Source organism: Colius striatus, chromosome 5 (genome assembly GCF_028858725.1).
Source record: "Colius striatus isolate bColStr4 chromosome 5, bColStr4.1.hap1, whole genome shotgun sequence".
In the NCBI taxonomy this organism is placed as follows: domain Eukaryota; kingdom Metazoa; phylum Chordata; class Aves; order Coliiformes; family Coliidae; genus Colius; species Colius striatus.
The window spans coordinates 7,949,860-8,094,038 of NC_084763.1; the positions used below are offsets into that span (position 1 = coordinate 7,949,860).

General features: G+C 40.9%; 5 protein-coding genes across 6 annotated transcripts; 1 reads left to right on the plus strand and 4 right to left on the minus strand.

Annotated features, from left to right (window-relative positions):
* Positions 1–16,952: 16,952 nt before the first annotated feature.
* Positions 16,953–47,825, minus strand: EPDR1 (ependymin related 1). The gene is made up of 3 exons (XM_061996688.1): positions 47,444–47,825; positions 22,549–22,757; positions 16,953–19,387 (listed from the first exon to the last, which is right to left on the minus strand). Exons 1-3 carry the CDS (start codon positions 47,803–47,805, stop codon positions 19,197–19,199), a joined length of 762 nt encoding a protein of 253 aa, XP_061852672.1. The 5' UTR covers positions 47,806–47,825; the 3' UTR covers positions 16,953–19,196.
* Positions 47,826–49,414: 1,589 nt separating this feature from the next.
* Positions 49,415–61,313, plus strand: SFRP4 (secreted frizzled related protein 4). The gene is made up of 6 exons (XM_061996824.1): positions 49,415–49,956; positions 50,096–50,176; positions 50,269–50,334; positions 52,670–52,868; positions 56,859–56,922; positions 60,095–61,313. Exons 1-6 carry the CDS (start codon positions 49,515–49,517, stop codon positions 60,281–60,283), a joined length of 1,041 nt encoding a protein of 346 aa, XP_061852808.1. The 5' UTR covers positions 49,415–49,514; the 3' UTR covers positions 60,284–61,313.
* A 6,577-nt stretch (positions 61,314–67,890) lies between these two features.
* On the minus strand, positions 67,891–85,428 carry NME8 (NME/NM23 family member 8). The gene is made up of 15 exons (XM_061997121.1): positions 85,396–85,428; positions 85,243–85,300; positions 84,231–84,337; positions 83,280–83,351; positions 82,532–82,648; positions 81,861–81,936; positions 79,876–79,952; positions 77,418–77,510; positions 75,244–75,398; positions 73,299–73,477; positions 72,067–72,211; positions 70,898–71,005; positions 69,986–70,137; positions 68,705–68,849; positions 67,891–68,113 (listed from the first exon to the last, which is right to left on the minus strand). The coding sequence occupies exons 1-15, from the start codon at positions 85,426–85,428 to the stop codon at positions 67,891–67,893; spliced, it is 1,740 nt and encodes a 579-aa protein (XP_061853105.1).
* A 21,337-nt stretch (positions 85,429–106,765) lies between these two features.
* Positions 106,766–111,050, minus strand: LOC104559052 (probable G-protein coupled receptor 141). 2 transcript variants are annotated; one of them, XM_061997284.1, is made up of 2 exons: positions 110,965–111,050; positions 106,766–107,955 (listed from the first exon to the last, which is right to left on the minus strand). In XM_061997284.1, exon 2 carries the CDS (start codon positions 107,926–107,928, stop codon positions 107,065–107,067), a length of 864 nt encoding a protein of 287 aa, XP_061853268.1. In that variant the 5' UTR covers positions 107,929–107,955; positions 110,965–111,050; the 3' UTR covers positions 106,766–107,064. The 2 variants fall into 2 exon arrangements, with proteins under 2 accessions (XP_061853268.1, XP_010202166.1); XM_010203864.2 differs by lacking the exon at positions 110,965–111,050 and adding an exon at positions 109,062–109,145.
* A 15,149-nt stretch (positions 111,051–126,199) lies between these two features.
* On the minus strand, positions 126,200–128,705 carry GPR141 (G protein-coupled receptor 141). The gene is made up of 2 exons (XM_010203865.2): positions 128,685–128,705; positions 126,200–127,144 (listed from the first exon to the last, which is right to left on the minus strand). Exons 1-2 carry the CDS (start codon positions 128,703–128,705, stop codon positions 126,200–126,202), a joined length of 966 nt encoding a protein of 321 aa, XP_010202167.2.
* Positions 128,706–144,179: the final 15,474 nt, after the last annotated feature.

Consider the following 144,179-nt stretch of genomic DNA (forward strand, 5'->3'; position numbering starts at 1 on the left):
TTTGTTCTGAAGTTCAAACCAAGGGCTGGGTGCAATGCTTTTGAAGTCCTCAGAGTGCTTGTTCACTCTGAGCAAGATTTTGGTGCAGTACCATCTGATTCGTACGCAGAATTTCTTGAATGTGAGACCTGTCTCAGATTCTGAGGTCTTTTGGTTTGTTACATTAGTTAACATTTTCTTGCAGGAAGCCTGGGTCTGGTACCTCAACTGCAATGCAGTGAATGTTTATGGAAAACTTCCCTTCCCTAGTCCCCAAACTTACCTGCAAGAAAACCCAGACCTCTGCAGTCTAACGGTTGTGGGCAAGCCTGGGCAAAAACTCTGTGAGTGTAAAGCAAGATATACAATGAAAAAATATGTAGCTTAGAGGATGAAAATGTAATCATGTTGTTTTAAACAACTCTTTTAGCTGCTGGAGAGGTGGAGGTGCTAAAACAAACTCAGTTTTGCCTGATATAAGGGGTTAAGATGTAGGACAGACCCAAGACAAACGTGGAAGGTGGGGCTGTAACTTTAATGGTACAGGATTACTGGCCATAACCAAGATGCTGTCTGGTCAAATACCCCTTATGAATTTCCTGTCCTTGAGTAAAACACCAAATCTAGATAAAAAGCTCCTCTTTCTTCAGTAAGTCTGCCTGTTTGACCACAGAAATTAAGCTGGATGTGGGCACTAGCTCCCAGCTGCTCATGCTGTTTGAGGGAGCCATGTGGCAAATGTTCTTCTGCTGCAGGGTAGGATTCAGGAACTGATCCTCAGCAGCATGCACTTCATTGCTAAAATATCAGCTACCTGTCAGTCACAGTCTTTGGAGGTGGCTTTCCAGGAATATAAAAGTACTCTAGGCACCAAAGAAAAATCTACAGTCTTTGACACTGGGCAAATGGACAGAGGAATGCTGTCTGGGCAAGATACAAGAGGCAGTAATAAAATATCCTGCTGCTGCAACGTGTTCTCATCCAGCCTGATGGAAACCAGCCTAGAGCTGGAGAATCCTTTCTGTGAAGGAGGTGGAAAATGTCACAAAATGAGAAAAGCTTGAATGTATGTGAAGAATCTGGGTTTGTCCCTCCCGAGCACTGAGATAGGTGATAGCCCTGCCTGTGCCATGGGGCCTCATCTTGTCCTGCCACTGGGGACCATGGGATGTCTTGCAGCATCTTCCCTACCCCATTGCACCAGGAAAGCCTAAGGAAAGCAAAAGCCCTCGGGGAAACTTTGTCGCCATTGGCATGCAGGATTGTCTGACCATGAGTCGCAAAGAAGCAACTGTGTATCTGCTGGCAAACTCACACACTTGAATTTTAGGGGATTTAAGCCATTCTCATGATATCTAGGAACATTTTTCTCTTAATATTTGAACTATTTGGGCTGGCAAAGCAACCACGGTAGATGATATTTGGTGCTTCATATTATTTTCCACTTAAGGTGAGTCAACAAGGGCAAGGCGGCTGGAGCTGGCCAAGTCCTCCTCCCTGTCATGCAGACTCATAATGTGCCAAGGAAGACCCATGAGTGGCTGTGTGCAGGTGGGAAGCCAGTGGGGAAAGAAGAAACTTTGGCTGCCCATTTGACCACTCTCCAAATGGGTCCTAGAATCCCAGAGGAGAAATTACAGAGGAAACTTCTCCCTGCATCCACAGCCTGGCAAACAGGAGACTTTTGTACTCCATCCCGACACGTGATGGTCCTTTATTTGGATGCAGCTTCTCTCCCACTCCCTCACCGCAGGTGATGAAAACCCCCAAATTTGTCCCAGAAGCAATGTACCTGACTGTGTGGAAAAGGACAACTGTCTGCTGCGGAAAGGGTGGTGGATGGGGCTGTGGTTACTGACCCTGTCTGCGGCTGAGCGCTCTGCTGATGGAGGAGCCTACGTCCAGCCCTGGGCCATGCTCCCGCCTTCCAGAGGTGGCTGGCAGATGTTGCTGATGTCTTTGGCTGCCCCAAGTGTCCCTCGTTCAAGGCCCTGCACAAAATTCTGTCCTCTGCCAAGAGGTTAAAAAAAAAAAAGCAAGAAAAAAACAAAGAAAAAGGAAAAAAAAGAAAGGAATTAGACTTCTGTTTAAAAAAAAAACCCAGTTTGGAAAATATGTTGCTTAAAATGAACCCCCATTTAAAAAAAATGAGTTCAAGATGTTGTCACTTCCCGAGCCAGGAGACATTGGGAGCACAATGCAGGAAGCCTGTCCAGCCCCTGCACTCCCGTCAGACAGGGACAAGTTATTGTAGCGTGGGTGAGATAAAAAAGGTTTTGAGCACCCAGACAAAATGTTTCCTTCAGCTCCGTGCGGTGTACGTGCAACCCAGTCTGTGACCTGCACTGACCAGGGGGATGGAAAAGAGGTTCATAGGACTTTTTCAGTTATACTTCTATGAACTCACTTGTTTTGGACAAATTACAAACAGCAACAGATGCCCATGCTGTGGTAAAGCCTATTTCTGCCATGTTGCCAGCGGGATGTGGCTAAAGAGTACTGCTACAGGCCTCCTTAACCCCCTCAGACCACTCTCATCTCAGGGCTGGGTAAGCTCCTTGGTGTACCAGCAGGGAGTGAAACACTTCAGTAGCATCACCCTTCCCCACATGGCAAAGTGCTACAATTTTGTAGCTACAAATTAAGTGCTACAAATACCTGTCAGTGTTTGAGACTCCTGTCAGTACCCGAGAGTGTAACAAAGACTAGATGAGAAAGCCAGCAGAGATGTGCAGCAGCATGGTGCAAAGAGGAGATCAGACTGTAGGACTGCCAGGTAAAGATGTGGCAGGGTGATGATGCCAAGTAATGCAAGAGGACAGTCATCTTTAGTTATAGGAATAATCAAATCCTTTAAGTGAGCAAGCATACTGTTCCCTGTGCGTGTTTGTTAGGGTGTAAGATGCACTGAGACATAAGGATGCCTGTTGGTTACCTGTTTCTACTATATCTGTCTTGTATCATGACTGTACAATCATATTCCAGATTTATTTTAGAAGGGGAAAAGGAGAGGGGGAATAACTTCTCTTTACCACTTCAGCATCAGACCCAAATCTCTTTAAATTCAACTGGCATCTTTCCAGTGCTTTCATTAGGCTTCGGCACATATCCTGGTTGCAGTAGAACAGACTGGCATTATGATATAAGCAGATAAGTCTTCCATCACCTTTAATCAGCAGTGTTTCAGAGTGAGAGAGACATAACTCATATTTGGGCGTTGGTATATTGCTTGCTAACTCTCTGGCAGCACTGGGAGACAGGGGCTTTTTGAAGACTCCCTAGAACTGAATATCCTAAAGAGAGGAGAAATGTAACCGGGGATCTGCAGTGTGTATGGCGTTGTTTCCAAGAGCCCTTTATTTTTCTTCATTCTTTTCCTTAGCCTATCTGACCTCCCTTATCCTAAGGTTTTTATTTGAGTCAGCCAATGCTCAGTGTGTGGAATATGGATTCCGAGCTGATTTTTTTTGGTGATGCAGTTTTAAGGCAACACAGATTTGATCTTTCACCATTTTTTTAGTACTGCAGCTCTTTGCAGTGTCTTGTCAGTTGAGATATATGGTATTGTCATGTGAAATATAGGCTTATAAAACACAAGAAAAAACAGTACAAATTCCATTCTCAACACGTGTTTTAGTAGACAAAATCACTTATTCATTGACTTAAGGAACTGTACAATTCAATAACAAATTGTAATGGTCTGTATCTGTAAGTAGAATCTACAGAACTATTTTTTCTCAATGTGCTCCATATACACTTCTGAAAAATAACAAAAATGTCATTTAAAGGGTCTAAAACATACTCTAAAACAGCTTTTAGACATAGGACACTCCAGCATTGAAGCTGAATCTTGCAAGATCCTCTGTAGAAAGGAATGTTTCTACTTTTAATGTTTTTGAAGACTTGACTCTAATTTTTAAAAGTGGATGTGGAAAGCTACATTTCAAGTGAATTTACTGTCACTTGAAATATCACTATTTCGGGGTTTTGATCCAGGTTGGCCATTTAACAAACCACAGTCCTTTATATTATCTTTTAAGTGCTTCTATGTGAATTTATGGAAGTGAATTTTGAGAGCTGGATGTCATTGCTTTCATTTAATATTTTTTAAAAGATTATTGTCTGTAAACTAACCTTAAGATCCACACCTACACACAGACAAGGTTTAATTTTGTAAAGTGATTTGAACAGAGGTATTTTGCCCACTCAGTGCAGTGCAGAGATTAGCAAATATGTATTTGTCTCCTCAAGTTGTGATAGAAAACTCTTGCTTTCTTATTGAAGTCAAAAAAGTGCCATTTTATCCCCAGCTGTAGGAGTATTTCCTCCATATTCAAGGAAATGAAAAGCCTGACTACAGAGCAATAAGGTTGAATTTTATATCAGATCATAGTGACAATAATATCCCAAGAAATTAGTTATATGATAAAAGAGGATGAAAAAAAGACCTAGGGAATTAATCACTACACAAGTTAGATTTGTATCACTATCCAAAGGGAAAATTAAAGCAACTCTTGTTAAAATACACAGCATGAGGCAATAATACGTGCAAAAAAATAGAAATCTGAGTTTGAGTGGCTAAATGTGGGGATTTTGGGTAATTTCCTTTGACAACAGTGGAAAACAGAGACAAGCATCATGTGGTCCAAAGCAGGCGTCAACAAAGTTACTTCTGTTGCAGATAGGTGAATAGATTGCCGTTTAGTCAATAAACAGTCATTTTGAGAGACTGATTTGCCTCCTCCTGAAGCAAACTTCTCACTCAGGTTGCATAGGCCACTGCCTAAAGTACCTCTTTTAATTCATTCTCTCTAAGTGGAACTGAGGTTGCTTAGCCAGATGTAGAGCTTCCCGTGCTGATGTCTAAGTTTGAGTACAGTGAATCCTACTAAAACTATCCAGATTGCACATGTAGGTTTGGAAATATCAGAGTGAGTTTGAGAAACCTAAATCTACGACTTTTTTTGTTGGTGGTTTGTTGTTGGTTTTTTTTACAGATATTAAGATTAAAAATTTTTGCTGAACTGAAATATTTTGTCTGTTTTTGTTAGAGAGATATGAAATGAGTCATGAAGTCTTTGACCTTCATGCCTGTTTGCTTACATAGGTGTTATCCAGAAGGCAGAACTAAATGTGCTTTAGATAACTTTTGAATGGATGTGCTGCTTTCTGAATTAAATGTAAGGAGAATTTCTACTCAATTCTGTATGTCTGCTATTTGTGGCTGCTTTACCCTCTCTTTCATAGAGATATCTATGCTGTGCACTTCTCTCATTAAAATAGAAATAACTTCTATCCAAAGCTTCTTCACAAATTGCAAATGTTAACAAAGGAGGTCAGGAAAGAAGTGGATAAGCATAATTTCTAATGCTACAAATCTATTCAAGCCATATATAGATAGGTGATTTGGTTTCTTCATTCTTACCACGACTTTAAAACTAGTACCAAAGAGTCTCCAGTGTTGGAAAGCTGAAGATTATTCTGGGTTATGAATATCAACTAGAACTTAGATGTTAAAAATTGGAGCACAAAAGAGGAGAAATCTGTGCTGGCTCTGAACAAGTAAAGGTTAGGAGCAGGAGTTTATGCCAGAGAAAGTCTCATTTGAGCAAATCATTCCACGAAATCCACTGTACCTTGTCTGTGTGCCAGGAGCTTTCACAAAGGCAAGGCATCGCTGTGAGATGTTTTCCTGCTCACCCTGTGGAGTCTGGTGCTCAGCATCAGGTAAGAGCAAACATGCTGTGTTTGAGACCTCTGGTTCATACTGAGACATTGCATGCTGGGGGTCACGAACAGGAAAAAAAAAGGCAGTCTTTGGTCAGGAAGGTAAAGCTTGCTCAGGAGTTGCCTTCATGGCCTTCGGTTCACCTTTGGGCTTGACTTTGAAGGTGCCAATTTGCAGTCTTCGGGTTAGGGTTTGGGTCTTGTTTTGAGCTTGTCACCTTGAGCAGACACGTAGCTCAGGATCAGGATATCCTGGTGTTAGCACAGCGTTACACACTGGATTTTTCAGTAGGTTGTCTCAGTTTTGCTGTTTTGGTTCAGGTCTTCCCCTGGCATCCTTACAAACACCCCTGTGGCCTAGGCTTTGGTCCTCTCAAGGCATTTTGTGCAAGTGAAACTGGTTATCCAGGTAATTAACAGATTAATTAAGTAATTAACAGAAACCTCAAGCAACAAGGACCTCTGGGATTCACACATGTGCCTGTATGTCAATTACAGCTTGGGAGGACAAGCTTTACCTTTTCCCTTTGTTGGGTTGGGACTCCTTTTTGTGGTGCTCCAGCTGCATGTAGGTTAGACATGTAGGGGCTGTGCACCGAACAGGACACTCAGCATCATAGAGCCCCTGAGTGAAGCTGCTGAGCACTGAGTTGAGCATGAGCAAAGAAAAACCAATTTGTGCAGAGCACCAGCTCGCACAGCTCCCAAGCCTTGACCTTATGAAATACACTCACTGGCAGAAGGCTGCTGTGTGCTTCTGCTTGCTTTTTTATTCTCTGGAGCCGTGTGTTTAATCGCAGCGAGTGCCACCCCTGCGTGGTCTGGCATGTGCTCCTTAGGGGATGCTGAGCTCCCGGCAGCCTCCTGCCAGGACTTCATTAATTACAAGAACAGAAGCACCGCCTGCGTGCTGTGCCAGCCTGTGGCTCCCAGGCCTTTGATGGCGTGTGTTTATGCAACTGTGGACAGAGCTGGCGTCTGCTGTGCCTTGCAGGGTGACAAGGGAATGACAGTAAATTCAAGGGGTGTGCTCGTCCACCGCTTACGTGAAAACATCCTGCTTTCATCACGCCAGAGAAGGGCCAATGTCAGCACTCAATGTTATGAGGTCATTTCACCGGTGCCATGCACTGGGTAGATGCACAGGCAGGCCAGCAAAGTTAAGGAGATTCACATTTTCTTTCAGAGGCAGTTGAAGGACACGCCACTGCCAGCATCAGTGAAAAAGGAGATAAAGCTGAGCCAGGATGAATAATGGGGAGCTCTCTAATACGGCCCTTGGAGCTCCCCAGCACCCCCAGCCCCAAAAGCATTGTTTGTTTGGGTTCCATAGATAGCAAATAGCCAGCGTAGCTCCACGGGATGCTGTGGACTGACACCAGTTTGCACCACGCGAGGGTCTGGCGCACCGGGCTTTTGGGCCTCCTGATTACAGTGACTCATCCACATTCCAACTTGAAACATAAACCCATTTTAAGACAGTTTAAAAACGTAAAAGTAGTGCTTAGTTTCTCGAGCGCTAGCATCAAACCCAGCCAAGGCAGCTATCTGTAGTTTTAGAACGTCTCAAGGAGATTTATAGATCTCATGAAAACACTTTTTTTTCCACCTCCCTGGTGATTTAGCCTTCCACTTGCTTTTTAACTTCAGTCCATCTTTAGATCTTGTGGAAACAACCCTAAAGCTAAACACAGAACGAGAATGAGCTCACACCATCTGTAAAGACTTCTCTCCTGGAGATGATGTGTTTACCTTAGGAAGACCCAGACCAGAGCAGCAGGAGTTCAAATGAAAAGCTTTCTGTAATAAATGTGTTCTAAGGGTATTTACAGTGATACAGAGCACAACACTCATCGATATCCTTGCCAGGATTTGCTACAATGGAACATCAAAATAGAAATGAGTTCCATGAACAGATGTCAACCTTTTAAAATGTTAGATTCAAACAGATCCTTAGAGGAAAAGGAAAACAGAAGATTGGAAAAACTTCATACAATGATCATAGCAGTGGTGGAAACTTCCAAACATGATGTCAAAACCATTGCATGTAAGATTTACATAGTTCCTAGGTAAATAACCACTGTAGTAATGATTGGTGCTTTCATACTTGGCAATCACATGTTATCTTTGTACCATGCATATATGTATAACATACATCTGTAATGAAATGCACTGTTGAGAGTGGGGTGTGAGGTGTTCTCAGCCAGCACCTGCAAAGTGATCAAGCATTTCAGTACCACAAAAGGAATGTTTGCAATATGCTTGTGTTCTACAATACTCAAAACATGGAAGCAGTGGGACGGAGTACTTGGAAAAACAAAGTGGTATGAGAGAGCTTGGAGCAGAGAGCAGCCATAAGGATGGGTGGAGAAGGAAGGACTTTTGACAGGAAAGTCTGAGCTTAAACTTCAACGGGTGGCAGCTGAGCTCTGCGGCTACTGCAGATAACTTGGAATAAAATACTAGGAACTATAGAGCCAATAGGCCTGTGCTCTTCCAAGAATTCCATAGATTTAGGACACTAGTTTTTCTTAGAGTTTTTCAGTCTTCCAGAAAACTGCAATGAACAATGAACAAACAACAAGTCCGGATCATTGTCATATTGAACCTAGAACCAAACATACTTGAGTGACTCTCTCATGATGCTCCTCATGCCCATCTGTAGATTACCCAGCCCTTGAGGCTCCTGACATTGAGCTCGAATGGCCTGATAGAATGTTTTCTTCCCTGTCATACTTGTCAGGAAAATTTGTGTTTGAAAGTCTGATCTGAATCTGCGTATCCCTGAGGTGAGTTTTGGACTTGACATGATAAGATATTTCTTTATTAAGAGGTGGATCAATACCTGTAACAAGCTTCCTGACAGACATCTGTGTTGAAGAGGTGTTTGGACAATGCCATTAATACCATGTTTAAACTTTTGGTCATCCCTAAAGTGGTCAGACAGTTGAATTAGATGATGGTTATAGGTCCCTTCCAACTGAATCGCTCCATTCCATTCTCATTGTGTTCAAGATGAGTCAAATAACAAAGATATTTATTTGCCTGAAATGACAGGGGTTTTTTTCAGCTCCAGAACCAGTTTCAAGGAGAAACAACACAAAGGGTACAAGTGGAAACGGGAGTTTATTTTTCTGACTCTTTAAGGGCAGATGTTCACGAGCATTGACACAATGCACAAGCTGATGCCATCATCAGTTTGACTTGGAAAACCATCACCTGAGGTTTGGCAAAGGAAAGCCAGAGTTATAGGAAGTGGCAAATCCCCCACATCTTGTGGAGAGCCACGTGCTATTGAGGCTGCACGGGGAATACCCATTTCTGGATCCCTCATGTGTCTCTTGTGACAAGGAGTTAATGGCGTAGTTGGGTATCCAGCACGGTTGCTATGAACTCTCCAGGCAAGTTTGCCCATGGATTGTCTTGCAGGGCCATGAATTACAGGCTGTTTACCTTCTTGGTGAAATTCCTTCACTCAGGCTCTGCACTGTAAACATCATTCCTTCTTGAGACATACTCGATTTGGACCACACGTCCTGAAGCCTACCATAATGAATAACCCAAACAATGAGACTGCCTGGAGACGAAAGAAGAGGCAAATCAGAGGCAGACCCTGGGTCAACCCACAAATGATACAACAATCCTGAAAATATGTAGCTGATACTGAAAAAACAAAACTGTAAAATACTAACCTTTACCAGAAGCAGGAAAGCAGATTATTGACTGATGGACAGAGAAGGCTCTTACTGGAAAAAAAACTCAAAAGTCTTAAGAATGGGATTTTCTCTCTTGATAGTGATTCTTGTCTCACATGAATTTGTATTTTGGGTTTGAAAGAAAACAAACCCCAAGCATTCCCATACTTAGTTATTTTTTTCTCTTTATTTTTTACTTTTAGCCTTTGAAGAGGAAGAATGACCACTCAGGATGCACAAACTCAAATAACATGGTAGCATGAATACAGACCAAGCAGCCACCGCTTCTTCAACAGTGAGCATGAGGACTGGTACCAATCACACACAGAGGCACGTGGTATTTTCCACATTATGACTAAGAGCCAGATTGAGTTGGGGCACAAGTGGTGCCTTGAAGAAGCGTTGGCAAGGGGCTGTGCTCAGTGCTGCAGAGAATAAGAAGCCACCCTAGAGGCCTCCCATGAGCCTCACCTGGGTGTCTTGAAAGCTTCCTCCCACTAGATGAGAGGCATGAGTGCCACATTCATGGAGCATGACAAGCAGGTACCATGCCAGAATGACCCAAAAGAGGAGCACTGCAGCAAGGGACCATGCTCAGTGCTGCAGAGGAAGGCAAAAAACCCTAGAGACCCTTGCTAATCCACTGTGAGGGGGAAAAAAAGCCTTCTTCTGTGCAGCTGCAGTATAGGGGAGGCCATCTTTGCGGTGCATGAGCAGCACAAAGTCACTGAGCTAAAAAAGCCTGAGAAGTGGCCATGCTCAGTGCTGCAGAGGAAGGCAAAAAACCCCCAAGGCCCAGTGCCAATCTGCCCCAGGAGAAAATTCCTTCCTGACCTCAGTGCTGGCAATTGGCATGCCTGAGCACGTGAGCAAAACCTGCCTCCTGCTCCCATGGGCTGGTTATGCCTTCCAGGAGATGCCCAAGCCGTTTTCTCTCTCAGTTTGGAGCCATCTCCGCTCTTCTGAGACTAGCCAAATGCCCCTGGCCTGAGGGACTTTGGGGGACAAGACTCGTTGCTGTGCCTGACAGGAACCCAGCAAGTACTCTAAAGCACCCGAACCCCTTGCAATAGCTCTGCATCCCATTCCTTACTGCTTCTTCTCTTTAAAAAAAATATTGAGAGAGACTATGGAAAACAGTCTTCTAAGTACACATTTTGTGATTAATCAGATAGCAAAACTGAGCCAGTAAGTACTGAAAGCTGCCAGACTGTATCTATTGCATTGAAGAGTCTCTTCATCCTGATGGCAGCTCAGTGTGATGAGATGGGCCCTCCTGTGTGTCCACAGGTGGATCTGATGGATTATCAGGCAGAGTGAGGCTGAGGTGAATTCCCTGCCCAGAGGGCTGTGAGACCAAAGGCAGCCTGTCAGCAGAAAGCATTTCTCACTACATGGGATTTTTAAGCTAAAACCTGTGCTTTGAGTTATGCTTGAAAATGAAGCAGTAGCCAGAGCATTTTAGGACTGTGCTTTCCCCTTTGCGTTGGGCCTCAGAAGGCAAATGAGTGCTGAGCTAGCACATCCTGAAACAATTAGCTCTTGCTGTACTAATTGTGTTCCCAAACTGTGCTGTATCTCATGACAGTCCAGGCTGGAAGTAACAAATTCCTAGATAATTGCACTGACTTTCACATCTAAATAAAAGATTGTGTCTTTCAGCTATTGTAGAAGGAACATTTTTGTGAAGTGCAGGTGTTATTTGTCTTTTTTCTTTCTTTAACAGTTCCCTGGCTTTTCTAGTTACAGCCACTGATGGCCTGAACTGGGGTTTCTGTCTCATCCCAGATGTTTTCCTGCAAGCAGCCATTTCACAGCAGGGCACTTGAGTGTGAGAGGTTTCAGTACAAAGCCAGTGCTGTGTACAGCACTGGAGTGCAGCAGTTCTGTTCACACCCTCTGGCTCAGGTGGCCCAAAGTTCATTGCAGCACTTGAGACACCTGACCAAACACATGCCACACATGTCTTCCTCCTCTGCAGCCCTTTGACAGCCACCTTTCAGGCAGCTGCTGTAGAAAGAAAGGAGGGAACTTTAAAGATGTATTGTGCTTGGCCACTCCTGCCTGGTGCTTCTGGCAAGGGGGGACACGACTCCCCGTGAAGGCAAAGACCAACATTTCCTTCTGCTCTTAAGAAAGGTCCTCCAGAGAGGGAGGTTTCATTAGTGAGTGACATGTCTGACATCAGGTGATTGCTGCTGTCATATAGATCATATTGGCCCCAATATTTGAAGCGTGACAGCACTTTGCTTCCTGTGGCTTATGTTTTGTGATTGCACATTTTGCAAGGCCAGCTTGCTCCTGTGGCTCCTGTGATGAGAAAGGCAGGAGGTGCATGGGAACAGGTCCTGCCTTGCTTTGTTATAGACTTCTCTGATTATTTCTCCTTATATTACCCACAGGGACCATCTGTCCTTTTTCTCCACATCTGTAAGAGTGTTGGAACAAACAATCCTGAGAGTAATATCATTCTGGCAGTGTGAGTGAGTCCAAGGTGGAAATTAAATGGAAGGGAGTTTGGTGCTTTCAATGTCCAAATTCAGCAGCATAGTTAAATAAGAAAACTTTTCTTGGAAAAAAAAGAACAGAGTCATAAGTGCTGACTGTTAATTTCCACTGGCTAGAGATGATTTTTTGCTTAATTTGTCCATTTCTGCAGGAGGTGCAAATGCTTGATACTTCCTTCAAGTAAACCTGAAAGGTCAAATCCATCCAAAGTCTTTTTTCCCCAGGAGGAGGTAGAAGCTCATAGCCTCCTTCCCTCTGTGGGTCACCCAGAAGCCCTGCACTGATCCCCATTGGGTCTGATGGGTGCTGAGTGAGCAGCACCTGCAAGAGCAAACCCCATAGGTACAGGATTTGATCTCCTGTATCTTTTCTATAAGCCCATAAAACAGACTGAGAAGAGGCAGGCAAAGATGGTTCTCTTTCTTCTTTCTTCCATTTTTTTCTTCCCCCCCCCCCATTTTATTTTGGATGTAGTTGACTGGTTTCTGAGCTACCACTCTGTTGGCATCGTTTTTGCCTCAGCTCACTTCTTTTTTCACCTTGTTCTTTTTCTCTCATCCTCAACTACACATAACTTGAACCTTATAGATTCTTTGAATGGGATTTCCAGTCTAGAATCTACCAGCAGGCTGGAAACAGAAAAATGTCATCAGTTTGGGTAAGCTTTTACCCATGATAAGGGACACTGCCTGTTGCTTATAGCCTGCATTGTGTTCAAACAAGAACATTCAATTAAAATCCAGGACAGATCCTGTGCTGGTATAGAACATCTTTCTTTGGAAATCTGCAGCATATCAAATGCACAGACAAGTAAAGAAACTCCATTCTTTGGCAGGATAAGGTTTGTAGGAAGAAGCAATATTTCCTCATCTCAGTTGGTATGGTTGGAAAAAGAACCAAACTGTAGGCAAGGGCCCTTCTTCAAGCCCCCAACAGAAGCAGCATCTTTCAAAGCCAAATGCCAGCTGAGAGGAGTTATTCAGTCTGGAGTCGTCCTGACAAGTTGCATGATTTATTTAAAGTAGAAGTTCTAAGGCTGAAAAACTTTAGCTTAAAGCTACAGATTGCTTTAGCGATACAGCTTCTGTTCCACTACAAGTCTTTGGAACTTTCTACATATCATCTTTTCAATTCAAAAGTCAACATTTAGTGACAATAGTTAACATTTGCATCGCTTCTGTAAAAGCATGCTGGGAGAAAAACACCTGCTTTTCTGTCCCTCTATGAAGCAACCTGGAGTGAGCTATGGTCATGCACACAGGATCTGGTACAAGGTATCACTTTAATGGAGCAAATGCAATGCAAATTGCCCTGCCTAGGTCCTGATCTTACTTCAGAGAGCTGTGAGGTACTTGTTGGAGTGGTTTTCAGCTTCTCCAGAGCTCCCTCACCAGAGGTTTAACATTGTTGTGGTACTTGGTAGCCACTTGGGCCACCAGTAATAGAACATCTACTGTCACTCATCGTTACTTTCAGTATTTCCATCCACTATGCAAACTGCTGCCAGCACCAAGAATATCTATTTCTATACAAGTTGCTAATTATGAGATATTACAGCAACAAAAAAGGGCCATTACCTGGTGGTAAAAAAGCCCAAGCTCAGCATCCCTATCACACATTGTCCCATCTTCTTCACAGAAGCAGCTTCATATAAAGAAGAAAGAAACCAGCTGAAGAAACCACATTAAAAGTTAATTTTGAAATATCACAGCAGTGGGAAGTGGAAATAACCTGGCACCATTGTGTGTGGGGACAGTGAGGTCCCTGCTTGTCCTGGGGAGTCAGGGATGGAGGAAGGATAGGGGGGACAGGCTGAGGAGGGCTGTCACTGGCTGCCAGATCGGTAAGTGACACGGGCACAAACCCCTGTCAGCCACGCTGGGATGGCAGCAGCAGCAGAGAGCAGTGGGCATGCCTTCTCCACTGAAAACAAAACTGGGTCCCTTGCCTGGCCTGGAGGATAATTTTAGTGCAGAGAGTGAAACCCAACCCTCTCCTTCAGCGTGACACGGGCTGTAATGCAGAGCTGGCAACTCAGCCGCTGGTGTTTCAGGAACGTCAAAGCTGTTTATCGGCACTGGGCAAGCGTGGGAAAATCCCCAGCAGGGAGCGAGGTGAGCCCAGCAGGCTCTCCTTTCCTTCCCTCTCCTTTCCTTTTTGCTAGCAAGCCCTTTTGCCTGGCGTCAATGAAGCCCGAGCTGAGCCCAATTAATAGTGACGGCTGGGTGCTGAGCACATGAGCAACAACCCCGTGCACTGCAAGGTGTGCAAAGTGTCAGCCCACACGTATAACACACGCATAAATGTTATTGCATGTTGTGAGGCAGAGGCTGGGAACCCTCTCTGACATTGGTGCTGCTGCAGCAAGGCCCCCAGGCCTACGCAGGTGCTACTGGCTGAAGAAGTGATGCTAGCCCAAAGCTATCACACTCAGGAAGACAAGAGAAGGTGGAAAGCAGAATTATTGTTCCCACTTTGTGGAGTGAGAAAGAAAGAAGCCTGAAGTAGGTTGCCATGGATGGGTGGTGAGAAGAGTAATTATTCTGTCCTCTGATGTGCTCAGCCTCTGCTCAGAGGCAGCAGGCAGCACTCCTCCTGAAAGGCACATATATTCTTGAAGCTAAAAGGCAGATCACCAGCCACTCACTCATGCCTGTGTTATGTCCACTGCTGGGTTGTCCTCACTTCAAACAAAACACCATACCGTAACCGTGAGCATTATTTCACCCAGTACACTGTTTCAGGCTCTGTGCTGAAACAGCCACGTCAAAACACACAGATCTTTACCTTGGAGCATGTTAAAGCAGCATGCATTCAAGTAATGTTTGGAAATTTACCCTAGCAGCTTCTTAGCAGCATCACATCATTCTTATCCTACATATCTGCCTCAATTTTTTGAGGCTACTCATTGAATCACAAGCTTTTCTCCTTCTGCCCATACAAAGCAATAAATGCTCAGAAGGGTTTAAAGAGTCTTCCAAGGTTGTTTCATTTATTCCAGTGCCTACGTGCAGATGTGAAAACTAAATCTGTATGTAATCTGACTGTATGAGTCCATGCTGTACATGGAGCCCTCCTGGAAAGGCAGCTTAGGGAGACCTCAACATCTTTACAATCAGTGATCTCTGTCTTTTTGTGTGGGTGCACTCTTGAAATCTTTATTCCTCACGGCTAGGGAGCTGGCAACTAGCTGATGATACCCTGATGTGCCTTTCTGCTTGCCTCCAGCATCAGTTGGTGGCTGAGGATGCAGGAGATGCAGGATGTGATGCATCCTGTAGTGAGTCACAATGAGACCTCTCATCAGTTGGGATTTCAGGGCACTAGCAATTGCACCTGAGCCAATGCTGCTCTCACCATTGGTCGGTCACCTACGTGTTGTTCAACGTGTGCTGTTCACTTCAAGGTGGAAAACACAAGAATTTCATTAGAGTGCCCCAAAATAAGAATATTGTATTGTTCAGAGATTTCTTGACTGAAATTTACTTTGACTATGGATTATTGTATTTCTTCCTACATTCTTCATGAAAGTTGGCATGCCCTGGTAAATGGCAGCTTTTCCATGGTGTGCAGCATGGCTTGAGGCAGCAAAATCTGGCCTTAGATACTAGAGTTAAGCAAACTGTTAAAATAGGAACAGAACCAAATGCCCAGATCTCCTCTCCAAACTCAAACTAAACCTGGTTTGAGGTTCAGGAATGTTTGGTTAACTTTAAATAAAACAATGTTGTGTTTCTACACATCCTGCTCTCAGCGAAGCCTCCAAGCAGAAATACCAAAATATGGCAGGCAGATCTATGTTTGCACTGTTTCTGGCCCAGCTGAAACCAGGAAGCACTAGAAATCTCACAAAACCTGCTTTGTCTCACTGGCTATCCAGCTTCCAGGTTCTGTCCCATTCTGTTACCCAACAGAACACAATGTCACTCATGCAGTTACCAATTCATCATTAATTTTCCACCAGGTAACTGTGATAAATTCCCCAGGTGATCAGACATATGAAAATCCCACTTCTACATTACTGTGGCAGCACACTATATGGTTGCTTTAAAGTCCTTTTGTGCTCATTCTTGCTGAGCCATTGGTCACATGAAGACGTGTCTCTTGCAGTACCTGATACCAAACTGCAGCAAATGGTAACAAAGATAACAAAGCAAGCCCTACACACTTTGTGTTTCACAGAATCATAGAATGGTAGGGGTTGGAAGGGACCTTTAGAGATCATCCAGTCCAACCCCCCTGCTCAAGCAGGTCAATCTAGATCAGGTCGCATAGGAACCTGTCCAGGAAGGTCTTGAAGAACTCCAAGGAAGGAGCCTCCACACCCTCCCTGGGCAGCCTGTGCCAGGGCTCCCTCACTGAAACAGGGAAATAGTTTTTTTCTTATGTTTAAATGGAATTTTTTGTGTTCCAGCTTCATCCCATCACCCCTTGTCCTTTTGCTAGATACCATTTAAAAAAAGTGATGCCCCAACCTCCTGACACCCACCATTTAGATATTTGTAAATATTAATGAGGTCCCTCCATATTCTCCTCTTCTCCAGACTAAACAGCCCCAGTTCCCGCAGCCTTTCCTCATAAGGAAGATGTTCCATTCCCCTGATCATCTTGGTGGCCCTGCGCTGGCCTCTCTCCAGCAGTTCCCTGTCCTTCTTGAGCTGAGGAGCCCAGAACTGGACACAGGACTCCAGATGAGGCCTCACCAGGGCAGAGTAGAGAGGGAGAAGAACCTCCCTTGACCTGCTGTCCACACTCTTCTTCATGCATCCCAGGCTGCCATTGGCCTTCTTGGCCACGAGGGCACATTGCTGGCTCATGGTCAGTTTATTATCAACCAGGACTCCCAGGTCTCTCTCTGCAGAGCTGCTCTTCAGCAGCTCAATCCCCAGCCTGTACTGGTGCATGGGGTTGTTCCTCCCCAGATGCAGGACTCTGCACTTGTCCTTGTTGAACCTCACGAGGTTCCTCTCTGCCCAATCTCAAGCCGGTCAAGATCCCACTTCATCTTTGGTTTGTGCCTCGTTTAAAACATGCAACCAAAAATGTGTTGCTTGGCATCTCTTTGACAGCTCCCTTTATTGAATTTGCAGAGCATAAATACAAAGACAACAGCATTGTTTCAGAGGTACATATTTAGCCGTATAAAATGTCACAGCAAAATTTTTAAAGCACTTTTGTGTACCAGACTCTTTCAAATTTGCATTTAAAGGACCACTTACTGTTATTGCTAGAAATGATATCGCTGTCAGCAGAACGTAATACAAACACCCTGATTACTCAGCTATCTCCCCTACCACAACAAAGTCATCCCAAACGACACAGTACCACAGCTTCAAGTTTGCTAGCCAGATGTCTTATATTTTCCAGATTCTAACAAGACACGGATATTAAGAAATGCATGTTAATCATTGTCCTAATGAGAACAAGATGCAGTTAGCATTTAGGTTGTCACAAAAAATAGGGAAGGCGAGCACAGATTAAGTGCACTCTAAATCCAGGGAAACCCAATCCTTTTTTTTCCACCAGCATTTCCGTGAAATGGTCATGTCTGAGGGAAAATTCTTAATGAGCTACCTAAATTTTAGCAGTTCTTTGTATATGCTTTCATTAAGCACAAGGCAAAGTAAAATGCCATTCAGACCACAACTGTAAAAGCAAAATAAACACTGTACCACTTGCCTAAGTACAAAAAGCTGTGAGCATATAAAGCACTAAGGGGCTGCACACCATCTCTTCTCCAGAGACACCAAATTTCCCAGTGTTGCACTGTTTTCAGACAGGCAACTTCTGGAGCAAACACATGTGTAAGAGAACAAGCACCTGGCTTTAAACATAGTAGCGAATAATAAATAAGATGCATGCCTTAAAGAATAAGACAATTAATTGTATTTGGTAAAAGTGCAAAGCCCCTCAGTATTCCACACTTCTGAGGGCCTGAAGGTGTGTGAAGATTTGGTTTGAATTTTCTAATGCAAAATATATGTGCTTTCTGTGCTTTTTTTTGTTGTTAGTTTACTTATTTCCCTTAAGGAAAATATCACTCTACCCACCAGAAAAGGATGTGGAGACAACAAGGCTTGAGAAACTGATGGAACAGGAAATAGGAAAGCAAGATTGTCATTTCTGCTTAGATTGCAGTGCCTTGCAGCCATGTCATCAGATGCAGTGACAAAGAACATCTCAGATCTCACCAGGTTTTCCATCTCTCTCACTGGCCACACAGCTCTGTCTTTCACTCCATCCGGATCGCCAGGCACTGTGTGAACACTCATTTAGTCTTTACTAATCACACACCAAGAGTGGCTTTTTTGGGTTTTTTTCACTTCTGCACAGAATGATAAAGGTCTTCCCATATTCTTTGAGTAAGGACTTTTGAAAATAGACACAACATATTATAGCCATTTAGAGTGCAATACCTCTTAATCTCTTTGCATAGGTTAAAGCTAGTATTACCTCAAAAAGTGAATACTAAAGTAAAATATGATCCAAAATGTCTCACTGCATCCTACTGGGATGTTTCACCATGCTATTAAAGGCAAGAAAACTTCGGCTTACTTTTTTGTGGAGTGTACCTTTCCTTCTTCCCCTTCCTTTCACAGTGTCCTCCCATGAAACAGAAAAGTATTTCTTTGCACGTCAGTGACAATTACACAAATACAGCTACTCCAGTTTCTTTTCAGAAATAATAAAACCAGCTCAAACATTAGATTACCAGTTTCCTGAAGAGCAGAAATTATGCCCTCCCTTCCCCCCCAAAAGAGCAAAGCAAAACAAAACCAAGAGAACAAAGTTCCATAGCTTATGATGCACATTGTTTCAAACAGAGTATTTTTTGGTTAGGGATGAAGTCTTTCCCAGGACATATTTCCCCTTCTTGCAAGTACACAGAAGCAACAATGACAAAAAAAAAAGAGAGCAATCTATCTTTTCCTTCCATGTTTTACCATTATTGCAGTCTGCTTATGCCTTTTCTTGAAAAATAAATAATGAAACCTTTGCAAGAGGAAAATCAGCCACAGCCTAAATAAATAGTATTTATAAATATTATCTTAGTGGTAAGTATATAATGATGCAAGTGCATGACTGAACAGATTAATGTGATGAAGGAGATCTTCTCTGTTACATATTTTACCCAGTTAGATGTTTATGTTCCCTTTCAAGTGAAAACTTACAATTCCCAAAAGAGCAAGAATAAGCTTGAAAAATCAGGTTAGACGTCAGCATGTGACTATTAATAACCATCCTCTTGGCTAATATTTGTTTGCCCAGGGCAGCTTGTGTCCATTATCAGCATTCATCTCTCATCTTCCTCGGCTGGGCTGTCTGGCAGGTGCTAGGTGGGTTAAACACCGAGGGGTCAGCAATGCCCAGTTGTAGATCAAAAAAGCGAGTGGAGGTTGTCACACTGTAGTTCTTCGTGTAGGTTTCCTGTACTGGGTAACAGTCTTTGACAGTGTAAACACCGACCCAGGATTCCACTGTAACCAAGCAGAAACATTAATACTTTAGTTAATAAGAATGAATGAGTATGTCACAATGACATCAGGCAAAACAATGGCCATTCTTCAATCAAAGTGGTGGAGCTGCCCATAGTTCTGTCCACACGCACGCCAACACCATGAATGGCCAAGAAACTGGTATAATTTGGATATTGCAATGATCTTAAACCTGAACACATTGGTGTTAAGCACATCTCAAATGATAGAATCACAGAATGGTAGGGGTTGGAAGGGACTTTTAGAGATCATCTAGTCCAACCCCCCTTGCAGAAGCAGGGTCACCTAGGTCAGGTTGCATAGGAACATGTCCAGGCGGGTCTTGAAGACCTCCAAGGAAGGAGCCTCCACAATCTCTCCGGGCAGCCTGTGCCAGGGCTCCCTCACCCTCACAGTGAAATAGTTTTTTCTTATATTTAAAGAAAAGATCGTGATACTGTCATGGCATTGATGTGTCACCTTCCAAGTCCTGTGTTCTGCAGAAGCCTGATTTATCTCATCCCTCATGCCACCTTCACCTCATCACTTACTCACTTCACCAATAAAGTAATGCAATGCTGTTTACATAGAATCATAGAATGGTAGGGGTTGGAAGGGACTTTTAGAGATCATCCCGTCCAACCCCCTGCAGAAGCAGATCCCACCTAGATCAGGTTGCACAGGAACGTGTCCAGGTGAGTTTTCCCAGGATTCAATTTTTGGTGCCACCAGCTTGGTTAGCATGGGAACATTTCACCTGACACTCTGTTCTTAACAAGTTGAAAAGTATGGCAACTGAAAACCTGTAGTTCATTTCATACTGTTTGCCCTGAACACAGCCTCTGACACTCTAAACACTGAAGTTACACCAACTATCCCTGTGCACAGGAAGCACTGCACTCACCTACCCAAGGAAGCACTTGTCTTCTGCTGTGCTGAGGACTGCTCTGCACCAGAACTGACAGCTATAGGCATCTTGCCTCCACAGCCTTTGGTCCTCTATCATCTTAACTGTCATTCTTACACTGATGATACCCACCAAAGCTTTAATCCAAATAAATATGACCTTGCTTCAACTTTTTCCATCTGTCTCAAGCACAGAGGGTTTGTCTCATTAGAGGAGGAACATTGCCAAAGGCAGCTCCAGTGCCTCTATCTCTTCTTTTAACTCATTCCTTCTGTTTACTGTCATCTTTTCTCATTATCATGTTAATTTTTTTAAATTCCTACTCCCCTCAAGCATTTCTCCTCCACATTTGTAATGTAGCAAATCTGTCTCTTTCCTAAGTTGCAGTTTAACTCCACAACATGTTTATCTCAGAGGTGTTCCTTCACTCTCTTTCCCCTCCATCCTCTACCATCATCTCTACTTTCACCACTGTGCTGCTTTTCCAGTCAATTCCATAAAGGTGGTTTCCTTTGAATATGTTGCACTTTCATATCATCAATCCAATGCACCTCTTCTGTGATCTTTTCTTTACCCCTTCCACTGTACACCACTTTATCCAGTTGTTTTATGCACTTCAGATCTCTTGGTAGCAGAAACTCATGAGGTTAAAATACAAAATTACCTACTGTGATCATAAATCAGTTCCTCTGAGGGGGAACTGTAACAATTTTTTGATTCCCAAGGAGGTTTATTTTCTCAGCAGCAATCATACTTAGAGTGTCATATGCTGCATCACAATCACATTATCAGAAATAGACAAGCTGTGACAGGAAACACACATATAACATCAAGAGAAAGGGTGGCAAGCTGGGCAGCATTTGAACATACATCTCCAGGGCGTTTTAACATACCAAAAAACATTCTGACCTCAATGAGTTCGGTTTTGAATATCCAGAAAGGGAGACTTCTCCACAACAAGCCTCCCATCAGAATTTTGAGTAAGAAAATAAGGTAAAAGGTGATGCTACGAATGCAGCCTGTATCTCCACTGAAACCTTTATGATTTGAACAGAAATATAACTTCTGGAATCCAGGCAAACATAATGGTAGCTGAAAGGTGGACATTATTTTTATGAATGATGATTTACAAAAGCACTGGAGATACAAAGTAATACAGGATAAAAATCACACATCATTAACTGGATGTATCTGGATATTAAGCTCCATAAAAATTCCAAAAATACCAGCTCTGAGAAACAAAATTCTTGGAGTAAGTGATAATTTCCCTCATGTAGAACACCAGAGGATATTAATGACTTAGTTACAGGGGTCTAATGATCCTATCCTTCATTTTCTGCTTCATTCTTTCTACTTTTATTCAAGAAAGAAATATTTTCCTCTGGCTGAATGCTCAGGTTCATAACCAGCCTATGTATTAGGTGTCCAGAACCATATGTATTGCATTAGCTCAACGGTGCCATAAACGTCATTTAGCTTTCAAAATTATTTTTATAGTTGTCTGGGTAATCAGTAAACCTTAGACAAAATTGAAGCCAGTGTGCTAATAAACTGCTATGCCTTCAAAACCTAACACACTGAAAAATTCAGCCTTTCTTTTATGATGCAGGTGTTCAGCTGCCAAGAGCAGAACTAAGCCTTGCAAGCAGATGTTTCTTACTAGTGTAGCAGATAACAAAGCTTAGGTGCACATTAAGGACGTTCAGTGCTGCAGAACTACATATTGGATGTATTCTGTGACATTTGATAGCAATGTGCAGACACATACAGACACCTGCTTTGTTTCTATGACGCATACTGTAGATTGTGTGCCCCTAATTATGTTACCAATTCTCTAGATACATTTTGGATACAGGATGATGGATTCAGGTGCAAAATCACAGAACCACAGAATCTTAAAAGTTGGAAGGGACCTCGAAAGCTCATCCAGTCCAACCCCCCTGCCAGAGCAGGGCCACCTAGAGTAGGTCACACAGGAACTCGTCGAAAATGATGCTGTTCCATGCCCAAATCTATATTGCATGAACTCAAACAACAGTCAAGTCTCTTGGATGTATTTGAGACTGCTAGGAAACACTTTCTTAACAAAATGCATTGATAATAAAATGCCATGCTGTGCACAGGGTATATTTATTATCTCTCCCAGCAAACTATGCATAAATATGGAAGGCTGGGATGAAATAGGAATGATTTTATCTTTACCCTGTGTAGCAGAAACAATGGTTATTATTAAGGTGAAAGAAAAACATGCACATACATTTCCTGGCTGGTTTTCTGTCGGACCATTCCGTTACCATAACTTGATCTCCAGGTCCCCCGATGTAGTACTGATCTTCATAAGTTGAATTGGCAGGAATATCATACGGATCCCATGGCTCTGTCAGAGCGATCTTTGAGCAGAGCTTTGTAACTTGCTCAATCTGAAACATCACTGCATCTTTGTAGAGCAATATATACTCAAAGAACCTGAAACATTTAAAAAACCCCCAGTTAATATGTTTTTAGGTTTTCCTCTGTACTAAGCAAGGAGCAATGCTGACAAGTAAGCTTGCCTTTGACTTCTCAGTATAAGACCATTTTCACTTGCATTAAGCTTTGCCAAACTTTGAGAAAGGCTAACCAGTTGGGCTTGAAATTTCCCATGCTGAAAGTTTGTCTCAGCTGACTCTTTCCAAAATAAATAAATCAGGCTGAACTTGTTCAGCCATTTCGGAGAACAACAGAACAACTTTTCTGAGAACAACTGAGAGAAAAACATGTTATTATTCCTAGTTTTGTTTTGCTTTTTAATAACTGTTTCATTAAAAAGCTCTAGTGCCTCCATGTTTTGGAGAAAGGACTTGAAATTTGGCAGGGGAGAAGTTTTTATTAAAAGTTGCCTAGATTTGGGTAAGCTGTAAGCCTTTGAAAAAATCCACTTGCATAGGTTAGATGGACTCAGTTCCTCCTGAATGTGGTAGAGCTTTTCTCTGTGCTGCTTAGTTATGCATCAGCCATCCTCACAAATGCTCCTCCATGGCAACACAGATAGATTAGCAGGACATGATGGTGAAGGGGTAAGTACATGGCCACAAGTGCAGAACTGAGAAGTCACAAGTGCAGAACTATCTCTTCTAATGGCAACATTTCTCTCCATAACCCACCAGACTCAAGAAGTGGCGAAAGAAGAAAGCAGAGGAGCAAAATAGTAAGGCAGAGATAAGGAGAGGTGTGGGGATCAAAGAGCTTGACAGACCAGAAGGTGAGGTCAACAAAATGGAGAGTTAATAAAGACTTAAAAACAATCTTCTACAGAATATGAGGTGACCAAGCCCTGCTCTGAAGTGAAATGATAAACCCCTTCATGGACATTTTCATCTAATTACTAGTTCTAATAGTTAGGTCTACCACAAACACTGTGGCTTTGCTTCCATACCCACAAAAAGGGTGGTATGATCCTTACCTTACAACTGGGGACAGAAACAGAGAAAAACCGAATCCAAAACTATCAGAAGTATTAGCTAATTCTGAACATGAAATCAGAAACACTAGAAGCCTAGCTTCTCTGGGGTACTTAGCATTATCAAGCACATGATGAGTTGTTCAAAGCACCCTCATGCACGCTCTCAAGCTTTTGCAAAGGGCAGCAGGAGTCACTCTCTAAACCCTCACTGAAACCGTGCACTCATTTTTAGAGATGACCTGTGAATGTCTCAGCCCAAGTATTTGGCTACAGCCTACTGTTACACAGTGACTCTACAGAAAAGGAAGAGATGGTATTAATTCCACCAAACAGCTTCACCTTGCCCATCTGTAACAGTGTCTCTTTCCACTTGTAACTTCTAGTTTCATTCATGATGCTCTCTCCATTTCCTGGGCTTGGATGTCCTTTGGACAGTGGTGTCTCCTACTTCACAAACCCGATGGTGGCCCCTAAAAATACTCATCCTGTGTCATGAGCTAGAAGGGAGGTTGGTGGAAAAGACTGCATAATCCATGTAATGGAAGAGATGACGCATAAAAGCAAGAGAGGACTTTATCTTTGGTATTTCTCAACTCCTGCATGTTTCTCTTTGCAATCTTCACATTCTTTTGGGAAGGATGTAAAGTTTACGTAAATAGAGCTGGCAACAAAACAATTTACAGTCTTAATTGTTACATTATACAATTGCATAAGACAGGAACCGCTTCATCCACTACTGACACAGGTGTTTAAAGGTTGTCCATGAGAAAGTGCCTGAGAATGGTTAAAAACATCCGAGCAACATTCCCATCACTTCTTGAGATGATCACTTTTCTGGCAGATGTGGAAACAGAAGCAGGCTAAATGGCATTAGCCAAACCAAATGGTAACAAAGAATGTAAAGGAGGCAAGGAGGCTGATAAGGGGTAAGGTGGGACGTGACCTTACACAACATGGGGAGTAGCTTGTCCTGCTTTCTATGAGGGAGTCAGTCACCAGAAACTTCCCAAGCGTTTTCAAGGCACACATAGAGGTTGTATAAGATAAGATTATGATAGAGTCTATATTAGCTTTCCTGTGGTAAATAATTCTCCTGTCTATATCTTAAAATATTCCTGCTTCTCTGAGGAGTCGTATCAACCCAAACTTGCCTGATATTTTCTTAGTCAAAGACTGTTTCCACAGTTGTGATACATTACTGAAGAACTCAGTATGCATAAACTGGTTCCTTAACATAAACCCGAGCCTGTCACTATATAAGAACACAAGTTAACTTTTATATTACTCTCAGTCCAGAGAACATACTCACAAGAACACTAAAATACACTTCTTTGCAAACAGGCTCTAATGACTTAACTACTGTTCAGCTGGTTGTCCAGCAGCTCCCATACAAGTGGGACAGGGAATGCCTTATGGATCAATGTCTTTGAGATTTTGGAGGGACAATTCAGACATTTTGTGAAAGAACAAAGAAGTGACACATTAGCAAAGCATTAGAAACTACTGGGAATAAAATGTAAACAGTCACATTTCCACTTTATTTTAAATCCTTACTTAAAACTTATTTTGCACGGACATTTTATTCGCATTTTTAACAATGCTTTATTGTCATGTTTTCTTGTTCCATATCCTTTCCTTCATAACTTATTTCATGGAATGAATACCTTTGGTTCTAAATTTTCTGACCTGTGAATTGATATAATTGCCTGAAGGACAAGTGCCACCTTTACTCAAGTGGAACAATGGTTCAAACTTCAATCTGACAAATGCACGCATTTAACTTCCAGCATACTGATAGCCCCTGTGACTTCGTGAGACAGCCTGAATACTTGTAGAAAGACAGCCAGAACCCCTAAAACCTTATTTTCTTGCCTTTGCTGTCTTCCATGCTGTGGTGGCATGCACACAAGATGAAAACCGCAGAGAGCATGGCTCTACTCATTGTGCATGACAGCTCTGGGTAAACAGGGAACGTGATTTATGTTGTTATTATTCAACACGGATGTACCTCACATCCAAGTTTTAAAGAGAATCACTGCTCTTTGTGTCCTGGAAACAGCAAGCACAGAAAACCTAAGATTACACAGGATCTGAGTTTAACTGCATATAAAAAGGTGAATGGTTAAGCTGTTGTTTTATAAAAAGCACTATTTACTAGCCAAAATTAATAATGAAATGTGCATGAATACAAAAAATCCCCAATTTTAAAGCTAAATATTTTAATATAATTTCCTCTTTTTTTCTTTTACTGGACAAGCCCTAAGTGTACTGCCTCTATTTGTTTTAGGTGCCTGAAACTCCATTGGCTGCTTGAGGGGAAGCAGAGAGTCCTGAAAATAGGCCTTGGCAAAGAAAAAGAAGAGGAAATGATTTTTAATTAGTTTGGTTGTTTTCACAAAAAGTAACATATTTGCAGCCTCTGCCCACCTCTAATATTATTTTTCTAATAATTTCATTCCTTAAACTGTAACTTCAAGAAAGCCTTCAAACAGATTTGGAGAGGTTACTTGGACAAGTTACCCTATTTGCCTGACAAGTATTACTTCTCTTCCTTTCCTATCCTATTCCATCTTACCCCATCCTATACCTCACACCCTTTGTACACTACGCCCTTAATGGGACTCTCTCATGGTCCTTAATGCTCCCTTTGTGCCTGAAAGTGGATAAAATCCAGCCTATAAAGACATACACATGTTTTTTACTCCTATGCTTTATAAAGAATTTCTTAACACTGGACCATATCCCGTGCAAATAATTCTATTGACTTTGCTGGAAGTAATCAGTCAGACAGGTGGGATCCACGCTGCATTCAGTTCTCCTGAGCTAAGGAAAGTATTTTTCTGAATAAAAGCCCAACTGAATTCAATGCAAGGGCAGAGTGTCACATCCACACAATCAGGAGGAGAAGCACTTGCATGGAGGACATACTGTGAGGAGTGGGTGTGCATCCAAATACTGCCCTGCTTCTGAGATTCCTCTTGAAATACAGGAAGACAGTTAGAGGTGTCTCCCAGGAGAAAGCCCAAATAACATGAGTGACGTATTCTTGGACCTTCATTAATGACTGAAACCAATAAACTTATCTAATGACTTGTCTTTTGATTGGATTCTCGTTCTGCACATTATTGATGCAATGCAAAACAGTGATTTTTTAAAATATGTGTCTGAAAAAAAGCTCATTAGACTCCAAACCATGCTACCAGCTCTGTTTCAGGTACCCAGTCTGCACTGAATCCTGCTGAAAAGTGCCCTGTGCTGATGTTTCTCCCAGTTGTCAACCCAGAAGCAGTCTAGGCTGCCTGTCACCTAACACATCTACCTGACTCCCAGGGTTTACTTCTGTGCTTCTGGCTGCTTGTGAGCATCAAACCTAGAAGCAAGGAGCTCTTGCTGTCCAGCTCTTGCCTTCAATGGTGACTGAGAAGAGCAGAGACACTGGCAGTGGCATGCCATGACATGTGTGATGTATCAAAGCACATCAGACAAGGTCATTTGCTAGAGAGAAGCAAAATAATGGTCTGAGGCCCAGACTGGGTAAAAGAAATTCCTCATGTGCTAAACCTGGCTCTGCATCATTTTGTTCTGTGGCTTTGGATTGGTAACTTACAGTATCAGAGCCTTAAAATGCCATTCCTATTTAGTTTTTGATTGCTGTAACACTGAGGACATGCTAATTAGGCATCAAGAACCAGTTGTGAGAAGCCTTGGTAATAACAAAGAACAAAACACAGTTCCTACTCCAAAAAACCCCCAAAGGAACAATGGTTCTTATAAAACAGACTTTCCTCTCCTGCAAAGACATATGGGGGTTCAATGAACAGGGAGATGGTGGAATCCCCATCCCTGGAGATATTTAAAAGGTGTATAGATGAGGTGTTGAGGGACATGGATTAGTTTAGTGATGGGCTTGGCAGTGTGAGGTCAGTGGTTGGACTCAATGACCTTAAAGGTCTTTTCCAACCAAAATGATTCTGTGCTTCTATGATCCGTTGATTCCGTTTTCCCAGCTGCAGCTATTATATCGTTAAAACTCCCACTGGAGTTAGCCAAGACTTATATTACCTAATAAGTATAATAAAGCAAGTGAAAAAATGGAAGCAAAATTTAATGTATGATTTGTATCAGAGATTTGTCTTACTCAGCAGGGAAGAGTATTTGCTATTTGAGATACCAAGTTGAAGTCACTGCAATTAACCCAAAGTTAACTTTGCTTTCTCTTTTGAGATGTTGAAGCATCTATCTGCCTTTCTGGTGTTACTTAATTCTTTGTCAGCTCTGTTTGTAAAAAGGTATTTTTAAATACTATGGAAGAAGTTAGAAACTCTTCTAGCTGGAATAAATTTCACTGAGAGAGTTGGGCGGAGAGGAACCTCGTGAGCTTCAACAAGGGCAAGTGCAGAGTCCTGCATCTGGAGAATAACAATCCCATGCACCAGGGCAGGCTGTGCATTGATCTGCTGGAGAGCAGCTCTGCAGAGAGACACCTGGGAGTGCTGGTTGATAGTAAATTGAACATGAGCCAGCAATGTTCCTTCATGGCCAAGAAGGCCAATGGCAGCCTGGGATGCATCAAGAAGAGTATGGGTGGTAGGTCGAGGGAGATTCTGCTCCCCATCTACTCTGCCCTGGTGAGGCCTCATCTGGAGTCCTGTGTCCAGTTCTGGGCTCCTCAGCTCAAGAGGGACAGGGAAGTGCTGGAGAGAGTCCAGTGCAGGGCCACCAAGATGATCAGGGGACTGGAGCATCTTCCTTATGAGGAAAGGCTGCGGGAACTGGGGCTGTTTAGTCTGGAGAAGAGGAGAATATGGAGGGACCTCATTAATATTTACAAATATCTAAATGGTGGGTGTCAGGAGGTTGGGGCAGCACTTTTTTTCAATGGTATCTAGCAACAGGACAAGGGGTGATGGGATGAAGCTGGAACACAAAAAATTCCATTTAAACATAAGAAAAAACTATTTCACTGTGAGGTGAGGGAGCCCTGGCACAGGCTGCCCAGGGAGGGTGTGGAGGCTCCTTCCTTGGAGTTCTTCAAGACCCGCTTGGACACGTTCCTATGCGACCTGATCTAGATTGATCTGCTTGAGCAGGGGGGTTGGACTGGATGATCTCTAAAGGTCCCTTCCAATCCCTACCATTCTATGATTCTATGAAAGTATCCCAAACAGTCTATTCTAGTGTATGGACAGGTATCTCCAAACATGTAATTCTTATCTTGCACGCCCTTGACAACATACCAACCAGAACAATACCATTATTTTTTACACATTTCTTATTGAAGAAATATGTACTGGGTGAATGGGAACCTTTACTAGAAAGATGACTACAAAACCTCATCTTCTCAGCTCTTCAGATGAAGAACATTTTCAAGGGAGCAAAGCTGCCAAGCAGACATGCAGACAGTTGATAAACACTCATCAGGTCAAGAGCATTAATCTGCTTTTGGAAAGCTCTGGCAAGCTCATTTCAAAACTGAGAAGGATTCGTTTTTCAGTATGTTTCTGGGAACTCTTTTCCTCTTTCCCATGAAGTTTTCGGTAATTTCAGACTTCTGTTTTTCTTCTGGTGTATCAGACCTCAACAACAACAGTAATTTACCATATTCGATCTCACATGTTTGGCAGTGGTGCTGGACTATGGTATATTGTACAAATACAGTATTGTGCAAATACATGTGACAGTAAATGTAACCTGATATTGTGTAAAAGCAGCATTTTGCAGTCTGACTTAAATCACTCACAGACTGTGAAGCCCTTCTTTTGTTTTCAAGGCAACCAAGCTCCCTGTATCAGGTACTTAATTAGCAAGGAATATATGAGGAACTTTTGACTACCAGTTTCCAAAGCAGACAGAATTAGGCAGTTTACATCCTGTTAATTACAAAGTTTGTGTAGAAAGAAAACCTTAAATATAGGAATCAAGAGCTGGAAAGTCAAAGCTACACCAGCTAAAGGCTGATTTATTTTTGTGAGTTATTAAACTCAATTTCAAAAATATGCAATGTCCTATTCTTTTAATTGCTTTTGCATAGATTAGATTAGCTACTTTAACAAATACTAAGGGAAATTAAGCTCTTCAGCAAGAACACTGCTTCCCTAGCTGTGCTTTTTTAGCTATTTGACACTCAATAATAATCACAGAATCGCAGAATCTTAAGGGCTGGAAGAGACCTTGAAAGACTGTCCAGTCCAATCCTCCTGCCAGAGCAGGGCCATCTAGAGCAGGTCACACAGGAACTCATCCAGGTGAGTTTTGAATGTCTCCAGAGAAGGAGACTCCACAATCAGTTTGATCCATCAAGTTGCACCCCTGGCAACAACGTGTTTGAACTGGAGTTGAAATTCAAGAAAACAATGAAGTACTGCGTTTAAGGGCATTGTGTTTTGCAAGTGGATAAAAGATGCACTGTCCTTAATAGAGAGCATCTGTGTGTTTCCATAAATAATGTTATATTCATGAATTGGAGCCCTTGGTAGACAACAGCTTGGCTCAAAAGGAAAGAAATGGAAGATGTGGCCAGAATACCGTAACGCTTTCCAATGAATCAATGGAATCACCTCCTAGGGAATATGTTATTTACTAGTAGAACCACATCATATCAAAAAATACTTGAGGTTAGACATTATTTTCCTTTTCTGGGTTTGTAAAATGTCTAGTACGGTGAGGCCTTGCTGCTCTGAGTAGGTTAATAATAATAAATGTTACTGGAAAATCACAGCAGGGCTTAGAGGACATCAACAAGAATGAGGAAAGCAAAGCCTCACCTCTCAATATATACTAAACACCTTAGGAATGACAGATTCATAGGAGAAAAATTACAGAGGTCGTTTCTCAATAAATTATCATTTATTCATTATCTTTCTCATCCTCTTTGTGCTCTATAGCAAATGGAAGTAAACAACTGAAAGACTGGATGCTCAAAACAGAGATGTGGAAATGCTCTTCTGAGTGGGCAATATATTAAGGCACCCTATGAGCTTGGAAAAATGTACCTCATCTCTGCTTGCTTTTGAAGTCAACTCTAATTACACCATCACATTATTTTCAGTGCTGAATGAGTTAAAGACAAATACCACCTAAAACCAGGACTGTGCATCCAATAACACAGGCTCAGCATTCAAAGGGAATAATTAAAAGGGTGAACTATCTGTTAGAATTGCTCTTCACAAAACTGGAGGGGTTTTTTTGGTTGTCTGTTGAGTTTTTGTGCTTTTTTTTTTAATTCCAACTCTTCAGTAGCAACTGAACTGAATTACAACTGAACTGAATTAACAGCTTTTCAGGGGGTACTTTCAGCAGTCACCACACGTATACTGCTTGTAGGAACCCGACACAAGCGACATCCACGACGCATCACAAGAAACTGACAGAACTCAGAATGTTCTTAAATATCAGCTGGGCTGCAAAGACATAAATAATTAATAGGTGAATATGAACTTCTAAACCTTTTCTCTTCAAATTCTTGAGTACTTGCTTTAGGGTACACATTGGTGTGCTGATACAGAGCCATTTCACAGATCATCTGGTAGTCCATTTGCAGAAACAACAGTTGCTGAAGAAACAGCAATCAGCTGAAGCAAGCATGCCTAAGAATACATTTCTATTTTAAAGAATGTTTATAGCCATTTTAATTGTATTAAAAACCTGATGCATTTATTTTTCATTCAAGGACAGTTCTAAGAAGCAGTAGCAAGGAGGGCAAGACCTGTAAATAATATTGGTATAAATATACTGCACTGGCACAGCTGAAAGTTTTCCATTACTCAGGAAAAGGTCACTAGACCTATTGAACATGTTTAGACTACCCATGCTGCTTAAAACATGACAGAAATAGCTTTACCATTTAGCATGTGACACAAATACAAACTGAAGTCTCCAGCAAACAGGTATGCCTACCTAATTTTGGGGTGTTTTCCTGACACAGAGCCCAGTGTCATTGATAACACTTGCCAGGGGGACACAGTTTTCTTTGAGCTTTTCACAATCAGCATGAATCCTGAACTTTTGTACATGCCAAAATTATTTTCCTTTACCATTCCTATAACCATAACAAACATGAGAATAAATCTTGTTTTTAAGTACAAATAACTCTATAATTACTTAAAATTTACACAGTGTCCCCTATTTGCATATTGTGGGTTTTTTTTCCTCTTTGTAATTGCATTATTTTATACATTTAATGGGCAAGACTTTAAAAACTGACCAGTGATTTTGAACAGCTTCCCATTTTGGATGGTCAACATGAAGATACTCCAAAAGGGGAGATTTTCAGAGGGACAGGAATCAGTATTTTCTAAAAATTCAGTGTAACCACGGCAAAATTGAAGTGGCCAACAGTACTAGACACTTTTTTTCCAATTCAAAGACTGCATAAGAAACCCTTGAATTCTGTCCCCAGAGAATTGCATCCCTTCTCCAAGAAGTACATCAGCACAAATCACTTTTCTGCCCACTAGATTTCCCCCTCCCATCCCTCATATTTCCCCTGGCTGTCAAGAGACAATTGTTCCTTCCACCTCCTAACAACAGATCCCCATGTAACTGCCACTGTTTACAATTTCCATCTACCAGCTATGTAATTAGAGATAAATCTGGCTGTATAACTCCTTCTCCAAAATTATATATTCACCTGACCCAAAAACTCTGTGAAATCAGGCAGAAAATTTAGCTGATTTTTACAGATGTCTGATCAGGTGTTTATTAGCTGGTCCATTTAGAAGGAAAAGAAAAGAATCAGAAAAATGTTTCAAAACTAAGACAGTTAACTTATAATGGGCTTTGTTTTTAGGCAAAGTAATTAATATCTTCACATTTTTTACTCCAAATGCTTAAAATATTTTAAACATCTTTTTGTCACGAAAAAAACCCCTTTTTGAGGCCTTTCATATAATCCTTTGCTACAGTTAACTTGACAAAAATCTTACAGCTCTGAGAGTATGGAAACTCAGAAAAATAATGTTCCTTATAAGAAATCCTTGCAGCACTTTCATTTATACATTTGTTTTCTGGTCTGCTGGTTATCTTGGGGTACTTGCTCTCCCAGATTCCCTGCATTACAGTAACCCTGTAGTTGGACTCCCTGAGGGAAAAGGAAAGCAATTCCTGAGGAGGGAAGCTGGTAGGGAGCAAATACCGTAGAGAAAACAGTCCAGCTGCTCATTAGGACATGAGAAATCCTCCCTCTTTTTGCTACAGTTTAAGTGACATTTTAAAAACCACAAAAAAGATCTATGGATTTTTACAGCCTGAAACTGTGTTCAAATATTTTAGGGAGGACGAATTAGGAAGAACAGACTGATTATTAATGAGGGCAGCAATTGGAAACAGCAGATAATTCATTAGACCAACACAGAGAAGAACACTGGATATTTAAAGAACACTTCCACAGTTAAAAAATATAATACAAAGGACATTGAATCACAGAATCACAGAATGTTAAGGGTTGGAAGTGACCTTAAAAGATCATCCAGTGCAACCCCCCTGCCAGAGCAGGACCACCTAGAGTAGGGCACACAGGAACTCATCCAGGTGGGTTTGAATGTCTCCAGAGAAGGAGGCTCCACAGCCCATCTGGGCAGCCCCTTCCAGTGCTCCCTCACCTCAACAGTGAAGAAATTCTTCCATGCATTCCTTTGGAAGCTCTTATGTTCCAGCTTATACCCATTGCCCTTTGTCCTATCACTGGGAATCACGTTGAATGATATTTACTATTGCTACAGTATACAATCAGCTCAGTTACAATACGTATCTTGCAGAGATATAATTGATGCTTTGTAAGTGGATTTTTGCACTACTTCAAAGGAAGGAAATCCAGAGAACCAAACTGTGTTTCAGGCATGTGTAAGACTTCCAAACTTGATCCCACTTGACCCACCATGGATCCTTTTATGGGCTCCAACTAAGCGCTTGTGGTACCCACATCTTGTGGTGTCCCAACTGGCACCTCATGCCTCTGTGCCTGGCTGTACATCACTTTGACCTGGCTTGACTATATTAGCACAATCAATGTGACAGACTGAGTACCCTGAATTATACCCAATTCTGCCTCAGTCTCTGATGGCTAATTGTTCTCTACCTCATAAGACTAGATTACTTACATTAAAGATTCAGAAACTCGAATTAACCTGCCTAAAGCCATATGACTATTGTGAAATCATCTGCTCTTACAGGTAATGTAACTAACTGAAAACTAAGATAAATATGTCAATAAACAAAGAATACATATGAACATATTGAGAATCAATACCTACATGAATACATTTGGTTTTACAGACAGGCAGCCCAGAAGGCAGGTCAAAAAAATAGCAAGTGCTTCATTTTCTGCTGTGTTGAGGCCATTAGATGGTCCCTTACATTTTCACTCATCAATAACAAGGAGATAAACAACATGCAATGGGTGTCTCCACTCTCAGACCCCTATCTCCTTCTTTTTCTCCTTTACAAAAATGTACAGGAGATGCCAAACCATCACATTTTATCATGCTCATTATCTAAATGTGTCCCTTTCAGTCTTTTCTGGGACAGGCAGGGTAACAAACCAGCCTTGATTCTACAAATCCACGTATGTTCCTATGAACGAGTATTTAAAGTGATCTGAGGAAGTGTCCTCCCAGATGCCACCACAGACAAGAAAAAACAAATGTATTTATTGTACAGAAGATGTATGCCAACAGATCTGGATCTAATTAAATAATGATACACTAATTTGGGAACTAATTGTATAAGAATTCCTCATCCTGTATGGAGCTTTGCTTTCCAAACTATAAACATCCTCTGAGAATTACCATAACTGCATAGCATGAGTAAACTTTCCAGTGCTGGCTGCCTAAAAGTATGGCAGATTCATAAGTTTCCCGGCAAGAAAAGTATCTCAATATGATAAAACCACAGTTGCAAATGGTATTAGGAGAAACTGAAAGAATGAAAAATGAGATCTTTGCTGCATTCACTCAGTGCTCCATGTGAGAGTTGAAAAACCTTCAGCACTGCCATACACTAAACTGCCCTTAGAAAATTGTGGGGAAAAATCTGGCCATTTACCCTCAGAACATCAGTCTCTGAAGCAACAGGTATTCATATAAAGAGCAGGCTTAAGCAGAAATCCACAGCTGTTCACTATAGGTGCAGCTAAACACTGTACAGCTCTCACACCATCTTTCCTGTTTAGGAAAATAAATGGCAAATGCCAAGCATATCCACAATTTTAGGAAACCCTCTTATCTACTGAGCCATCTGATTTTAAGCAGCAACCCCACCATGAATTCTCACAAAGAACTGACACGAGGAGGACAGCAGGCAAGACTTGCTATGTGTGAGAATGCCAGAACTGACAGAGAAACAGATGGGCAACACCAGAGACTGAAACCTCAGTGAAACATCTTGTAAGTGGTTGTCTTCACTGCTATTTTACACCACACTTATTCTTCTGCAACTGGTCTCATGCTCAGAATATAAGCAGAACAGAACAGTGGATTTTGTTCTTCATCTTGCTGGTAAGTGGTTTGAAGGGCTTTTTTATCTCACTCCATTAAAGCCTTAAGAAAAATTAAGTTATCTCTTTAAAAAAGATGAATCTATTACAAAACAGCTTGTTCCAAATAGGCAACCTCTGATATTGGTTACAGATGTCATTAAACTTCTCCTGCTTTACTGCTAACTCCACCAAAGCAGTTGACAGTGTGTTTTAAACCAACACTTCAGAAATATGAAATAACATTTGGCAATGAAGTAGATTCTGAAGAGCACGTTATTGCACAAGAAGACAACTTACAATGGTCAGTGAAGCCATTTTGGGCATTAATTACTTGTGCACCATTTGACTGACCAAAAGGTAAATGTGCAGGGTGTTATTACACTGTTATTTTTTAAATGGAGTAAAGAAACAAAGTTCATTACAAGTAATCTTAATATGAGATGTTGCAATACCTGTGTTCATCTTGGTCTTCTGCACTGTTTTGCTATCAGTCACAATAACACATTTCATTATTAATTGTCCTCAGGACAAATAATACATGTAGAAAATAAGATATCCAGCAAGTATGCAACATTACCTTCCATTTGAGAAGGACAAATGAGTTTCATGAACTTAAGGATAAGCCATGTCTTGGATATTTCATATTAAAAGACATTTTCCACTGCCGTGAAGAGATAATCCCTTTATAATTTAGGGAGGAGCTATAGCAGAACAGTTTCAGCTTTCTAAGATCCAAAAGAAGGCAGCAACACAGATTTTTACTACTCTTCCAGGATTCTAGAAACCTTATGTGCTTTTAGATCTGTAGCTTTTAGGTGGTTTGTTGGGGATATCTGGGTTGAATCAGTTACACAGTTCTATATGTATTTCTACTAAGTTTTGAAATGTTCTCTTTTTTATTTATTCACAAAAAATGCAGACAGAGCTCCAGATTTACAGTATCCTTATAATATCATCTACCAATGACATCTAACAATCCCAATCTTCTTAATGGAGAAAAAAATCTTACTTTTTTGTGGTTTTTTTTGATCAGATAAGAAATAAACAATGTCCCAAGATCACTCAACTTTGTGTTGTTTTATATGTAAAAGAAATAAGCTATACACATGTGGTGTGGCTTCTGTGCATATTACCTGTGACTTCTTCACAAGAAAAAGCTATTTCACTGTGAGGGTGATGGAGCAGTGGAACAGGCTGCCCAGAGGGGTTGTGAAGTCTCCTTCCTTGGAGATCTTCAAGACCCACCTGGACATGTTCCTATGCAACCTGATCTAGGTGAACTTGCTTCTGCAGAGGAGTTGGACTAGATGATCTCTAAAGGTCCCTTCCAACCCCCACCATTCTATGACTCTATGATTCTACTCTTACAATATGGCAGTGCATGCTCATCCATGGGGGTGACTGATTGGAGGCATTTCAACCTATGTATCCAGTCCCTTCTGCTCCTCCAACATGGACACAGGGGAATCCAAACACCAGACAATTATTAAAGAAACAAGGAGCTATTCAGTGGGGAAAGGCACAAGGCTGGATGGAACTTCCCTCTGGGCTGGATTTGGCCCACAAAATGTCATCTGGATGATGCCAGGATGAAAGGGTAAACTTCATAAGGTATGAAAGGGATAAAATAGGCTTTCATGGAATTAATAGCTAAGTAGCTCCTGAGACATATGAAATCTTAGTAGCCAAAGACTCAAAATTTGTAATAACTACAGTGTGAGCACTGTACAAGAAGAAAGTGCCTGCCAAATTAACAGTCTGATGCCAGAAATTCTGAAAATCATGAAAACTCAGAAACAAAATCTGAAAAAGCAAAAATAGACTCATTGCTGTGTTATGGGAACAGACCTACTGGCTGGAGGAACGTTGCTAATAAAACCCTCAGAGCAAAAGCAAGAACTGCGAATATCACTCTTACCTGATTCACTTTGTGTGGTACAAGGGAAGAATCTTTTAACAACCAGCTGGGACATAAATGTGTGCACATAACCTTCAAAAGAATGATTGCTCTTCAGATAAATGTTTGTCAAGGATTTATGTTTACAATAGATTAAAAAAAGTGTGAGTTCAGATGAAAACAAGTTATTCTTTCTTTCTTATTACTATCTGCCATAAATTAGGTCTTGGACAAGGACAGTTATGCTGCTGTTAGTAACCCCTAATTTACTCCTGGATGTGAAAGTATAAAAGGTACCAATTCACTCCTGAAAACAAGGACTGTCTCACATGTTGAGCCTTCTGTATTCTCACACATGGAAACAAACTCTTGGCAGTAAATCCCGTCCTTGACCTGTGACTCTCAGGTATCAGAGAGTGACCATGATACAGACAAAAAGCCATCCTCCAGACCCTCAGGAGGAACACACAGTTTCCCTGTGGAACCTAAGATCTCTTGTCAACATACCTGCATCTCCCTCAGGGCCATGAAAGCAAGTCAGTAAACAAAAACAGCTGAAAGAAACAGGTCTGCTTGGCAGAGATGAGGAGAAGTTCCACTGGCCAGTGGCACCCTCAGGTTATGCAATGCCATGCTGGGCATAATGCTCCTTATTCTAGAAGAGTCCAAATATTGCACAAAGTGACCCTGTTCCACCCTGACATCATCCCTTCCTCAGGATGCCAGACACTATACCATGCCTTAAAAACACCTTGGAGGCAAAAATAACTTTCCCTTTCAGTTAAGTAGAGGGTAAAAACACTTAGAGAATTCTGCAAGTTGCTGAGCATGCAATTCCTTGCAAATCTACAGGGAAGGTCGAGGTGAAGCTCCACTGAAGATAAAGATGAAGTTGGCCAACATGAGTGTCAGGAGATGGATTGCTGCTGCTGCAGCTACACAGATTCATAGCCCAAATGTCACTGGCTGGATGGCCACAAGATCATTTCTCCAGAAAGCAGCCCTAGCATGACAGGCATGGGAAAAGACTCCTTCCTCCAGTCTTTGCACTGATATGATGTCTAAATCCTGGCTTGAGAAGAAAACGCTGTCCAATTTCCTACTACATTCATCCCTGAATTATCAACAGTCCATTTCTAAGGCTCCATCAATTTCTAATCTTACACATTTATTTACATACCTCTTATTCCTACTCTTACCTCTACATGACACCTGGCCACTGTGGCAAGCATTCTTCTTTCCTGAAGCCCCTTTAAATTTAACTTTCCCTCATGACATGTGACAGAGAAATGTAGTTATGGGTTTTTTTGAAATAACTCAGTATTATTTGCTATGCCACCGTCCTTTCCTGGACTGAAACATCTAAGTATGTCAAGTTTAGCTATCAGTTCACAGCAAAATGGAGAGGGTGGAAGGATATTTGAGCCTTATCTTTCAATTCTGCAGCAGATAATGACCTGATATACAGATAGATCGGTACCATTTCACTGACTTCACTTGTCTAGGAAAATGTCATCCAGTTGGAAACCTGTCCCACACAGTTAATAAACAGGCAAGGCCTTTGACACACCAAACAAACCAGGTCTCTAGCTGGAGAAGAAAACTTTCAGAGCAGTGTGGCCTCTGACAGCAAAAAGCACAAGAGCATCCTTTGAACTACAAAACAATAAACTTGGACATAAAATGTCTTGAACAAATCAATTGTGATACTAACCCATGAACAGCAGTAGCACAAAAATAAAGTACATTACTGAATAAATACACTGCAATTGAAATGCAGGGAAGGTTAAATAAATAGTTTTCTGGTGTTTTAATGAAAACATCTTGTCTTCCTCCCTGAATACTTTCTCTCCTCTAACCAGCAATCACCTACCAAAATTCATCCTAGGAAGTGCTGTCAGAGGCAAGGTGTGGACCAGACAGAGAGGCACAGGTTTTATCACTACATCTTCCCATTCCATTTGGATGACACAACACTGAAAGCTGCCTGCCACAGTTATACCATTGCTGTCATCAATAAGGCTAGAGGTTGAATGATGGTTTCAGCTTTGGCAGTGTGGAACAACCTCAGGAACTGAGGCTGAGTTTGAATTGGAAATGGAGAAATGTATTTCTTGTACATACCTCCCACATATGTTACAAATGTGCATCAAATATAAAGTCCTGGGATGAGATCCTTGTGCCAAAGGCAAAATTCCCAGTGATTTCACTAAGTTTGCAGCATTGAGTTACAACAGTAAAGGGAAAAATCTTTCAGTTGCTAACCCAGGTTCTTCAGCTTTTCAGTATTCTCTCAACTAACATATGCAGCTGTCATACTCAAACCCCTTCTCTTTCTAGCATATGAAGAACAATACAGCTCAACTGCATATGGAAGATAACTGTGGGCTGACTAATTCAGTGTCTCCCCCTGTCTGAGCTCTCTCCAAATTCCAGGATGCAGTAGTAGCTCCTGAGAACATGTCACAGCCACTCCTCAGTTGCTGGAACAATACTGGAGCATATTCCCTTTACCTTGCAGTGAAGGGAGCCCCAGCACTCAACCATTGATCAGCCCAGGGACAGAAACTGATGGATACCCATAAGTGGGAAGAGACTGTGGCCTAAACCACCCTGTCATGTCATGCCCTGTAATTGCAGTGAACCAAATTGAGATGGGAAGGTATTCGGAGTCTAAGAACTGGAAAGATTCTAGAGAATTGTAGTGCGTGTACCAACGGTGCAAACAGACACATTTCTGGAGGCATTTCAGTAAATTAAGGAGTCATTAAGGAGACTTGGATCCTTAACATCCTTAAACAGATTCCAATTTAAAGACTAATGCATCAACTGATAAAGTGACCTCTGGATGTGTGATCCCTCAGGTTTCTCTGCACGCAATGCAGAGTCAGGTTTTTTTCCTCAGCTGACAGCAGTGCAAGATCTGCCCTAAAGTAGAAGATTATGGTTTATCCATCAGAGGAGATACTTTTTTCAGACAAGTGGCACTTGGTCCTGTGAGAATAGGTGTGATGTTGCCAGTTGTGCCACCTGAATTACATCAGGCCTCAAGCTGAATGGAGCCCAAATTAAGATCGTGAATATAAAGATTTCTTTCACCACGTCTGTTTGGCTGTGCAGTCAGGTCACCATCGACTGTCTGCATGCTGTCTGTGAGCTAAGAACAAATTATGAGCTTGAATCTCTCTATTCATCTCTACTCTAAGTCCCTACCCAACCCCCCCCCAAAAAGAAGAAAAAAAAGAGTAAAAATATCCCTGAATAAAAATGACAGTGATTTGTGAAACACTGGTCCTTCGGTCTGAGTAACACAAATGGAAGCATAAGATATCTTCAGTGCAGTTCAGATTTTGCTTTAAGGTTTTACTGTAATGTCCAAAAGTACAAAATGAGCTGTAAGTTTCAGTGCAAAACACACAGTATTCCAAAGAGTTTAAATAGACAAGGAAGAGATGATAAGCAGGAGGAACACTAAATAGTTCAAACCCTTAAGGCTTTCAAGACAATATGCACTACTATCAAGAGCAATATGATGCCCCTGGCTCTCATTTAACTATGTTTTTCACAAAAACAAACTCTTTGATGAGAACCTCTATTTTTTAAAGAACGTCCAGTCAACAATATCCATAACTGATGTGATAGTAATGACCTCCTTGAGTGTCTGAGAGTGGTTTCTAAGCACACCAACCAGCACTCCAGCAAATTATCCATTTGAGGTCACTTCACACTGCATTTTCTTCCCAGTTTTAATGGGGTTTATGGATTCTGCTCTTTCAAAGTAAAAAGAAAGTTTATTATTTTCAGTTTGGGTGCTGTTTTGGTAGTGTATGAAATGGCTCCAGGGTACTCAGCATTAAGAAAGGTTTTGAGAACACTACACTAAACAGAACACAGCATCTCACCACAATGGATTTGCTCTATTCATATTCAGTTATCTTTTCTTTTTCTGTTTTTTTTTCCCACAACTCTGACAAAGATGCAGCTGTCCAAGAAATTTATCAAAAGCATAAAACACAAGACAGCTAAGCCAACAGTTCCTACTTGCTTTCATAGAGTCCACTTGCTTATCAGTGCTGCAACTGGATGGCCCCTAAGCAGTGTTTTAATCTCTCCCTACCCACATCACTTATAACAACAAAGGTAATTGGCTTCACTGCCTCTCTGAAATGTATAACCTAGGCAACTTCCAACAAGATCAAGAACTTGGGAAGGGAAATGGCTGTTGCCTCATGTAGGCAGAAGCAAACAGTCCAGGTGAGATGAGATGCTCCTCCATGTGGTCCTCATGGACCACAGCACCCTCTCCAAGTAACCAACCACCTTGGCAGGTAGCATCACTGACAGACTCAGTAAACTGACCTGTAAATCAGCTTATCATGGAAATACAAAAGCTGAGGCTTGTACAGCCAGCCCTCCACACCCCAACAGCACACAACTCCCTCTAGAACAACTGCTCTGTGTGTGTGAGCTTCAGGCTGTTGCCTAGCATCTGACTGCCAGTCTGCATCCATCACAGCAGCTTTCCAGTGCCACCTTTCCAAACTCACAGTTTGAAAGCAGCAGCAGAGACCTGAAAGAACTTGGTCCTGTGGGAATAAAGTAAATGCAGGAGGTCTGAGTACCTTTCCTTAGTTTTTATTCTCAAAAGTTATCTATATACACAGTAGCTTATGAAATATTTTAGATCCCAAGAACTTCCATCAGACTTAGAGAAACTGCTGAAAATTCAGTTCAACGTGTCACTGCCAATTAAGGGTCTCAGAAGTCTACACATTTTACATCATCTTAAAAAATGGGGCTTGAGTTCCTGAGTAACTTGGCCAATTCTGAAAATTTTACCCATGATCATTGTTCATTCCCCTAAACATTAAACTGCAGAAACCACTCCCAAAACCAAGTCTGGGAAACAAATTTGCAGTCGCTCAGGGTAGCTCAATACTTAGCCTGTTGAGTCACCATGATGACCACAGAACGGATGGATTATATGATTTTAATAGGTCAGACACTGCTGGTTTTTTCCTTTACAATCACATATCCTCAAAACAACCAAGAAGTAGCTGAGATAAGTCAGACACACGTGCCCACACTCTGTTTATTTTGAAAAGTCATCACCTCTTCTCCAGATAAATGCTGTTATATTTCCACCTGACCTTACGCTGCTTCTCTTCTGTCAAGGACAGGGATTGACAAAGGCATGCAAAAAGCCTGCAGGAATAATAGACACTAGCAGTTTTTGTTGCCAAGTGAAAGAGTTAACCCTGCCCATAACTGTGCCTGACTTTTGCAAATACAACTAAAACTAAAGAAATTACCAACATGCAGTTCTGTGTTTATAAATAAACACTGATAGGGTATGTCAAGGCTGTTTTTCTGCCCTGCAGTTACAGTTGTTAAGACAATAATCCTAGCAGTCTCAAATACACAGGCACCCCAAAGTGCTGCACCCTGTACAATGGGCCATGGAGGTTACTGCTACTCCTACTGACTTCCCTGAGCACATGGAAAATTTTGTTCTCTCCACCACCAGCCTTCTCAAAGGACAAACTGTTACTGTGCCTCCCCTGAAAATCACTCTGTGAAAAACTATGTGGAAGATAAGGGTGAAACTCTTATGAATATGGCATGTGACAAGTCATTCTCCAGCCCTCAAACACAACCTGTGTGATTTCTGCTCTGCTCCTCACTTCATGCTTTCCTTCCTTCGTTACTGAGCACTAATGCCTGTTGAGTGGCTGCAGCAGTGCCAGGCAGTACACCTCTTGATTTGTTTCTCCAAGGAAATTAAAGGTGATGCAGGACCCATGAAGTTCTGGCTGCAATATAGTCAGTAGGATTTTTGGTTTAGACCTTAGTAGTGTCAGGATTTCTCAGTGGTAGTGTAGTGTCAGGATTTTTGCAGTGATGTCATATTCAAATCTGAACTGGTAGATGTTACCTTAAATTGAAACACTTTTGATCCAACAGAATGGTTTCATGCTGATGACTGTTGCCTATTTTGTGAAGTGTCCTGAGACCAACAGAGGGTTCAGCCTTCTGTGAGGGTTCAACCCAAAGGAGGGTTCAACCCTCTGTGAGGAAGGATTAGTATACAGAGAGCACAAAAGGAAGTAACTCCATTTGGCAGGCAATAAAGGATTACAAAACAAGTCCTGTGGCATAGCTCCACCTCAAGAGCTCTAGGGAACTGTTTCAAGTGCTCTCCTTTCACATCATACCACAACCCTACTGGCACAACTTCTTCCAAGTGGGATATGGCACAGTCTACTCAATAAAAACCTCTATTTTCTTTTCTCTTCTTCCAGTACCAGCTGAGCACTACAAGAAACCAAAAGAGAAGATTGTCCCTGCCCTCCTTGTCTATCCCCAAAATTTTGATCCTGAAAGAGAAAGAAGCAGAAGGGCAAGGCACACAGGAGAAAATGTGAGATGCAGAGTGCAGCTAAGGCTGGGGCTGTAAAAGAAGTGAAAAAGAAAGTTTAGTAATGAATTCAACTGAAATAAGAGCCCTAAAAACCTCAGCCTAGTATCACCATTGGTAGCTTTTACACTCTAAGATGGAGTGCAGGCAGTCAACAGTATGACCCAGAGAAACACACACCCAATGAACTGGCTGAAACAACCATCAAGGACCGCTTTAAAAACCAGTTCCACTTAGTTGTACACAGGGAGAGGCTCATGCTCAGGTGGCAGGTGACAATGCTGCAGCTGGCTGATGGGGAGCAGGCAGCCTTTGCTACCACTCAGAGAATCACAGAATCATAGAATTGTTTTAGTTGGAAAAGACCTTTAAGATCATAAAGTCCAACAACTCACCTCCCACTGTCAAGTCCACCACTAAACCATGTCCCTCAGCACCTCAGCTATGTATGCATCTTTAAATATCTCTGGGTATGGAGACTCCATCACCTCTCTGGGCAGCTTGTGCCAGTGTGTAACAACCCTCTTGGTGACAAAGGTTTTCCTAATCTCCAATCTAAATCTACCTCTGGTGTGCAACATGGGGCCGTTTCCTCTTGTCCTATTCATTCATTACTGGGGAGAAGAGACCGACCCTCATCACCTTTCACGTAGTTGTAGAGAGTGACTATGTCTTGTCTCAGCCTCCTCCAAACATCCCCAGCTCCCTCAGCAGCTCTTCATAAGACTTGTTCTCTAGGCTCTTCCCCAGCTTCATTCCTCTTTTGTGGACACACTGCAGAACTTCAAAGTCTTTCTTGTAGTGAGAGGCCCGACACTGAACACAGCACTTGAGGTGTGGCCTCACCAGAGCTGAGTAGAGGGGGACAATCCCTTCCCTGCTCCTGCTGGACATAGTGTTTCTGATACAAGCCAGGATGCCATTGGCTTTCTTGGCTACCTGGGCACACTGCTGGCTCATGTTCAACTGCTATCAACCAACTCCCCCAGGTCCTTTTCCGCTGGACAGCTTTCCAGATGCTCATCCAGTTGCTGCATTCCGGGTGCTCTTGCAATGAGCAAAAGCAAAGAAGTGCTCTTAACGAAACAAAGATGGGATATTTACCTTATGGTTTACTTTTCAGGAGTTTACTTAAAACACTGGGTTGATGCAGACATAAAATGCCACATAGCAAATGGCATGAATTTGAAACATACATCTACAATAAAAACTGGAAGTTTCAGGTTTTCCTGTGGTTATGAGCCTGCAAGCCACTCCACACAGGCAGATCTTTGTGTCCTTGATTAACCTCAGTCAACCAACTTAAACGGGGCTGTGTCTGATTAAGGTCCACACTCACAAGCTTCAGAAAACACTTGGTAAGAAAATTTGGTTGTTGGCCAACCCCGATTGCTGCAGTGTGTAAGTTCCATCTGATAGGAGCAAAGTGCGTCCATTCGTTTGAATTTAGAGTGAAATTTCCTTGGAGACCAGGGCAGCATTATTTTTCTTGTTGCTTTTGCAGTCATTGCCTTGGTGTAATTACTCTTTTCTTGCCAATGTCAAAGCAGAGTGGGGGAGAGGTTATTTTTCCAAAAGGCAAGATAAGTCCCCTCGCTCTAACTTTTCTGAAGGTTTCAGTTTATGACTCACTGTGTCCACAGTGCAATGAAGCCACGATCACAGCTCCGGCCTCGATCCAACATGCTTTGAAATCAATGGGAGTCTTTCCATTGACTTTGATGGAAGGTCATGCCCTTAGTAGACATGAGCTGTGCATGCAACAAAACCACTCTCCAGTTTGGGATGGCAGAAAAGCTGGTGATGGCAGAAACAGCAGGGATCCCTGAGGTCACAGATTGTCTACAATGAATAAAACAATACAGGAAAAACCAACAGAGAGATGCCTCAAGTCAACCTGCCTGCACTGACTTTCTAGCACTATCAGCCCAGACAAAACTGTATCCAGAGCAAATATTTATCAAAGAAGGTTAAAAGAGCAGATCTCAGAAAAAGACAAAATGAGGCCCAGAGTGGAGAATGTAGAATAATTGTGCAATCAAAGAATCAAGGAATGGCAGGGGTTGGAAGAAACCATTCCTAAGATAAAGTTTTCAAATAAAACAAACATAAGCTTGAAAAGAAATGAGCTCAGTATAACTTAAAAGCTAGGAAAGACCTTGCAGCACAGTTTTACACTTGTCAAATATGAAGCTCAACCTAGGTCTTCTAAAAGAAGGGGAGTATGAGCAGAGACAGTGTCAAACTCTGTGGTGTGTGTTAGCAGACCACCAACAAACAGCCTTTGACATCCTCCATATGGTTTCTATGTGAAAACAGTAATAAAGGGAAAAAAACCTCACAGTAAGGGAAAGCTATGCTTGAAAACAAAACACATAAAACAGTTTTAAGATTGTTTGAGGACTGTCGGAGAAAGGACTGAGGAAGACCATATACTTGGAAAGGATTAAAACAATGACTATGTGATGTCGGTAAGAAATTAATCACTGTCAGGAAAAAAGCCAGCAGCAAAAAGGAATATTGATCTTTTAATGGCAGGGAGCATGATACAGCATTTGTAGGCTGGTCTTCACCTTAGCTTACACATCTCCAGGACTGATGTAGTATTATTTGAACAACTTTTAGGTGGGAGAGACAGAGGCACAGGCAGGCTGACTACCCTTACACTGACAGGTATATCTTGACATTGTGTCTGAGAGTTACTGATGCTTGGTACCCACAAACACCTGACTTGGGAAGGCCTCTCTGGGCTGTCTATTTCTTCCTTGGCATGATGAGGAGAAAAACAGAGGCCTTTCTTCAGCCAGCTTTTTCCTACCCTTATTTTTCATCCAACCAAGAAACACGCAATGTCACGGTGATTTTGTTGGGTTAGTATGAGCTTAACAGATACATACTGTAGAAATTAAGAACAGGGATGTACTCCAGGGCTGGGCAGGTACTCACAGCTAACAGATGCATTCTGGCACGCTGCACGGACTTAGCACTTGCAGGAAACAACCACTATAAGTCTTGTAAAACATGACCCAATCTCATTAGCAAATTACTGGGCTAGACACCCCACCCACCACAGCATCATTCCTGCATTTGCCTGTTATCTCTTCATTATACCCATTATACCTCACATTTTTGGCTGTATTTTTAGACTCAGCTCACATTCCACTTAAAAAAAAATAGTAGAGAGAAAGGAATTATCTCCAAGGGCTGACCCTGTTGTTCATAAACCTCTCAAGATACATACAGGTACAGATGATTGATAGAGGCAGAGATAGATATAGATATAGATATAGATATAGATATAGATATAGATATAGATATAGATATAGATATAGATATAGATACAGCAAAAGATAGAGGTATAGATATATAGATAAAAATAGATCTAGATACAATTGCAGATATGGATACAGACGCAGATATAGATACAGACACACACACATATATATACAAATATAGATACAAAGAAGTTATACAGATATATATGTAGATACATACATATATAGATAGAAATACAGATACAGATAGATATAGGCACAGATACACAGGTAGTTATGGTTGATATGTGGATGTAGATATAGATTATATGTAGATATAGAGATGATAGAGATAGAGATAGAGATAGAGATAGAGATAGAGAGCTCGGATATGAGTCATGTGGGTGACAGGTTTTCTGCAGCTGACCATTCCCCAGAGCCGCTTCCCGCAGCCGTGCGCACACCGCCCCGAGCCGCCCCGCCGCCTCCCGCTCCCACGCAGGGCAGGTGCCGCCCCGCAGCGCGGGGGTTCGAGGGAGACCCGACCTCCTCCCCCTTTCTCCTCCGCTTCACCCTGCACGCCGCCCCAGCCCCGGGAGGTGCCTCTCGGCTCCCCCCATCCCCGCCCCGGCCCGGCCCCGCCGCGGGGTCCCGCCGCCGCCACGTACTTCTTGCAGGGGATGAGGGCTTTCCTCTCCTCCAGGATGCGGAGCCGCTGGTTGGGGCCGTCGTAGGAGACGGCGGCCCGTGTGTTGCGGCCCGTGCTGTGGTCGTAGGAGACGGTGCGTCCTTCCCACTGCAGCGGTGCCTGGCACGGCTCGGGCCCCGCCGCTGCCTCTCCGCCCCGCAGCAGGAGGCTGCCCAGCAGCAGCAGCAGCAGCCCCGGCTCCGGCCGCGGCCCCGAGCCGCCCTTCGCCCGCGCCATGCCCCGCTCCGCTCCGCACCCCGCACGGCGCGCCGGCGAGCGGGCAGGCCTGCGCTGCGGGGGGAGGGAAGGGGGGGCGGGGGCGGCCCGCCTCCAAACCCGCATCACCTCAGCGGGGAGAGGCGGTTTCTGCCCGAGCGCTGCTGTGCACAGCGGGATGGAAGGGCTGGAGGCGATGAGGCGACTCTCGCCCTCCCGTGCTTCCCCTCCTTCCCCTTCCTCGCACCCGGGAGGGTTTGCTCGCTCTGGCCGTGCACACTGGTAGGCGAGGGGTGATGTCGGAGGGGAACCTGCAAGGCTCGGGCTTTGGGGTACCTCTGGGCACTCTGCATGAGCTTTGAGTGGGAGAGGATACGCGAACAGGACAGACCCACTGGGTGAAACTGCTTTAGTGTTGCTGTCAAGGGAGGGATTCCCGTGGCACCCCACAAGTACACGCATGCCTTCATCTCCCACTGCCCTCTCAAGTTCCTCAGCTGCTCTTTCATGCCCACTCTGGATGAGCCGTCCTCGCTCACAGAGGGAGGGGGAAGCCTATGCCCCACACATACCTTGGCTCTGCAGCACCCAGGCCTGATCTCTGCTGGGTCTGCAAAGAGAAACATAAGGGGTACCACAGCACCTGGCCAGGGCAAGCCCGAGAACTGTTAACGCTGAGCCACACTGGGGCTTTCCCAGGCCACTGCAATAACTTGCCATTGAGTTCATCGTATATTCTCAGTGGGTGCCTCGAAAGCTGAGATGCAACATTTGCCTACAGCGGAGGAAGGGGAAGTCCGTGCACAAGGACTGCACACGGGGGAGCAGAGGTGTGTTGGGAGGGACTCTTGATCCCGGCGTGGGCATGCCACTCTGCTGCTTCAGGGCCGTGTGGCGGTGGAGCACCAAGGAAAGGAAAATAAAAAACAACTTCGGGAATGCTCGAAATACTTTCTCCCACTCATTTGCAGGGGCGACAAGGGGGAGATAAGAGGCGATGGGAGCGCGGCGTGGAGCCGGGAGCCCGCAGAGCAGCCCCGCGCCGGCTCCGCGCTGCCCCGGCCGGCTCCTGCCGCTTCCCCCGTCCCCAGCAAACTGGGTGAAGAGTAACTTCCCCGTCTGTCTGCCCGTCCGTCTCACGCGTGTCTCCATCCGTGCCGAGTTCACGGAGGTAACTGCGATACCGTCTGGAGGCGTCAGGAACTGCTGCCGGAGCTCCCCCAAGCCCGCAAAAAGTTTCGACTCTGCGTCTCTTGGGAAAATGTAGAGTAAAGTTCAGCCCCGCAGACGGCGGGGGAGGGGTATCCAGTCGCGGGTTCCCCGTCTCTCCCGCCTCCTCTCCCCGCGCAGCCCCGCGAAAGACGCGTGTGGTTTGGCTTTCTCTCCCCCGCCATCCCACCCCCCTCCTTCCACCCGAAGGAATTTATGACACAGATGAAAACTGAAGCGGAGCTGGAGCCGCGGACGAGAGACGCAGTGATGTCGCCGGGGGATTAAACGGGGTGGAGGTGATGTCACCGTGCCTGCACAGCAAAACACACACACGCGCGCGCACTCACACACGCACACCCCGCACACCCCCCCTCCTCCAACCCCCTCCCCTGGAGGAGCGGTGCTGCCAAGGGAGCGCGATCGGCCCCACGTCACCCGTGCCACCGGTATAAATGTGGTCCCGAGATGTTCATGGCTGTCGGCGCGGCGATTTCCCCTCACTCCACTTGCAGCCGAGCGCCGGGAGGCAACGCCGCTCCGCGCCCTTCGCCCGCCGGGACCCGCGGAGCGGCGGCGGGCGGCGGCGGAGCAGGAGCAAGGGGAGGAGGAGGAGGAGGAGGAGGATGCTGCGCGCCTTGGTGGCGGTGTCCCTGTGGCTGCGGGTGAGCCCGCGGGCGCAGGGCGCGCCGTGCGAGGCGGTGCGCATCCCCATGTGCCGCCCCATGCCCTGGAACATCACCCGCATGCCCAACCACCTCCACCACAGCACCCAGGAAAACGCCATTCTCGCCATCGAGCAGTATGAGGAGCTGGTGGGTACCGGCTGCAGCCCGGTCCTCTCCTTCTTCCTCTGCGCCATGTACGCCCCGATCTGCACCCTGGAATTCCTCTATGACCCCATCAAGCCCTGCCGCTCCGTCTGCCAGCGCGCCCGCGACGGCTGCGAGCCCATCATGCGCCGGTACAACCACAGCTGGCCCGAGAGCCTGGCCTGTGACGACCTCCCCGTCTACGACCGCGGCGTCTGCATCTCCCCCGAGGCCATCGTCACCGACCTGCCGGAGGGTGAGCGCTGCGAGGAACCCTCCTCTACCGGCCGCGGGAAGCCTCGGGCGGGAGGGGCTGCGGAGCTCCCATGCCCCCGTCCCTGCCCCTGGATCCTCTCCCTGACAGCTTTTCTTCCCCTCCGCGCTTCTGTTTGCAGATGTGAAGTGGACAGACTTCACACAGGGTATGCTGGTGCCGGAAAAGCCCCTGGAGCCCGACTGCAGGAGCCGTGGCCAGGGTGAGCCTTGGGATCTCCCCTTGCCCCTGCCATCCCCTGAGCCAGACCCCCTTTGACACCCCTCAACCATTTCCCCTTCTCTTCCTTTGAAGAGCGATGCAGGTGCAAAAAGACAAAGCCTACACTGTCAACCTACCTGGCCAAGAACTACAGCTACAGTAAGTGGTTGGGGGGGAGGGGGGGGGGAAATGCTTTGCTTCGCCCATTCCCACCCCTCTCTGTGCTCCCCAGTGACTTTGGCAGCTCTGTTTGGGTGCTGCACAGCAGACACCATGCAGAACACAGCCTTTTCAAGTGGGTTTTTGCCCAAGGACACCTAGCTGTCCTCTTCCAAAGCCCCACCACTGGCACACACCTTGTGCAGGTAGTAGCTGCCATTGCACAGATGATGGTGTGTTTGTGATAAAACCTGTGAAGTGTTGGTAATGTGCATTGGCATCAATGGGTTCCTCCTCAGAAAGGCTGCTTGCTTCTCTAAAGGTCACTCCAATAAGTGCAGTTACATCTAGTGTGGACTCACATGCTCCTTGGCCAGCTCCTGTGGAGTAAACAGAGGTTTATCGCCTCAATAAAACTGGTAAATCTGAATGAAGTTGGAACAAGGTGAAAATTTCTTACTTAGAAATTCATATTTTCTTTTACTTACTCACCAGAGTTTCATCTGGTGCAGAATAGTCAGAGATTGAATTCAATGACAAATTGCACCTGCCAGCTGGAGAGTTGGCTGATAGTTTTATCATATATTGCATAAGATATTGGCAATACAAGTTAAGTATTCACCCCTCTTCCCCCTTGGCTCTCCTGCCCTTGCCCCCTGGTTTTCAGGAGTCAGGAAAAACACTAAGATTAGAGAAATACCAGGTTAAATGTCTGTAATGCCAACAGAAAACACCTGTTGACTATGAAATTAACAAGTGATATCATGGTCTTTTGTACTTTATGGGCTTTCTCTCAGTTGATGATTGTTTCTTCAAGGGGTTTATTCAGTTTTTATGCAACAGGGTTATAATATCCATTCATTTCCTATTTGGCTGATAGCAGACGAAAGTAAGTTTGTAGTTACCTGCTTCTTTGTTGGTATAGAAAACAGACATCCAGACCCTAGTTTGATGGGAATAGTCAAGCTAAACATCTAAGTTAGGTAATTGTACACTGATTTTCGTTATGACATTTGGTACATTTATGTCATGTATTCTTTTTACATCATTCCTTGATCCATCTCAGTACAACATACTGATATGTTCAGGTGGGATGATGAACTTCCACAGTTGTCTTGAAACCTATGAAAAAGCAGTGGTAGAAAAAGACTGTTCCAAAATGAAGTACAGATGTTCCTGTACAAATCCTGACTCCAGTGACTTCAGTGAGAGTGTTGCTGGAATAAAAACTGTAGGCTGGGGCCCAAAACTTAATTCCATTAAATTTGTTGAGATCACGGTTTTGAGTGGTAGATTTTCATTCAGACTCCTCTCAATTAAATAGAAAAATGGAAAATTAATTGAGAGACAAGACAAGGCAGACCAAGTTGCAACTGAAGTATTTATTTTTCATGTTTTCCCCAAATCCTTTAAAATATATATAGCCAAGTGATCTTTCTAGTTGGTCAGATCTGTAGGCTGATCACCATGTGGTATTTCGGCATTCCCTAGAGATAAAGCCCTTTGTGCAAAAATTGTGCTTCCTTTCTCTGGCTTGGTACTTCTCACAAGAGAGAAAGAGTGAAATGCTGCAGGGATAGGAACTGCCAGGTTTTGCAAGTTGAGAGTTAGCCAGGGATCATCCTCAGAGCAATCTACACAGTTTCACCTTCTCGCTTCCACTCAGAAGACATGCAGTTCTCCTCAATAAAGGTAAAAAACGTGGATGTTTGTGTATCCAGAGTCAGAAGAACCCATTTCGGGGTGTGCTTTTTTAATCTTACTGTTGATGGTAATGCAAAGGCAAAAGACGAAACAAAGTATAGACTGAACAGATCACAACATTCCTAATCTTAGTTTTTGACTACTAGTTTCAAACCTTCCCTTCTTATATTTAAGAAAACACTTTAGTTCCTGGATGCAGCCTACAGGGAAATGATTTTGTTATTGCAAAGACTGAATTCACACTGAGTGTCTGTGAGGCAAATTATGCGTTACTTAATTGGAAATAGCCAAATTTGGCTATAGAACGTGTCCAGTTTATGCAAGGGGTGTTGCTCAAGTCCTGAGTGAAAGGAGCTGCTTGTGTGTGTGATTCCAGGCGAGATCACTTGGCCTGATCTGGCAAAGATTTCAGCACATGTTTAATTTCACAGTTGTCAACAAACCTACTGCAAACCAAATCGGGATCAGGCCTCTATTATTCTAAGCCACTGTACTTGCCCACACATGAGGAAGCAGTTCTAGTTTTGCAGTGGAAACAACAGCTTTCGATTTAATGCATTTGGTCTAATTTTGAGGTGTCTTTCAATTTCTAAGACTGTTATTCTCACTCCTCTTATTTTCCTAATTGCAGTCATTCATGCCAAAGTGAAAAGCGTAGAAAGAGGGAATTGCAACGAGATAACGACCGTGGTTGAAGTCAAAGACACGCTGAAGTCTTTGACCCCTATTCCTCTGTCTCAAGTGCCTCTTCTTACAAATTCCTCCTGCCAGTGTCCACCTCTCCAGCCGAAGCAGGATGTTCTCATCATGTGCTATGAATGGCGCTCAAGGTGAGCCCTGACGATGTGATGCAGGAAGACCTTGTGACTTTGAGAAATGGGAAGGAGGACCAGCAAAGTTCCCCTTCTGGTCATGAGCTTGTTTTCTGAGTTACAGTTAATATTGCTGGTAGTTTTTCTTAAGATAACTCTCAAGTACACCTGCATATTTCAATTGCTTCTGTAATTAACTTTTCCCAATCAGCTCTGTGCCACGATGTGGTGTTTATAGAACCTGGCACATACATGGAACATAAACTCTGGTGGCATTAGATGCTGGCAGCACATTGCTTAATCTATCATGTAGCAGTTCAGGTATCTCCAGCTGTTTGGGAGTGTTTTTCCAGCACTCCTTTCTGTAGGTATGAGCTGCTTTGTGTGCTACAAGCTCCATGGTGGCTGTAGATGGTAGTCCAGGTTGGCTGGACCATGTGAAAGCATAGTTCTGCCTCACCAACCCCAGGAGAGGGGAGAGGAGATGATACCCATCTCCTATCTGCAGAGCGACTGGAGACAGAGCCAGGCCTCCTCTGTTGGCCTCTCCATACTTCGGACCAGTGCCATCAGTGGGATGTTTGTGATCCCACAGCTGTGCTGGGACCAGCCAAAGCTGCAGCCATTGGAACTCCCGCTCCCGGATGGCAGATGAAAAGTAAATACTCTTAGAGCAGCTTGCCAGTCCTGCTGTATAATTAAAAGACAAAACTAGACTAACTTTACCAGACCTTTCATCTGGCAGTAAGCCTAGCCCCAGGCATGGAAGGAAATCCAGTATGCTGGCCTGGAGGGGATGGAGTAGTGAATCACAGCTCTCTTTTCTCTCTGGGTTCTTGAGGCAGAAGGGGACATCCCATCTCCCTAAATGTCCCAGTAGGAAGAGATGCCAACAGGACAAGTTGTAGCACAGTAGATGTGTGTGGCTGTGTGCTGTGGCTCAGACGTAGGGCTGTCTCTGAAATATCTGTGAATGGTTTAATGTGCAGCAAAGTGACCTTTAACTGGTAAGGACCATAGGAAATCTCTGTGTAGGGCTTGATGGGCCATACCCACATTGTCACTGAGTTTTATGTTCATATTTTAAAGCATTTGATAGGCATTTCTAAGTTACCATCTGATGCCTAATTACCTTGTGGATTTTTTTTTAGAAGCAGTATTTTATTATTACACAGCACCTTGCCCCTCCAGGTCTGGACATATTTCACAAAGATCAATTTAGAGCCCTCTGCTTGTGTCAGGGATAGACAGCCTGAGTCACACAAAAGGACCACGATCAGGATTGTGATCCAAGAGCTCTGAGCTGCTTGGCTTTGCTGGAGAGGACCCTCGGGAGGCTGTCAGGAAGGGGAGATTTCAAAAGTGAAAGATCACAGTCTGCTTGTCCATTACTATGGAAAAACACACCATTCACTAAATATTTTGTGATGGTTTTTAAAGGTCACTGAAGTTTTAAATTTCATATAGTGTACTAAAACAGATTTGGAAAAGAAACATAAACTATGATATGTGTTTCCTGTTGAACTCAGTGGCATGCAAACAGAAGGTTTTGAGTTACAGCGGCTTTTTTAAATGCCAGAAGCAAAACCTCCACTGAAGTCAACAGCAAAATGCTCATTGCCCATCAACAGAGTTAGGATCTCAATCAATGATTTGACCTGAACAGAAGTCTTATCAGATGTACACCATTGTGTGGTTTCACTCATCACGATGTGGCTTTAGCTTCAGTCCTGTATGTTAATTCCCTGATCTCTCCTTGGAAAGAAAAGGACATATGTGTCATATTGGCCTTGGCTCTCCAAGGCTTATACTCACTGTAAGGTTGAGGTTTAAGGCTCACTCTAAGGCTGAGGTTTAAATACTAACCCAGGGAAACCTGGGCAGGGGAACTTGGCTCTGTCTGGGGCAGCTGCAGAGCTCCCTGGGAGTGGGTGACATGAAGAGGTTTTGCTGTTTACTTGGAGCACTTGAGGTTGTCGAATTAAATGTACCATTAGTTGTTTCAGTGATGTTTCCTAATGGGCAGAAAATCAGATAGTGGCACTGCTTATTGTTGTGTGTGGAAATTCCTGGAGAATTCTGTGTGTGCAGGAGAAGCTCTGAGCAGCTCAGTGAGGCACCTCTGTGGAGCTGAGCAGCCACAGCCCTGGGCAGCCTTCGCCTGCCTTTGGGCTCTCCCTGCCCCTGATGTCCGTGCAGACTGACATGCATGCCCATGAGCACTTCTCCCCAGATCCCAGGGCTCCAGAGCATATTGAGGGGGTGGCATCAGACTGCATACAGCCAGCACACCTGCTCCCCCATATTTGCCTTCACCCCTATGATCATTCTTACTGAGGGGGGATCTCATTAATAGTTACAAATATCTCAGTGGTGGGTGTCAGGAGGTTGGGGCATGACTTTTTTCAATGGTATCTAGCAACAGGACAAGGTGATGGGGTGAAGCTGGAACACAAAAAGTTCCATTTAAACATAAGAAGAAACTATTTCACTGTGAGGTGAGGGAGCCCTGGCACAGGCTGCCCAGGGAGGGTGTGGAGGCTCCTTCCTTGGAGGTCTTCAAGACCCGCCTGGACACGTTCCTGTGTGACCTGATCTAGGTGGAGCTGCTTCTGCAGGGGGGGTTGGACTGGATAATCACTAAAAGTCCCTTCCAACCCTACCATTCTGTGATTTCTTATTTTATGATAATCCTTTTGTGTTTGGGCAAAGTGGGTGCACAGTGGCTAATAGCTACAAGTGGCAGCATTTTGAATGCTCTTTGAACTTGTATTTGAAACAAGACTCTTTATGGAAACTATAGGTCAAGCTCTGCTACACTGTGTAAAACTCTCTCTCTGGCAAAGTGCTGTATGACACTGGGTGCCTTTACAATGATGTTTTGATGTCTCTGTCCAACATTTATGTCTAAGTAAATATATAATATTTAAAATAATATAATATATATAGTAATAATGTCCAGAACTAGGGAAATTAGGCCATTTTGAGGCAAGGCCCAGTAGCTAAAATAAAGAAATGGAACGAAGACAAAACAACTGGTCTTGGACTAGATGGTCTCAAAAGTTCCATTCCAATCCCTACCATTCTGTGAAATAAGAAAAAAAAAAGGCAAAATAGTTAGTAGTAGAGGAAATACAGAAATTCCATCATCTTTGTGCTATAAAAAAGTTGTTTCTAAGTTGGGACTTAGAATTTGTGTCATCAGACTGCTTTAGAACAAACTGTTTCAGAAGCGGTTTAAGGAATACACATTGAATAGTTACATTTCTGTTTTGTTCATTTCATAACACCTAGACTCAGTATTTTCACACAGGAGCTATCCTGATGCCATTGGTAGGCAAGTATCACTGCCCAAATTCACTTTAAAGCACTCATTAAGTAGTTACATCTAGGAAATACATAATACTGTCCTCATGTATTTATAGGTAGACATGGAGGTGATTGTAAGTGATCAGATAACGTCTTAACATTTGTCAGCTGGTGCTTGTGAAACAGCTTTTGCTCTAATTCAGAAATAATAGACATGGGTTTACTCTCCTGCACACAAAAACACACGCAAACATATAGTGGGTATAAGTAAAAATACATGTATGCATATATTTAAACAATTTCATGGGGTATTAGCCAGCCCATCACTTTTTTCAACAGTGACAGACATGGGACAATTTTCCACTGCAGAATAGTTGCAGGTGAGGACAACAGGCTCTAAATAGTTTTCTCACTACTGGGCATGTGTGCAGTTTTGGCTGTAAAAATCTGATTTCTTCTGCAAACTGTTTTGTGTTTGTACAGAGCTTAGAGCAGAATTTCAGAGGTATTGATATAAACATGAAGAAAGACATTAAAAAGCATTTAGGGGTGGAGGAAAACATTTTTCTGCCTGTTCTTTCTGTGCACACAAATTGGCAGTACCATTTCAGGCTCAGTTTGTGTTAAATCACCTGGACTGACACCTCAAGGATCAAAATTAGAAATACCTATAACTTGTATCTATTTGTTAATTTTCAGGTTGATGCTTCTTGATGGATGTCTAGTTGAAAAATGGAAGGATCAACTGAACAAAAGGTTTAAGGTAAGTGCAACCAAAGAAAAGAACACTGATATCCTCGGTAAAACATTAAATGCCTTTGTTCTGTTTCAGTATTGAGTGACTTGCTTGAACTTCAGATATCTGTAACATCTCTGGGTATGATTATTTTCACTTCAGCATGTTCATACTTCATAATTACATGGAAGTTTAAGAGAAAATGAAAAAAAAAATAGTCTTGGATTTTGAGTCTCTAAAATTTTATCTCTATTTATCTGCAAACTGTCCCTAAATAGTATCATTGGATGATCTTTGTGTGAACTCTGGCTTATTACACTAATGAATCTAGGAATACCTTTTGTATCACTGCAAGTAACTGTCAGATAGGTGGTATGCAGATGAGTACACAGTCCACATTAGGTAAGAAAGGAAGATAAAACCCACTGCATTGGATACATGAAAGGTTGCAGGCTGGAGATGAAGACTTCTCACCAGCTATTTCCCACTAAAGACTGGCTGAAGGTACTGGGCATCCCCTTACTGATTTCAGAAAACATTGGAAGGAAAGTTGCAGAGTCCTGCATCTGGGAAGGAACAACCCCATGCACCAGTACAGGCTGGGGGTCGAACTGCTGAAGAGCAGCTCTGCAGAGAGAGATCTGGGAGTCCTGATTGATAACAAGCTAAATATGAGCCAGCAATGTGCCCTCGTGGCCAAGAAGGCCAATGGCAGCCTGGGATGCATCAAGAAGAGTGTGGGCAGCAGGTCAAGGGAGGTTCTTCTCCCTCTCTACTCTGCCCTGGTGAGGCCTCATCTGGAGTCCTGTGTCCAGTTCTGGGCTCTTCAGCTCAAGAGGGACAGGGAACTGCTGGAGAGAGTCCAGCACTGGGCCACCAAGATGATCAGTGGACTGGAGCATCTTCCTTATGAGGAAAGGCTGTGGGACCTGGGGCTGTTTAGTCTGGAGAAGAGGAGATTGAGGGGGAATCTCATTAACATTTATAAATATCTAAATGGTGGGTGTCAGGAGGCTGGGACATCCCTTTTTTCTATAGTAGCCAGCAACAGGACAAGGGGTGATGGGATGAAGCTGGAACACAAAAAGTTCCACTTAAACATAAGAAAAACCATTTCACTGTTGAGGTGAGGGAGCCCTGGCACAGGCTGCCCAGAGGGGTTGTGGAGGCTCCTTCCTTGGAGATCTTCAAGACCCGCCTTGACACATTCCTATGCAACCTGATCTAGGTGAACCTGCTTCTGCAGGGGGGGTGGACTAGACCTGTTAAGGTCCCTTCAAGCCCTACCATTCTGTGATTCTATGAATCTATGAAATGTCTGTAATATAGGGAGGCAGGAGCAGCAAGTTGCCCCACATTTTTGGGGCTTTAGGATAGCATTTGCTGTCACTCCCTGTTTCCATACTCCTCTTTATAATGGAAAGAGTGGATCAAGACAATATCTGACTCTTCCTCACACTTTTAGATATGGAAGAAAGTTATTTATGGATTTCAGAAAAGGTTTCAGAGCATTCAGAACATACATGCATTTTAATTATGAACTGATTGGTAACTGATGGAGAGTAGGAACAAAGATGTATGTATCCATCAATAGAAGCTTTTCAGTTACAGACTGACTGCTTGCAGGAAATGGTAATTTGATGCTTCTACAATTTTTTCTCCTCATTCATGTAGAAGCTATATGAGAGAAAGAAAAGAAGCTTAAAATCTTCAATAAAGAAGTAATTTGCTATTGCAGATAATACCATATGGGATTTAGGAGTGTACTGATGTGTTACTGAAACTCTTGAAATCTCTTAGCTATCAACTTAATGTCCTGTTACTGGCATACAGAATATTTTAGTGGCCTCCTCACACTGTTTTGACATTTTTAATTGTCTTGAAACCTATTTGATCATTAATTTCCACACTGTCAAATAGATGTGTGGCTGCCAAACAAAATACTTCTCAAAGCATGTGTCATTGCCTCTGATATTAATAGTTTAATAAATTAAATCCTCATTTAAACATGTCTGTGTGGGACACATCTAAATGTTTGCTGATAGTTTTTTGTTTTATAAAGAGGCATATAATGACCCTGGCCACACAAAAATAGCTAGAATGGAGCTAGATGTCATATTGGCTTCATTTTAGTCCCCATCATTCATCTCTGATGACTTGCATCCAACTTTTATCTTGAGTTACTACTTAAAATGAATGTTTTGAGCTGTCTGGGGACCACAGAAGACAGCTGTTAGCATAACCACAACATGGCTGGTTTCTTCTTTAGCCAGGACAAGAGTCTGAGATGCAACAGAGTCAGTGCAGAGATACTAAATAGGAAAGCTGGAGATCACTTGATCTGATCACTGAGCAAAGCTCCTGCTTTTGGGAGCTGTAGAAGAGAAAGTTCAATAGAGGGGAAAGCTGAGACCATTTCCAGGTTCTATCTACCTTTATTTTCCTTAAAAGAAGCATTTCTGTTCCCAGAGGTGAAAGATTGCCATCTCTGCTGCAGTGTTGTGGATCACTCTGAATTTTGGACCACCTAACCACTTAACCTCACTGTAAAAACCTTTTTTCTATCCACTGCACTTTCAGTTTGGGAAATCTCACAGCTATTCTTTTCAGTGGTCTCATTGATCTAATTGTTTTTCAAAGCTTCTCAGGGATGCTGCTGAGGAAAGCTGCATGTGCACTATTCACAACCACTGCATTCCAATTCTGAACACTGTGATTCCAGTGGTCATCTCTGTTGTCTGCCCATAACAGCCCAATCCTCCCCCTGCCAATGAAAAGCAGAAACAGAAAGTAAATACCACCTTCTTCTGTAGCTGTGTGTTTAAATCCAGATTGTGACTGGAGGAAAAGTCAAGTAGCACCTTCAGTAAGACAACAAAGAATGAGTTTACAAAGGAGCTCCAGTGCGCAGATCTCATCTTTTTGATGGCATGCTCCCCTGGCTTTATGCACACAAAGAGATGTGCAGTTGTCATTTTAATCAGTTGGTATAGTGGAAATTCCCCTGCTGAAGAACAGGTGGCAGGGTCTCCCTTCAGACAGCCATAGTGTACTGACATCAATAGCCCTGCAGAATAAAGCACAAAACCATTAAAAGCAACACTGGCATTGTTGAGTCAGGATAACTTTGATAAAGACATAATTATTTATGATTAGGTCCTTCCCTAACTCAGCCTCTTTGTCTTCTGCATTTCCACAGAGATGGGAACAGAGACTGCAAGAGCAAAAGCTGCGAACGGCCCGCAGTAAGAACCAGAACGCAGGACGCAGTGGTCGGAGTGGAGCCCCAAAGCCATCAACCAAGAACAGCAGCCCCTTGGTCAGTGGCCCCAAAAAGGCCATTAAAACAAGAAATGGACAGAAGGAAGTCAGCCCTAAAAGAGTATGAGTGTGAAATTTCCAAAAGGAAAGACTTTCCCTGCACAATGAGGATCAGAATCTGGCTTGTTTGACTTGTTGTATTAATCCAGAACTCATCAACCTAAAAACTCACGGCAGTTTCTACATAGACTTGTGTTTTTTGCTGCACTTTACTTTTAAGAGGTTTGCTTTTCCTGTTTCAAGCCACTGCAAGCCATAGAGTGTAGGTTTGCACTAATACAAGGTAGGCATATTCAAGCTGACTGAGCTTTATCTTAGGGCTCTGATTTGTGATTCTAGGTAGATCTAGCCTTGGCTGGCAGAGGTTTCACTCCTTGTGCCCATTGACTGCTCTGCTTCCCTGCCAGATGTTGGAGAGTTGACTCTAGGTGGTCCTGCTCTGGCAGAGGGGTTGGACCAGATGATCTTTCAAGGTCCCTTCCAGCCCTTAAGACTCTGTGATACTGTGATCTCTTCTCTCCTCAGAAAGTGCACCAGCACAGTAGTTGGTGAGTTAGTCTGGCGCGCTGAAAGCAATGGGCAGCTGCAGGATGGTAACCTCTGGCAGACATCTCAGGCAGCAACTGCAGCAGCTGCTGAAGCCAAGTCTACCTGCTATTTGGAATCAGCCCTTTTTCAGAGTGTTCAAAAGCATAGTTTACCAATAAGCACCTGGGCATGCCAAAAATATGCTTACAGTGTTAATATTTGATCTTGTGGGTTTGTGTAGCAAAAAATGCATGGAAAGCACACATTTAATTTTTCTGTTGTACTTCAGGCTGGCTTCTGTTGTTATCATTTCAGATGTATTTAAGCATCTAATTGAAAAAAAATCAGTATTTTTTAAAAGGACAGATTAAAGTGAAGCAGATCTGTAGAATTCTAAAAGCAACACATATTTGCTGTAATATGGCTTTGTTGTGAAAACTGGAATAGAAGCGTTATTCTAAACATAACTGACAGCTACTGTACAGTATGAAGGAGAAGACAGGGCTTCATGTGGCTCAGTTTCATTTGGGTAATTTTTTGTCTTTTGACACCATATTTCTAAACCTTGCTCTGATACCAAATAAACAATAAATAAATGAATAAATAAATAAGGCTTGTCCCTGTTCATGAACTTGTCAAAACAAGTGGCTATTTGCAGTTTTGCTGAACAAAAGGTAACATTTACCCTGCAAAGGGTCACAGGCAAAGCAGATGCTTTTATTTATGTACTAAGTTTTACTGACTTAACATTTGCCATGGGAGGCATTAAAATAGCAAAAGTGATATAAATCTAACTATCTAATCATAACTCCAAGATGGTATTTATACTATTTGTCCCAAGCTGTGCTGGATGAGGCAGTGTGGATAGCACAGTCTGGATAAGAAAATCACCTGCATCAACATCATAAGACCTCACGACAGACACCTGAAAGACCTTCAAACATTCCTGCATCAAAGCTATGGACTAGACTTGGCAATTCTGCTATCTATAAAACAAAACAAATCTTTCTAAAGCAGAGGGGGTCTATATGGAAAAAGAAAGAGTTCTAGGTTTCCATTGTGAGTTGAAGTTGGTCATGTCACTATATTGATCTTTGTCATTGCAAGAATGCCAATGAAATTTGCATGCATGAAATTCGGGGCAGAATATGTTGGGAGTGATTTTGGTAGCAGCAGAAATATACTTGGTAATGTCCTCACACAAGCAGAAATCATAGATGCCAAGTTAGGATACTTAAAACAAAAGAACAGAGGTGTTCCAGAAAAGTGGAACAGTAGTGTATAGGGTATTTCAGGTGGAAAATCCCCAAACCTACCTGATCCTCAGTTGAGCTTTGAACTATTGGTTAAAATATGGAAAGGTCAGCATCTGAATGTAGCCCTTCCTGCTAATTCTGGGCAGGTGCAGAACTTTATCTCCATGGAACATCTGCAGAATATGATCCAAAATTCCATCCAGATGCCAGGAACGCTGAGAATATATTACACCTAATGACTTCAGTGGGAATGATGTGTGTTTGACGTGTCTAAAAAACACAGGCCACGAACTTAGGTGGCTGAATATAGACTATAGCTGAGATCTTAGTCCTTTGCCATGCAGTGGAAAAACTGAAATAGAAATAAAAGGAGATACAACTTCATTGCAGGTGACTAAATTAGGTGAGTTTGAAAGTGCTGGCTTAAGCAAGCATGGTCTAAAAGATCAATGTGAATTGGAAGTTTCTAAAATGGTTGTATCTTCTGTGTAGCAAGAGTTCTTAAGCTTTGATTACGTATGGATCCTGATTTAAAGTACCCCAATGCATGTACATAAGGTCAGCTATCGAAAATGAACAACAGTCCTATCAATGTGATGTTGAAATAATGAATACCAAAGCTCTGATATTTCACTTGGACAAGTTTCATTGTGAACATAGTCAAGGGTAATGTTTGTTGAATGAAAATTTTGGAACAGGTAGCTAGACTTCATAGCAACATTACATGTTTTACAACTGTTAAAAGATAAATTAGTTTCATATCAAAGGGGAAAAATAAAAAGCTCTTTTCTTCAGAGAATTGTCACCATTCTCCCTGCAAGTTAGCATTATTAGCCTGACCATTCCAGTGTTTTTTTGGAATAAACTTTGATGCACCAAGCCTGTTTTATCCAAACTCCTTAACATTTTTCACAAATGCCTTGTGATAACCAACTTTCATTCTGATATGGTAAGAATAACAAAGAAGGAAAGATAGTACAAGAAAAAACAAGGGCTATCATAATACAAAGAACAGCTGTGCAGACAGAGGGTATGAATTAGCAAGGTTGTGTGTTTTCCTAAATCAATTTTTGGATGTGTTTGAAGCCACAGGTCAACATAGTTAAACACTAATGTAAGTAATTCCATTTTGAAAATTCCTTACAATTATTAACTCACTGTGACAACAAGTGCTAGCTGAATCCAGACCCAGAGCATCCCCTTGCAAAGGCCTGAGAAAGATGTTGGAGCAGGGAGGGCTGTTTGAGCAGGCAAATGCACCTTCTTGCCCCCCCCACATAGTCCCCTCACCTCTTTAGCTCTCTGGCATGTGGCAAAAAGTCAGCCTCTGCTCTCCTCCTGCACATCCATGGCCAGGAGCAGACATTTGCTGTGGTAGTGCATCCCAGTCATGAAATCTCTTTTTAGCAGACTGGACAAAAAGTTTACTGCTGGACAAAAGTAATAACTGTACCTATTTACAGCTGAAAAATTACCTGTTTTGTTTTTCCTCAGTGTTACAGCTGCCTTCCTACTGAGGGTCTTGGTATTTTTTCTGTATATATTAAAAATTGCCTGAAACACTGAACATATGTTTTTAGTGCATTTCTTACTACCTTCCACACACATGTGCCGGGTTTAGTAAGAAGTGCTGTTGAATATTTTCACTGAATGTTCTGACCTTAGTTCCAAAAGAAGGAAACCTGAAAAAATATTTACTCTAATTGTGAATAATCAACACCATTTTAGAAGTTGACTGTAAATGAAAATCAGAACTCTTTTATGAACCACATTTAAAAAAAAAAGCCAGAACATAAACCTCTTTCCAACAAGACCTGAATGACCTGGTCACTTGAATTCAATTCAATCTTGCAAGTTTGTTCCTTTTGTCTAGTCGTTGCATATAACTGAGAAATACATCCTGTGCAAATAAAAAGAACATTTTCTAATCCAAAAGAATCAAACAGCTCTTAAATGATTTTATCCAGCATTGTAACCTAGATTCCAAACCAATGAAACCTGAAAAAATATTGACTCCATTTATGCACAACCGACACACGCTTTTTGCTTGTGCTTAGTAGCTGAGTGTAAATGCACAGCTGGAAACATTTCCTCAACCAGCTTTTTTTTTGGTAAACCCCAGCAGCTCCAAGTAATTTTGTAAATAAATATAAATCTTCAATGTGAGTCAACAAGCATTCAAAATCATGTTTCCAATTGTGGTAAAGAAAGACCCCAATAACTTGCAGGTTACACTACTTCTAATTAGACCTTGTTAAGGCTCTGCAGAAAAACTATATTCAGTTTCAACTGCTGACACTGTGTTTCCTGTAACATCTCTGAAATGAAACAGCAGCCTTATTGGAAAGTGAAACAGGATTTCAAACTTTCTTGTTAGATATGCAGTGAATAAAGGATCTTCCAGGTAATCTGTTAACATCAGACTGGCTCCTGTTGTCACTGCCAAAATGCTTGTGGATGAACCAATATGGTGATAAGCATACTGGAAAACACCTGGAAGGGAGGACACAGTCTTCTAGATGAAAATACTCAGATAAAAACCCAAAAGTACCTTAAATATATCAGAAGGTCTATGTTACAGATAAAAGGTTGGTGGATGCATCAGCGTGATCAAGAGATGCTCCAAATAGACTGACAACGGAATTATTTCAGTTCCTTCTGTTTGTAGTATGATGAAAACTTCAGTTTGTAGACACTCAGCACATTATTATTTATCCTCTGAGGAAGGTAAGAAGAAAGCAAATCATTTGCTCACAAAAACACTGTGGATAAAGTGAATAGGTAGTTGCAAGGTCTGACTTGCTGGTATAGCTCATCCAGCAGTCAGAGCAAAAGGGAAAACAGTGCAGTGGTGCACAACCACAAGCTGATTGACTCCATCTTCTTGGCAGGGAAAAAAGCTTTCCCCCCACTTCTCTTATCATGCAGTAATTCAGTACAAACACTCACTACAATCAGACATACTAATTATTCTTAAACAGTATTTTGAGGCTTAGAGTCAGCTTGTTTACCACTCTAAACTGAAACAGATCTTTAATGCAGTCTTAGTGTCAGATCATGATTTCATTAAAGTTCCTAAACAAGGAAATGTGTGGTCTGTTGTACAAATAAACATGCCCTGTGGTTTCATTTCTCTCCTGCTGGGACAAAAATCAGAAGATTAATTACGTTATCTTTTGTTAGTGTTGGAAGAATTTTCATCACATCCCTGTATCAACTAATTCTACGCTGAACCACAAGACCTTTTCTAAATAAATGGTAATGAAGGTCACATTCTTTTTTGATTTGGCATTGAGATATGAGATAAAAGGACAGAGTTAGACTTTTGCTAAGATTTAGAGGCAGAGGTTTTGTGTAAATTTAATTGTAAGAAGGTTTTAATCTGTGAAACTCAATGCTTGAACACATTCCTCCTGACTATCAGTGGAGATGCTTGTCAATCCAATCACAGCTGCTCACATCCTTAAAAGTTGCATACATGTCTGTGCCACAGTAATATAAAATTCAAAGAAGAGTGGATGACAACCTAAATTATGTGTAAAATACCCAGGTGTTGAGTTAAACTTTTAATGAGACAAAGTAATCCCTTAAACCATTGACAGTGTTTTGATTAGCATGCTTTTGATAATTCCACTAAAGTCTGTATCTCAAAGTTATAAAAGCTTCATGAATCTTAATGTCTTCATCAACTGACTGAAACAGTTGTTTTTATTGTTTTGAAATATATATCTTCAATTCCTCCTTTCCAGAGCTGCTAAAAGACATTATGACCAAGGACATATTTAGGAGAAGAAAATAAGCATCAATAGATAAATGCTCTCACATTTCAATTTGAGTTTGGATGCTTGTGCAATGTGAGGAAAAACTGTCATGGATCTGTGTATAATATTTCAATGTAATCTACTGGATCATTTTAACCAAAGCAGCATTTTAACCAAGCAAAAAGCAGGGATCCTTATTGACTCACATGAATATATTAACACAAATGAATATAACATTTCAACATCTAATAGTTAAACCAATCTGAAAAAAATTGCTACATTGAGTGATGAAATGGAGGTTGAAGAATGCTGGCTAAAAAAAGCAATAATTCAGCAGATAAAATTATATCACACTTACACAGGCAGAACTACTGTACTCCTACAGCTAACTGAAATTTCTAGGACCAGTGCAATAAATGATCCACTATGTCCAAATCCTGGATATGACATCTATCAAGCTATTGGATTGTGAGCTTCTGTCAGAAGTTCCATGATCTCTTAAGTAGAATTAAACTAGAATTTAACTCTTAATTTAACTCTTAATTAGAATTAGAATGCTGTTTTCAGCATTTCTACTCCTGTAAAAAATAACCCCATCTAAACTTTCAGCATTGTACTTGCTCCACTGGTAGAGAGGCCATTAACTCTAGCAAAGATCTTGGGAAAAGAGATGAATTGATATATCTGAAATTACCCTACTCAGGCCTTTTCTGAGATGGTTTCTTGGTTTAAAGTACAGCGTGCCAGCACCCAAAACACCAAGAGTACTCAAATAATGCCAGGAAGAACAGTTTTAATGGATTTTTGAAGTGAAAATCAAGCCAAAGAACATACAGCAATTCTGAAGTATGCTTCTCAGAACTCACCTCACTAAGGTGACATATAAATTCTACATTAATCACAACTTCCTCCAGGCTAGCTAGCCTCAAGTTGGGTTTATGGCAGTAAAGGAGCTGTAGGTGAAAATGGGTCACCAGCAGAATGCTCAGTCCAACTTCTGCTAGAGGAATGTCTGTAATAACAAATGCCCCATCACAACAGAAATATTTGTCAGGAAGCTTTTTAAAACAGCTAGTTGCATTAAATACAATAAGAACAATAAAGCAACTATGAGAAAGACTTCATTCTTTCTGGGCTTCATGCTTATAATCCATACTGAAAAGAAATTGCTTTATTTGAGAGCCAGTCTTTAGTATTTCAACCTTCAACAGACTTGGATAGCCTAAGTGAGAATATATCAGCTACAGAAGAACATTTGTGTTCTTCATGAAGGCCAGCCAAGTTAGACTGAGACAGGATACAAATCCACTAGTTTGGCAAGGAGGTGTATGTCAAGAATAGCTGTTATGTAATATAGCTGACTTTATATTTTGCTTCATCAGATATATTTGAATTGAGTAAATGGACTAGAAAGGATCTTCTAATTTTTTATCCTACCTGTGAAAAGAATCATTAGAAGGCATTTGAGGAAAGGATAAATAAACAATGCAAATGTTTTTCAAGGTGCTGAGGGAACCAATAGCCCTTAATAGCCTCACCTGGGATGCCAACAAGCCCAGGAGCCCCATTTAAGCTCACACTTGGGCTTAACATTTGCTTGAGCTGTGCTGCAGGAATACTTGTCTGGTGTTTGTGACTGCACCCTTGAACAAATCCTGGACTTGGTTCATTACTTGCTTTATCTGGAATTGTTGATGGACATGGCTACCAAATTCTGCTTGGATGTCTAAACTGAGGGACTCCATGCTCATCACAGTGGATGTGTCATTAATAGTGCTTTAGTGACCTTCCTTCACTTGGTTGTGTTTAGGAGTTTTTTAAAAGTACTTATCTATGATACACCTTAGACTCCTGGAACTATTGGAAAGGCACAAATCTGTCGAAGTGATAAAAGAAAGAATATCTAATGGGCATATGTAAAAATATCATTACTAACATCAAGCTTCCAGAAGATATTGGTACATCCATACACTTTGTAATACAGCAGAGCTGACAAAAAAAACTGGCTGATAAAAAATATATGGAATATAACCGAAAATACAGGTGTATATAGTCTTAAACACAGCTGATTGGGTAGACATGCATCTAATGACATGAATATCAATTTTCAGAGACTGCATTTTAATTGTTCAATCTATATCAAGCTCCCCAAACGCATACTCGATGCTTTTCAGTGCATGTTCTATAGTAGATGATCCATGAACAGCATTAGACAAAATATCTTGGGCAAACTGAGCTCGAATTGATTCAGGAGAGGTCTCTTTTGCCACTTCTGGATCGGTTGGACCCATTAGTTGCCTCCACTCTTCCACAGCATTTTCCTTTGATAAGACCATTATCACGGATGGGCCCCTGTAAAATCAAATCAGAAATCTCTTACTCTCTCCTGAGGTGCAGACTTAGCTTTGACTGCAGAAGTGTTGTGAAAGGTTATGATAATCATTATGCTATCTGAATTTTGTTAATCTGTTTACATTTTACAAGACTATTTGTGAGTGTTTTGTTTAAGACAATATCCTGTATTTGAAAGCAAAAAAGATGGTGATGATTGGCTATCTGGATCTGGACTTTTTGTTCTAAAAAGATTCTTATCCAACAATTTTCGAAGCTAAACAACATAGTGTTTTATCAATAGCTTTAACTACCAATATTGTGAGGAACATACTTGTCCTACATGGGAAGGACAAAGATTCCATCAGAAATTAGTTCTTTTTAGAAAAAATAGTCCAAAATAACAGTCACTATCCATAACTCTGGAAAGGTTTTGAAACCTTCCTTTTTAGAGGAAGAGCTCTCTCTGCTAGAAGCCGTTAAACTGGCCACAAAGAGTGACAGAGTGCAAAATCCTTACCTTGCTTTGGGTATGTTCTGTTTTGTTGGCACTCTAAATTCAAAGTATTATGTATACTTGCATACCTCAGTATAGTATAATGAGACACTTACTCAGTCATACAAGTCACTAACTGTTCAAAAAAGGCTTTTCCTTCGTGATCCTTGTAAAACTGTGTAGCCATTTCACGAGTTAAAGCTTGTTCTTTAATCTTTGAGATGGTAAATCCAGCCTCTTTAACTCTTTGCATGATGTCATCTAGGAGAAAAACAAGCAAATTGATTCTTGATCAAAACAGTTAAGATTAAAAAAAAAGAAGAAAGGAGTTTAGATGCAAAAATGCACCCACTATTTAGAAGTTCCACAAAATACTAGATGCCCTTTTTTGAAATAAAGTCACCAATGCCTGAAATTCTACCTATAGTATCAAACAATCATGGACAGTGTCACAAACACATCAACAGTCCTCTAAAATAGACAGAAACCATTATCATTGCACTGATTCATCTCTATCCAGGTGACAAACCCAGGCTGTTACAAACTATACCAGCAGCATTCGCTGCTGTTTCTCACATTGAACAGAACGTGGGCTGTAGTTGTGATGCTCTGTCACACGCCAGCTGGCCTGCTAAAATCCATCTGGATTGTTACAAGAGAGGCAGAAAGGCTCACAAAAGCCAATGATGAATCAACATTAGAGAGGGTACTGAAATTGTTAGGACAGAAGAATGCCAAGTAGAGAGTTGGGATATAGGGTTTAAAAAAAAAAGGCATTAAAAACCTTTAAGGTGAGATTCTAAATTGTACATATTGTTGTTTTTACTTTGATCTTTCCTCATCATTCCCTTTGTCTAATGGCAAGTTTCTAGATCTGCCTGGACATGTTTCTATGCGACCTGATGTAGATGAACCTGCTTCTGCAGGGAGGTTGGACTAGATGATCTCTGGAAATCCCTTCCAACCCCTACCATTCTATGATTCTATGAAATGCATCTAATTGAGCTATGACCCTTTTTGAGTCAGTAGAAATACCTGTCTTAAATAAATAGCATAGATTTAGAAAGCCTCCCTCTCCTTTGAATTAAAAACATACTGGGCAGCCACATTGCACAAGTACCCAGTGTTTAAACAGTTTTAACTTAGTTAAGAACTCTCTCACTTCAATTTACTACCATTCTTATGCAGAAAGCTAGAGGCAGCTTAAGTAAACAAAATGTCACATTTGAGACTCTAATATGAATGATACAAGATCTCTAAAGGCATTTCGCTGCACAGAAGAATGTTTCAGAGAATGAAAAGAACACATCTGACGTGATTGACTGCAATATGCATATTGTTAATATATTGTAGAAATTGCATCAGTAGACATGGCCCATGCTTTTTAGATCACTTACCTTTATGCATCTTAGCAGCAGCAGGTTTGATTAATGCCAGAGTGTGCTCCCGAGGGAAGAAGAACTCTAATTCCTTCTGAGCATCAACAGGTGTAGAACTACCATGCAGCTGATTGATCGTTATGTCGTTGATTGCATATTGTGCACGTAAACTAAGGGTCATTAAAAGAGTGAAGCTGCTTAAGGAAATAGCCACTTTGAGCTTTAATTATTAGCCTTAACCTAATGAATACAAATTAATGTTGTTTTGGTGACTTAAGTGCTTGATGATCTCTCTATAGGAATCGAAAGCCTTCATTGGGTACAAAAAGAGCAATCAACATTTTAATTAACCGTCTGAAATGCAAACACCTTCTCTCCCAGCTCTCATCCTGTTATATTTTTAAGATAACAGCAGTTCTTTCTTAATGAAACAGAGTTTCTGTTAACAACAGGTAAGATGATACCTTGGCAATTTCTTAAAACAATATAAACAGGTAAAACTAAGATAATAATTTATAAAATGACTAGGAGAAGCTTAGTCACAAACAAAACATTCTACTGATGCAAAGCTTTTGTTAAGCTGAGAAAATAAGCATCTCTTCTAAAAAACATTGGTGCTGTTTCAAGAAAAAGAAAGTAGTGCCAATATTTGTTTTCTCTGACTCGAGAGATCTTTTAATTCAATGCCCTTTTTAAGACTCAGTCTTTTGTTACGTTTAGCAGCTATAATTTCTCAATAAAACACTATAGTTCCTATGTGTAATACAATCCTTGGCTTCCAAGACAAGTTTAATAGACTGCAGAAATATATATCAGCTTCCAGATGATGGCACTATAGTTACACCAGTTTAGAATGTGTTACTCATCTAGAGGAGGAATGTGAAAGTAACTTTGAAACTGTGAATGATGGTTTAGTATTTTGTGTATTACCTGTTTGGATTTTCCTTTTTAGCCTCTTCAACAACCTTTGGCCCTAGTAGCTGTCTCCAGTGTTCTACAGCATTTTCTCGAGTTAGAGCAAGTATGAGCGTTGGGCCACTGTAAAATGGGAAAACCAGTATGAAAAAAAACATGAGCTGTCTGTAATTTGTACAAGTAATTTGATTATACATAGCCCAGGCTAGGAAAACGAGCCCTAGTATTGGAGGATTATAAAAATGACCTCTGTCTAAACAGCTACAGTCATAAAACCTTATGAGACCTTTTATTAATTTAAGTTTCAAAGTTACTGAATGTTACCATAACAGCAAGAATATTGTAGAATTGGGCTGTGTCTTTATTATCACATGTAAAAATGATGATCAGCTCCTAACTTTTTGTCCCAGCCATATCCCAGTTTCATAAGAGGAGATTGAGGGGGGATCTTATTAACATGTATGCGTATCTAAAGGGTGGGTGTCAGGAGGTTGGGACATCCCTTTTTTCTATAGTAGATAGCAACAGGACAAGGGGCAATGGGATGAAGCTGGAACACAAAAAGTTCCACTTAAACATAACAAAAAACTATTTCACTGTGAGGTGAGGGAGCCCTGGCACAGGCTGCCCAGGGAGGGTGTGGAGGCTCCTTCCTTGGAGGTCTTCAAGACCCACCTGGACATGTTCCTGTGTGACCTGATCTAGGTGACCCTGCTTCTGCAGGGGGGTTGGACTGGATGATCTGTAAAGGTCCCTTCCAGCCCCTACCATTCTATGATTCTATGATATGAAGGCAATATCCAGCCATCGTTTATTTTCCTCCCCAAGGCATCCAGCACACAGCCTGAATGAAAGGTTCAGGGCTCTGCTACAAACTGATTCAATGCAGCCTTCCAGAGCAGAGCTCAGCAAGTTTCACACAAATCAATACAAGTGGCAGCTGACTCTGACAACACACTAGCTACTCTCCATCTCTTTATTTAATTTTTAAAAACCTAACCTATTTATCTATTGTACTTGAGAATTTTATCATTATCTTCAGTTTTCTGGTCCTGTTTTGAGTTTTGTTAAACTCTCTGAGATACATGGTTGTCTTGTAGCAATGTGTTATTCAGGCTGATTGTTCATTCTGAAGATTTCAGTCTTGTTTATAGATCTACATTCTCATTTTTCATTCAACTTACCTGGTCATTTGTTCTAGAAGGACTGGGAAGTAGTCTTCATTTTCATGCTCCTTGTAAAATTCACGTGTTTGCTCTTCAGACAGGATTATTTCTTTCTGCATTGCTATTTGGAAGCCATCATCCTTTATTCTTTGTATGATAGAATCTGTTGAATATATTGAAGTAATGCTAAATTGCTATCCATTTGTTAATTTTCACACTTGCAAAGCAAATGCAGGGATTTTCCAATCATAATGTTGCATTTTTACAGGTGAATTGATTTCCTAACTGAAGAACAGAAAACTAATTTAAAGCAACTGCTGAAGGGCTTCAGTAGTTGTATGGACACTCAGAAAGCTTATACTCACCTCTCAAACTTTCTCTCAGGAAAGCTCTGTAGGAGTTCATGATGGAGAAATATGATGTGTTACCATCATAAAAAGAAAGTCTAAAGATTTTTGAATATGTGGATAGTAGTTTATTTGTCTTACAAGACCACATGCAGAAGTAAAGCAGTATTTGGCACACATCAAAATGATGCTGTAATTACCTACACATGGGCTGCAAAACTGCTGCTCTAAGCAACATGTTAGATAACAAATAAGAAGGTAAATACAAAAGGAGTGGTCAAATTGATAGCCTTACAGGTCTCTGTGTATGGGTTATTTCAAGTACAAAGGTTCTCCAGTTAGAGAGTTATTTAGAATCTAGGAAGACATGCAAATATACACCTGAGAAGAAAAGTAAACTTGTATGGATGGAGCTTGATGCTAATAGGATATAATCACTTCTTTTTTTAAAGATGTGACAAGGTTGTCTGTATAGGCCTGCTCTTGTGCAGCCCTGCCTTATGCAGCATAGACCATCCTAGGTCACATCTCTTTCATCTACCATTGATCTGCCTCGGACCTGCCGTTCAAGAATGACATCAGTTACTTTATTGTGCTGGGAACTATGATCACCCATACTGTATTTTGAAAATGCTAACTTCTCTGAGAGCCCTTCTAGAAACATTCCATTAAAATATAAGTTCTAAACAAGTTTTTGAATCAACCAATCAATGGAAGAAAATAGCAGTAACATGTTCTCAATATATCAAAACCATTGTCTATAACTTCTGACAAAGACAACTGTTGACTTAGTGCTGAGGAGAGAATGCAACTGAGGCATGTTTAGTTACTATAGGTTTTAAAAGTCAAAATATGAGATTTTTTTATATACCCTAGGCAGAAATTGTAGTTATTAACACTTACTTCGCCTTTCCTTTAAGAGTGAAGGTCTAATTAAGGCCAAAGTCCTTTCAACTCTTTGGTCTTTTGAGTTTATATCAAAATTTGGGAAAAAGAAAGCAAGTTGTCTGCTGGCATCTTCTACACTGTCTTGCACATCACATATATTTAATATACTCTCAGTTTTCACAATTCCTTCCAACCTAGCGAGACACAAAATAATGTAGTATTGAAGTCATTGCATGTATTGTGTTCACATTTGACTCCTTGAAGATGTACTTTCTTAAAGTTTAGTGAAACATTAGAATGACAAACTAAGTTTTTAGAGTAATGTTTCTGAGAATTATCAATCTTCTCAAAATTTGCCTTGTGCTATGAAAGAGAAATCTCAGCCATGCAGCTTTTCTGCATTCCCTCTGGCTTATTCAAAATAGCCTTTCTGTTTCACTAGACCGAATTACTACTGACAAGTATACAGTGCATAATGAATGATCAATAAAAGAATTGTGCTTAATTCATGTATCATCTGAACACAAAAATGATAACACTACAAAATTGTCTTTTACAGAGTTACTTCTCATTGATACTTACCAGTTTTTCTGAGATGCTAACTTTGTAAATACAAAATACTTAGAAAAAATGCAATATTCCCCAATTGTATTAAATTAATGCAGAAAGGGATACAACAGACATCAACAAGAGAAGGGCTGTGGTTAACAGGTTAAGAGAAGTTCTCCTTTCCCCTCTACCCTACCCTCGTGAGACCACATCTGGAATATTGTGTCCAGTTCTGGGCCCCTCAGTTCCAGAAGGACAGGGAGCTGCTGGAGAGAGCTCAGCACAGGGGCACAAAGGTGATGGAGTGGAGCATCTCCCTTATAATAAAAGGCTGAGGGAGCTGGGGTTCTTGAGCTTGGAAAAGGAGACTGAGGAGGTCACCTCATTAATGCTTGCAAATATGTAAAGGGTGGGTGTCAGGAGGATGCAACCAGGCTGTTCTCAGTGATGGCCAATGCTAGGGCAAGGGGTAATGGGTATAAAGTGGAACACAAGAGATTCCAAAGAAATACAAGGAAGAATTTCTTCACTGTTGAGGTGAGGGAGCACTAGAACAGGCTGCCCAGATGGGTTGTTGAATCTCCTCCTCTGGAGACATTCAGACTCCACCTGGACAAGTTCCTGTTTGACCTACTCTAAGTGGTCCTGCTCTGGCAGGAGGGTTGCACTGGATGATCTTTCAAGATCCCTTCCAACCCTTAAGATTCTGTGATTCTGTGACAACTTCTTTTTTTGGAACAAAGTACTTAAACTCCTGTTGCTTTAAGCAAATCTCTTGTCTAAATATAAAACTTGATGCAACATTGGAATTTTTGGGAATGCCTTCTTTACTGTCTGATGCTGTGTATACAGCTATCTTCCTTTTTAAAATTCTCTACATCTACTTGTCATAGGAGAAACACAGACATTTCAAGATACCACGATTGGAAGGACAGGGAGCAAAACCCCAAACCCTCCCCCTTATTTTCTGTTTTTTACAGAGAGCTCCCAGGGAGTACAGCATATTTCAAGTGTCCCCTAGTCTCCCCTGGGCCACATCTGCTACTTGCCAGCACCCATAGGAGTAAATCCTCAAGGGTCAACACTGTCAGTCATTTTATCTGGGTGAACTAGTATGATGTGGAATGGGACTGACTACATCAGCTTTGAACTGTGAGCACTGCTCCTGTTGGTCTGGCAACCTTTTATAGGGTAGTTCAGAAACAGCAAGAGATCAGTGTGCTTTGCTTGTTGTCTTTACCTAGCAAGTGTGGAGTTTTGGTGTTCCTACAGGAACTGTGATTTATTCTCTAGTGGTGGTCCTGTGAAGGATGCACATGGGCACATGGCATCTGTATGAATGCACCCTGGTTTATGGTTTGCTCTGAATACTGTAACTGAATCACCTCTACATGGTTTCACTGGTACTTACTTGTCTGGCTTAGCCTCCAGCTCATCAGACATACTCTCACTCAATTTACGTAGCTCTTTCCAGTGAGGAATAGAATCAGTTGCTTCTTTTTTAGTGATTACCAGAACGTGGCATGGTCCACTCATCATGAATTGAACAAAGTCATCAAAACCAGCCTAAAAAATTGTATTTTTGCCCATTAGAAATTCCAAGAACTCTGAATTTATAATCAGAAGTGAGACTAGCATCCTTAACTCATAATTCCTGTTCTACCATGGCATCCACATACATCACCCCAAACCCTGGCAAATTGTTTGGGAAAGTTTCTGATCAATCATCTGGGAATAAAAAAAGAATCAAAAGCAAAATTAATTGAAAGTAATAAATAATAAAGTAATTGAAAAATTACTTTGATTGAAAGTAATAAAGTAATAAATCTACATGATGCAAGTACCTCGTGTTCTTCCAGGTTAAAATGCAAAGGGTAAAGGTGAAGAAAATTATCTAGAAAGTTGATGGGATCAAATGCCACACTTGCAGTAGCACATGCTGTGTGACATAATAAATGGCAACACTGTTCCATGCATAAACTTTTAAACTAAAAAGTCATCTAGCTGGCTGTAAATACAGAACAGAGATATTTGCAAGATGTTTGGAGGCTTTTCCTTCAATCTCTTTACTATATTCTTTTCACTCCTTCAGCTTCAGCCTTCAATCCTGTAAAAGTACCTTTAAATCAAATAACTTTTGAAGCTGCTGTGTTTTTTCCTTGCATGTCACCTTTTTCTTCAATATTGTGAATTTCCTCCTTTTTTTTCTTACCTTTTAAATATTTATCTAAATCTTTTCTTTGCCAGTCACCTTCATCTGGTTATGTATGATACATTTTTTCCTTTAATAATAGGAGGATGAAATAATCACATCTATGTTTTGAATACAATGCTTTTCTCTTTCAATTATCTTCATATCTATGCATACACTTATCCCACTTCACAATTTCAACAAATTCAGAAGAGACAGAATGAATGCAAGCACAAAAACATTTAGTACAATGCATAAAGGGGGTATTTGTTCTGTTGTGACTTCAAAGATACACTTGCCCATGTTAGAAGAAACAGATGTGGCTGTTAGTGTCCTGGATCACCCAGCTTCATCATTAAAAAGGAACAGTTTCTGCTGCTAGTTATATCTGAAGGTCTATTGCCTTGAGTATCAGTTCAGTTATACTAGGCAGCCTCCGGACCTTCAGAAAGCTTGCAGAGTATTAAATCAAGAATGATTTTGCCCAGTGAGAGCAAAGGAGTCTATGTTCTAGATCATAACTTTAATGTAATTATTTTTCAACTTAAAAAAACACTTAAAGAATGGTAAATTAGCTTCTCAATATGCATAGGGCCCTCTGGATCGCTTCTATGCTTGATGGTAGTTTTGTTATTCTCCCAGCCCTAATGTTGGCTGGGATCTGCCCTGCTGTAGTAGTGCTGCCACACAGCAAACTTTGCATGTTTTTTTGTCTGTTCCTTCCATGTCTCCCTCTACGCCTAACTAATCTCAAATTTGGCTGCTGTTCCCATGAAGGTAATTTTACCTGTATTTTAAAACTGCCTCTATCTAAACTAGAATCCCAGTTCTGCTAAAATCAAGCTCTTTGTGATTTCTTACAAACTCTGTTACTTTTCTAAATCATAGTCTAGAAGCCGTCTGGTGATGACTATCAGAGTTCTTTTTTCCCTCTGACTTCAGTAGGAGTAGCTTATCTCACTCTCACTTGTTTGGAATGCCACAAGAACACTTTCCCAGCTGCTTCTTTTACTTACACTGACCCTTTCATTAATCCCTTCCATTGGTTCCTCTGCTTTATGGAACGGGAACAGGTTGCTCAGAGAGGTTGTGGATATCCCATCACTTGAAATCTTCAAGGCCAGGTTGGACGAGGCTTTGAGCAGCCTGGTCTAGTGGAAGGTGTCCCTGCCCATGGCAGGAGAGTTGGATCAAGATGATCTTTGATGTCACTTCCAACAGAAACCATCCCATGGTATGATTCTATTATAATATCATTTTTACTATGTACTAAATCTACATTGATTCACTTCTTCAATGTACTAGAAATTTATGAGACAGATTTGCAAACACATATAACTACAATTTATACATTTTACCTTCTCCTTTTGTTTAGGCTTTTAGTCTGTTTTTACCTGTTCTTTATTCTGGGCATAGAACACTCTGATTTGCTCTTCAGTTAGCATTTTCTCTTCTGCCACCTCGATGGTAAATCCTGCATCTCTAATCTGCAATTATTCAGATGTTACTCAGCTGCATTTGAAAATGGATAAATGCCAAATCTTATGTTCTTCTAAATCTAAAGACTGATCAATTTTTGGAAGCTATCTTAAGTTTAAAATTCTCTGAAATATTCCAAGCATAATAACTACATTTGCCTAAATTGAAGTTCCAGCTTTTGGAAGAACTTCACTAAGTTCAAGATTAAAATGCTCACTAATTCTCAAGGTAATGCTTGGGAAACATGTAGTGCAGTTTAATGCATGTATTCATTCAGTAGTTACTAAACCCTTTCATTCAAAATGAAATCAGCTTGTTTTAAACCTTGTGATTAACATGCAAGTGCTTCTAAAAATGTTATTATAAACTATGTTATAATCACAGTAGTCATATAAATGTTGATTTGTCAACAATTGTTGTATTAGGCTGAACTATTTTATGATTATCTGTTTTAAGTTACATTACTGCACTAAATTCAAGCACGTTTAAGAGATGCACACTTACATGACCTATAGCAAAATCCATACTCCACTGGTATGAGGCTTCTACGATATGCTGATATTTAAACAACAAGAGCACTACCCAGCCCCAATACTGATCTTACACATTAATCTGCACTCTGCCTTTTAAAAGCCCCTACAATGCTGCTGGGTGTTTTGGAATTGCCTCGACAAAGCTGAGTGTGGAAACAGTGTGGGTACACACCTCATGAGGTAGTGCAGAGACAGAGCCAACTAGCAGCTGCTCAGCTCCAGTTAAATTGCTTTTAAGCACTGCTTGCTTATTTTTGCCTTTACTAAGCTTCTTTTTCTCTGGCCAAGGTAGAGTAGTTGCAGAAACAACCTCTACCACACTTTGATTTTTCTTTCCTGCAAAGGTCACTGGCCCTGTATTAACTCTTTTAAAATTAAAGTAATTTTATCTTGACATATATTGTTATGAGTCTTTTTATTTGGTAACAGAAACAGTGAGAAAATCCTGTAATTGAAATGAGAGTTACTATAGTACCATATTCTGGAAGGCAAAAGACTTTTCTTTCCCTATGTGATGATTTAAACAAATACTGAGTCCTTGGATGGCTCCTTGCACGCTGGAAGCACATTTTTAACTGCAGGAACAAATATTGTACTACTGACATATATTAGTGCACAATTACTAGTGCACATGCATCAGCCTCACCATCAATTCATGTATATTGTCATCTGTGTCTGCACACATGGTCTCTTCCATAAGGAACTGGTTAGTTGATTTATGTCTACAATTCTTTAAGATGCAGTGCAAAGTATTAACTTCAGCACCACAATATCTACTTCTCACTTCTATTGCAATATAAGGGGGAAAAAAAAGGACACTTTTCTGTCTGTAGATTTCACCTGTCCTTGACTGGCACGGTATGAATTAACATCCATCTCATCTAGTGACATAAAATATTGAAGCAATAGTATCATTCCAAATGCCATGTTATTTCAGGTCAAAATTATCTTGCTTTGATCATCCTTATCATAAAAGCATTAACAGCATCTGGGAAGGAACAACCTTATGCACCAGTACAGGTTGGGGATTGACCTGCTGGAGAGCAGCTCTGCAGAGAGAGACCTGGGAGTGCTGGTTGATAATAAACTGACCATGAGCCAGCAATGTGCCCTCGTGGCCAAGAAGCCAATGGCAGCCTGGGATGCATCAAGAAGAGTGTGGCCAGCAGGTCAAGGGAGGTTCTGCTCCCTCTCTACTCTGCCTTGATGAGGCCTCATCTGGAGTCCTGTGTCCAGTTGTGGGCTCCTCAGCTCAAGAGGGACAGGGAAGTGCTGGAGAGAGTCCAGCACAGGGCCACCAAGATGGAATAGACTGGAACATCTTTAATACGAGAAAAGGCTGCAGGAACTGGGGCTGTTTAGTCTGGAGGAGACTGAGGGGGCATCTCATTAATATTTAAATACATCTAAAAGGTGGATGTCAGGAGGCTGGGGTATCCCTGTTTTCTATTGTATCTAGCACCAGGACAAGGGGTAATGGGATGAAGCTGGAACACAAAAAGTTCCACTTAAACATAAGGAGAAACTATTTCCCTGTTGAGGTGAGGGAGCCCTGGCACAGGCTGCCCAGGGAGGGTGTGGAGGCTCCTTCCTTGGAGGTCTTCAAGACCCTCCTGGACATGTTCCTGTGTGACCTGATCTAGGTGACCCTGCTTCTGCAGGAGGTTGAACTAGATGATCTCTAAAGGTCTCTTCCAACCCTACCATTCTATGATTCCATGATTCTATGAACAGATCTTGTTCTAAAGCCTGGCATAGATTAGGATCTACTTAATCTTACATCTTGCTACTATGTCTCTTAACTAAACAGGGTAAAAGAATCTTTTCAGATCCTGTCTACCTTTTGTTTAATTTCCTCTACGCGTCCCTCTAAGACGTCATCAGGTTTTATTATTCCAACAGAGTATCTGACTACTTCTGAAAAAAGGAAAAAAATCACATGTCAATTAAGACATTCATCAAAAGGAATACACAACTAAATTTTCCATTACTTACAAATGTGTTTCTCTAAATAATTCTCCATTTTAATATTAAGATAGCAAAGCAATGATCCAAAGGAATTAGTGACTCCAGCACTAGAAGCATATCTTGGAGTTCAGGGCTCTTTGGCCATCACTGGAATTTACATTCCTGATGAACCACTGGTGGTTTGGCTTATATGATGGAGAAATGTTTCACATACAAGTAGGTGTGGCAGGAAAACCGCAGTTTAGGATGGATTCTTTGTCTAAGGAGGTTTGTATGTGTAAGATCAGAAATATGAAAGGCAATGAATATTACAAAGGAAAATTCACTATCTGTGTGAATATTGGAGATTTACAGTAAAATATACATTTCTTGTAATAGTAGAGGTTGATTTCCTTAACACTGTGGATGCTGAAGTCATTTATGGTAAGTTTCTGTTGAAGTAACATGCCTGCTAACATAATCTAATGTTTAAAACAAGAGATGTTCCTGGTATAGACATACTGTTACAACATCCACTGCATACTGAACCCAACAAAATGACAGAAAGTGATCAAAAGAGAATACAAAATACATCACCTTCACAGAATTTGAGGTTTACTGTTAAGTTTTAGAATAGAATTCAATCAGATCCCAACACTAGAGGAGGACTTAATGGTAGATCTAACAGAAACACCAGACTACTACTCATTTCCAGTACTAGAAAACACTCATAGGTACCTGCATATGGTAAGGAAAATATTACCACAGAATGTTATTATATTATGGCTTCTGAAACCTAACCTGAAACTAAACTCAAGTTGAAAACTCTGTTCCCTGATTTGTTCACACATTTAGGCTCTGTGGATTAATGTGAAGTCTGTATATAACTGCTAAAGAAATTGTAATACTGGACTATGAGGTCTCAGAGGGTTTATGAAGCTGAGGTCAGGAATACGTCACTTGAACCGTACAATGAAGTAGCCATGAAGAGGAAGGAGGACGTTCCTATGTGACCTGATCTAGGTGGACCTGCTTCTGCAGTGGGGTTGGACTAGATGATCTCTAAAGGTCCCTTCCAACCCCTACCATTCTATGATTCTATGACATCAGGAGAAGGGACATAACTTAATCCAGGACTGTGATCTAGTGCCTTCTCACAGGCATGCTTCATCAAGATGAGGGTGGAGAACTTTATTCCATCTCAGTGTTCCCGAATGTGCACATATGTAGCAGTAGGAAGCTTCAATAGCTACAGATAATAATAATAATAGGAAAGATGTAGGTCCTAGCTCATGGGAAGCTGAGAAAAATCATAGAAATGAGACACACAAACAGGATGGTGCTCATTTTCCAAACCTTTTGGAATCTCATCTTCCTATAGTTGATTTATGCTCTTATGCAAGTCTGGTTTTTGGCTCTTTAATGTGGTGAAAGAGTTAATTAAAAATAATCTGATATACAAGGCATACCTTTCCTTCACACATTGATTCTCTCTATCCTCTCAAGTTGCCCTTTTTAGTATTCCCCTAGAACATCCAAGGGTTAACGAACATGGCCTCAACAAAAGTGTATATACCTAACACAAGGACTGTGTAGAAGTGACTTTTAGGTGCTAGTTTTACACAGGAAAATTCTGAAATCTGAGCATTGCCAGGGTGGAAGTGAAAATACTGTTCATGACATTGTGATAACTTCATTCCTTAGAGAAGAAAGCTTCCCCTCAGTTTGATATCTACGATCACAGACTCTTGCATTATTAACTCAGTCACACAAAGGTCTATTAGTGCTGGATATAGCTTATTTCTAATAAAATAATTAAAAAGATGTTTGATCTTTCTCTTTCTGTTAAAGTTTCTAAAACAAATCAAATACATTTACCTTCAGGTACGGTCTCCTCAATAGACTCGTCTGATGATTTATCTTCTAGATCTTCTAGGAAAACAAGTTCGTCTACCTAAGGTATTTGCAAGTAGAAGTATATGATCAATGTGAAGCTAAAGTCACCAAACACAACTGTCAGGCCTTTACTACACTTTTATCTTCATGTAAGGATGTTTTTGCTACCAGGGAAAGCAAGCAGTTCTAAGAAAGACCTTGGTTTAGCCTGATTTTCCCTAAAGGAGCTACAGTTCGCTAAAAGTTTCCATTCAGTCTGAGTGGAGCTCTTTCATCTCCATTATCACTCAAAACAAGCAGTGTGCCATGACTATTTCCCATGTCTTTGTTTTATATAATGCACTAAGTTATCTATGAAATAGTCCTCAAAGAAAAAAGATGACTAAACCTTTTACATGCTAGTGACGTTTTGCCCAGCTCTCCATTTCTTGCATTAATAGACTAAGCTGTACATTTCTTAAGTTTTTATAAAGTATGATTCAATGGAAATGACTCAAAAAATCCCCCAAACCAACCCTCATACGTCACTTTCCTGTTATGAACAAAACACAGACAATTAAACATAACCAAAACTACTGTCACAGGCACTGAGAGAAACCATGGAGCTGTAATAAAAATACTTATTTATATTGAATTATCTGTTTTGTGAGTACTTCGACACGTTTTTTCTTTCCAGCTGCAATTTCCCTCTCTTCTTGCACTAGCTCTGTTATTTTCTTACTTATAAGAGGACCATTTGCACCTTTCACTGTTGCAATGATTTTGCCATTCTGTAAAAGAGAAAATAAGACTCTCACTGAGTTCTCATCACTTAGTTTACACATTTACTTGAATTGTGGAATGTGCTATATCTTGCTGCTTTTTCCAGCAACAGAACCACTTCCCATGCCCATTGAAGTGAATTCCAAAACTACTACTGCTTCTAATAGTTCAGAATGAACCTTTCTTGTTTTTCTTGCTTCCTTTCCTTCTCCATATACTTTTCTGTGTTTATTTCTAGGCTCACCATTAATAGTACAGTCAGAAGTAAATGCAAACATGGAATTTACTATCTCTTCATTGCTATAACATGGAGTATCCTATTTTTTGTTTACCTTATGTTTACATTCCAGTGCATGCTCTATCACATTCAGGAGCACTATAGTGAAGCTAACTACTGGTGATTAAAGAGATTGCAGAGTAGAGGAAGATGACTTTCCTTGACCTTGAGAACAATGTTCTCAAGAGCCACAGATTTAGACACAGGAAACAGCCCCAAGTAAACAACTTCTGATGATATTACCCTACATACTGTAAAATGAAAACACATGATTTATACAGATTCATACTGCTTTCAAATCTAATGAAAAATCAAGGACAAAGTAGGCAGTGCACTGAAATAAACTGATACCATGTACTTACAACACAAAAGAGAAACACGGGTTCACAGTTGTTCCTAAATGGTTTCAGAGTTGGAATACTGTCAGCCTCTGCCTGAAATCAGATGGAAAAGATTATTTATGTGTGTGTATATATGTGCAGGTAGAAAACTTTTTGCCCTCAAGAAAGCTGCACTTTGGTGTTACACCTTCAAACTGTAGTCTTAAATATAACTAGCTGTCCTTATGGCACTTGCTGGTGGTGAAGAAAGAACTGGTTTGGCAATGTGGGATTGGCCTCCCTTCACATTATAGCAGCTAAGCACAGAAAACCACCTTATCTTAATACTATTTTCCCATGTAGGTTATAGTAACATACATAAATGAGGAAGTAGTCCATGCAGTATTGATGGAAGAGATTATCCTCTGTATTAAGTTCTTTGACGTGCAGTCAACCATATGAAAGAATTTGAGATTACCTCTAAACATAACTGCCTGGTTTTTGGGGTATAATAAAATGCATGTATTTTCTGCAAAAATGCTTTGATTAAGCAATTGCAAGATTTTAGTAACATGAGAAAGGATGAACTTGATCAGCATCTGGGAGGCACTGAAATGGTGATGAAGCTGGAACACAAAATATTCTGTTTAAACATCAAAAAAACCTCCATTCTACCCCTTGTCCTGTTGCTAGATACAATAGAAAAAAGGGATGTCCCAACCTCCTGACATCACTAATCTTATTAAGGAAAATAAAAGTTGTGGGATATCAGCTCCCTTTCTACTATAGCTCCTTCCATATTAATCACCATTTCTAATCTGCCCCTGAACAAAGTCTTATGTGGAAATATAGAAAAAAAGAGGCAATCAGGCCAAAATTAGGATGACTTGATACAAGGACAGCAAAATGAAAGCTCTGTATAAGCAGACAGATAAAAAAATGTATCTAAAATAAAATGTAAAGAAAAGTTCCATATGGAATTTACATCCTTACCACTGCAAAATGCAACAGATCGTCTTCACCCAGCTCACTCTGCAGTCTTCTGAATAAATTCAACACAGCTTTGCAAGGGCCACACCAAGCTTGATACACATCTATTACTAAAATGTTAATAGTTTGGAATTACAAGCAGCTGACTTGTGGAACTTGTGAAATGAAACATATTAATGAGTGTGTTGGAAAAGTACTGAGAAGACTTTTACAAGTATCTTTCAGTCCTCTTCTAGTCAATGAATACATCACGAATACATCAATATATTCAGTGGATACATTCTGGTTTATTTCAATTATCTTTACTGTAAACAACCTACTTTACTATTTGAAATCATTAATCCAAACAGCTACTTTTGTCTCTTACGTCTTTTCCTTTTAATTGTTCATTTTCTTTTCCCACTGTTGGTCTTCATTCTTATCTAGATCTTTATTCTAGAGGATTTCTACTTCCCTGAGCTCATATAGATCATTTATTTCCCATTACTGCTCCTCTCTTTACATGATCCTATTAGAGATGTGTTCCTTCTACCCTGATACAACTCCCAGGAGGCCTAGGAGACATTGTTTCTGGACTGAACAAACTGAAGACTGGGGATGATACACATCACAGAACCTGCACTCTCAAGAGTGTTGACTGATTATCTGCTGAGTACAACTGTACAGTATTAATTTAGTCTGTACAAGATTTTAGGGAAAAACTTCCACAGAAATGCCCAACCCTCTACTATACAGAATACCATTTTGGAAAAGTGTTTCCTAGCCATTGGTGTAAAACCTTGTGTAAAATAAAGGATAATATGATTTGTAACATGTGCTTATGTATGTAGAAGACTATATATTAATAAACAATATTTACATTTATAAACATATTAATATAACCTTTCTTTAAAACATATTATGATGCCAGTCTTCTGGATTTATGACAAGTATCTATTAAATATGATGTGATGTAAAAGTATTAAAATCTGTACATGTCTTCATGAAAGATTAAACAGAAAATAGTTGACAGTACCTACTACACCGTTTGTCAGCACCATTTCATCCCACTGGCTTTGACTGGTTATTACAGTCTGAAATAAAACAAATCAACATTTCGACATCATAAAAAGGCAGAAAAAACATTTCTATTAATCTCTGGGATTCTTTAAGTAATTAGAATTTATACCTGAAGCTGGATTTCTTTCTTCTTGCCTGCCATTTCTCTGTGATTATAGGAAACATATCAAAATATGAAACACATTTAGCAGTTGTTTAAAATAATATGACATGCAGAACTGATTTTTCCAAGCTGATCTAGGTGAATCTGCTTCTGCAGGGGAGTTGGACTAGATAATCTCTCATGGTCTCTTCCAACCCCTACCATTCTACGATTCTATGATTTATATGTTTTTCAACACAGTGCTGCCTCTTGATTCCCTTAAAAATTAACTGAAGATTCTACAACAAGGGCAGTTAACACCATACACCAAAATTCTGTGGAGCACTACACAACTTATTTGCAAAACCCACGTGGCACAGGAAACAATAAAATTTAAGTCCTTAATTTGTCAGAGTCTTCAAAAATTTTGGCCTCAATAACTTTTCAAGCTTATAAGTAATCTGCTCAGAATGACTACAGGGACCTTGGATGTGTTGACAGCTACTGCAGCAGCAGACCATTTCAGAAAAATATTCATTAAAGAGCTTCAATTCTACTGGCATCAAATCAGGCTTCCTTTCTTCTGGGACATGTGCATAGCAACAACTTACACGTATCCCATAGCTAAATCTCAGACTGAATCCTGATGCATTCATCATTCTGTCATTAATAAAAATATCCTTTCTACTTTTTTCTCTCTCCCTTATTTTTTTTAAGTAGATAATTAACTATGAGCTGGGCAGGAAAACGATCTCAGTTAAGTTACATAAGTGGATGAAGTTTGACTTAAATGGAGTTTGACTGAAAAATAAAGGTTATCACTGCATCAGAAGGTGGAGTGGAGGTTTCTAAAGTTCTTAGCTAGAATGGTAGTCTTTGTCTTGGGGGGAAAATAAAAGTGCTACCGTGAATGTGACCTCTGCTCACACTGATATCTAACAAGTGAACCAGTAAATACACCTAGAGTTTGAACTATTGTGGCATTCCTAGGAGAGCTGCTCCCTTCAGATTACAGACTGAGACATAGTGGCAAATGTGAGAACTCCTGCCCTCTTGTTCACATTTTGTATAAAAATATTATTAAGGAATTAAATGTTAAATTAAGACCTTCTTCAAATCATTTAAATCCAGTAGTGAGACAGAGTCATTAGTATGCCATCAATTTCAGTTCTCTGAAGACTGGGAAGGTTGATGCCAAATACTGAAACCATGGCAAAGTGACAGATGAGAATATGCCACACTAGCAGGAAATCTTCAACAAAAGAAATGTGTCTTCCATTGTTACCTACTGTCAGTGAGTAATGGCAATCAGTACATTGCAGGATCAGATCTACAAAATGTACATGACAATGGGCTATACTTCCCCATCAGTCTATACATGGTCCCCAATTAAAAACGTGCAGTCACACATTCTCAGATGCTACTGTATGCCAGTATACAAATGTACACATTAACCTGGCATAGTAGCTGTATGAAAGACATGGGAAGATATGAGTGATAGCTACACTTTTTAACAGAATTTCTGCATAACACATTCTCTCAGTAACGCAGTCAGTGTTACACAGATAAAACATGAATAGACAAACACTTTTTCTTCCTTATCTGTGACACAGGCAACATGCTGCTCTAACCTTGATACAAGGCATATTGCTATCCACACTTCATGGAGTGTGTGCAAATGCTGCACCTCTTACTAATCAAAACTATTTCCCTGGACTATTCACATAGACTTGGGTGCACACTCAAATACACTGTCAAGCTGACATTCAAATATGCACATTCTTTGCAGACAGACGTTAAATAACACAAACTTCCTACACATATACATGTGAAAATATCCAACTGCTTGTAATAGTTTGATATGCATCTGTATGTATGTACATACTGTCACATAGTTCCTTGTGTATCAACACTTGTGTATAACATCAGGTCTCCTAGGTAGCACTCTGATGGACTGCCTGCTCCTGCTCTTTAGTTCTATTAAACTGGATAAAATATGAAAGAATCATGGATGGAAAGCACTCGTTGAGGCACATCACACTTCAGTTGCATACACATGCCTGCCTGCATGCTTCCATTAGCACATCAAAGACTCACATCCTTCTGCAGGCACTCAAACGTGTGAGCACACACCTCTATCATACATGTGCATGCTCCTCTGCACAGGCCCTCTCCATCAGCACACACACAGAGACACAGAAATGTGAATAAGTGAACAAATACATGGACACACACAGGCTCACACAACCAGGTGTAACCCAAAGTTTCAACACACAGTCTCCATGACAAGTAAGCCATCAAACAATGGTTTGAGTGTCTGATCACTCCTGAGATGAGGGCCTACCAAGAAGCAGATGGAGCCCCACACCTGCCTGTACACCTTGTTCCTTCCCTGGACCAGCTGCCTGCCTGGAACCAGCTCACAGTCAACCAACCGTCACCCCACAACAGCTCCCAACTGCCTCCCTGGACGGTTACCCTGCCCAATCCCACTCCCTACTCTATCTCCAAGGGTCATTTTTTTTCCCCATGACTCTTTTTTGCTGATCTGGGGCTGACATGATGCTGGGTAGCTGAGGTGCAGGCCCTCAGAGAGGAGAATTGGGAGCAGGGTGAGGAGAGCAGTGCTCAGAGGAGATGGTGCCATTTGCTGCACTGTTTCTCCTCTGTTTCCCTCTCTGTAGGCAGAATTATGAGTAGTGGCTGAGGGATCTGGGGTTATTTAACCTGGAGAAGAGAAGGCTGAGACATGACCACTCTTTACAAATTACCTGAAAGGAAGTGATAGCAAGGTGAGGGCTCATCTCTTCTCGCCAGTAATGAATAAGACAAGAATAAATGGCCTCAAATTGCACCAGGGAAGGTTTAAACTGGAGATTAGGAAGAAGTTTATAACTGAGAGGGTTTTTAAGCATTGGAATGGGCTGCCCAGGAAAGTGGTGGAGTCACCATCCCTGGAGATATTTAAAGATGCATAGATGCTGAGAAATATGGTTTAGTGATGGGCTTGGCAGTGTGAGGTTAGTGGTTGGATTTAAACTTAAAGGTCTTTTCCAAGCAAAGTGATACCATGATTCTATGATTCTAATTTAACCATAGCCTTTAAATGTAAGAAAGATTAGTCTTGGAACCTAATTGTCACCTTCACCAGCCTTGACTCTTCTACATTTTTCTGTTACATCATGTTCTTGCTCCTGTTGCTGACTGCTGTCTTTCATTCCCTCCACCTTGTCCTTTGCTGGAGTTGAAATACAAACTACTGCTTCAGTGAAATCATTCATCATTTCACAAATGTGTTCTTTGAAATGATTAGAGAAGTCAAAGGTATACACTTAAAAATAGCTGCTACAACATTGTCTCTTGCAAACAAAAAGGATAAACTTGCCAAAAAACACTAAAAAAATCCTGGAATCAGTTGTAATTTCATAATACAAGGTCAATATGAATATACTTTTAAGAACAAGTATCCTGTAAAACACATGTTCACATTTCAAGCTTATGCATGTCAAAAGTAATTACTTTGAACACTCTGTTATAGAAAATTAAATGGAATCATTTGCAATCCATTAGATTCATTGATTAGTATTACTTGCAAGATTTCTCTGTATTGAATCCATCAGTCATCCTTGAATAACTGAGATGTTCATCACTGTAATTTTCAACAGATAAAGTAAGTGAACCAATTAAATGAGCCTGTTATGTCTTAGAATGAAGGTGGATATATTTTGACTATCCACTGCCCTGCCACAATAGTTGCCAGAATTGCCAGGGATGCCTGGAACATCCTGCAGCAATTCTGTTGAGCAATGTGTGAATCATATGTCTATTTCAAAGGTGTAAAGGTGTCTTCTGAGAGCAGCTTTGTGGGTATGGCACTTACTGACACCATAAGTCCTTCACAAAATTCAGCTGTTATTACTTTTAAAACCCCATAAAAGCATAATTAGAGAACATCTCTTTTTCTCATTGGTGAAATGTCATAAAGAAATCCTGAAAGAGTTACACAAGCATCAAATCAATTAAGCAGTGGATGGGCTAAGCAAAGAGTTGACACAGCAAGAAAGCTTCTGCACCTAAAGATATGTTACCTGACATTCTTATCCTTTAAATGGTAAACTTCTGCCTATGGTATATATTCAGACCTGCCTCAAAATACTTTCAAACCAATCTGAGACTTTATTCATTATTTGAATACTGTTTCAAGATGCTCTCGAAACTCAGGGAATTAGCTCTCAGCTGCAATGGAGTACAGCACTGAAGGAGACTCCATTACCTTTCAGTTGGGGATCTCTTGAAGAATCTGCCAAAGATGCTCAGCTTCCATGCTCTTCACAGAATCTTAAGGATTGGAAAGGACCTCCAAAAATCATCTAGTCCACGTGTGTGTCCAGTGCTGACCTCCCTGTGGAATTAGCATGAGAGGTAAGATTTTTCCACTATGGAGGACAAATAGGAAGACAAGAATGTATTCTCAATAAAGAAACAAATCAGGAAATTACAGAAGAGTAGAAAGACAAATTGACCTCTGTTGATTTTCCAGTTAAGAAAACCCTCTTTCATCAGTTCTGCTGCCTTTAGTTACTGCATAGCAAGAATGAGAGTGCTGTGGCAAGTTTGTTTTACATGGACCAATACCTGACTATTTCAGACATTTCAATATCTTTGTTTTCTAATTTCTTCTCTCAGCTTAGATGTGATCATCCTTTTAGCATGTTGGTAGGCTTCATGTTTACACTCACGTGGTACACATGCTTTTGTGAATTAAGCTCTCAGAGTTAACAATAAATTGTACACCAAAAAGGTCCCTTTACACAAGCAGGGTGTATACAATGTGGTGAGTTTTTAAGTACTATATTATATAAAGAATCATAGACTCATAGAATGGTAGAGGTTGGAAGAGACCTTTAGAGATCATCTAGTCCAACCCCCCTGCAGAAGCAGGGTCACCTAGATCAGGTCGCATAGGAACATGTCCAGGCAGGTCTTGAAGACCTCCAAGGAAGGAGCCTCCACAACCCCTCTGGGCAGCCTGTGCCAGGGCTCCCTCATCCTCACAGTGAAATAATTTTTTCTTATGTTTAAATGGAACTTTTTGTGTTCCAGCTTCATCCCATTACCCCTTGTCCTGTTGCTAGCTTCTCTTGCACCAAAATTGAAGTAATTGCTGTTTCTGACCATACAGGGAGATGAACTCAGGCTCTGTCAGATTCTGAGCCACTTCTGCTTAAAGTGGCTTGAGTCAGCGGTCTTGGGGAAGTTCCTGGTCCTTCAAATGACTATTCATGAGTGGAATACGGATGGCACACCTCAAAATTATGTGATAGTAGAGACACAAGCCTGAGCCTGGCAAACTAGAAGCTACTACTCCTCCTTATCTACTTCTCTCCCTGCTATTCAAAACCTACTTGTATGATATTGTATGAAGCTTCTTTCCTGATTTAATTTTCTCCTTTTGAAAAAATTGATTTGTGGAAATGAGCTAACATCTCATGTACATGTCCTCAGCACACTTCCAGACAGGAATAGCACTTGTGAACTTTCCACTGCTATCTCACTAAAACAGTGAGTCTGTTGAGTCCTTACCCAGCACTGGACGTCTTGGCTTAGTGAGTTCTTCCATGGGGACGAAGGTGAGGAGATTTCTTCTCCATATGCTATCCAGAACGTTGCACATTTCTAAATAGAAGTAGAATAAAAGAATCATAGGATAAAATTAAACATTTTACCTGTTGCTGCACCAGTTCATCCTGCCCAGTGTTTTTACTCTTTTTTGTTGTTGTAAAAGTAGGAAACAGTAAGACCAGGGAGTTACGTGATGTGGTTAATACCAAAGTCTTGTGGTTATGAGTCATTTCAGAAGTTTTAAAAAATGGATATAGCCTATCCTGAACTGCTTGTAAATTGTGTAGTACCTCAGCAGAATTGGATCCTGAACGCTGGAGGAGTGGAGCAAGGAAACGGTGACAACTGATAGAACAGTAACAAGTCTGTACCAAAACTTCATGCTTGCTTTCTCCTACTCTTCTGAAGTGGTAGACATGTGATATCATATAAACAGCCAAGCAGCCATGCTGTTATCACTGCTTCTCCCTTCCTGCAATGCCTCAGATTCTTTGTTTAGAGATGTTTTGTCCTTAAAATAACAACCAACTGGTAAAAGGAAGGAATAAATGGGTTTGTTTTTCCAGTTTGCATTGTCTAGGTGGATTTTTCAGATACACTTCAGGCGTGTTGTTCTTCAGCTGGGTGGAATGTCTGGAGCTTAATCCCCACAGTATATAACCCGTATTGGGAGCAGAAAGCCAGGAGATGGCATTGACTACACTGGGAGAGACTGTCCTTGTAGGATGTAGGAACTGGTGAGGGGTACCTCACAAATTTAGAGGTCCTGTGTGATAGTGCAACAGTGATTTGACACATACTCCGTGGATATCACTCACTTCCATGGCAGGGCTGAAATTACCCTTGAAACAAAAGACAGCTCAGGTAAAAAAGTAATTAATAATCATGCTGGGGTTTTTTTCCCTGTATGCTAGTGAAATCTATTTCTTTATCTTTCTAAAGATTACACAGTAACTTCAAGAATAACTATAAAACCAAACTAAAATAACAAAGTGTGGCTCTTGTGTAAACCCATCTATTTCCTCAGCCACAGAAGAAACTTACTTTCAAGTGTTGTTTAAAAAGGTGCCACAGAGTGGCAGTCTGTTTCTTTCTCTTTTTTTTGGTAGGGGGGAGCATTTCTTCTCCCTTTCTATTTTTTTTTTTCAGTCTGTTTGCATGTTAAATTTTGCTTTTTCATGTCTTTATTCTCTTTTGAGTTTGGATTCTATTTTCATCATCTTTTAATACTTTCCAGGTTCTAGAAACCATGCTGCCTCGTGGATTTCAAGCTGGGTAGTTGTAGTTTATGTGTGTATACTTTTTGTCTTCTGAAGTTTTGTTTCAGGTCAAAGAGTAAGTTATAACTTTTTAAAGAAAAAATGATCTGTAGCCTGTTTTGAACCATAGGTTCTGGTTTTCATTGAACTCTTTATTCATGACTCGTTGAAATGCTTCTTTTACTAGTAACTACTTTCTGCATAACCAGGCTTTCTGTCATCGATCATATTGACTGTTCAGCCAGAAGGGAAAAATGTAAAGAATGATAATATTGCAGTAGAACTGATGTGCATTCCCAGAGCTTTAATAAGATGTGTCAGCACTGATGCACTTAAACATCATCTATTTCAGTAATACTGTAGGAAGAAGACAGATGAGTTACTTGGCATTTACATATGTATCTTATGCGTGATCAACTTAGGGTTTGCTCCCAAGTGAAAGCAAAAGTATATAAAGGAGGGGATTATGTAAAGTGAAGATTACTACTCTAAACACATGACTTATTAATCTAAAATTATGAATCAAAGCCTACCTCTCTGTGAGGAAGAACAGAAAGACTGATGCAGACATGAGAATCCGCTGTGTACTTTTCTAGCTGATTAACTTCTCATTTTGAAGGAGAGACAGGGCAGAGAAGAAATAACTTCTGGAAGCAGCTTGATGAAGCAGCTCAATTACAACTCACCTCTGAAATAGAAAGCAGCTCAATTGCAACTCATCTCTGAGATTTTAATCTCCTTAGTTTTGGCATTTGCTTTTCTTTTTCAATATACTTATGTCAGTGGCAGACTGACATAAGCATACCCTGCCCTTATGTGCTATGCAATTTGTGTGTTGTGATTAATAATGGAGAACTTGAGACTAAATTACATCTCTCTACCAGCTTCATTGTTATGTGATTAATATCAATTATGAATTCTGCATAGCTCTTTTAAAAGAGCTTGAGCAACTCAGGTCATTCCCCACAAATTCATCAGCGTTGAGCCCAGTGGGGCTCACTTACTGTAAATATTTCCAAGAGAATATAAAAAAGTGTAATGAGGCCATGAAAACTAAGTTGTAAACCACTGAAAATTATATCAGTTAAGCACTTTACAATAATATGTGGAAATGGGAAGTGTGGAAAGCTAAGAGTGTTTGATCTGGGAGTGTCAGAGGAGTGACCTATCAGTTTGGTTGTTTGAGGCAAGTATGGATGGAGATCAAGTGGGAAAAATATTTCCCTTATATTGGCAGGGATATATGTATTTTCCTGATACTGGGTTGCAAAAATTATACAAAGTAAGGCAAATAGCTGATCTCTCTGAGTATTGATAATGATAGATCAGTGAGTTCAAATGTCAGTTCTCTTTATCTTAAACATCTGGTTTTGGAAGGGTTGAAAATACTCATCTCTTCAAGATGACTGGCATAATATTGATATCTTTAGGGTAGCCAGAGCAGCAGTGAGTGACTTTGTGACTAATGGGGAGTTTAAACTGTGGAAAGACAAGGAGAGAGAACAGCAACCACAAAGTGATTCATTACAGTCAAATGGAAAAAAGGTTTCGTAACCCTCTCTAATCTTTATAAAAACACTCTGTTAAATGTTATGCACTGCTACTCTCTTTTTTTCAAATAGTAGATTACCTGATATAACTGGTTTATGGTATCCTGGCATGAGGGATATTCCCAATTCCAGATGTTTCTTAGTAGCAGTGTTTGTCTGAGAGGTACCAAGAGGCAATCTTTTCAGAATCCAGCTCAGCTCATAGCAGGGACCCTGTCAGAGCTGGATGTTCTTCAGGAGTGACTACAGTGTAGGAAACACTGAAACTATTCAGGCAAGTTTGTGGATGTCATTTGGTGGCTAGGCTACTGCTGAGGAGGAAACACATATGAAAGTGTGTAAGAGGCTTTCTGAGAAGCTGACAAGTGGGCAGACACATCTGAGCATGGTGAAGAAGGATGGGAAGACAGTGCTGATGAGTAATCCCGCTTGAGTCTTTCATGGCTCCAAAACATCGTGGAAGCACCAAATAGCACAGTTCAGTTAAACAGACTGGAAAAGAATTATGTCAAAAAGGCTTCTAATGGTGGCACATTTTGAATCATCTAACATAAATGATTAATGTATCAAACATACAAAGTGATTATTGGAAAATGTGTCTGAATGACTTGAGTTATTAATTGCACTGTTATGAAAGCTTCACGGTGTGGTGATCTCCATGCTGTCACAGCTATTGCCTATGCACGTACAACACCCAATGTGCTGCTTAAGGTGACAAAGATGAAGATGTGACATTAGAGGAAAATCAACTTGATAAAACAGAAGTCAAACCGAAAGAAAGAAGTGGTTATGTGGTTGGGTTTCCAGTTGTTACAGTGGTTGTGCTGTGTTTTTAATGGAAGTGTAGATGTCGTCACGTGCTTAAGACAATGATGGCTGCATGCTGGACTACAGATAAACCCCAAAATGTTGCACAATACCTGTTGGAAATTTGCTGCAGGGCAGCAGGTGTTTCTTTGCCACTGAAATTACTGTGGTGAGGGGGAGTTTGTTGCTTGCTTTCCTCCTCATCAGTGAATCAAGCTGTGCTTGCACCACTTCTGCATTACTTCCAGATGAGTCCATATTAAAAAAAGTTAAATGCTTTAAAACATACCTGGGAACTAATTTCCAGCAATATTACCAAACTTTTCATCTTTTCCTCACTCATTTCCTCCTCAAATTTTGTTTATTTCAGCGTCTAGTTGATTCAACCACTCAGCCAGAATTAGCTGGCTGGATTTTCAACTTGTATTGCCTGAACTTGTTTCAAAGGAGAGGTAAATTCAGATTCTGATGTACCATCATGATATTGGCAGTTTTAGAGCCAGAGGCAGGATATGTCCCTGTTAGAGACATAGTGTAGCCTTCTATTTCTGATGGAGTTTGATCCTTGCAACGACATGTTTAGCTTATTGTGCAGGGTGAGAACACATCTGAGAAGCTCATAGTACAGTCAATACCTTCCACAGTTCTGACCCCACAACACAGAAGGCCTCGTAATGTTCACTCTGTTGCTGTCACTAGCCACGTCTGACAGAACAGCGTCACCAGCCATGTCACAGAACTGAGAATGTCTTTTTTGCAGTCTCAGTGGGACAATATTAACCAACTGCCTTGCTAATCTTGACATGCCTTGCACTGCCACTGCCTGTTACAATACAGTCACCTGGGGCTGATGGAAGTCCTGTTTTGATTGGCACATGAAGAGACTGCAACATGAAATAACATCAGTCTAAAGGAAAAGGTTCACCTACAGATGGCCCCAAAACTCTTCAAAAAACCACCTTTTCATGAGCTTTTTGGGGTGATGTTGTGATCTGCTCATGTAACCTACATTAGTTCAGGATGTCCAAGAATGCTGCCTGGAATGTGCAACAGTTCCACATACTCTGAACAGCATCACTTCTTTCCCTGCAACAAGTAAGTAATCAACAGTCACTGTCACAAATAGCTCTATAGTCTGCTGGCTACTACACATGAAAGCATGAAAAGAAACTAAAGTCATAGACTGATATAATTGCTGGGTGGAACTTTGGGATTTCAATTCCCAGCAAGAACTTGCTGGTAGATATTTGATATCTCTGTAGCTCCCAGGAAGTTCTAAAATTGTTCTTTCTGCTCATCAAAAACTGGGATTTGGTTCTTGCCAATAAACTATAGCAGTGTCTTGGAAGTCAGTGAGATAAGCACTGTTAATATTTTATGCCATTTACTGATTGCTGACAGCAGGCTGCTTATCAGGTAGACCTGCTGATACCTGATGTAGAGGACATGAGATCCAGTCCCCCCAGATAGCTCCTGTGTTTCAGACATAGTGAAACAGTCTTGCAAAATGTCTGCCTTCCCTGAGTGATCAGTGGCAGAACAGTTTAAACACCAGTACTCCACACTTGTTAGTAATATCCATGCCTAACAATATTCGGTTTTCTTGATATCATTGAGAATCAAGCTACTACCATAATGCTGATACACAAGACAGCTTGGAAGAGAAGTTCTCTACAGTTCTGATGGATGGGGACAAGTGATGTTAATCATGGAAAGAAGTCTGCACTGTTAATTCCATTTTGTGTCCTGAAGATTGTTTTATGTGTATGTTTACACGATACCCACTGGTTTATCTGAAGACATACTGTGGCATACTCCATCTAAGAGTAATCAATCACAAAATGGAAGGACATTCTCATGATACTGTATTGTGGCACAACTACATTTCAGCTCAGGGGTTAATGAGTTCTTTCCTCTGAAAGCTTATACAGATTTCAAGAGACATTCCCCAGAGCAACTAACACGGTTGTTTAGTGATTGCAAAACTGAGTCCTTGAGTCATTGTTGCATCTATTTGAGGTATTCCAGGAGTGCCTCTTCTCAATCTGTGTAGAAAGGGTTTCTCAGGTCACCAGGTGGATTAATGGCATATCTGGCTGTTGAAAGTCTTACTATTTTTGGGTATTCATTCTCATTATTTTTGTTTATTGTCTAGCATCCATCTCATTTAACCCTCTGAAAGTGTATTTTGTTGGTTCTGTTAGTTATTTATCAACTCATAATCCCACTGCCCTCTTTCCCAAGAAGAAGTGACCAGACATATTCCACTGTCCACCTGACAACACCTTATGAAATGCTCCTACTGCAAGGACATTACTCACCAGAAAACAGAGGCTGGGGTTTACCCATTAGCAGCAAGGAATGGTGGATATTGTCCTCTTGTTTTGCAGGAGGAGGAAAAGCTGGACTACTGGATTGTAGTTTTGTGTAGATGGTATATGTGGGAAGCCTCTTGTACTCTCTTCCAATTTATAAACTCAGTAGGAAACATCAAGCTCTAGCTTACAAAGTTATACGCTAGAAGAGTGTTTCTAAAGGATCTAAAGGATCATGGCTGTATCTGGTGAGTGGCAGAACCTGTAGACATTAGTTGACTTTTGTTTTCACCAGACAGCATCCAAGGCCCTGAATCCTCTCTGGTTCCTTGTGTTGTTCCTGTACCGTGATCCGCCAGGCAGAGCATACCCCAGGCATATCGCTGCGCTCTCTGTCTGAATTACAAAACGGCACCACTGGGGTAGAAGTGACTCTCTGACATTTCAGCTGCAGCCTTCCCTGATGGCAGTAGCTCAGGGAAATGTCAGCATGAGGAGACAGTCGGGAGTCTGACAGCCTGTTACCTGCCTGCAGAAAAGGCAGGATGCTTTGATCAGACTCCCACCGGCTCATGCAGTGTGGGCATGCAGGAAGAAAGGTGAGCTGAATGCTTTTTCCTGGGAGTTATTTCATGAGGAGGTAGCCACTGCAGAAATAGATGTAAGGGATGTATTGCTTTCTTATTAGATTGTTATTCTAACTGATCAGACAGGATCTGATTGAATAGATTTTATTCCATCTGATAATGACTGAACAGCATTTCATTTTAACTGTATTCCTTTTCAAGCCATGCAAACAGTAGTAAACGAATAATTCTAGAAGAAAACTAAAGGAATTGGATAATGTTATATTTGGTAGTAGAGATGCTCTGATTTGGGGTGACTTCAGAGAGCAATTCAACTTCTGCAAGTGCAAGCTGTGGTTTTTATCTACAAAAACTCTTCTAAAAATGCCTGTCATTTTCCCTGTGTCCTGGAGCACAGTTAATTTTCTTTGTAGTAGCTGGTGTAGAGCTGTGTTTTGGATTTAGTATGAGAGTGATGTTGATAATACACAGATATTTCTGCTGTTGCTAAGTAGTGCTTATCTTAAAGGATTTATCTGTTTCCCATGCCCTAACAGCAAGGAGGTTCACAGGGAGCTCGAGGCAGCATAACCAGGACAACTTACTCCAACTAACCATAGGGCTATTCCATACCAAGGGACATCATGCCCAGCTGATACGTCATGGAGACAGTTGGCCAGGAAGGGTGGTCTGCTGCTTGGGCACTGCTCAGTAAGTGGTGAGCAAATGTATTGCCCATCAACTAGTCTTTCTTGGGCTTTTTCTGTATTCCTTGTCATTATTGTTATTGTTACTACTGTTGTTGTTACTATTCTATTATTAAATTGATGGTGAATCTGAGGGGAGTGAAAGTCCATCCGCTTAATTGCTGGTTGAGGTTAAACCATGACACCCTAGCACTTCATTACTCTGTGTTTCTGCTTATTTCAGCCACCTCTGTTTATCATAGAATCACAGAATGGTAGGGGTTGGAAGGGACCTTTAGAGATCATCTAGTTCAACCCCCCTACAGAAGCAGATCCACCTAGATCAGGTCACATAGGAACATGTCCAGGCGGGTCTTGAAGACCTCCAAGGAAGGAGCCTCCACACCCTCCCTGGGCAGCCTGTGCCAGGGCTCCCTCACCTCAACAGGGAAAGAGTTTTTTCTTATATTTAACTGGAACTTTTTGTATTCCAGCTTCATCCCATTACCCCTTATCCTGTTGCTAGCTACTATAGCAAAAAGTGATGCCCCAACCTCCTGACATCCATCATTTAGATATTTGTAAATATTAATAAGATCCCCACTCAGTCTTCTCTTTTCCAGACTGAACAGCCCCAATTCCCACAGCCTTTCCTCATATTAAAGATGTTCCAACAGTTTGTTTTCCTTTGACCCATAAAATTTTGTTAACTTACTTCAAAGACATCTTTTTGAGATATCTCTTTTGTCTTTGTCTTTTTATCTCTTTCTTCTTTGTAACGTTAAATTATAAACAAACAGATCATTAGGAGTTACACATTTCCTTCTTCTCCTATTCTCCCTTGCATTGTTTTGTCTTGGCTTATAATGGCTTGAGTTTTGCAATCGAGCTGTTTCTTTTTCATGAAACCTGTTGTTGTTTCAGTTTTGCAGACTTCTCAGAGTTCACTTCCTCTACACAGTTCTAATTTGCTCTAGTGCTTCACATGCAGATGCTGCTATTATGTGGTTATTTTGTAAATAGCTCTATTTTTACAGACTGTGCTGTCAGAAGGAGCTACCATCAACACTGCAACATAAAAAGCCTCTGCTTTGGCATAGTCTTGTGAATCAGAGGGCTGTGTTCATTCCATGTGTATAATATGGGTCTTAGAACAAGGCTATCGAGGTAAGGTGGTTGCATGGTGAGAATCTTCTTAAACCACAATGTAAGAGTGTTTTTTTTATCTAATTAAGCTGTAAAACTGTTTAAAGCTTTGTGGTGGTTTGAACCTAGAAAGTGATTATAATCACTGCATGACTTTGGTCTAAGTCAGTGGTTCTCAAACTTTATACTGCCCAGCCTCTTCATGCCAGAACTTGGCTGGCAACAAGTCAAATAAGCCAAGCGTTAAGGTCATCAGTAAGCAGAGCAGCTCAAGCCTAGAAACACAGACAAATTACCCTGAAGTTTCCGGTGCTCTGTGAGTTAGCTTTCAGTATTTCAGTAAACAGATGAAAACAGTCAATGAGGAGACGAACCATGTGCCATATGATATCAAACAGCTCCTTCCTCAAGGGGGAAGAGCCACTTAATGAAGAACTCTTAATTCGGCTGTGGCTGAGAGGACATAAACTTTTAAATACACTGTAGGTCATAAGTTGTGGCCATCTGTTGTTAAGGAAAAGGCATGACAGAGGTATTTTGCTCATCAGCTTATGCTAACTAATGTAACTAATTCACTAGTAACTTTAGCTGATGTTACTCTTCTCAGGGAGAGCTGGAGAGTAAAATTTCAAGGGAAGGGGGAAGTTTGAGATAAAAAAGTCTGTCAGCTTTCAAGAGCCATTTTTCTTAAACTACATTTCTCCTTTCAAGAGTCCTAAGGGCTAGGAGGAAAGATTATAAGTAGTTAGGAAAAGTGTATTTTTACAAATAGAAATATTTTTAGGGACATTGTGGAGAGTAGTAGTAGAGCTAAAACAGGAGAGTGGCTGGTGACTTATGTTGCACAACCTGTTTACAGGACAGGTTCCACCAAGCCTGTGCACTGATATTTTGTGCTTTGCAGCAGAGCCAGAGGACAGTGAGAGAGACATTGGGAGCAGCAGATGAGTCATCTCCATGTTCCCCATTGCAAAAAAGCCTCTTCCTAAATTCATTTCTTCATTTGCTTCATCCATGACACACAGGCAGTCACCTGGTTAAGTTTTGGGAAAAGGGATTGGTATGACAATGCCATGGAGAAAACAGAGCATGGAGCTTGTGAAAATTCCCTTTTATTTCCAGTTCCTTTTCTAACTTTGGAGAGAAGGAACTTTTTCCCAGCAGTTAGCCTTTTCACGAGTCTGCTAGTTTTCACATTGCAAAATGTTAGAGGGGGTTTCCACAGAGAGAGAATATGAAGATGAAAGAGGAAGAATTGTTCTAGGAAGAGGTTTCACTAAAAAAATGTGGATGAAGGATTGTTTATCACATCTTTGGGTAAACAGTGGTGGCATACTGACAGAAAATGTGTCACTGGATTTACTTGACATAAACTACTTCTGCCAAGCAGAGTAGGAAAATAAAGCATCATGTGTTTTTATGCTATTGTTTAGTACCATATAAAGGCTCTGTCTTATTGTAGTCATTTAAAAAATGTCCTGGTTTGCTAGATTAATATAATTGTGATGGGATATTTTATGTAACCATAGCGTGTCTTGGATAACACAAATCAGCCTTCCCAAGTATTCATGTGAAATCATGAATGAAAGAATTGGTATGCAAGGCAAATGTCTTCTAGTCTGTCTTTTGCAGCCTTCTTTCCTCTGAAACATTCATCATCTCCTTCCTTGCTTGTCAGGGCCGAAAAATAGGCAGCTACTTTCTTGTTAGCAGTAAGGCAGAGCACTAAAATCACAATCATATCTTTCCTTGGCAGAGAGAAAATTACATGATACGGAGCCCAACTTTCCCTCCTTCTGGTGTGTGTGAGTCTGGTACTTCACAAGCGACATTCACCTGCTTGTGTCTTCCTACATATATTTCAGTGCCCCTGTGTGGTTCCCATAAGTGATTATATACATCTACTTGAAGTGGGAGAGCCTCCGTAGGTGGGGATGCCATCTCAGTCCCAGTGGGTCAGAAACTGGGACATGAGGGGCACAACTCAGGGTCTAAAGTGAGGAGAGACAGCAAAGAAGCACAAGAACAAGGCTACCAAGGAGGTGATTTCACTGAGTGTGTGATGGATGCATCCTTTTGTAGAGCACTTCCTGAGACTGTTTGGGAGTGCACTGGATGGATCAAAACAGGAACCCTTTCAAAAGTCTAGCCTTTCAATTTCTAAATGAGGTTGCTCCATGCACCTGATTTTGTGCTGTCAGACTTTTTATCTTTCTTCCCTAGAATTCCCAGGGGTTTGTATTCTCTGTCTGTTCATCTCAAGAAAACCTACAGCTGAGGAATAGGTGAAGCAGTTCACTGGCAGCTCCTTACCTTGCTTGTTGTTCTGTTAAGATAATGACAGGGAGTAGAGTACCATAAGCAATTACACTCATCAGTGTCAGCATTTAGAAATGACCCGTTTTGCCATTAACTTGACATTACATTGTATGGTTTTGTGAAGCAGCTCTCTCATCTTGTATAATATCAGCATCTTCTTTCTGAGCTATGGCTCCTGCCCTTCGATTGTCAATCTGGTCACAAAATTGTCCACTGGTGAACCAAATGTCTCTGTACAATTTATGTCACACCTTTTGAGTGACAACAGAAGGTCATGACTTACCCTGAGTTTAGTATGTGGCTCCTCACCAACAGCTGAAAATAGTGTAGTAAAGAAGACATGAAGAAATTGTGGGTTTTGCTGGCTGTGAGTAGTTCTGTTGTTTGGTGTTCTGCTTTTTCTTTTTAGTTATCATTTGTTCATCTTTCTGTGTGTTTAGTTTAGTCTGTTGTTTATTCTCTAAATAACAACCATTGCTATAAACACTGCCCTCCTATAGCTTTTCAACAATTCCTATGCTGTAGGATAAAGTAATTTTCAACACGATACACCTTCCATAAGTTCACCCACGTGTGGTTGTGCTCTCTATGTACCGCTCCATGGCTCATGGTGGCACTCAAAATTCCAGACTGGAGTGCATGTGATAAAAGACAGGACCTGTAGTGTGTTTGTACACATAAGATTGCAGGGGGAAAACCAGAGAGTCGTGAAAACTGCTGTTCAGAACAAGGACATCCTGAATCCTAGGCCTGAGGACTCACTCCCTCAGAGCAAAGAGCTATGCTGAAATTCAATGTGTCTGGATAGCCAGGACAAGACATTCAGGTCAAATAGTGAAAACACAAGGCAGATTACAGCTTTAATCTCAAATTCTGGGCAAAGCAGGTGAACAGTTTCATTATTTATTGGATACAGAGTTGGTTGGTCTGTATCCTATGCCTCTCCCCATGACCTCTTACAAGTCACTTTCTTCTGTTCTTCAGATATTTTTGTATCTGCAGAAGAAATGATTTCTAGAATGGAGACTGTAAACTGTAGTGAGCATCCCAGTGTGTATGGGTTGGGCAGCTTGAGATATCTGAGGCAAACAGAATGACTTGATCATCCTTTCTTTTTCCCCACCAGTATCTGTTAGTGCTCAAAATGCCAGTGCTTGAGTGGAGAACAAAAAAAAGAAAGAGAGGGAGGAGTGTGCCTTTGTTTCCTCCTAAAGCATCTGTTCTTTCTGCTTTCTTACAGTGAGGGGCATGCCCATCTGACAGTGTTACCAATATGACCGTTCTCGATAAGCAGGCTGAAGGAACAGATGCATCAGAAGGAAATGGAGACTTCTTTTCTATTTAAACATGACTCTTCCAGGTATGATAGCAGATATGAATTTTCAAAGAATTAGGTAGAAACAGGCCACCCATGCTAGCACCATAGTTGTGACAGCTGTGAGCACAACTAGTTTTTGATGGTAAGACTCCTCTTACTCAGCTGGAACTTTCCCTTATCAACCAAATTTAGCAAGTCAGGTGTACAAATGGGATTTTGGTTTTGTTTTGTTTGCCTGCTCTTTTTATGCAGAACTTCACACAGAGAACAACAGAAGACACATTTAGCAGTTTGATTTTCTCTCCTTCAGAATGTCTGGGGATTTTTCCAGTGTTCATTTGATGGCATTAAAAATGAATGGGATGACTAAATGGTTTACAACTTCACATATTCAGTTAACGTGAAAGCAATTACTAATGCGTATAATTATCTCCAGAATTACTTGGATCATGCAAATGACATTCAAACCAACTGTTTTTCCAGGGGATGTGTCATTACATAATTCATCATAAGGATAGTACCCTGCAATCTGAGCTAACATTATTGCCCTTTCAGAATTTATTTCTCAGATTATCCTCGTGGAGAGTGATAACTTTCTATTTCCACCAGTTTCTAGAGTGCTTCCAGTGCTTCAGCAGGGAACTAGGTATTGAATTCAGCTTATCTCTATCACTTTAATGGGAGTCTTAGATGTAACAACACTGGGATCAATGTTCAATCCATTATCCTCCGAATTAAGGGGACCATACTGAGACCAATATGTGGTTTGACCTCAAATGACTGAGCCCTAGTCAGTGAGAGAAGGTTCAGAGAAAATGGTGAAGCATTAACAAAAAAAGAGAAAAGAATCTTAGGTTAAAATGAAGGAAAGATAAATTAGTGGTGAAGGATGAGAATTAGGGGAGTGTACTTCATTATTAAGGGTAAAGAGAATGACTGTTGGGTGGTAAAAGGAATGGGGATAAGGTATGATCTGGATGGTTACTACAGGCTCTAGAATGAAGTTCTACCTGAAGCCCTGGTGCAAAAACTATTGTAGTTTTTAATAACTGTGAGGAAAAAGCTGAAGCATAAGCTGTACTTCACTTTCCATACTTTCCCCTCGCTGTGTTATTTAATAATAAAAGTTGTTTGTGTCTGCAAGGAAGGAACACCACAGATGCAACTTTCAGCCACATCCTATTTTCTGGCAGTGGAGGGGCAGGGGTCTCACTGACAAGAGTTGTGTGCTGACCCTGGCTGGCAGCTGAGCATCCACACAACTGCTCCCTCAGTCCCTCCACCTTCAGCAGGATATAGTAGACAATAGGAAGAACAAGAGTAAAATTAGTTGATGCATAGATAGTTTAGTAGGCAAAAGAGAAACAAACAAGCAGGAAATGATTTATCATCTCCCATAAGCAGATCAATACCCAGCTAGTCTCTGAGCAACCACCACCAAAGAAGTCAATCTCTTCTCTTCTTTTTCTACCTCAGTTTGCATTTCTGAGCATAACATCACACGGTGCAGAATATCCCTTTGGTGAGCTGTTTTGCCTGTGCCCCCTCCCAATGTCATGCCCATTCCTAGCTTACTCACTGGGGAAAAAGAAAAATTCTTGATGCTGTACAAGCATCAAACAGTAGTCAGAACTTTGTGTGTTGTTAGCACTGTTTTAACCACAAATCCAGAACTCAGTATTGTATGGGCTGCTATAAAGAGTTCACTCCATCCCAGCCAGACCCAGTGCAGCATGCAATCACATAGTCCCCAAGCAAGGCAAACACAGCAGGTCCAGTGATAGTCAACAACCTGTGGTTACCAGAGAACTGTGAAAGGCAACACAGCTTCAGCATCACTCTGGGAAGCCAAATTGATGGGTCAGGGGTATTTCAGCAAGGTACACAGCCAGACAAAGATAAAAATGTCAGCCAAAAGGCAAAGGCAAGGCCACCAAGTCATGATTCGTTACCATAGCCAAGGACATGCATGTAATTCCCTTTTTCCTCTCCTCATTATGCTGGACTGCTAGACTTAGTGTTAGACTCACAAGCAACACCAGATGACTTTGATCTTTATCAGATAATTCATCTTGGGAACACTGGTCAGTGAGAACAGGACACTTCTTCCAGGTAACAGATACTGTATTTAGCCACAGGAGTCTGGTAACCAGAAGGGAAAAAAAGTATGTTTGTTGTCTCATCTACAGCTTTGCCAGTTTTCCTAAAGACTTACCACAACTCTTCCTGGTGGCAGAAGTACAAATGTCTTCTCTTCAGGCCTTTCCTGAAGTATCAGAGCTTTATTTAAGCTTTTTCACCTTGAGGATCCCTCGCTCTCTTAGCTACGTGTGCTATGTGGAGAAGGATTTGAAAACCTGCTGGTTTGGGAGCTCTTCACCCATTTTAGAATGTGTCCTTTTGTATTTTATTTCAGTTGTATTGTATTGTATTGCACCTTTAGCTGCCATCATTGAAAATCATGACCTGGGCAGACTGTGTCATATGAACTGGAGTGGACCTAGTAACACTAAAGGAAGCCTGAGGGCAGGATTTTCAGAAGACTTCAGGTCCTCTGGACACTTTCCACTTTTTAAAAGAGTTTTCAAGAATGGTTATTTTTTTTTCAGAAATTTAAAGGCAAAAACTTTTATTCAGGATTGACAAAGTAAGTGTGAGCTCTTTTGTTCACAGAAATGCCAACAATCTGAGCCATCACTAGCATTACTTTATAGGTGTAACTTTTTAACCCTCCCAAATCAAGTGTTGATCTGTTTGAATCCAGGGATCGTAGCACTTCTGTAGTAAAGATTGCCAGACTAAAAATTATGGCAACTTATGGGAATATATAGGAGGAAGCATAACCTTGACTCTTGGGAGTCTGGGAGGCAAGAAATCTGGCCTCAAGCTGTTGGAAAGCTGCAAATGACTGTGGGGCCTTCAGCAGAGGGGTTAGAAACCTTCTGCACAGAACAGAGTAGGCAGAATGCAATTATGAAGAATAGGTTTTACATAACAAAGACAAACCAGAGATTCCCAGAATGGATGTGCTTCCCAAAGAATATAATCCATCTAATGGAGCAAATATACACTCCAGCACAAGTTTGTATACACATACATGAGCATTTGTTAAACTGATTAAACATAGCTCAGTTTGTTTATTACAGTTTTGCTTTGTTACATGTGCAAATTGAAAAAATCTGGCATCTGTCAGTAAATCACCAGGCAACTGAAAGTGACCAAATGTCAAAGGTTTTTTGAAGGCTGACAAAATATTTCCCTCTCCTAGAGAGTGGATGATCCTTCAGTAAAGGACCAGACTCCTTGATCCAGTTATGGGACCACAGTAACTTGTATTTCTTTGGCTACAGTGGACCTAAGGGATAACAGACACAGATCCAGTCCTGACAGGAGAGTGACATAAGGCAGAAGTTTGAAACGTGTACTCGGTTCTCTCTCACTCTAAGTTACCCCAAGTGAGTGATCTGCTTGTGTTTTTGGAATGAAGCAAGTGTAAAGATGAAGTTGTGAGAATAATAAGTGATTTCATATCATTTAATTTGATATGCACTTTGTGTCAGTGAAGAAAAGAAGGATTCTGCTGAAACATGCTACTGGAATATTTCATTGACGCTCCATTTCACGCCTTGAATACTTGCTATTTGAATAGAGCTCATGCCCTTGCTATCTAAAACCAGCAGGGTAAAAAATCTTGCCTTCAATATTACAGTTTCCAGAAGAAGTTGTTAGACCCTCAGAGTAGACAACTTATTGGTCATGGTGGTTTGTTGTTATTGAGATATTTTCAGGAAAAAAACAGAAAGGAATGGATACTTGTGTTGTCGTTCTTAAATAAGGGTAATTGAGGAAAATCTTTATGAAGCAGGGCATGACTTAGGTCAAAGACTAGAGTAAGGCCCATATGCCTGCCTTCAACAGAGAAGATAAAATCCAGTAGCTTATGAAAGATGGATCTTATGGTCTGCCAAAGATAAACAATGCTACAGAGCTACACAGCCGTGCCGAAGCCTCAGCGGTCTTCCCAGCTCAGCAAAGTCCCGATGGAGTTTTATTTAAGCCAGAAGCCAGGATTGACACACTGCAGCTGGATTTCCTGGCACTTCACAGTTCAGTGGGCTATTCCTGCTATGAAGCACAACATATCTAAGCAGCACATTGTTGTTAAAGCTAAAAAAATTTCGTTGTATGGGAGTAGTTTGTGGTCCTTATCCAGGTGGCAGTTTCGGATGTAATATACTCTGAATACATGATGAGGCATGAAGCACACTAAAGTTACCAAGATGAAGAAGAAACTCTTTGCCTGAGCCCTGAATTCCACACGGGAGTTGATATCAGGCCAGTACTTCACAGCCAGTCTATAGATCACAGACAACTGGATTACGGTGAGCACAGCACAAACCACCACCAAAATCCCAACCATGCAGTAGTTGATGATGACCATGGGCACCTCTTGGATCTCCTTGTGGAACTGAAAGCATTCGGAGGAGCGGTACGTCTTAGAGGTGCCGTAGTACGAGAGAAGGACAGGTGTGATCACCAGGGCTCCCACCAGCCAGACAGTAGCCACCCAGGTTGTAGTGTAGCACTTCCTAAACTCGAGTCTGAAGAGGCGTATGGTGATGATAGCCACGTAGAAGGCGAAGGTGCTGTACATGTGGATGTAGATGATGGCACTCGCCAGCTTGCAGGCGAACCTCCCAAATTTCCACTCCTGTAAGATGTAGTAGCTGAGGCGGAAGGGGATGCTGAGCAGCATAAAGGTGTGCAGCACCAGAAGGCTGATTATAATAATGGTCATCACAGATTGCGATCTCCTTCGAAACAACTGATGAGACATCATGATGACCCCGAGGGTGCCGCCAGCCAGGTTGATGATGTATAGGGCTATGAGAACAGTGAGGAGCCTCTCTGAGGTGTCTGGCAGTGTCCCGTTGGTGGAATGGTTCTGCTGGGTTATGCTGCTGTTAGGCATCCTCCTAAGCTCCTCTGTCAAAGGTTACTGAAAGTAAAAAAATGGCAATTTTTGAGAGACCCCTTTTTACAGAATCCCAGAATGATGGAGGTTGGAAATGACCTCAAGAGATCATCCAGCCCAGTCCCCTGATAAAGCGGGTTCCCCTCCATCAAGTCACTCAGGAATGTGTCCAGGTGGGTTTGGAAACCTCCAGAGAAGGAGCCTCCACACCCTCCCTGGGCAGCCTGTGCCAGGGCTCTTTCAACTCACAATTAAATAGTTTTTTCTGCCTCATCCTCACAGCAAAGAAGTTTCTCCTTGTGTTCAAGCAGAGCTTCCCATTTTCAAGCTTGTATCTATTACCCCTGGTCCTGTTGCTGGGCACTACTTACAAATCATACAATCATAGAATGGTAGGGATTGGAAAGGGACATTTTACTGAATTGTGTCTAAAATTAGGTTATCCCATGTAGTGTACAACCTTTAACTGTTGCCATATTCTATATGACAGCTGTAATCCATGCCTCTCAGTGTTAAAATTGTGTTCTATATAATTATGAGTTTTTAATTTACGAAATTGCATTCTCAGATTTTTTTTTCCAGTTGTTTGCCTCTAGAATCAGCCAAGACACTGTGTGTTTATAAATTATACAAGTTTATTCTGCAATCATGTCATAAAGCTAAAATTAAAGGTGGGAAAAATCCTGAAACATGAAAAGATTTTACCAATATTTTTTGGATACTTTATGAAGACACCTGAGCCATCTTTTTAGCACCTTTCTGGACAGGCGCAGAACACCCATAGGGCATCAACGGTTTCAGTTTCTAGATGCATAAAGCACATTGATAATAAAGATGTGCAGATGAAAAGTCAATTTCTTCTCACTTCACATTCAAATTCTTTTTTGCTACAGAATTTCAGCTTCATTTTCTACTATGAAAAGTGAAGAAAAGCTAAAAACTAGTTTAGGAAGAATCTTCTGAAAGACATAATCCTATTGGCACTGGTTGAAAATAGCCACATACAGCTGCATTCTTATTTAGACTCAAGGCAAAACGTGGACTGTTCAAGTTGTTCAGGCTTGCATACAGATTTTTGTACAAGTACAGGGGTTTGTATGGAGGCTACATGTATACTTTACTGTCCTTACCTTACAAAGTGTTTCAAAAGAACCAGGTAAAAGCTGAAAAAGGTGTCTTAAAAAAGAAGTGTCTTCTCTCTGATTCCTTTGTATTTTGAGGTCAGTAAACTTGTCTTATTTGGCAATTCTTAATTCTGTTGCACTCATCTGTGAAATAACATACTGCAGCTGTAAAACAGCTTCAGAAAAACTTCTTATTTATGAAGCATCAGGCAAAGCATTTTTAGAAGACTCATCCCTTTTAAAAGACATGATCTTGGAAGCATTTCAGTGGTTAAAATTGTATATCCACCTAATAGCCCTGAGACAGACATGAATTTGCCTTCCCAGAAACCTTGTTGTAGCAAAAGTTTTATAAGCTCTAAGACACAAATTTCTGCCCTTGACACAAGTTTGTTTTGCAGTGTATATTATGATTTCAAACTGGCTTTAGGAAGGCACAATCTTTTTGTTGTTATAAAAGGCATCATTACAGCCTAGATGACAAATTATTGTATTACTCAGAAAGAGTTTAATGGTTTTTACTATTTATATAATGCATATACTTAAGTTTTACCTTATAATTTCTTACTTTTTTGACATCCCTCTTCTCTGACATTTCATGCATTCATAATGACATATATAGCCAGGGTGAAAAAAAGAGCTTTTGGTGTTACTGTTTGACTGAGAACAGTTGAGGATTTTCTCAGCCCACATACAGGAAAGCACAAGCTTTTTTTCTTCCTTCATTGCGATAGCAATCACACACATTCAACATCTAATACTGTTTTCCTTGTACAGAGAGAACTGCTGAGAAGCTGCTGAGCTGTCAGAGACCATCGTTGCTGTTGGACATGTAGGACAGATCCATGCATCAGAACTACTTCTGCCTCCAATTTAGTCAATCTTAAAGCTCAGATGGGCAGAGATTGGCTGAGTTGGACAGCTACTATAAGTTACTGCAACTCATCAAGCAAAGAAATATGCAGCTGAGCAGAGGATTTTTCTTTTTAAATGCACTTTTCTCCTGAACTTGTTTTATGTTTCGAAATTAAGCTAAGTATGCCAGAATAACATAGTGTTTAGCAGAGTTAACAAAAGATTTCACTCTAACACGCTATTAGTTCTTCAGGAATTCAGAATACAGTACTCACTGTTTAAATAAGTGACATGAGCTTCAGATATATATGAGAAGTGACTTAGGAGTTCCTACTGTTAAAAAAAAAAGGCATGCAAAGGCCAGTGGCACTTGACAATTATGCCTGAACTGCAGGCACGATTGCTGACCCCAAACCATATCATTAGTATAAAGTAGCTCACTAAAAAGAGGAAAGCATTGAGTCAGGACTCTTCTAGAGGCATTAAAATGTGGTTTCTTGACTAGAAATTAAACATAAAAAAGTGTTAGCCCAATTTCTTTTTCAATTAGAGCTCTAGACCACAGTCAGAATTGTTAGTACTTGAACATGAAAGGACAACACACGGGGTTTTGTGAGTAATAACATAAATCCAATACTGCAGCAAGGTTGGACTAGCATTACTCCTCTGCTGTGAGTGAGAGAATGGTTCCCTCTGAAAGGCCTCTCCTCTATTATATCATACAGTCTTTAGGAAGGACAAGATGTGAAAGAAAAAAAATAGAAGTAAATAAATACAAAGACTCAAAAAAAGAACCCCAAGGGCACTAAAAGTCAGGGGAAGAATCTGGAAGGGTTATGAGGGAGAGCAAGAATATAAAGACAGCAGTCATAGAGATTCTCAGGATAAACTCTAAAAGCTTTGAGGGAGCAGTTATCACTTCATCTAGACCAGAATTCAGGAGGGATGCTCATTTAGGAGATTGCATATGCTCCTGGGCTTAGAGTAGGAGAAATATGCAATTGTTCCAGCAGAGCACTGAAGGAAAAAGAGCTATGTGAATAATGGTACTCACCAGGTGTGGATCCAGCATCACTTAATCCCACATAAGGACCAGCTGCTGCCTGACATGGTAGCAATGATGTTTGGATGGCAAAATGATCCTCTGGTTCCGCAAAAACACACAGGGTGGTAGGGAACAACTTAGGTGCCACTCAGCAATGGTTTCGATGAGTTAGAGTGATCATGAAACTGCAGCAACCACTCTGGGTAAAGCAGGGATATACCTACAGCCTCTGTCCACAAATCTTGAGCCACTAAGTAACAATGCAGAAGAGACGTGAAGAAATTCCACTCCTGAAATGGTTTGCTATGGTGGACTGAGCTGAGCCAGGCTATGAGATCAACAGCTCTGTGCACTCCGTTACCTTGCTGAGTCCAGTCTGAACTCCAGATGTAAAATGATGCCAAAAACTCTGCAAAGGTGTTGCACAGATGATTCTCCTGTCACTTTGGGGAGAGTGCTGCTGGCTGACACCAAAACTTCTCTGAGTTGGAAACTTCTCAGTTGATATGTCATACCTCTCAGTGCCTTTGTCCTTGAAATGTTCCTTGAAGGTTTCTGTGTTAAAGCTGTTCAGTGTGTTAATCTTCTATCTTCATGTTCTCTTAAACAATAAAATCACACAACTCTGTTATCTAGGTCTTAAGTTTTAGGTTAGTTTGACATTTGAGTACAAAAGGAAATTGAGTCACATTGGTCTGGTCAAATGAGCTCTCAGATGTTGTTTTTGCTTCCTACTTCGTTGGCACAGTTTGCCTTGGCCACTCACGAGAACAAACGTTAAAAGATAAATGTATCTATACATATCAGAGATGTAGGTCAAGACTACCATCTAAAGGAAAGAACTGGACATGTCTGGCTTAACGTGGGGAAATCAAGGACAAAGAAGAAAAATGAAGATTTAAAATATTAAGAAGAGAAAGTGAAACAGAAGAAGAAGCAAGAGTTGAGAGAAGAGGAACAAAGCCTATTGGATGTTCAGAGAGAAGATGAGTGTGGATGTGCCACTCACTGTGCCTGTGCACGGGTGTAGCTGAGTTCCTTTAAGCAGGGGCTACATCCACAATAAAACTTTAAGTTCTTGATTTTGTTTCATTTCTGCAGATTTTCCTCTGCTTTTTGTGTCCTGTGTGACCTGATCTAGGTGGACCTGCTTCTGCAGGGGGACTGGACTAGATGATCTCCAAAGGTCCCTTCCAACTCCTACCAGTCTATGATTCTACGAACCAAGAGCTTGAGAGTTCCTTTCTGTCTGAGAAAAACCATAAAACTGCACTAGCTTATGTTACTGGATAGATTTCCAGTTTCAGCTGCATCCAACCTAGGGTCATAATGCTGATACTTTCAGTTATTCCTTAACAATAAACCATCTAAGGATAGTATTTTATAAGAACTGAGCTACATATAGGCTATTCAGAAACAACAGTAAAATAAGGAATACCTGTGTTATGTTTTAACATACTGCTTTTTCTGTGATTGCAGACGCAGTCACAGTTCTTGCTATCTCACTCCCGCCTTGTTAGGCATGAGTCACAGGTATTGGAAAGTGAAAAAATCATACTCCATGGTTGGTGAACCTGCAAGATAATCCTTTTAACTTGCCAATCCCACTCACCCAGGTAGCATGAAGAATTTTATAACTTCCACCAGTAAATGATCAAAAAGGTTAGCAAGAGATTTGAGATTCCTGAACTAATCTTCCACTTATTTGCTTGCAGATTTTCTGAGAGCTTTCTGAGACCTTTTTTTTTTCTCAGGCTTTGTTTGTCAGGATGGAAGAAGCTACCTGCCTTCTCTGTTTGTTTGAAACAATGATATATACTTACCTCAATCATATTTATTTAATATGCCTCAAAAATAGATGTTATGCTTTATATAAGTAGAAGTAATGTATCACAGATTTCTGTGGAGTAATTTGGCAAAGTATATCACAGATAGGTTATGACTTGCCTTTTGAAATAAAACTGTTATTTCACAGAATCACAGAATCTTAAGGGTTGGAAAGGAGCTCGAAAGATCATCTAGTCCAGCGCCCCTGCCAGAGCAGGACCACCTAGACTTTGATGCAAGGAGATGAGATTTATTATTACAAGGTCAGGAACTTGTCATTATTCTCTGTGCTGGGACATACCAGTTTAGTAGTAAGTTGGAAGATTTATGAGATACTTACGCCTTATTTGGTCTACTTGCCCTACAACACCCTGTAGAGGCAGTTAAAGTTGTTGCTGCTTTAGGTTATTCGAGAAAATTGGTAACACTGGGTTTAAAGCACCGTGGTACACAGGAACAGCTGCAGAGAACCACACGTGAGACAAGGATCTGGCACCGACAGCATAACCTTCTCCTGGTCCCAAATGTTTTCCTTTCTGCTTGAACGCACTGCCACCCATCCTCCTTGTCAAATTAATTCCCTTTGCTTCCTTTCTCAGAAGTCTGCATTTCTAGGGATAGCCATACACAGCTCTACTTGGTTTCTCGTGTTCTTCTTCTTGATAAACACATTCACAGCCACAGAACCCAAATTATTTTTTCCTAGTGCTAACAGGCAGAATCAACAAGCCTCTGTAGGAATTAGAGCCCTGAAACAAATGTTTGCAACACAGAGTTGTTAGTTTGGGACTATTAATTTGCTTTGGGTTGTTTTCCCAAATTCCCATTGACAGTAAACTCCCAGAGATCTCGCAACTGTGTGTGACCATCTTCCACAAAAAGGAGCCTTACCTTTACTGAAGAAAGTTCCCCATTTTTGTGAAAGAAGGACGAGTGCTCATGTTCTGGATGTATTTGCAAAGAGAGGAGTAGAAGACTAGGACTCTGATAATAAAAAGTGTTTGCATTTGTCAGGAAATTGGTTCATAATTTGATGGTTTGGGTGTCTAAAGGCCCATCACTCAGTTTCTTCAAAACATACATATCTCAAAAAGCCCATCCACTAGACAAAGCAATGACTAAAGAAGGTTTTGAACTACTGAGAACTTGAAGTTTCACATAGCAGCTCTCTAGGACCCAAACCCACGACTAAAGCAGAAAGTATGAGTTAGAATTTATCATTACTGTGGCAGTGGAAGTAGGGAGAGATTAATATCATGAGTGCAACTCTGAGATACAGAAGAAAGTCAATATCAGTGTGAAACAGAAGACCTAGAGCATCTCTAATAGATAGTGGTAATATTTCATTTTGTTCTCAGTGGTGGAAACTGGACTGGTTGTGAAACTAGAAGATGTTTAATTTCAATCACTAAAGAGAGATCTCAATACAAAATGTATGCTGTGAGCTACCTGCCTTTTCTGATTTAATTTCATGGAGTATTTCCAAAAACACCTGGAGAAGCGAGAGTGATTTTGAAAGTTGAATATTTCAGCTAGTGGACATCACCACAGAAGCTGCATCATTCAAGTGCCTGGTAGGAAAGACAGGGCCAAAGTTTGGAAAACCTGCAGTGGGGCAAATAGACAAGCAGAGGAAACTACACAGGCGAGGCCATCTGTGCAGCAGGCTGAGTCCTGTGTTTATGAAAACCTGACTCTCACCCTCACAATGCCTTGTCCATAGTATGGCCATTATTTGCAGGAGAAAACAGGACACACAAAAAACCAAGTTCTGCTACTTTCAGTGACAGAAGTGGCTTAGGAAGCTACATTATTGTCCAGACAATATTCTAAAGGGATTTAAAAAGAGATTCTCATCATGTATTTAAAGTAGACCTCTTCTCTGCCCTGCCTTGGAAAACATTTCCTTGACTTCTTCAGAGATGTCAGTAACAATTAAGAATGAACCTATGTGCTGGCCAGTCCATCACAGTCTTTAATAATAAAGACTGCCAAAGTTACCTAAAATATAGCATCTCTATCTCTGGATCCTAGGATTTTTTTGGGTCCAAAGCACTTAGTTTTTCTTTTTCAGGAAGAGATTTCAGACCTCTTAAATGACAACAGGGGTTACCCCAGCTGCTCCAACTTACACATAAGCCAACATTTCTGCTCCTCCCAGTACTGTGATAAGGGGTGATCACAGCTTCCTTACAGAAAGGGATTTCTTTACATGAAACAAAAAATAGCCTTCAAGAGGAAAGACACACAAAACAGTGAGGCAAACTCTATGCTTATTTAGATCTTACCCAGGTTTGCTATTTGCTGAAATGTGAGGAACTGTTACTTGGGGGCATTTCCCTAAGCAACAGAGAAAAGCTTTTTACTCACTGTATTGAAGAGTATCTTTAAAGTTACAGATATTGTACATATTACTAAATAATTTAGCCACATCCAGCATTTGGAAGATGAAATAACAATGTCACCTCCACTGCCTTTTTGTTAATTGGGAAATCTCTGTGCTTCCATTATACATGTTGTTTGCAAGAAGGAAACAAAATGAATGCCGTGCCATATGTCTGTTTATACCCCATACTCTCAACACATGGCAAAAGGAAAATGTACAGACAATCAAAATGCTCTTGCGCTGAAACGATTGTGATCCTAAGTACCGTCAAATTGTCTACATCAATTCATTCAATCGCTTTCACTGTTTCTTTGTTTTCTCAGTTCAAGGATTTGAGCAATTACTGTAATTGTAAGAACATTTCTACCCTAAAGCATAGATGGGCCGTGCAGCCAATTAACATACTTTAAGCTAACTCTATGAAAATGAAACATGTGATAGGTTCCAAATGAACTGTTTAGCAGAGTCCTCTTGGACTTCTCTTTCCATTGTAACAAAAATAGACACGGGAATGGGTTGGAGGGGAACATTTAAAATGAAGTGATTAACTTAATTGCTTTTCTTTCAATCACCAGCAGTTCTTACAAGAGAAGGATGGGAGAAGCCTTTGTTAATGCAGAAGACAAGGAGGAAATTATTTCTGTATGTGTAACATAAGGTTACTTTATAAAGTCTTGTACTCGGCTACCAATCATTTTTGAATGACTGAAACTCAAATCAGTAGAAAATGTCATAAGCTTGAAACTTGAGTATTTTAATGCACCAGCTGCCAACTGAGGAGAAGCATGCAGAGAGAGAGTCAAGACCAGTGACCAAATTCCTCCATTCCTAATGTTGTCTCACTGTAGGCAAACGGGCTTGGCTTCAGAGATACAGGAGAGGGCTACCTTTAAAAGCAGTAGGGGGTCTTTAGGATCCAGCAGTTATCCTCTCTTTAAGAGGTAGGGAAAGCTCTTCTTCTGATGTTTTTTCTCTACTTTCCCCACGAGTGTGCAGGGGTTACTGGGTGGCCAGTGCTCCTGAGCTCCAACAAGCCTCTCCTGTCTCTGCTTCTGGCTTGGGAGTCCCTGGGCAAATATGGTGGAGCAGAGATTAAAAACCTGCTGCTCTTCATCCAAAAAACTGAGTAGGGGATCATCCCCACATCCAGGAGGAGCCTTAAATCCTTGCAATCCAGCACAAATATAATACTTGCAAGTGATGCACTCCTTTCCCAAAGAGCAGAGGGAAAGACCAAGGCTTGTGGATGAAGAGGACAGACTGCCAGAAGCACCATAGCTCTTAAGTCCAACAGGAGGAATTAGCTTCCCAGGGTGTCTAGAGACTGAAGGCAATGCTCAGCTCCAGGGACATAGCCTAGTAAAGAGGGGCAGAAAAGTTCTTAGAATTAAATCAGACAGCTGAGAAACACTCAACCATTTAGAAGAGGAGAAGGTAAATAAAAATAAAGTTGACTACAAAGGCTAGGAGAAATAAGGTTGCTGTTGCTCAATGAAGCAAATGAAAGAAAGAACTTTGCCTCTTTCATACTCATGTACAGTGGGAGGCAGGATTTGACAGAACTGTTGGACTACTGAGGGTCTGAACAGGCACCTGTAGTAGTACTCATATGGACATCCATCTACAGGGTAAATACACAGTCTGGAAAGACTTGAAAAGAGTAGCTGATGTTTCAGGGCCACTAATTTCCTTGCAAATTTGCCAAATCTGCCTAATCTATTGCACAGTGACACTGTTGTCAGCCAACTGTTCACATAGACAGCCAGGATCTCAGAGGGTACAAAGCTTTCTGTACGGAGATGCAATCATCTGGACTGTGAAATAATTTAAACCTCTCCTTGGCTCCTATGTTAAGTAGCTGTGAGGAAAAAAAATGACTGCACTTCACAGAGGATCACAGGACGAGCTCAAGACAACTCAAAGTTTATAAACCACGATGCTTTTAGGTATGTTTCCTGTATACCTTTGAGATAAACAGAAGCCAAAAACAACAGCACAGGTGTTTCTCTCCCTTATCTACTATTTCTTTCTCACCTGAAGATCCATTTCCCGTTCCCTTCTGATTGATACTGACTGTAGCATCCTACAGCTGCCTTCCAAGGATGATGAAGCAAGTGGCTGTTTCCCCAGGGTTATCATTGTCCCATGTTAAAAATTTACTGCCCAAAGTGTTTCACTTGCAGCATAAGTGCAGCTGCACACACTTGCATGAGGAGACTGTCCATGATCCAAATACCACACTCATTTACCTACTCCAGCTCCATGTAACATTCCTTCAGTGGCTATTTATCCACTACAAGAAATAAGCTCAGAGGGAAGATTTTCTTTTCAAGAGGCCTTACTTTTCCTCTAAGCAAACCTTGACCTCTTTGGAGATTTATTTTATTTAAATCTCAGAGAAAGAAAAAGATGCCTTAAATATGATTAATAATTTGATCTAAAATGCAGATAAAAATCAGGGGGAGAGTTTACCTACACATTTCAAAGGCATGTAGATTTATGTGTTTCAATGGTATATTTTCAAAGTAAAAATGGAAGACATAATTGCAGTAGAAACAAACATCTTTAAAAACATCATCTTTATCTACAAAGCTGAAGGCTCAATTCATCTAAAAATTCAAAGTTATGTTGCTTTGCATCAGAAGATGTAAACTCTCAGAAGCAAATCCAGGGATTACATGCTCAGTTCAAAGGAGGACAGTGAAAGAGGCAATTAGTTCTCCTACTTTTTCTTTCTCACTAAGCATGGTTTTAGGCATGACTGTCAAACCACTGTTAGCCAGGGTCAATACATTGTTACCTATGAGGAGGTAAAAGTGAATTAATTTCAAAGTTACTTGTTAGATCCTCCTGATACTTAAAAATCCTCCTGATTAAAAAATGGAGAAATAACGTGGTTTTGCTTTGCATGTTCAAATGAAACAATTTCGATAAAAACAAGGTTGTATCAAAATCCAATTTCACTTTCTAAACTAAAGGTCTTTGGTTCAATCCAAACCATAAATTTAAGGCATTTTACAGTCTTTTAACTCCATGTTTAAAAACACCACGGACAGAGCTTTGCAGTTAGTATCAAATGACAGGGAGCAGTAGTAAGCTTGAGAGCAGGAATGCTCTTCAGAGGGACCTCAGCAGACTGGGGAAATGGAGCAGAAGGAATCTTACAAGGTCAGTAATAATAATTTGAGAGTGATGCAGCTGTGAGTCTAGAGTCCAGAGAAGATGTTTGGATTCTCCATCCTTAACAATTTTCAAAACACAATTAGAGACAATCCTGGGCAGCCTGCCCCAACTTTGGGTTTAGCCATGCTTTGAGCAGGGGATGGGACTAGATGACCTCTAGAGATATTTCATGATCCATTTTCCCCCATGATTCTTATTTTAACTTATCTTAAGAACATAGAGGTGAACCTCCCTTCCACATCCTTACTTGGTGTTCACAGCTTTGTGAAGGTTCAAGTTAATAAATTGGTTACTAAATATAGTGAATCACTTACAGCAGTAATTATTAACGTGGAACATTTAGTAACACAGGTCTAAATTACCATTTGCTTTGACACATGTTCTGACCTCCAGAACAAGATTTAGTCCTTGCTATTATTTGATCGTCTCAGGTTTTTTTCTCTTATAGCAAAAACACCCCTTGACATTAAAATCTGTTAACCACTTTGGTCCAACATAATTACTATATTTTTTCATTTTCTCTCCACTGATAACTGCAGTGGTTTCACACACCTACATGCTTGCTTAAAAGATGTTGTTATGGTGATGTGTTTCATGTGCTGTATTTTTCGTGTGCCTTTGTTAATGCTTTTTTTTTTTGGTCCCTTGTAGAGTTAAATATGCCTGTGAGTGACCAATTTGGGATATTTAATCAAGGAACAGCTGAGATTTTTCTTGCAGATTCATTTTTGTCTCACAGCTTGGCTTTAAATACTTGACTGTAAACTAGCTGCTTGCTGTCTAATTTTCTTTGTCATGTTTATCATCTGTTCTTGTAATTTTGCTGCTTCCTCTACTTCACTATCATTGGGGCAAAAAGTTTGCTGATGTGGTTTGTCAGCCTTTTTAATCCTCCACACCCTGCTGATGCATTAGGAAGAGCTCCATCTCTCCGAAAGCAACTGAGAAGACTCAGCCTTTCAAATTCCTTAATCGACTGAACATTAATCCTGCTCAATGAAAGAGGTATCAGCCTAGGCTTGCAGTCTGCTGATAATGCTGCACAGAATGAGAATTCTGCTTTCATGTGTGATTATTTTTCATTATTTTATTTGTGACTAAGTTTCCAGGTCTCAGTTGAGACAAAATAAAGAGCATGAAAGTGCGTATTACCCACTCAGCAGCTCCAAAAGGAGCATATTCTTGAATATCAGAGCAGCACTACATTAAATTACCTCTTTATTTATTACAAGATTGCATACAGAGGAGATAATAGCAGAGCTATCAAGACTGTGCATATATATGGGTTACATTAGTAATGAGAAACAGCTATGCTAATTGACTCTGCTCCCTAATGAAATTAAATTCATGCATTAAAAGACATTTATAATGAAGTCAATAGAAAACCAAAGTAGATCAGTTTCTAAGTCCTTCGCTATGGCATGGTGACATAAACAATATAATGATTATACATTATCATGGAACAGTAACCACTGACAGGGAGGAAGGGGAATTTAGTGTTGGTAGGCTGAGGTTGTTCCCTTTCCCACCAAAGAAAACAATAGCTCCCTGCCCTTACCCCTTCCTTTCCTCCAGACATGCAGACTGACAAATTAGTGGACTATTATTTCTCACTTTTCAAGTTATTTTTGGAAAAATAACTAGGTACATTAATTTGCACACGTAAACTCCTTATAAGCAACGTAAGCCCAAAATGTAAGCTCGAGTAGAAGGCATAAAGCAGCATTTTCTCCCACTGAGTTCACAATGATTTTTCACAATCGAGACAATGACGAATAAGGACTGTTGATGTTTCTATTTGGCCCTGTAACATTTCAGTCAATTTGCTTTCTGATCTGTCCTGGGGACAGTCACATCATCTCCATCAATGCCAACTGGATGTTGACTTGGACACGCCAAGATGTCAATTCACATTCTACCTGGCCAGACTGGTCTGTCCATGCTCCTTCATCCTGCTGGTGAAAACAGATGTCTGCTCTATTGGTAAAAGACTATGTGTTGTTAACTCTGATCTAGACATCCCAGATGGGTATGTGTCATCTGTATATGATCTGTGTGGCTGAAGGCTTCTGAGTTGTGGGTGAATCTCATCCGACAGAGACCCAGACGCAGATTCACCATCAGATTGGAACATCTTTCTTAGAAGGAAAGCCTGTGAGACCTGGGACTGTTTAGCTTAGATAAGAGAGGACCGAGGGGGAAACTCATCAACATGTATAAGTACCTAAAGGGTATATGTCAAGTGAATGGGGTAACAATTTTGTCTGTAGTCTCCAGTGGATGAGGGGCAATGAGCACCCACTGGAACACAAAATGTTCCATTTAAACATAAGGAAAAACTTTGGTATTGAGGTGAGGGAGCCCTGGCACAGGCTGCCCAGGGAGGGTGTGGAGGCTCATCCACTGGAGGTTTTCAAAAACCACCTGTACACATTCCTGTATGACCTGATCTAGGTGGACCTGCTTTAGCAGGGAGTTGGACTGGATGATCTCTAGAAGTTCCTTCCAACTCCAGCCATTCTTCCATATGTGCTTTTTGGATATATATATGCTCGATGTTCACATAATATGTGAGAGAATCCTCTTTCATCTGCCTCCCCTTAATCAGCTTCCCATTGTCTCCACATTGTAGAATTTCACTTCTGAAATGTGGGAAACAAGAAGCATTTTATTAGAAATAAATAATAAAGCATGTAAAAGGAGAAAGCAGCAATGTATACACTTATGAGATACAAAATAAGAAAGAGTAGGCTCTCCATACTTACTTTGTAAGAAGATAGTATTCATGTCTCGACTTTGACTTGGGAATCTGTTTTGTTGTCTTTATTTCAACCATAGTTGCCCAATATTCTGCTTTTGGGACCATTTACTTGAAGCATTTCTTATTCTCTTTGTATAGTTCTTCTCTGAATTTATCTTCAGTGTCCTGAGGCATCTTCAGGAGTGATTACTTAGCAAGCAGAGAAATGTGATTCAACTCCCCCGTTTTATGTACAACCGCTCTTGCACCAACTTCTGACGTATGCTGCAGTCATATTGTGAAAATAGTAATTTGGAAAAATGACTAAACTCTTCAGTCACTTCTCAGAAAGACTTCTAGTTATTTTTCAAAGTGACAGATAATAGTTGGCAGGTATTATGCAAAATATCTAATCTCTAACTTCTTGAACTTCTTGACTTCAAAGACAACAGAAAGAGCTGTTCTATTTCATTTTCTTTTTCAGACTGTTCAAAACCATATGGTGTATCCACAGCAAACTAGAAACTGTATTTTTCTAAAAAATAAAGACTCTTATGAGGACAACTTTACTTTTTAAAATTTGCAGCAGTTTTTAATTTTTTATTCCATTGGATTGATATCTAAAACACCTTCCCCTCTAAAACAGTGTTGACAGTAGTTCACATTTTGTGAAACACTAGAAGCTATTAGGCACGTCAGGTGATGACCAAGTGATAAAATGCAGTCCAGTGGTGTAATAAGGTAGTCATTATTTTCTGGAATGCCTAGGAACATGTCATTTTGCTTATCTGAAACTGTCATTTCACAAAAGAAGACAAATTTCCAATTTTTCTGGTCTTTTTTTCAAAATAGCCACTTCCACAATATCATCATAATACATATGGGTCACCTGCTCTTTGTGTTTACACTTCTGAAAGCTAGTTTATTGTAGAGATAGCTTAATTCTTGTAAGCTGAATTTAACTTACAGACTCCTTCACATTATGTGAGGCTTTGTGATGCTATTTCTAGTGTATGAACACATTTGATCTCTTGAGCAGACCCTGATTCAGCTGCTCCTTCTGTAGCAGGGGACAGGAGTTGTGGTCTGTCTCCATGTATGTGGAGTTTGCACATTCTCTGTATTCAGACTCCAAACTGATAAGGCTCTTCTTCTCACCAAGGGTATCATCCAAGGTTGTCCAATTAGGGATTTTCTATCAATGTAGATACAGCCTGTGCTGCCCTTTCTTACTGTCTTATTCTCTCCCAAGCTTTCGTAGCACCTGACTAATGAAATCTCTGTGAGGTCTCACAACTGTTGAGGAAAAGTATCAGGAAGAGAAAGTCTGTAATTCTTACACATTTCTGTTAGAGATCATGATGACATCACTAGTGCATTCCTCTCCCCATAGCCATAGGCAGGCTGTTGTTTCTCTCTGAAACGGATGAGAGGCTGTGAGCTCTTTCCAATGAGTTTCCTCCTCGTAGCATGCAGCCACTGCTGAGCACAAGTCAGGGTCTTGCTTCCCAGGTTCAAATGAAATGCTTGGAGATGCTATTAAATTTCTGTGCTAACATCTATCTTGCCTCTTTTGCTGGCATTGGGCATGCAACCTTTCCCTTGCTATGGATGAAGTTGCCTGTGGAATAGCTGAGCCCAGAGTTGGTTTTGTGTTACCTTTCAAAGTTATGACACTTGGACTCTTTCCATTAGCAAGACCTCAGAGTCAGGTGAGCCCCAGCCACCCATGGGTGACACACAATTCATTGATGGCACAATTACCAGAACTAAAGGAGAAAACTAGACAAGCACTTGCAAACTGGTGGGAGAGAGGGAAGAATCACCTGTCATCACCTGGGAGGGCAATTCCTTCCAGGATTAACTGAGACTTCATCCTGTCAGGGCAGAAGCAGGCATCCTCTGCCAGACACCGCGTAGACAGTCCCATCAAAAGCTTGACTTGGTGCTGAATACTATCTCCAACTTAAAGCATGGGCTTTTGATCCCCTAATATTCATCATCATCACCCTGAGTTAGCACTAAGATCACCAGCATCAATTTCTATTTGGGCACCTCCCCCATTATCAACTATTTTTTGTGATATCATGGTTCAGGGTACTGCGAATGTGTGATTTTTTTTTTACAAGAATTCAACAACTTGTGGTTTAACACATACATCAGCAAGATTAGTACAGTCATGTAACATATATTTTATATTTTTAAAGTCTTGCCAGCTTCAGATACAAAATGCTTTTTATTTATATGCATATTTACAAGAAGGACTTGCTTAACTTTTTCATATCGTTTTATTTGTTAGCAACTTTATTATGACAGGAGGGTTATAATATAGTGTTACAAAGGTGTGCAGTGCCTCCAGAATATGTGCAAGGTATTTTCATGCAAGGTAATTTCCAACAATTTTGCTATAGGAGGAAACAAAAATTTTGTCCCTTTTTCCACTTTTTCTTCTGCCACAAGGAAAATCTGATTTATTCATATAATTTCAAACTTAATCTGGACCAGAGCAGGTTATTGTTTTCTTAATAACACATGATTAACTAGTAAACTTCACATTCAAGTTGACTCCTTCCATATTATGAAAGTCTCCATAGTTCACTGACTAGTGTTGAGTCTGATTGGTAGTTGTCTTCCTTTTTTACTTTGATTGTTTTGGGACAAACACTACCCTGGACAGTTTTTTTCTCAGATCCACAGACAGAGCGAGCTCTACCATTTCCATCTCAACAGATGTTCTGATCCAGGCTATTTGCCAAGAGTGGACCATATCAGCACCACCACATCCCACTTGGGTTATGAACTTCAGTAATTTATAACTTTTGGTATTATACAGCACTACTGAAACTCTGACCTGAAAATACTTTCTCATAATCAGATCTCCCGAGAGACATGGGGGAGCTTGAAGCAAGAAGAAAGACATGGAATAAAGACTCTAGAAGAGATGGGATACCATAAAGTAACAACCTTGGTGGGACCAAAAGCAACGGGCATAGCAGTAAGATTGTACAGGCACAGCAAGATCAACCAATTGTTATTTAATAGCTGTCTGATGTGCAAGAGATGTTGAAAACAAAGTAGAAAGGAGTGGAAAGATTCAGAAGTATGAAAAAGTGGACTTCAACGGCATGATGAGGAGAAACCGTCACAGGAAACTGATCAACTGACAACCTCTAGTTTGTGAAATCATTAAAATATTATCCCACTGATTCTAGATGAAAAATTGTGAACTTATGCAGATAACAATAAGAAAAAAAAGATATATTAGCTATTGTTGTCTTGGGTTATAGCAGTCAGAGATTTACAGTCTTTTCTGAGGACAGATGTAAAGCAGCTGTGCTATGAAAGCCTGAATGTCTTTTGCAGAATTATTTTGATGATTTTTTCCTCTTTTCTAGTAGAATTCAATTCTGTCTTCAGAGACAGCAACTGACAGTGTCTCACTGTGATATAAGCTTTTTAGCTACACCTAGTTTATTAGCTCTTTCCATCTCTCCAATCCAAGCAGTGAGATTTTAATTTCTTCTGTAAGTACAAGGTACTACATTTATAGAATTGATTTCAAGCTAAACATACTATGAGCAATCAGTTACAAACTTCAGAATTACACTAAATCAGCATGACTTTAATAAAACACCACTGTTTCCTTTGAGACCTAATATATTGGAGTCTTTAAGAGAAGACCATTGCTCTCTGAATGATCAAATCACTGTTAATTTTTTTTTAAAACGTAAACAATTCTGTAAGTAAAACCATAAGTTTTTGTTTGAACTTAGAATGTTCATTTCAGTAACAATGTGTACTTTTTGTTGTAGGAGACATTTTCATAATGTGGGAAAAAGAAGACAAATCCGTTATGCTGCAGTTATACCATCTCCAAAAGGTGATTTTGAGAAAAAGTTTTAAGAAATAAATATTTCTTCCTGATTTGTTTTTAAATAGTTTTTTTAATTGTTCAATTCACCGAGAAAGTTACACTTATCTTTACAGTGAAGGAACAGACCTATGCAGGAGGAACAATAACTTCCTTGATATTTTTTGAGAGCTTCTGGGGAATAAATAAGAAATGTTTGTGGAAAAAGTATGTAGCTCTTCAAATTTCAAAAAGTCTAGGCCTTATTCCATAAAAAACTGCCTTTCTATTTGTGTTTCTACATACTTTGCATATTCTCCTCCTAGTGTCTTTGACTTCACAAACCTTGATGTAAAAATGGTAAGACAGCAGAACTTGAGCCCTTTCCTCCCTCTTCTCCAGGTGCATCTGCAACTCACTAGGCAGGGCCGTGAGGAAATCCCAGAGGTAATCTAGTTTACCAGATGAGACATTGGAGGTTGTTTGCCCCATTATTTTGGGGAGTAGGTATGCAGAGCCCTACGTAAATCTGTTGCACCCTAACTAGCTGAGAAGAGGGTTTGCCGTGTCTGTCCAGCACTCTACTTTGCCAGGTCGCAGAATCATACAATCATTTCTTTAAGGTTGAGTCCAACCACTAACCTCACACTGCCAAGCCCATCACTAACCCATGTCCCTCAGAACCACAGCTACATGGCTTTTAAATATCACCAGGGAAGATGATTCCACCACCTCCCTGCGCAGCTTGTTCCAATGATTAACCACCCTTAGTGAAACAGTTCTTCCTCATCTCCAATCTAAACCTCCCATGGCATGACTGGAGGCCATTTCCTCTTATCCCATCATTCATTACTAGAGAGAAGAGGTGGATCCTCACCTCACTACAACCTCCTTTCAGGTAGTTGTAGAGAGTGATCATGTCTCCCCTCAGCCTCCTCTTCTCCAGGCTGAACACCCCCAGCTCCTTCAGCTGCTCCTCATCAGACTTGCTCTCCAGACCCTTCACCAGCTCTGTTGTCCATCTCTGGACACACTCCAGCACCTCAGTGTCTCTCTTGCAGTGAGGGGCCCAGAAGTGAACACAGCACCCAAGGTGAGGCCTCACCAGCGCAGAGTACTGGGGAACAATCACCTCCCTGGTCCTGCTGGCTACACTATTTCTGATACGGGCCAGGATGACATTGACCTTCTTGGCCACCTGGGCACAATACTGGCTCATATTCAGGTCCAGGTCCAGCCATGCTGCAGGAGGCTGATGCTAGCAGCAAGACAACCTGCTGCGGAGCATGCCCACCTTTTGCTTGAAGAAGCGGCTTCCGCTCAACACAAACGACAGCAGGTCCAGACAGCTGAGAGCAGTCAAACTCAAAAAAACTTCGTTGTAGCTCTCTAAGTGGTCAAAATCACTCACATGCTGTATGTAGTAGGCCCTAAAGAGGTGATAGGGAAGGAAGCAAATGATGATGACACAGATGAAAATCAAATTTTTCACCTGGGCCCAGAACTCTTGGTGTGACCAGAAGGAGCTGGAAAGTTTTCTCGACACTTTTACAAGGATGAAAATTTGCAGGCCTAGGAGGACACAGGTAATGCAGGCCACAGCTGCAATTATGGTGTAGTTCAGGCCTTTCACACTCTCCTGCTGTAGTTCTTTATGGAACTTAAAGCATGTTGTATAATTGTATGAGCCTGAGCGTCCGTACTCAAAGTACAAGACTGGCACCACAAAGACCATGACAAAGACCCACACGGCAGCGCTTGCTGCAATGGCATGTAGCTTCCTGTAAAACTCCACCTTGTCCTTCCACTGAAAGAAGATGAGCCACCGAATCACCAGGGTGATCACGTAGAATAGGAAGGTCAGGTACATGTGGATGTGCACCATTGCACTCACCATTTTGCAAAGTGTCATCTTGAATATCCACTCCCTCTTGACATAGTAGTACAGGCGGAAGGGTACAGTGAAGAGCAGGAGGCTGTGCACAACAACCAGGTTAATGATGGCTGTAGTGGTCACAGACAGAGTGTTCATCTTGACCAGCACAAATGACATTGTGATGGACCCGATGATACCTCCCGCAAAGGCAACCGAGTAGACGGTGATCAGTATGGCACTCATGGTGGTGCTGTGAGTGAAGGCAGAGGAGTCACTGCTGTTCCTATTCTCTTCAATCATGTTCCTGAAATCTTCCTTGGACATAGGCTAGAAATGAAAGAGTACATAAAGACTAAGAAAAAGTGGGAATGAGAGAGTCCAGCTGAAAAGCCAGCAGAGTTTTCCACCTGGATCTTGCTCAATGGATGATGTTGGCATCTCACAGCTGGCACAAGCTGTAACTAGTAGTTTCATCGAAACATCCTGCAGAATAGAGAAAAATGACTGAGAAGGCTGGGCAGAGAAGCTGCTGCAGTCCTTAAGGCATTGCTACCCATATCCTTAAAACCAAACATGAGTTAATAACACGGGAAGAAGAAATCCTTAGAGAAGTGATATGATTGTGGTGGCTTTGAGCTATTTGTGTTAATTGTAGGATCGTATAGTTCTCTCTTCTGAGCATCCGGATGCTTTCGCAGTGAAGATCAGAGATATTGTTCAAATTCTGCTACTCATTCATCTGTTTATTTGCAACACAGATCTACCCTTCACAGAGCCAGATAATAACCATATGTTGCTCCATCAAAGCTTTGTTACTGAGAGCTGAGTTTTGTACACACTACAGTCAACTTCTTCATGGATGGTTTATCTGAGTAAGGGATTATGAATATCCAGGCTCCACGGAGATACTACTCAGATCTTGCCAGAGTAGTGTGGGCAGTGCTGTACTGGTGCTCAGGGCCATTTCACATCTAATATGTGGTAACTGAGTGTTACAAAACAGGCTGTTAGAAAACATTAGGGAAGAACATCCTGGGTTAGTGGAAATCAGCCTGCTTGGCCTGAGCTGAAGCTAGATGAAAGTTAATAGCAAGTTTAATAAGCATACTATGTATTTTTAATACATTACTGTTTCAAATAGAGATTAAATATAATTCCTGTAATTCTAAATGTGACTTCTGGTAGGACTTTTAAGTAGTACAAGATCAGGTGTGAGGGTAAGAGTTCAGGTAGCCTGTTATTCTGAAGCATGTTCACGTCTATGAAAGTATCAAGAGTATGTCCACAAATAAGTCACAGACAGAAGCAGGGAAAATCGAACAGTGGTAGGCTCTGTACTATCCTAGCTATACTGCTACTGCTACCTGAACTATAATACAAAATTGACTCTGGAATGTTGTTCATTTGACCAGTGAATCCCACAACACAAAAGAGGAGTTTCTCCTGAGTGAACTTTTGCATTTTTTCTTTATTACTGCAATGTTGTCAACTTCACAAAGTAGTTCATCTGTCTCTTTGAGTGAGTGGTGTTTCATCTTCTTTTCATTTTTAGGTAGCCCATATGATTAGAAATTGGGAGGGAAAAAATATTCCTTAGCAGCTTTCTCTTTTGTGGAAAAGAGAAATTATCTATAACAGTTATAGAAATGCCTGTGATGCTTCTCAGGTATTTTCTGCTATTTCTAAGCATTTTTCTAAGCAATATTTCTAAGCATTTGCCCCTACAGCAATCAAGATCTCTTTATGCACTGAAAAGGCAGTTATTCTCTAGCTATCCCAATGCATCTGAGACTCCAGATATTTTATTGTGATCAACATAAATATAACTGTAGCATCTCAAATGCAGGCATTGGTTGTTCACACTTACCTTTTCTGTTTGAATCTGCATTTCAGAGTTATGTGGACATCTAACTCCAGTACATTATGATAAGTAAAATATGTTGTAACGAAAGAGTTTTTTCTCAAAGCAGTTGCTGATTGGCACACTGCAGCTCTTGCATCAGAAACCGTGCAAGTTCCTCCAGTTCTGTTCTTGTTTCTGAGACCTTGTGTTTCAGCCTCAAGCCAGAGGGGATTAACAATAGCTGCTCATCGGTTCCACCAAGTTGTTTAGCCTTAATTCAAAAAGACGTCTCTAAAAAGTAGCATTACGGCACTGTTTTAATTTTAAATGCATATTTAAAGTACTAAAAGTGCCACAACCCTGGGGATAACATGCTAGGAATGTGGCTTGGTATGAGCATCTTCAGCAGCAATGCTGGGCATGAAGAAGAATGATCCCTTGTAGTTGCTCTTTGGAGCCCGACAGTAAAACTTGAACTGAAGGCAGTAAGGAGCAAGTCAAGTAACTAATATTTCTCTCTGACATTCCTATTAGGGGAACAGTGAGAGACCTATTTCTGTCTGCAAGACACTGAACCACAGGTTTGTGCAGATCTTCGTGGCTGTTGCTAAATCCTTTCATTGGAAGATTCTGCAGGAAATCTCATTTTCATTAATCTTCAAATAAAAACTACCAGGAGCTATGGTATGAGATTATCAGCTGCCCAGTACTATAGGCATCCCACTGAGGCATCATTGCGTGATGAATACAGAGTACAGCACGCCACAGGTCATGTTTCACAGAGGAAATGCTGTTTTCTGATGAAATGAGGTTTCCTATTGTACAGACGTTCACATATCTATAATCTACCGACCTGAAATACAAGTCCTTTGACCAGAATTTAACAAGAGGCACATGGAATGTACAGGTCTTGCAGAAAACTAATTAATTGTGTGACATAAAGCTGTATTATACGACATGAGCTATAGAAATCTCCAAAAGACAGAAAATATATCACAGAAGAGAAGGAAAAACAGAAGAGATCACTGAGAGTGGTATCAAGCTGTCAAAGAAATGGTCTTTTCCCCATGCTCCTTACCCTCTTGCCAATATCAGCTGGTGTAAGCTCTTGCCAGGTGTAATTGCATTGCTCCAGTACTGAATCCAGCTTTCTTCAAACTAACTTTTGAACTATCTTATCATCACCTTGCCTTTTACAGAATGGCTGTACCCTAGTCACAGAGTTAGAGTTCAATCTCATCCCTCTTGCCTCCTCCCCTGACACCCACTGGCTCCAAATAATATCTGAGGAATGAAGGTGCTCCTTCAGGATGATACTTTGCAGCTTTACCTCACATTAAAGTTAGCTCCTGACATCAGTAAATATGGAAGGAGCATGGAATTGGAGAAAGGAATTGCCAAAGCAGTTACATTTCAGTTTGACAAAGGAGGTAGATTGCAAAGAGGTCAGGCTTTGGGTTCTTTCAGAAATATGATCAGTAAAAAGATTCTCATGCATTCAAGGTTCATCAGTCATCAGTGTATAGATAAGGTCACCACACTCGTTTCCTGTGACTTTCTGCACAGTACTTGGGACTTCCCTGGACTGCTCTCTTCAGGCCAGAATGTGTCATTTACAAAAAATGATTCAGTCTCTATCAGAATTTGCCCTTTAAAAGGACATTCATTACAACATTCAGGAACTTGTTTCTCTTTTATCTTCCTGTTAATTATCCTATTGTTTAAAAAAAAAAAAAACGAACAAGTGAATCACATTTCTAGACAGAATTTGTACAACCTCAGCTTCCAGGTACAGGGTGTGTTTCAGATTTTAAAAACCCCTTTGTAAAATTTTGGCTTTGCCTACAGATCATAGAAACAAAGAATCATAGAATGGTAGAGGTTGGAAGGGACCTTTAGAGATCAACTAGTCCAACCCCTCTGCAGAAGCAGGTTCACCTAGATCAGGTCACACAGGAACGTGTCCAGGTAGGTCTTGAGGACCTCCAAGGAAGGAGCCTCCACACACTCCCTTAGCAGCCTGTGCCAGGGCTCCCTCACCTCACAGTTTTCTCTTATATTTAAATGGAACTTTTTGTGTTCCAGCTTCATTCCATTACCCCTTGTCCTGTTGCTAGACACCATCAAATAAAGTGATGCCCCGATCTCCTGACATCCACCATTTAGATATTTGCAAATATTAATAAGATCTCCCCTCAATCTCCTCTTTTCTAGATTAAACAGCACCAGTTTCCACAGCCTTTCCTCATTTGAAAGATGTTCCAATCCCTGATCATCTTGCTACCTGGAGACAAGTAAAGATAAGAGAGAAAGTACTTATTTTCTCTCTATCGCTATCACACCTGTGAGTCCTCAAAGAACTGCCTCCGTCAGCATTGTGCTCCTCTTTGGTTCTTAAATTAACTACTTTGCATTTGGCAGTGGTGAAATGCATGTTGCCAGTTGGCACTTGATTTAGCAATCCAGATCAGCCCGCCACTGGTTTGTTCCCTTCCTTGTGTACTATTTTCCCAAACAAGTTCATCAGTCATCATTATGCTACATCAACATTCTACCAACTTATTCGAAACACCCAGAAAACTGATTTGTCAAAACTGATGACAGGCTCACAATCTCTGAGCTCTACTCTCTGTATAAAAAATGTTTGCAAAATTTCTCCCCCCATACATGCCTGCTGAGGGACTGGCAGGCTTCACACAGATTTTCATGTGTTCTGACAGTTGGGTTCTGCAGAAGAAGCATTTGCAGCCTGCATCCATCCAATTGAGACGTTGCATTTGAATTTGTAGGGGGGAAAAAGTTCATTTCAAATGAAAGATTTCTTTTTTTGACAGACTTAATAAAATGGAAAAATGAGTATTTGTCAGAACTGACATTTCTGTGTTGAACTAGACTAGGTTGAAGGCAATATTTTTTAACAAAAACCTGTTTAAAATGTGCATTTGTTTCACCAATACCCTCATTTAGTCCCAGAGTGCCTTTCTGTCAGGGCATTGTAATTGCTTTTCGATTTGCTCTAATTCCTTGCTGTGTTATGGTAATGCAGGCTATGCCACTAGAATAATCACAGAATTATCTTTGTTTCAAAATAATGACAATCACACCTGAAGCTTCATGTATAAACATCTACCTAAAGGAAAACATCACAAATTGAAAATATGAAATATCAAGTGTATATTTGCATTTAAATATTGGCTTTTTCAAAACAACTTCTAGTGATCCTTCTAATTCATTCATGAGCTCATTGATTTATGTCTTGTGGGCTGTGTCATCATTACGTTGGTAATATTTACTTTAAACTCAGTCTATTGAAGAACAAATGGGATGGAAAAACATGTTGAGTTGGAGCCCTTTTGTTTGAGATTTTCACTGTTTTTACACATAAAAAAATGATGTAAACCATGGAATTTTCCTAAAAACAATTACTTACCATCCAAATTAGATGCTATCAAAGAGAATAAACTTATCCTTCTGGTCTTTAGGGAGGCTGGATGACACACACAGAAAGATGGATGAAAAGGATTTTAGGAGGCAGTGTAGAACTACAGGATAGCAATATGAGTAAGGAATGTTTTCCTGTACTGGGAAATTATGAATAGCAATGAAAAAAACAGTGTTGCTGCAAAGCTTTTAGATGTGGTCAAAATAAAATTACTAGACAATTGGATACCTTTTTTTAAGTTGAAAACATTATTTTAAAAGCATTGTAAACCAAGGCTTTCGTTCATTCTGTATGTACTTACAGATTAGATTTTCTCTCCACTCTTAAGTGTTGTTGACTTGGCTCTTCATTTTATGTAACTCTGTGAACAAAAAGAAAAATGTCCAATGTTTTGAAGACTCATTGCCTGACTTCCTTCTTTGAGCCTATGACAACGTGAGCTTCAGCTATGTGAGGGCTAGGCTGGTCATAAACACACAACTTTGGGAAGATTTTTAGTTGCATCACAGAAGTCCCTAATTTGCAGTTATTTCTTAGCCTTCAAAGTCTCCCATTTCTGAACAGTCAAATTCTTATACCATCAAAAATGATCAAATATCTACAAAGACGTAAACCCCACAGACCACACAGCTGCTACTTTGGAAAGATTGATACCCAGACTGGAGACAATCATTTGAAAGAATGTTTTGAGAAAACACAGTAGGACAGGAATAAAATAAGAGATATATTGTAACTGACTAAGTTTTGGCTTGGATACAGTTAAAGTATGGGCATGAAGCATAAGGGATGTGTGTAAGGTAAAAGATATCTTAGTGCGAGGTCAGTTTGGTCTTCCTGCAGGCTTAACTTATTTCTCTCAGAATACACAGTCATATTTCAGTATAATAGTTTTGAAATCAACAGTATTAACATTCAGTGTTTACATATCAGCTTACATAAGAATGTTTTAACTGAATACATCCTGTTGCTTCACATTTGGTTAAAAACACACAAGGGCCGTACTGTTCTGTGGTACTTCACAACAGACTGGTATGTGATGGAGATTGTCTTTTTGCATGTTGCAATTTTAACAGGGGCTAACAGCTGAAGAGCTGTTCAGATAACATCAAAAAGGGATCATAATAATAATAATCATAGAATCATAGAATGGTAGGGTTGGAAGGGACCTTTAGAGATGATCTAGTCCAACCCTTAGCTCTTGCCTAGTACCTTTCTGCAGCTGATCTCAAAGTTCTGTTAAAAGGCATATCATTCCCCTCACTCTACAGAGAAAAAGCTGAAACATCTGAAGCAAAGCCAAATGTAAAATTAAGACACTCTTAAATCAAGTCCTGTATCTTTTCAAGCTAGTCATGTTCTTTTGGCTTCTTGTAGGTCTTGTTCTGGAATAAATACATCCCAATTAGTAGTGTGAAAAAAGACAAGGTATCTTGAAAATCTGCAAGTAGCATCTGAATGAGGGAGGGGTTAAATTATCACAGAATCATAGACTCTTAAGGGTTGGAAGGCACCTCAAAAATCGTCCAGTCCAACCCCCCTGCCAGAGCAGGGCCACCTAGAGTAGGTCACACAGGAACTTGTCCAGGTGGGTTTTGAACGTCTCCAGAGAAGGAGACTCAACAATGCATAATGTTGTTGACACATAATAAGTGAATACGTATAATAATTAACATATATGTTAAAATGTATAATATTGTTGATATATATATATATTGTTGATACACATAATAATCTCATAACACATAAGTTATATAGCTGATAAAGAACAATGCAAACTGTTGTTTTCCCAAGTAGTCATCACAAATGGGGCTTCCCAGGTTGACTTCTTTCCATATGTTAATATACTGCAAATCTTCAATCCTTGCACTGATCCAGGATTAAAACAAGTATTGAAAAACCAGAGTATGATCTGGGACGGATATCTTCATTATCTTTATTAATCTGAGTTAGTGTCGAGTTCTAGATAGTTATAGAAAGCTTAATACACATGGTTGCCATTCATTTCCCCTGACAAATTGAAGCAATTTTGCCCAAGATTTAGCAGCAGCATGTATAATCTCTGTAGCATGTTTCTCTCACTGTGGTTTAAAGAATAGATTCCGGACTGATATGTTTGGATTTTCATCAGTAATGTATTGAGCTGGTGGCAGAATGTGAGTATTTTAAAACAACACACACACCTCAGCTGAATTTAAACACAGGTGCTAGAAATGCACACATTTTGTAATTTTCCAGTGATTGCTGATGGTCTTAGCAACATCCCAATATTTATTCAGATAGTGGGTTTGCTTAGTGCCATTTTACCACCTGCATCACATCTTCACCTAATTTTACATTATAGCATCAGTTTCATGGGCCAAGGCTGTTAAATAATAGTTGAGAGTCTGGCCCATGTTTCAAGGACTACTTGTCCAGAGATCTCCTTTATTCTGGATTGTGTGAGAGGTCCTTGAGAAAAGAGTAATGTGTCCTTTACACTCAGGCATAATACATGATGTTAGTGATTTTTCAGTTGTTCTGAACATGGAGATGTATACAGAATAACCATGGCAACCCAGGTGTTTTGATTTTCTATATTTATTGTGCCAAGAATCATGGATTTGGAGATCTAACTGAAATGGATCATACAAGGTAGCAGGAGACATGCAGGTGTGGTGGCCGAGTCTTCTGGAAAACTAATCCCCTTCACTGGAAAACTATTCTTCTCCTTCATTTATGTAGGTGGCTGAAAGTAAAAAATCAGATCCACCTGAACACCTTAAATTCACTGTGGATAACCTGACTCTTTTAGTTAGTTAAGAGTAAGGCTGAAGTCAGCACCAAACTGAGGCTGATAGCAGAGAACCAGGCTCCCAGAGTGACCTCTCAGTCTCTGATTGCTAAGGGTGAGTTTTGAAATATTCTCCAAACTGTGGGTGACAGTTACCTAAACAAATCTAGCTTTGCTAGGCAGTTGATCAGACTTCTGCCAGACAGAAAACTGTATTAGAAGTAACAACTGTTCCTTTATTATACCATTTTCTTTTATACTGGAAGAGATAGACCTTGTTCCTTTTTACATTCATATAAGAATTAGGACTTAAAGTACTGAAAAACTACTTCAATGCTGGCTTCTAGGCTTCTTTGTTCGTTGTATATATTCAGATCTACCATGGAAACTTCATTTAGATTAACAAATGTGAACCTGTTTATACCTGCCAATGCATTGGCCCATAGTTGTATATGAATTTTGCAGTAAGCCATGAGTCTGATTCTCCTCTCTAGTGTATAACTTTAATCCTGTCCAGTTCCAGTTTCACCAGTGACACCTCTGATTGAGCCTGGTAGGGCAGCAGATCAAAACTCTGGGGTTTTTTATTTATTTATCTTCCCTTTGGTTTGTGCCTGAATATAGAGCAATCAATCACAACTATGAAATGAAGGCAGGTTCCTCTGAAACTGCCCTCCAAAATCCTGCAGTAGAGATAGCAGGACTGATCAGATTAAATTTCAGCCTCTTGACAACTGATTTAATCTGCTATGTTTTTTCCTAAACGGGGGAAAATCCCATATTTCAATGTATATTTGACTCTGAAAAGATGGTTGTAGTAGATGTACCTGTTGGCTGATAAACACCAAGTGTTGGTCGCTCGTTCCTCAGGCTTTTTCTTAGGATTAGTCAGAGCAGTGTCCTCAAGTAAGGACAGTGTCTGCTCCCTAGGTGAAAGGATGAAATGTAGGGAGAGCACTGTCCTCTACATCTTGTGCTTCTTATGCAAAGCTCAGTTCTTCTCAGATCTGCTTGGAATTACTCCCAATGCCAGCTATGGGCTTGGTCCTAGTATGTAAGAAGATATGGATCAGTTATTAAGCTGTAATTGTGACAGGTTAACTGCAATTTATCATTAAGATCAGCTACTAATATGAATAGATGAAAGGCAATATGTAGTTAGAGTGAGTAACCAACAAAATCAATTGTTTTTACTCAGATCTCTAATATGCCTTACTATTTCAAGCACCTGACTAAAAAGATATTAATTACCTACAAAAGCCAAAATGTTTGGTATCAGTAACAGCCAAATCCATTTTGTAGGTAATAGGCATATTGAAATGCCTCTGTCTGGGTTCTGAAACGGTTGTGATTTTTGGCTGTCACCCAGGTGATTTGAGACATATTATGAATTAGAAATACTGTCTGTGGCACATCTTAACATTTTGGACAAGTATAGAGAGGAAAATGTAACTTGCAATTCCTCGTTTCATGCACCTTTGCACAGCAGATATAGAAATTCAATTCCTTCTGAAAAGTGGGAATACATCTGGTGGCCTCCTCTTAGTTCCCTTTTCTAATTTAAGGGGAAAAAAGAACCACTTTGCAAGTTACTATCCCTGGGCATTATTACTCAAAAGAAATCTGCTTAAAAGTACCTGAGTCAGAGCAGTATGAAGAAAGCCTGTTTCCCCCTTCAGTCTGTCTCATTGCCTTTACCTCCCTTGGAAGCACTCAGATTGTACCTCCTAAAACCACCTCAAATTTCTATCCAGTTCTTACTGTGATTGAGAACTTTCAACAGAGAAGGGCTGCAAACAAATCAAAACCTAAATCCACATCAAAGTCTGCTGTGCTTCTTCTGCAACAGTGTATGAGGCAGGGATCACAAATCTAGAAAACAACTGTGCTAACACTAATAATTTGCTCAACTTTCCCCATACCTGCTTCTGTTTTGGAACGGCACTCTAGCCTCAGTGTTTGGCACTGAGGATGGGAGGAGCAATCAGAGCCATGGATAAAAGATGTCTATGCAGATTCCATTTGAAATGAACCTTTTTGGGAAGGTGTCTTACTTATTTGTAACAATTGCACATTTTCAGTAGCCTATCAGCAACTTTAATATTATCCCGTTCTGTGGGGTTTTGCTTGTTCACATCTGTTACCTGCCAGGAGGTTTTTCAGGGAGATAATGCCTTTCATCACAAATTTAACACAGCAATTCACTCGTTATTGGAGCTTGTTCTCACCAGGATAAAAAAGACATGGATGGGGGAGCTGATCGACAAGGAAATGCACTATTCCTGCTGTAAGGATGACATTAGACTGCAGAGAATGAAATCATATACATGTGGTACCCTGCTGCTCCTACATACATCTATGCCTTTCTGAGAAGGAAAAGCCTTCCCCTTTGCCTGAAAACACAGTGCTGTCCTCAGTGTTCATCCTCTGTTCCTCTGTGACCTACTCTAGGTGGTCCTGCTGTAGCAGGTGGGTCACACTGGATGATCTTTCGAGGTCCCTTCCAACCCTTGAGATTCTGTGATCCTAAAATTTGTAGTAGCCTCTCACTGCCTACCCCAGCAGGCAGTGTGTCGAAAGGAGGAATATTTTCTTTACAACATCACAGCACAAGTCTATTACTACTCACCCTCAAAATGTTTAATGCAATTGCTAATACTGTTTTGTTCTCAGACTGTCTATTTCATTTGATTTCTGACTGCAGAGCTAACACAAACTGTCATCAGATGCATGGGAAAAAATCATTTCACTAATGATGACTTTCATGCTGAATATACAGATATTTATGAAATGTAGTATCCCAAAATGTGTTGCCTGTATTGGTATAGGAATAAACTTCCCTAAATTAGTCTAAGAATATCTGACCAGGAACAGTACAGAAAGAAAAACCTAGTACCAACACTGCAGTACAGGTCATGAAGATGCTTTCTTTCCTCAACATAAGCCCATGAAATACACGACTGCTATAACAGTTGGGTTAGACAGAAATTCAGGGTTCCTCCTGTCTCGTTCAGAAATGAGGATTTTGCTGCAAGGGAATTGTTTCACACTGCATTCGTAAAGTGCATTGATCTGCAAGAGCCTCTCCTGATCAGCACAGCTAAAGACTGCATAACAGAACAAGATGCTCTATAACAGCATAACAGAATGAGGTGCTGTATGCAAGCAACTGCTCTGTTACATCAGATTCCTTTTGCTGTTAAATCTGGCAGGTTCTGTTCTGAGCTAATGATAAGCATTTGTGTTAAATTAAGATCTTCAGTACACTTGCCAAAGTGTGAAGCTAATTGTGCTAGGAATAAGTTCGTTACTGATGCATTTTTAAAGACTTCTGCCTATTTGGAGTTCAGCTGAGATGTAGAAGGATGCAGATAGAGAGTCCATCCAGGAACAACTGTAGAAACTCAGACAGTAAGGGCTTCTGTTCTGGGCTGTCCACCTAACTTGCTTTCTCTTAGCCTTTCTCCCCATTTCATTGACCCAGGATACCTGAGAAAATCTTGGACTATACTACTTGTAGCCATAATGTTACTTTGCTAGTCAAAATCTGCTTATTTGGAGTGGTGTTTGCTGTGGTGTTTCACAGGACACCATGCCCCTGGACCTTTGTTCTTGGTTCATCTTTAGACCACTCTGTGAAAAGTACAATTAAAACCAGTAAACTGTCAATCAATTTCCCTGCCTAACTTTCTTCTTTTCATTTCATCCAGTAATTATTTGATGTTCTGTACATCCTTCCAATCACTGGAAAGCATAGGTGCCAAATATTTCACATCATCATTCACTATAGCTCTTATGAGCTCTTAGCTAAACACAGACTGACAGGACATTCCCATATGGTATTGTAAGCCCTACATAATAGATATACAGAGTTAAAAACATCTATCTAGAGTCAATGGAGAATAGTGGAGAGAAGCCCAAAAGAGCACCAAGATAAATTGGAACAACAATGTGTGATGTAGGAGATACCTTCTGCAGGTATGAGCTCTGATCCCAAAGCAAAATAGCCATGGCAAGGCAGTGACTTGCCCTTTGGTTTCTCAACAGGGTTTGTTAGATTGACCATAGCAACATGCTTCTTTAGTCCCATTGTTTCTGGTTCTCCAATTAACACATTAAGCACTAATTCAAATACATCTTTACAAAATATATGTCCCTAAAATAGCTTTCCAGTTGGTATCAGTGGCGTTAAGAATTTGGGGAGTTTAAAGAAATCTAAACCACACAGTTAATGTGTTTAATTGTGCTACTGAAGTGGAAATGAGAACCATCAACTCACCGAGGAGAGGTTCCTATTGCTTACTTGCTTTTCTCTCTGCATCATCACATCAGGATCATCACTGAAAGCTATTCCCAGTGACTTTTACAGCCCTTATGATGAGAGATCTCATCATCCACTGCTAAGTACCATTAGCATAATGAAAAGTGCAGGTAAAGCAATGCCTGGTGAGTAGGCACTCCAGATTTTCTTTATACCATTTACTTTGGCTAAAACTCTTTTCCACTTAGTTTCGCTTAAGAAGAAAGATTTCACTGTGTTCAGTGAGCTGACAATAAAATAATGAATTCTGTATCAAAAGCTCTCTCCATTTTCAGATCCAGTTTCCCCTAGACAACTTACTGAGCATCTGAGCTCATTCCATTCCCACACAGAAGATTATCCTCACATGAACTTAATTTCAGCTGCATACCAGAGCTCTCTTCTAGGTTAGAAAGAAGCTGATGAATCTGTTTAGAGTTTCTAGCACTATATTTTCTTATGCTTTTTTTCAAGTGATTTTTTTCCCCTGCTCTCTTTTCATTTCGGATTCAGAAGCAGTCTGCACATGTTTTAGAAGGAAAAGGGTAGAATTCATGCAGTATGTCTTTGTCAAAAAGAAGATATGCATGTTGCCATGTGAGCCTGAGATTTGCATGCACCTCAGAACATGATGCTATGCAGAAATATCTAAGCTAACTTTAAATAGGAAGTTGGTGATAAATCTGTGTTGCTGTGACACTCTTTCCAGTCAAATTTAGCCCAGTTCTCCAGGCTTAGAGATTGTAGTATTTTCAGTGCTTCAGAGTTTTGCTACCTCTGCATGACACTGCAGAAAGCCATGTGCACATCTCAGTCTGTGTCTATTGTGGCTGTTGAATCATAAAAACATCAGCAGAGACCTCTGGAGATTTTACAGTCAAACCTCTTGTTGAAAGCAGGGCTTTAGACTGTGTTACCCAGGGTCCCATCAAACCAAGCCTTGAATCTGCCTTCCAGCAAGGGAGATTTGGCCACTCTGAATTTTTCCGTGTCTGTCTGGGACCAGGAAGATCAAATCTGGACACAGCATCACAAGTGTGGCCTAAAAGATGCTAAGTGGAGTGAAATAATTACACCCTTGGCCTGCTGGCTGTAGTCTTTAACCTGTTGGTATACTCTTGCTAATGCAGCCCATCACAAGGTTTCCTTTCACTGCTGTAAGGACACACTGCAGGCATGTTTTAAGGCTGCACTTCAGGTAGTCAGACATCCCCACACACACTGCTGCATGGGCTTACTCCATCCCAGGTTCAGGATTTAGCAACTGTCTTTGTTAAACATCAAGAACTTCTAGTGGGTCCAATCTTCTAGCCTATCACAGGCTCTCTGGTGGCTCTTTTAGCATCTCTCTCCTCCCAATTTGTTGTCTTCTGTAAACTTGCTGAGAGTGCATGCAATCCTGTTCTCCCAGTTTTTGATACAGCTATGTAGTAGTATCAGATATAGTGTTAATGCCCAAGAAACTCTATCTCTGACGAGCTACTGCTTGAACTTTGAGCTGCTAGCCACCACCCTTTTAGCTCAGCATTTTAGCCAATTTTCCCCCTATCTTGTAGTCCATCTATCCAATTTGTGTCTTGCCAGCTTGTTAACAGATTCTTAAGATTACTATCTCAAATGCCTTCCTAAAATCAAGAAAGATGTTGTCCATGGCTCTCTACTCATCCAATGGGCAAATTGTTTCCTCATGGAAAGCATCACAGAATGATAAAGTTATTGCAATGCTGTTTGTAGGATGACAAGTACCTTTCTCCTAAATAAACCTCTTTTACATCTACTTCTTCATTGTGCAGTCACTCTACCCAAGCTATTGCCTCTTTTACCTCTTAAAGAAATTCATAACAGCACATTTATTGGAAAAAAACCCCAAAGAACAATTTATCAAATTAAAATATTGTGCTGCACAAGTTTCTGAGTTTGATGTGGTAAGAAACAATCTGGAGCTCATTAATAGTCACTTTGCTCAATTGAGCTTTGAAAGGTATTCAGACAGTTTGTGAAGATCAGATAGATGTTATCACAATGTCATCATTGTATGCACATATTCATAATGGTAACAGGACTCCAACTATTTTTTGTTGGCATTGCCAGCTTTTACACTTATAAATGGAAAGCAGAATATTCTCAGACTCTAATTGCTTCTGACAATGTACTCAAAAGGCCAGTTCCTTTACATACCAAAATGAAGCTCAGCCCTATAGCACATCATCATGCAGCAAAGCAAGGGAAAATAGCCATCACAACTCCTACTGCCTTCAGCATCACTTTTGAATAATGTGTGATTTTTACAGCACTTCTCTGAGAAGAATGAGTAGACTTGGACCACCATCTGAAGAGCAGCAGATACCCTTTTTGAGGCACCAAACATAAAGAGCATACTCAAAGGAGTAATGTCTTTCCATGGGAGTTAAGAACATGGGATATTTAAGTTCTCACGTAGTGAGATGCTCCTGGAAAGCAGCAAGTGTATGGGCAGTTGTTGTGGACTACCTGGTGCCTCTCAAACCTGCAGACATGTTCTCCTTGATGTTAGTCATTAGTGGGCTTCCACTGACAACATTGTCACAGAGATGAGAACCACAGTGGTACAGTTCAGAGTGGAAGGTGAAAACAAACAGTTCTGTGACTCAACAGGAAGAGTATGGAGCTGTGGGTTCACAATGAGGGGAGAAAAAAGATGCAACTACTGCTACAGAGACAGAAATGTATCTGACACGTGATCACCCTGCAAAGCTCAAAGTCCAAACAAAATGCCACTCCATAGCTACCTGAACAATAAACACATTCACCTGTCTGAATTTGGTGAGATGTGTCATCTTTTGCTAGTATACCTTCTCACTTTTTTCTGTCCTCCAATCACAGCTCCATCTGGACTGATTTATCTGTACTCTCAGTTCATGCTTTTCTTTTTCCTGATCACTGAGATCACTCAGCTGATCACTCAGCTGCTCTTTCTGGCTAAGGAAGGAAAGCTCTGTAACATCAGTAAAATGAAAAAGCCCTGTCACCCAGAGTTCCTTTGTTGCCTTCATAATGGCTTCCTATACATGCTGAGCAACAGGAGAACAAGGATTTAAAACCCATTATCAGAAGAGTAACCAGTGGCTGAGCCAGCCATCCAAAGCACCTCAAGAAGTGAACATTAAACAATCCCCCAGCCATCCTTGCTGAGCTGTGCAAATGTCTGAGAGCATCAGGGAAGGTGTCCAAAAGCATTGAAGCAAAGGCAGAGCTGGAAGCCCTCTGGCTATCAGGGTGACTTGTGATCCTCAGCATCTGAGGTGATTTTGAGTAATTTACTCTTCATGAAAAGGTATCAAAGCCCATGAGAAAGCTAGTGGAAGCACTATGGAAATTTCCTTCTTATTCTTTGTTTAAAGATTTATTGTCAAAACCAATAACACTGCTCTTTCCTCTCTGGTTCACATTTTCTTTCCATAAATTCATTTTCAGAAAGGATTATGAAATTGTGGATGCTATTGTAAAAGGAGCCCAAGTGTCCTTCTTGCAATGCTGACTCCCAAAATATGCCTCTACTTTGCTTCCACACAAAATCCAACATTCACAACTCCTACAGTGGACTAAAACCTCAAAGCACTTCTAGCTTCCATCCCATAATGTTTCCTCCCAGCTCTGCTTTAAGTTTACCTCCCACCAGGAACCATTAGGCTCCATCCAGATCTGCAGCCTTTTTGTTTGAGTTTAATAATCTTTCCCTCCTCCTCTCCAACATAAGGAGCAAAATGCTCCCTTCTGCATATCTGCCTCCAGCACCTCTGCTCAGTATCTTTGCTGCACTTACCTGTGGGCTCTCCAGCAGCACAGCACTAGACTCACCTCGCTCTCTACAACTCCTTGCCTTTGCAGTGAAGTGCTGCTGAGGAACTGCAACTGCAACTCAGCTCTGTCTGCTTCCTGAAATGCCACCCGCTGCCCATAAACCTCAAACAGTTGACAAATGTGACTGGACCAATTGTTATGATCTCATCTATCAAGCCTATTGATGTTGATGTGTCTGAGGTTTTTATTCATTCTTGTTCTGTTTCATACATAGTGAGTATTTACAGTTTTTGCAAGATGTATCTGCTTGTAAGCAGTTGCAGGTGTGAGAAAAGAGGACTCACTTGACTGAAAGTGTAAAGGCACACATAGGAGTGTGCATTTATAGACACTCATGTGAATACATAGATACAGGTATTTCTCTCCTGGGGTATGAAGGGCTCAGCCTCTCAGCAGAATTTGCTCAGATAACACCTGGGAGTTGAACATATTGATCTGAGAGCCCTTGCATGAACTTTCATCATGTTGGAGTGGCAAAATGTATGTAGCTATTCTGAAGCAGGCCAGCCCACAAGGCTGAATGCTCTTCAATATCCTGAAAGCCTTCTGTCTCATTGTCAAACAGGAGGCTTCCAGAGATGTGAGTACCTGCTCTGCATGTGCTTTTTATGCACTGCAGTCTTTTTATAAATGAAAACTATTGACTCAGTCTTGTCATAAATGAAGCGGAAAAGGCGTGTAAAAAGAAGAAAGGTTTGGCAGGGATTTGCTATGAGATTATTATGATCCTCTTTATTATATACTGTTGGCTATATTCTTAATTGTAACTGCTTTATCTGCTGCCAGAAATCTGCCAGAGCAGTGAAGGTGCATGCAAGGTGTTACTATTCCTTCACTCCCTTTCATTTCAAAATGTTTTTCTCTATCAGTGGTGCAGCAGAGCAACTGCAAAACCTGGCCATGCACAAAGTAGCCAGATAAACTCATTTCTCCTCAAAAACTTAAGATACAATCCCAAGAGTTTCAGTTTGAATACTAAAGGTGTTCAGAATAAGGATGTTCTCTTTCTTCCAAATTAAGGGGATGTGCTTGGGGACTTTTAAATCCAAAAGCTCATTAAATGCTCTGTTCCTTCCCTGTGTTAAGATTCTATGAGATAAAAAGCAAGAGTTGGAGAAAATAGAATCCTATCCCTAACGATGTCTAACTGCTCTTTTTAGGGTTTAA

What these genes read in the sequence shown, in the direction of transcription:
- SFRP4 (XM_061996824.1), top strand. Translation starts at nt 49,515, where the DNA reads ATGCTGCGCGCCTTGGTGGCGGTGTCCCTGTGGCTGCGGGTGAGCCCG. An exon ending in CTGCAGGAGCCGTGGCCAGG is followed by an intron (nt 50,177 to 50,268) that starts GTGAGCCTTGGG and finishes CTTCCTTTGAAG; the next exon opens with AGCGATGCAGGTGCAAAAAG. An exon ending in AACTGAACAAAAGGTTTAAG is followed by an intron (nt 56,923 to 60,094) that starts GTAAGTGCAACC and finishes GCATTTCCACAG; the next exon opens with AGATGGGAACAGAGACTGCA.
- GPR141 (XM_010203865.2), bottom strand. Translation starts at nt 128,705, where the DNA reads ATGCAGATTCAAACAGAAAAG. An exon ending in TGCAGATTCAAACAGAAAAG is followed by an intron (nt 127,145 to 128,684) that starts GTAAGTGTGAAC and finishes TTTCATTTCTAG; the next exon opens with CCTATGTCCAAGGAAGATTT.
- NME8 (XM_061997121.1), bottom strand. Translation starts at nt 85,428, where the DNA reads ATGGCAGGCAAGAAGAAAGAAATCCAGCTTCAG. An exon ending in ATGCCCAGAATAAAGAACAG is followed by an intron (nt 75,399 to 77,417) that starts GTAAAAACAGAC and finishes ACAATTTTTTAG; the next exon opens with GCTGGTTTTGATGACTTTGT. An exon ending in CTGGAGGCTAAGCCAGACAA is followed by an intron (nt 73,478 to 75,243) that starts GTAAGTACCAGT and finishes GTGTCTCGCTAG; the next exon opens with GTTGGAAGGAATTGTGAAAA.
- EPDR1 (XM_061996688.1), bottom strand. Translation starts at nt 47,805, where the DNA reads ATGCGGGTTTGGAGGCGGGCCGCCCCCGCCCCCCCTTCCCTCCCCCCG. An exon ending in GCCCTCATCCCCTGCAAGAA is followed by an intron (nt 22,758 to 47,443) that starts GTACGTGGCGGC and finishes TAAATGTTTCAG; the next exon opens with GTTCTTTGAGTATATATTGC. An exon ending in CAGAAAACCAGCCAGGAAAT is followed by an intron (nt 19,388 to 22,548) that starts GTATGTGCATGT and finishes GCTTGGTTACAG; the next exon opens with TGGAATCCTGGGTCGGTGTT.
- LOC104559052 (XM_061997284.1), bottom strand. Translation starts at nt 107,928, where the DNA reads ATGCCTAACAGCAGCATAACCCAGCAGAACCATTCCACCAACGGGACA.